Source organism: Bombina bombina, chromosome 1 (genome assembly GCF_027579735.1).
Source record: "Bombina bombina isolate aBomBom1 chromosome 1, aBomBom1.pri, whole genome shotgun sequence".
NCBI lineage: Eukaryota > Metazoa > Chordata > Amphibia > Anura > Bombinatoridae > Bombina > Bombina bombina.
The window spans coordinates 878,617,148-878,761,326 of NC_069499.1; positions in this window are offsets into that span (position 1 = coordinate 878,617,148).

The window sequence follows — 144,179 nt, forward strand, 5'->3', positions numbered from 1 at the left end:
TAACAGTTAGCTTAACTTGATTTACCCCAAAATATATATGGTACTTGATAGATTAAAAAAAATCAAACATATGTGTGCAAACATACATACAAAAATATATGTGTATAGGCCTGTGTATATGTGTATGTGTGTGTATATGTTTGTGTGTGTGTATGTCACAAGTATTTGTGTGAATATGTGTGTAAGTGTATGTGTGTGTATTTCTGTGTATGTATGGGTATGTATGTTTGTATATGTATGTGTGTATGGGTGTGTATGTATGTTGGTTTCTGTGTGTATGTGTGTGTATGTGTGCGTGTAAGTGTGTGTATGTGTTTGTGTGTATGTATGTGTGTATGTTTTTGTGTGTTTGTTTATGTGAGTGTGTGTGTGTATGTATATATGTGTGTGTGTGTTTATGTTTGTATATATGTTTGTGTGTTTTGTATGTATGTATGCGTGTGTGTTTATGTGTGTGTGTCTGTGCACGTATGTGTGTGTGTGTGTTTGTGTGTATGCTTGTGTGTGCGTGTATGTGTGTATGTGTGTAAGTGTATGTGTGTGTGCATGTATGTGTTTGTGTTTATGTATGTATGTATGTTAGTGTGTTTATGTGCGTGTATGTTTATGTGTTTGTTAAAGTGAGTGTGTATGTGTGTGTTTGTGTATATGTGTGTATATGTTTTTTGTGTGTACGTGTGTGTTTATGTATGTGTGTGTTTATGTGTGTATATATGTTTGTGTGTTTATGTGTTGTCTGTGTATGTATGTGTGTGTGTTTATGTGTGTGTGTGTCTGTGCATGTATGTGTTTGTGTGTGTGTATGCTTGTGTGTGCGTGTATGTGTGTGTTTGTGTGTATGTGTGTAAGTGTATGTACGTGTGTGTGCATGTATGTGTGATTATGTATGTATGTATGTGTGTGTTTATGTGTGTGTATGTTTATGTGTGTGTTTATGTGAGTGTGTTTGTGTATATGTGTGTATATGTTTTTTGTGTGTATGTGTGTGTTTATGTGTGTGTGTGTGTGCGCGCAAGTGTGTGTTTGTATGTTTGTGTGTGTATGTGTTTGTGTGTATGTTTGTGTATATTTGTGTGTGTTTGCGTGTGTATTGTGTTTGTGTGTGTGTATGTTTATGTGTTTTTGTGTGTATGTATGTGTGTGTTTGTGTGCGTGTATATATGTGTGTGTCTTTGTGTATGTTTGTGTGTGTTTATGTGTGTGTGCATGCTATGTATATATGAAGATTTAATAGCCACACAGTCTGTCTTTTGATCCACCTTGCTGTGTACACATACACTTTTAATTTATTGTGAATATACGAACTATAATACATACATTCCTTACAATTATGCTTATTTCCAACCTATATTTTCAGTAGGAGACTTGCTTTTGGCTTACTCTCTTCCCAGTTTAATTTAAATGTATTACCAGAAAGGTCAAAACGCTTTATCAAATATTAAATATTTGCCAGTCTTATTATCAAAGTTATAATATAAAAATACACATACTTTTATAAATCTCATGGGGTTAGGATAAAAGCAAAGTACTATAGGGAAAAATTATATATATATATATATATATATATATATATATATATATATATATTTAACTGTTTTGCAGCCAAGGCAATAAGTAGTTTAATTTTTAATAAGTTAAAGGGATTTAAAACAAAAAAAATTTCGTTCATGATTCATGGACAATTGTGATTACTTCAAATATTAATATTGTTATGTTGCTTGGAAGAGTAATATTTGTCACAAACAAAATAGGCACATTGATATGTTTAACATTTTTCAGATGCTAAACCACTTGTCTGAAAAAAGACTTGTGGTCCTCATGGACTCACACTAGTCCCAGCAATCGTCAGTGGCCTAGTTTGTAGCACTCCAAAAACTTCAATGGAATGCGTATATATGTGTGTACATGTGTATGTATGTATGTATTTGTGTACATACATACATAGACACACACATATACACATATATATATATACGCACATACAAAGAAAGACACACATATATATATATATATATATATATATATATATATATATATATATATATATATATATAATATATATATATATATTTATGCACACACACACATACTGTTAGCTGACTATCATGTTAGCTGACTATCTGTAATTGTTGATGCTGCTTGATGTGCCCCATGGATACTTTTTAAACTTGTTGTTTAATAAAGACTTTATTTTTAATGGATGACCGCTTTCTGCACCTCTTCTTTATTATTGAATATATATATATATATATATAAATATATATATACTCGTCTCTGAGTCTATTACAGTCCAACACCTTGTCAGATTTTTTGAAGAACACTTTCTTTCTTTTCATTTTTTTTTTAGGGCACTTTCAGGTTAGTATTCAAACTAAAGCCAGGACACAAGTTTTGTACCACACCCCATAGAAGTATGTTAGGCACACTCTTGATTTTTATTAGAGCACTAAAAATTTTACTTTTCACTTGTAATATTGAAGTAAAAATGGGAAGCTCTATGGATTGTGCTCTAGCGATCTATGGATTGTGCTCTAGCGCTCTATGGATTGTGCTCTAGCACTCTATGGATTGTGCTCTAGTGATCTTAGCGCACCATAGCGCAATTTTTTTTGAGATACACTTGTAATCTAGGCCTTTATATTTTGCATTCAGGTTTTAACGCTGAACGCTCTTGTGAGCTGCTTGTGCAATGCTGAATATGGAGAGCGTATTGCTCTCCACATTCAGCGAGGTCTTGCGGACCTGATCCGCACTGTTGAATCAGGTCTGCAAGACCTTTGATACATAGGCCCCATACACTGTACATTGCAATACAGTATTTAAAGAAATCACAGTTTAAAGGGATATAAAACAGTGTTCCCCTGTAAAAAATACATATTAAATAAAAGGAAACATAAAAGGAAACAAACAGCAAACAACTTACTTGATTTCTTGCAAAATGAGCACATTCTTGGTGTAGCCACTGCCTTTAGTGAGTTCAGACATTACATAACTTAAGTTCTAATGTCATGATTTTTTCTGTCAAAGTCCTATACTGAGCATTAGCAATAAACTGACTGCAGCTAGAGCAGGTGTCTCCTAAATAAACTCATTGTTTACCTTCCTGTAGAGGACACAGACTCCTTGTAGGGCTGTGACAGGAATTACTGGACCCTGCACAAATTAAGTAAAAAAATAAAATTTACTGTAAGATTTTTTAAAGTGAATGTAAAGTTGAATGAACTTTACATTGCAGCGATTTTTTTTCTAAAATACTTACCTTTTTCTTTATGAAACCCAGCAGCTCCTCTGTACTTACCTCAGCAATGACGAAACCAGCTTCCTACAATCACAATAACATTTACAGTTGACATGGGCAGATCTAGCTGTACAGAATTTTTACAAACTGACGTGTTAAAGGTTGCATCCTATGTTTAAAGTGACCAAGAAATTGTACTGCAATTGTTTTGTTTATTTGTGTCATAACTATGTGTCCACAAATTTTTCATGTACAGTATATTATAGTGTTTTTTTTATATTATTGATGTTCAGCTTTTAACCATATGAAATTAATAAAACATTGAAGATTTAAAGATTAATTTGGAAATTCATACTGAGCAAATTAATATGTTGCATAATTTTAATGTAATCTTTTGATTTGGTGGTGAGACACCAACTAGTGTGCCACCTCTTTGAAAATAAGTATGTTTAGATATATTTGTGTGTTATGCACAATCATATTTCCAGCTAAAGTGGTATGAATTGATTGTGAGAGGTGTCTGGTATAAATGGTTCTTGATTTTCTTAAGATGAGATGTTCCTTTATGCAGAAACCAAATAATAATTGGTCGTAGATAAGGAGATGAAACATTTCAGCTCCGGTTTTGGAAAAGTTTCAAAGCTGGCAAAGTTTCCAGCTTCCTTTTTAACCCCCTGTCCCCAACTGCTTTTCAATTTTTATTTTCATTTTCAATAAAAAAGCCTTTGGCAGTTCATAGTTATATCTGTCACTCGATGCTACCAGGAGGAGAAAGTGAAAGAGAGAAACAAAGAAGTGACTGATAACAGGAAAAGAAACTGACTGAAAAAGCCACAATCAAAAACATTGCTTGTTTTTAAGAACAAGGGTAAGCCCTGCTTTATGGCAGCATCTTTGAGAGCAGCAGGGAAGTGCGCAGCTCAGATTTTGTCTGGGAACGAAAAAAATAAATAATAATGTTAAAAAAAAAAAAAAAAAAAAGACAAGGAAGAATCAATAGATGATGCTGTTTGGAGAGAGAAAACGAAAGGACAGCTAACTAGAGAAGATTGTAACAGTTCTGCAAGCAGTCACAATGCTCACCTTACTACAGAGCGGCTCTGCAAATTATTAAATAATAAATCACACGCTGTATAGGCTTGGTGGACAGAAGAGTTTGACTGCAAAGCACAGAGGCGAATGAATTATTTACGTCGGAAGCAAAGATAAAACAAGACAGGAAGGAATGAGAGAAATCTTTCCATAACAGGTTCTGTGGTGCTGAAATATGTCTTTTGATTACGAGGATATATATTGAGGGGATTCGGGAAGGGTAAAGTCGCAGCAGAAGTGAGAGAAATGGAAACTGTGAGCAAGCGGCGAAAGTAACCCTTTAATAGTTAGAGGACAAAAAATATAAAGACTGCCAGTCTGTAATATTGTGCCTTCTGAATAAAGTTCCTAGACATTTGAAAAATAGGAAATGGTTTATGAAAACACCATCAGAGCATTAGGCTTGTGCTTTGCTTTAAAAATGCTCACCAAATACATTTTAGTATTTATCAAAAGATTAGAAAGAACTATAATTCACAAACTGAGAATAATGAGTGTCATGAAGACCTTTATGATTTTAGCATGTCAGGGGTTAATTTTTTCTTTCTTTGCTATTTAGAGTTTTTTTTTTTTTTTTTTAAATAGCCCAGAACTTTAAAAGTCAAACTTATGGGACCACTAATTTTTACTACCTACATCTAATTCAGCAGGATACAGGGGGGTGGGGGCAATAAAGTCTTCTCGCTTCAGTGATATTGATGAGTCAAATATGTCAACCCAAGGTGACAGGAAACAGTGTCCTAAGGAAGACACCAACCTGAGGTTTATAAGAGGTGACAGTCTAGGATATCTTAAAATATGCTTTAATCAAATTTATGGTATGTGATGACCAAATATGACACATGTAATGTTTTTTTGGTATCAAAATTATCCTTATATATCTGCCAGCTGGATAATTTGTGTTTTACATCAAACACTTGTTTTAACCCTACCTATACACCACTAGAGTCTTTTTGAAGCAGTTTGCCAAGTATTTGACTATTAATCTTTGGAGTTGTTGTAGCTGCTGGATTCGATTACAGTTGCTGACCATTGAAGATCCTCAGTCCTAAGATAGAAGGTGAGTTAGCCAGGCAACGCCTAATGATCCGGTCTGCTTGATTTGCACCAGTGTAAGTGCTTCAACGAATGTGAGTGCGAACAGTTTATTTATATACACTCTGGTATATCCTCACAGTATTAAGCTATCTGGTGCCTTCTCTAACTTCTTTTTAGGATCTGTTTCGAAGTGGATGGCCTTACACTCGAGGAGAGCTGCCTGATTGATCATACATTAGACTGCTGTGTCTGGAAATTCATAGCACATTCTATATTATATATATAGACCGTGATTCTTTATATTATTTTTCTTTTGTTCCATTCACTGTGGCAAAAGCACCCCTATTATCACTAGTTATATAGTGACACTATATAATCAAAAGATTCTAATAATCTGATCAAATCTTGTTGCATACAGGGAGTGCAGAATTATTAGGCAAGTTGTATTTTTGAGGATTAATTTTATTATTGAACAGCAACCATGTTCTCAATGAACCCAAAAAACTCATTAATATCAAAGCTGAATAGTTTTGGAAGTAGTTTTAAGTTTGTTTTTAGTTATAGCTATTTTAGGGGGATATCTGTGTGTGCAGGTGACTATTACTGTGCATAATTATTAGGCAACTTAACAAAAAACAAATATATACCCATTTCAATTATTTATTTTTACCAGTGAAACCAATATAACATCTCAACATTCACAAATATACATTTCTGACATTCAAAAACAAAACAAAAACAAATCAGTGACCAATATAGCCACCTTTCTTTGCAAGGACATTTAAAAGCCTGCCATCCATGGATTCTGTCAGTGTTTTGATCTGTTCACCATCAACATTGCGTGCAGCAGCAACCACAGCCTCCCAGACACTGTTCAGAGAGGTGTACTGTTTTCCCTCCTTGTAAATCTCACATTTGATGATGGACCACAGGTTCTCAATGGGGTTCAGATCAGGTGAACAAGGAGGCCATGTCATTAGATTTTCTTCTTTTATACCCTTTCTTGCCAGCCACGCTGTGGAGTACTTGGACGCGTGTGATGGAGCATTGTCCTGCATGAAAGTCATGTTTTTCTTGCAGGATGCAGAGTTCTTCCTGTACCACTGCTTGAAGAAGGTGTCTTCCAGAAACTGGCAGTAGGACTGGGAGTTGAGCTTGACTCCATCCTCAACCCGAAAAGGCCCCACAAGCTCATCTTTGATGATACCAGCCCAAACCAGTACTCCACCTCCACCTTGCTGGCGTCTGAGTCGGACCGGAGCTCTCTGCCCTTTACCAATCAAGCCACGGGCCCATCCATCTGGCCCATCAAGACTCACTCTCATTTCATCAGTCCATAAAACCTTAGAAAAATCAGTCTTGAGATATTTCTTGGCCCAGTCTTGACGTTTCAGCTTGTGTGTCTTGTTTAGTGGTGTTCGTCTTTCAGCTTTTCTTACCTTGGCCATGTCTCTGAGTATTGCACACCTTGTGCTTTTGGGCACTCCAGTGATGTTGCAGCTCTGAAATATGGCCAAACTGGTGGCAAGTGGCATCTTGGCAGCTGCACGCTTGACTTTTCTCAGTTCATGGGCAGTTATTTTGCGCCTTGGTTTTTCCACACGCTTCTTGCGACCCTGTTGACTATTTTGAATGAAACGCTTGATTGTTCAATGATCACGCTTCAGAAGCTTTGCAATTTTAAGAGTGCTGCATCCCTCTGCAAGATATCTCACTATTTTTTACTTTTCTGAGCCTGTCAAGTCCTTCTTTTGACCCATTTTGCCAAAGGAAAGGAAGTTGCCTAATAATTATGCACACCTGATATAGGGTGTTGATGTCATTAGACCACACCCCTTCTCATTACAGAGATACACATCACCTAATATGCTTAATTGGTAGTAGGCTTTCGAGCCTATACAGCTTGGAGTAAGACAACATGCATAAAGAGGATGATGTGGTCAAAATACTCATTTGCCTAATAATTCTGCACTCCCTGTAAAGGGCAGGCCAAAAACCACTTCTGAATGCGCGTGATCTCCGATCCCTCAGATATCACTGTCTCAAAAACCGTCATGAGTCTGTAATGTATACCCTGACATGGGCTCGGGAACACTTTGGTAAACCTTTGTCAATCAACGCCATTCGCCCCTGCATCCACAGATGTAAGTAAAGGCTTTACTATGCAAAGCAGAAACGCGCCATAGAACAAGCTACTGAGCAGTTGTTCATTCCTGGTTGTGTGTTTCTCTTTCTGTATGTATTTGTATTATGAACCTTTGGGAGGTCTCCCTAAGACATGGCCAGACGTGGATTCCTTGCCCAATGTGCTTAAAAAAATATGACTACACCTCACTGACGAGACACACAGAAGGCCGAAACAATTGTCTGGAGTTGTCATGTTCCTTGTTCAGAGGAGAATTGCCCGGAATTTTTGGGCTGGACTGACCTTACTAAGCAGGATCAGACTGATATACTTCAGGAAAGTTTTCCTCTAGGAAAAGCACGACTGGGCTAAAAGAGGCTGCTCCTAGGTGAATTCGTCATAGAACAAACTACTGAGCGGTTGTTTGTTCCTGGTAGAGCGCTTCACTTTCTGTATGCATTAGTATGTGGGAGTTAGCTGGGGCGTTCCATGGGAGTGTAGTTTAGACATTACATGTAGGCAGTATTAGGGACTTAGCAGGGTATTCCAGGGTTGTGTAGGTTAGGCATGACGTAGGTGTATGCAATCAGGGGGAGTTAACTTAGTGGTGCAGGGTAAATGTAGGTTAGCTCTGACATAGGTATAGGTGGTAGCGATACGGTGCAGAGGGAGTGTAGGTTAGGCGTGATGTAGTTATAGGTCTTCAGGGGGAGTTAGTGGGGTGTGCTAGAGGGACTAGGCTGCACTCTGATTCAGACACTTCAACACCAGATCAATATGTTCGAATCAGCAAAGTGCAAGTTGCGTGGAGGGTAGCCGCCATGTTTGCATTGTCAGCTATCAGCTGTCGAGACTACATCACATATATGCCTAGTCTGATTATCTCACCCATGTGCATTGCTATTTCTTCAACAAAGAATATCTAAAAAAATGAAGCAAATTAGATCACAGAAGTAAATAAGAATGTAGTTTAAAATTGTATTCTCTATTTGAATCATGAAAGAAACATTTTGGGATTCATGTCCCTTTAATGCATATCTGCAATTAAGCATTGCATTGCAATATAAGATTACAAGTGACAAGCAACAAATAATAATAGCGCTAAGAATAGTCTGTAATCTGATATTACAATTGAATGGTGAAAATGGTTTTCCACGGAATCTTTTGCAGCTGTCATTTTTAGTGCACACTATACTTTGAATGTATAGCGCAGAGTGCACTATTATCTCTTATATTACAAGTGGTAAGTTGCACTGAAGGGCAATACATAATAGTGCTGGAAAATGTAGTGCTTTAGGAGACCTGAAGTAAAGTGGCACCGGGGCCCAAGTGCTGGAGGGGACCCATAACAGTCTGTCTATATACAATAGTAGTGTGCAGAATGTGTACAATCCTAATATAGAGGAGCCTTTTATTAGCACAGTTTGCAGGTCTATCTATCTGTCTATCTCTTTATCTATTTATCTATCTATCCTCAAAATCCTTATACAGAGCAGCATGTATATTATTACTATTGCTTATTATTTAGGTTACCTATGGGGGGCACAAAAAACTTTGCACCAGGGCCCTCTGTTGATTAGGTCCGCTACTGTGTATAATATATTAAAATAAAGTATTTCACTTAATTTTATACATAGTAAAGGGATATGAAACCCATAATTTGCCTTTCAAGATTCAGCTATAACATGTAATTTTAAAAAACTTTCTAATTTACTTCTATTATCATTTTTTCATTATTCGTTTGATATCTTTTTTTGAATTTCAGAGATTTGCTGTCCTATTACTGGAACACTATATAGCAACAGTTTTGTAAGATAATAATTTGCAAGGGCACTAGATGGCAGCACTATTTCCTACAATGTAGAACTCAAGGCACCTACCTAGGTATCTCTTCAACAAAGAATAACATGGGAACGAAGCAAATTTGATAATAGAAGTAAATCTGAAACTCTTTAAAAATGGTGTGCTCTGTCTATATCACAAAATATTTTTTTTGGGGTTATATCCCTTTAAATGCAAAAAAAAGGTTTATTATTAAAATAAATGTTGTAAAAGTGACTTGAAGGGACACTAAACCCAAATTGTTTGTTTCATGATTCAGATAGAGCATGCAATTTTAAGCAACTTTCTAATTTACTCCTATTATCACATTTTCTTCATTCTCTTAGTATCTTTATTTGAAAAGGAAGAATGTAAGTTTAGGTGCCGGCCCATTTTTGGTGAACAACCTGGGTTGTCGTTGCTGATTGGACAGAACCAATAAAAAAGTACTGTCCATGGTTCTGAACCAAAAATTGGCTGGCTCCTTAGCTTAGATGCCTTCTTTTTCAAATAAAGATAGCAAGAGAATGAAGAAAAATTGATAATAGAAGTAAACTAGAAAGTTGCTTAAAAATGCATGCTCTATCTGAATCTTAAAAAGAAAACAATTGGGTTTACTGTCCCTTTAAAGGGATATGAAATATGATTAGATGTTGGACCAGGAAGGGATCAAAGGTACATATATTTGTGTATGTATGTATCTGAGAACATATGTGCAGGTATGTATGTTAGGGTGTTTCATTTTTCCAAAGATGTGATTTTCATATGACTTTGCTTATGCCACGAGTCTCAGTGATGTAAAAGATATATATGCCAAATTTCAAGAAGATTGGATAATATTTAGGGGTTGCACACATTGATCACGTTTATCACAAACTAGTGACATTTCTAACATTGAAGTGCTTTACACTAATGGTCTTATGTATTTCTTTCATCTTTTGCAGGTAATTGAACTGTAAAATGGAAACCAAAAGAGGAATTTGGCTGCTAGAAAAGGTGCCTAGTGGTGAGTTTTTAGGAGCTCGGCTCCCTTCAAAGGAACAAGTACTTTCCATCACAAGGAAATGAAAGAAACACTTTTGGATGCTGCTAAATCTACCAGTACTAAACTACAGGAAGTGTGGAGGAAAGCAAATATCCCTGTTAAGACGGGAGAAAATCCGTGCTGGTATACAGAAGCTGTACGAAGAATACCAAAATCTGGGTAAAGAGAAATCGAGAAACACGGATAAAGCAAATGTGAAACGGCAAATTTGGAAAGGTGATCTTGTCGAGTTATTTGACATTTCCCGGCAAAATGTGATGGACATGAATAGCGTATCACAAGAAGATAAAGAATTTCTTAGGTCACAAAGAGAAGATCGTATGAGTTTGTCAATGAGTGGAGAAGACAAGGTTTTTGCCTCGAAAATAAGAACTAAGTGTACAAAAGAAGAAAAAAAAGATTCATATAAGAATAAACATTACAACGCTATCGCTGAAATCAATAAGACAGTTATACTGGAAGACTCATCTCCATCAACACAAGCACCTAGTGACGAAGAGACTGAGTTTTCTCCTCCAGCAACGAAAAAATTACGTTCAAGTCCTAGATTGGGCACTGCATCATGCAAGGTGGATGGTAAAGGCAATATATGCACTTTAAATTGTCCTCTTCACTAAATAGTTGAATATTCCTCAACGACAATTGGAAGGAATGAAACGGGTTGCACATTTTGTCAGCCTCATATATGTTCGCTTTTGGCATGAGGCAATTGTAAGTCGATGGGCTCCAAAGAATGATTTGGATTTGGATATGAGTTGCTAAGAGACACCTATGGTATCTGTCAGAAACAAACGTAGGATTGGCTTTTTTGGACGAACATAATACTCAGGCTGTTAAGGAAAATATGACTAAAAATTTAGAAACCAAACCTGCAAAGAAAAAGGAAGTGAAACGATTAGAGGGTAAAAACATGGTTTTTGAAGGAAAAGACCTGAGCCATTTCGTTACTAATAAAACAAAGACGTTCTTTGAATTTTTTGGGATCACGACGTGACAGAATATTGCAGTGATTCTCTAAGAAGCCATGTGAACGCTCTTAAGGTTGTCAATGATACCGCAGAAAGAGGAATTGCTCTGATAAAAAAGTATAACGAATCGGTCAGGGATGAACAAAAAAACAATTCTTGTTGTGGGTAGTCGAGCATCACAGAAAAGTCGTCACCAAGCGAACAAAACAAGGGATTGCATTGTTTAAAGTTGATTAATATAACACATGTTTTGCCTATCATATTGCCTATTAATCTTAGTGTATAGTTTTAATAGTATTTTAAGTTTGTAATTTCTAGTTTTCCCAATAAAAGTAATTAACATTGAAAAATCGTATTTTTTGCCTACTTTTACAAAACAGATCAAAGTGTGCAACCTCTAAATATTATCCAATCTTCTTGAAATGTAGCATATATATCTTTTACATCACTGAAACTCGGGGCGTAAGCAAAGTCTGCAAATTTTACAGTTTATTTTTTGCCTTAGAAAATGAAACACCCAAATGTATGTGTACAGTGTTTTAAATATATATTTCAATAAAAAGTCATAGTTTAAAAGTTAAAAAAAGAACTAACCTAAGGTTTAGCACACATTCAGCTTAGCACTCAATTGATAACCTATAGAAGTCTGTTACTTTCACTTGTAATATCAGAGCAAAAACAAAAAAACGCTATTTATTTAATCTGAACTTTGCTAGCTATAATATTTTTGAACTCCACTTGTAATCCAGGCCTAAAATCTTTTCAAATCATTTAACATTGTCATTTTGTTAGCACAATTCACAAGGTTTTGAAAATCAATAGAAAACCAAGATCCAAAAGCACCAACCTTACACGTCAGATAAATTAAAAAAATAACGCCTAGATTTAGAGTTTTGTCGGTAACGACCCGCGTAGCTAACGCTGGCTTTTTTTCTCCCGCACCTTTTAAATACCGCTGGTATTTAGAGTTCACAGAATGGCTGCGTTAGGCTCCAAAAACGGAGCATACAGGCATATTTACCGCCACTGCAACTCTCAATACCAGCGGTGCTTATGGATGAGGCCAGCTTCAAAAACGTGCTTGTGCACGATTCCCCCATAGGAAACAATGGGGCAGTTTGAGCTGAAAAAAACCTAACACCTGCAAAAAAGCAGCGTTCAGCTCTTAACGCAGCCCCATTGTTTCCTATGGGAAACACTTCCTAAGTCTGCACCTAACACCCTAACATGCACCCGAGTCTAAACACCCCTAACCTTACACTTATTAACCCCTAATCTGCCGCCCCCGCTATCCCTGACCCCTGCATATTTTTTTAACCCCTAATCTGCCGCCCCGTACACCGCCGCAACCTACATTTTACCTATGTAGCCCTAATCTGCTGCCCCTAACACCGCCGACCCCTATATTATATTTATTAACCCCTAATCTGCCCCCCACAACGTCGCCACCAGCTACCAACAATAATAAACCCCTAATCTGCCGACCGGACCTCACCGCTACTCTAATAAATGTATTAACCCCTAAAGCTAAGTCTAACCCTAACACTAACACCCCCCTAAGTTAAATATAATTTAAATCTAACGAAATAAATTAACTCTTATTAAATAACTTATTCCTATTTAAAGCTAAATACTTAACTGTAAAATAAACCCTAATATAGCTACAATATAAATTATAAATATATTGTAGCTATTTTAGGATTAATATTTATTTTACAGGCAACTTTGTATTTATTTTAACCAGGTACAATAGTTATTAAATAGTTAATAACTATTTAATAGCTACCTAGTTAAAATAATTACAAAATTACCTGTTAAATAAATCCTAACCTAAGTTACAATTAAACCTAACACTACACTATCAATAAATTAATTAAATAAAATACCTGAAGATCTCCCTGCCTTGTCTTCACCACACCGGGTTCACCGATCGGTCCTGAGGAGCCTCCGAAGTCTTCATCCAAGCCCAAGCGGGGGGCTGAAGAGGTCCATGATCCGACTGAAGTCTTCATCCAAGCGGGAGCTGAAGAGGTCCATGATCCGGCTGAAGTCTTCTATCAAGCGTCATCTTCAATCTTCTTTCTTCCGGACCCATGTTCATCCCGCCGACGCGGAACATACATCTTCACCAGCGACTTCCCGACGAATGACGGTTCCTTTAAGGGACGTCATCCAATCAGCCAATCAGATTGAGCTCGCATTCTATTGGCTGATCGGAACAGCCAATAGAATGCGAGTTCAATCTGATTGGCTGATTGGATCCATCAGCCAATCAGAATTTTCCTACCTTAATTCCGATTGGCTGATAGAATCCTATCAGCCAATCGGAATTCGAGGGACACCATCTTGGATGACGTCCCTTAAAGGAACCGTCATTCGTCGGGAAGTCGTCGGTGAAGATGGATGTTCCGCGTCGGCGGGATGAACATGGATCCGGAAGAAAGAAGATTGAAGATGCCGCTTGATAGAAGACTTCAGCCGGATCATGGACCTCTTCAGATCCCGCTTGGATGAAGACTTCAGTCGGATCATGGACCTCTTCAGCCCCCCACTTGGGCTTGGATGAAGACTTCGGAGGCTCCTCAGGACCGATCGGTGAACCCGGTGTGGTGAAGACAAGGTAGAGAGATCTTCAGGGGCTTAGTGTTAGGTTTATTTAAGGGGGGTTTGGGTTAGATTAGGGGTATGTGGGTGGTGGGTTGTAATGTTGGGGGGGGTATTGTATGGGGGTTTTTTTACAGGCAAAAGAGCTGAATTCTTTGGGGCATGCCCCGCAAAAGGCCCTTTTCAGGGCTGGTAAGGTAAAAGAGCTTTTCTATTTTAATTTTAGAATAGGGTAGGGCATTTTTTTTATTTTGGGGGTCTTTGTTATTTTATTAGGGGGCTTAGAGTAGGTGTAATTAGTTTAAAATTGTTGTAATATTTTTCTAATGTTTGTAAATATTTTTTTATTTTTTGTAACTTAGTTCTTTTTTATTTTTTGTACTTTAGTTAGTTTATTTAATTGTATTTATTTGTAGGTATTGTATTTAATTAATTTATTGATAGTGTAGTGTTAGGTTTAATTGTAGATACTTGTAGGTATTTTATTTAATTAATTTATTGATAGTGTAGTGTTAGGTTTAATTGTAACTTAGGTTAGGATTTATTTTAACAGGTAATTTTGTAATTATTTTAACTAGGTAACTATTAAATAGTTATTAACTATTTAATAGCTATTGTACCTGGTTAAAATAAATACAAAGTTGCCTGTAAAATAAATATTAATCCTAAAATAGCTACAATATATATAATTATAATTTATATTGTAGCTATATTAGGGTTTATTTTACAGTTAAGTATTTAGCTTTAAATAGGAATAATTTATTTAATAAGAGTTCATTTATTTCATTAGATTTAAATTATATTTAACTTAGGGGGGTGTTAGGGTTAAGGTTAGACTTACCTTTAGGGGTTAATAAATGTATTAGAGTAGCGGTGAGGTCCGGTCCGCAGATTAGGGGTTAATACTTGAAGTTAGGTGTCGGCGATGTTAGGGTGGGCCGATTAGGGGTTAATACTATTTATTATAAGGTTATTGAGGTGGGAGTGAGGCGGATTGGGGGTTAATACATTTATTATAGTAGCGGTGAGGTCCGCTCGGCAGATTAGGGGTTAATAATTGTAGGTAGGTGGAGGCAACGTTGGGGGCGGCAGATTAGGTGTTAATAAATATAATATAGGGGTCGGCGGTGTTAGGGGCAGCAGATTAGAGGTTTATAGGGATAACGTAGGTTGCGGCAGTGTACGGAGCGGCAGATTAGGGGTTAAGAATTTTTAATAGAGTGGCGGCGATGTGGGGGGGCCTCTGTTTAGGGGTGCATAGGTAGTTTATGGGTGTTAGTGTACGTTAGAGCACAGTAGTTAAGAGCCTCATAAACCGGCGTTAGCCCAAAAAGCTCTTAACTGCTGACTTTTTTCTGCGGCTGCAGTTTTGTTATTAGATTTCTAACGCTCACTTCAGCCAAGACTCTAAATACCGGCGTTAGAAAGATCCCATTGAAAAGATAGGATACGCAAATGACGTAGGGGGATCTGCGGTACGGAAAAGTCGCGGCTGCAAAGTGAGCGTTAGACCCTTTCCTGACTGACTCTAAATACCAGCGGTAGCCCAAAACCAGCGTTAGGAGCCTCTAACGCTGGTTTTGACGGCTAACGCAGAACTCTAAATCTAGCCGTAAGTCTTTATTCCAAAAGATGGTAGTAAAAACATGCACTGTATAGCATAAACGAATCATAGCATAGGAAGTGAAGCCGTGCTCCTAGCAGACACGTTTCGTGCCCAATGCACTTGTTCACTGCATAAAGGAGTCATGGCCTCTTCAGGCTTTTATTCACCTTACTGTTAAAAGAACATACACTTTTTCCCTAAAGTTTATCCTATGCTAGCTATATATATAAATAGTAGAAGAGCACTGACATATTTGCCTACAGGTTACAAATTCATAATATACAAAATAGCCAAAATGGCATATCATTATACTCAATTTGAGTTTTTTTTTAGTTAATTACAAATAACCAAGAAAAAATGAATCCTCATATTATGTACCATAGCATTTCTAGTTTTTTTCAACAGATATGTGTATATAGCGTATCAAATTACTCCTCTGTAACTGTATATTATTCTCAGTTCCTTTCTCAATTACTCTATATATTACATTGCTCTTTATTTATTTGTAATGGATTATTTAAATATAACTTTTCATTGATATTGTTATTGTACTTTTTTTTATCAATAATTTAGATATTTAATTTCTTTTAAACATGTTAGATTATTGCATAGTGACTATTCAATGGGTGTTGGAACTATATACATATCAATCTAGCTAAGATTGAATTATTAAATAGTAGATACAAATGCTCTAATATATATATATATACATATATATATATATATATATATATATATATATATATATATATATATATGTATATATATATATATATATATATATATATGTTGTTATGAGTAAGAATTTATTTCCAAATGTATATGATCTCTTTATGTATCATAGTTGTATAAATTTGTACACAGTTTCTATTGTGAGATTAGTTTATACATATACGTCTATATCTTTTCTGAAGTTTAGACCATAGGGGATAGACATGTTCAACGTAAAAATTTAAAAGACCTTCCTTAGACTTAATTAATTCTCTGTGTTACACCCTCTTCTCCAGCAGGGGACATGATCAATCCCTTGTACGCTTAACATAGCTGAATCAGAGTTGTGATATTATCTGAAATGTTTTGCTATAGGGGTGGTCGATTCAGGATCCTCAATTGATCTTACATGTTCCAATACCCTGCCTTTTAATTGTCTTTTAGTTCTTCCTATGTATTGTTTTGAACAACCCCTACATGTTAGTAGATATATTAAATTTGTTGTTGCACAATTGATATATAAATTCATTTTGTGTGTTCCGTTTGTACTGGTAGAGTTGAAGTTAATTCCCTCTACTACATAGTCACAGGTTTTACATATGTTCCTTCTACATTTAAATAAACCCTTACGTGATTTTAACCAACTTGTACTGGTTATTCTCGGGAGATCTGAGGGAGAGACATAGTTCCCTATTGTTTTTCCTTTTCTTGAGATGAAATCACATCCTTCTTGTACTATTTTTTTCATTATTGGATCAGCATGCAAGATTGGAACACACTACCTAATTATCTTACATATATTCCCATATTGATCACTGTAGGTAGTTATAAAGCTAGGTTTTTATTTCTTATTTCTTCTAGCTGTCTTAGGTTTATATCTCAACAAATGTTCTCTTGGAATCTGATCTACTGTAGACTCTGAAAAAGCGTTTGATCGGGTGGAATGGGATCATCTTTATACAGCACTGGCGAAATTTGGAATAACGGGTCATTTCTTTGAGGTCATACAAAGATTGTATGACTCTCCCTCGGCATCCATAGTTATAAATAATGGTTTGTCTCCTTCCTTCGAGTTGGGTAGTGGAACTAGTCAGGGTTGCCCACTGTCCCCGCTCCTCTTTGACCTAACAATTGAACCGTTAGCTTGTTACATACGTCAACACTGTGCTGGCCTCCAGATTCACACACAACTCCTACACTTGTCTCTCTTTGCAGATGATTTGCTACTATATACAAGCGACCCTGCCATAAATATACCTAATGTGTTGGGAATTTTGTCAAGGTTTGGTAGATTCACAGGCTATAAAATAAATGTTGACAAATCAGAAGTAACATGGCTCCAAAACAATAAAAATAGCACACTCAGCGATACAAATTTGCATGTCACAGCTGGCTCCTTTAAATATTTAGGCATTTAGCTCCATGTCGACCCTATGCGCCTCTATAACCTCAATATCCCCAAAGTCATAGCTAGTACACAAGATCTTATTAGGGGCTGGCGGGTACTCCCTCTATCTTTACATGGTAGAATTCACCTGCTTAAAATTATCATTCTCCCGAAAATCCTATACCCCTTGCAGATGCTCCCTCTTCTGCTCCACAACAAAGACATTCAAACCATTTCTACCACATTTGCTTCATTTGTTTGGATCCAGAGGAAACATAGGATTAGTAAAGCAAAATTATCCATGTCAGTGAATGCGGGAGGCCTTAAGTTTCCTATCATTCAATGGTATAATTGGGCAACGTTGGCTAAACTGACCATGGGGTGGCTTACCAGATCTAACTATTTCAGCCCTGCTGTAGAACTTAATTGCACCTCTCAATGTGGCTTATTTGCTGCACGCTAGGTTATCGTCCCTCCCCCCCCCACATCTCTCAAAGCATACTGTTTCGTGACCCACTTAGAGTGTGGCGCAAGACATGCAGATTCTGGAAAACTGACCATGAGTTTACCAAATATTTACCCATCCAGGGGAATCCTAAATTCATCCCGGGGTACACTACACGGGCCTTCCAAATATGGGGGACCCTTGGGCTGACATCTATAGTGCAACTTCTTAACCCCACTACACTCCAAATTCTACCTTTCCAGACTTTGAGGGAGACATATAACATTCCATCCGACACTATGTTTGCTTATTTCCAATGTAGACACTATGTTAGGGCCCTCATTACCACTAAACAACTTACAAGCACTAATTCCAGTGTAGATAGGTTGTACCGCATTGCGCAACGAGGCTCACACTCCATTACCAACATATATAATGAGATAGCAGCCAATCTGGAGCAACAGCCTCTACAGACAATACACGACAAATGGCAAGGAACGAGGGAAATATCCATTACCATGCCAGACCTAATCAATAGCTTTTCTAAAGTTCACACGGCCACTCTCTCAGCGTATTCGAGAGAAGCCCACACAAAACTACTCCACCAGGCATACATTCTCCCGAAGCTTAGAGCTAAGATGATACCACAAGCAGTTGACAGTTGTACTAAGTGTTCCTTACCTTCCCCTGACATTACTCATCTCATTTGGGACTGCCCCAAACTTGTTGGACTGTGGGGTAAACTTGGCTTTTGGCTACATAGGGTCTTGGGTGAAAGAGTAGTCTTGACGCCAACTAACACTATATTCCTGCATGACTTCGAGGTCACACCGAGACACCGAAAATTTCTTTATTCTGATGTACTTCTTGCTAGGAGGCTAATTTTGCAATTCTGGGTGTCTAATAACCTCCTCCCTTTGGAAAGTTATTACACGCCATACACAACCAAGTGCTTATAGAACAATCAGATGTACAGGGAGATTTGGAGAAAAGAATTAAGGTCTTTATCCATAAGTTGGAACCCTATCTCCTATACATACCCCTACAGGTGAGAAACAGGATAATCTACCCCTTCCGTAATTCTTTGTTTATACTGGAAGAAAACCTCCATGGCAGATGGTGTTCACCCCCCCCCACCCTCCACATCTTGAGAGCTATGCCCCATCACTCTTTTATATCTGGGCCTCACCCAAATTTATCACACTTGCCTCTTCTTCCCTTGTGTGCCGGGGTGCGAGTGCACCCCCCTCTTTTATTCCCTGGAGTGGAGGGTTTAGTGAGGGGACTCCTCACTCATGTTATGTATTAAGTTGGTGTTTGTTTGATGTTTTGTATTTGTTATAATAGAAAAAGATGCCGGTCTCTGTAGCAATGTGGAACTAACTCTGCTGTTGGCAGCACTCGTCTACCTAAATGGTGCGAGAGTATGCTATTTTCTCTTTAACCTCTGTATATGTAAAGGTAACTCTCTGTACAATGTTTTCATGTTGTGGTGGAGCCAGTAAACAATATAAATAAAGTTATTAAAAAAAAAAAAATAAAAAAAAAATACACAGATTCAATTGACAGTGGAGGGCCCTCTAGTGGGCCTGTAACAAAATTAAGGGATAACTGAGTTGAAGTCTGGAGTTTGCAATGTGTGTTTTGTTACTTTGTCGCAACTGGAGGAGCGGAGAGTGTGCTTACCTTTATAAGTCCCTGTTGCAGTGGTTCCAGCATCTTTTCCTACTTCCAGACTTCGAGAGGATCGAGCTAGGAGAGCTTTGGTTCGCCCCAGGCAGTCAAGAGAGGAAAGGGGGGGGGATCCACTGGAACTCGTGAGCCTGCAAGGGAAAGCATGGAGAGCTCAGATGAGGTTGTACCACCAACTCCCCAGACCTATTCACCTATAGCTCATCTAACTAGAACTAGAGGACATGGAGGAGAGGCAGGGGTAATACTAGGCTGCAAACAGTAATGGCTGCCCCCAGTACTAGTCTGGAGGTGGTTTCTGGACCTAGCATGGGGGGCCGGGGTAACGAACCAACCGCTGTGGATACGGGTCAAACCCAAACTGTTGTACAGGTGGTGCTGCATTCTCAGACCCTAGAGGATAGATCCCCTTTAGTAGCTAATGAGCAGCCTATCTCGCCTGCCCTGGCCGCATCTAGTGTGGCACAGTTGGCGGTGCTCCCCCGCGCTACCTTGGCTGCCGTTCTGGCAATGTCCCTATCCCTAACTGCTCCTGAGGTGGGGTTTGCAGCTGGCCTGGGTGGCCTTGGGCATAGTGTCAGGCACAGGTGCTGATCAGTGAAGAGTGAGTGGCAGCACAGCGCGGGAGTCCGATGGAGGTGTAAGGTTGCAGGGCCCCTTAGGTCCTGGAAGTGGCTGGCAAAATGCTGTGAGTGTGGGGAGCACCGGAATGAGCATGATGAATGCGGCTGGGACTGTGATGGCAGGGAACCATACAATGAGCCATTATGGCAGTCCACATGGAGTTAGCACTATATCCACTAAACAGGTGGGCTTAATATCTGTGCCCATTATGTCGATAGGGAATCAGTCTGTTAGCCATTACGGCAGTGCGCAGGGAGTTAGCACTCTCTCTCCTAGTCAGGGTGGCTTAGTATCTAGGCCTAGCATTGGCTTGGGGAGTGGTGGCATAGGCAGCTTGTTGCAGGGGCCTGCTGGGGTCCCGGTGGGGGATGACCACAGTGTGCATGTGGGTAACATGGAATCAACATCAACAGCAGTGGGTAGGCACCGGCAACTGGTGAGCTTTTACTACCTATACACACACATGCTAATTTGAGCACATCATCCAGTGGGTCAGATACAGAGAGTGGAAAGGCACTGGGGTTGGTGGGGAAAGGTCAGCAGCGCATGTTTAGGATGATCAAACAGATGTTCGCAGTGCAGGAGAAAGCGAAGGCAGGGGTCTCGGTGGTCGCAGTAGAGGCAGCAGGCTAGCAGTTGGCAGCATATAGTGATGTTTGCGAACTTAAAAATTTCGGTTCGCGAACGGCGGACTCAAACTTCCAGTATTGTTTGCGAACCAGCGAACCGCGCGAACCGCCATTGACTTCAATAGGCAGGCGAACTTTAAAACCTACAAGGACTCTTTCTGGCCACAATAGTGATGGAAAAGTTGTTTCAAGGGGACTAACACCTGGACTGTGGCATGCTGGAGGGGGATCCCTGGCAAAACTCCCATAGAAAATTACATAGTTTATGCAGAGTCTGCTTTTAACCCATAAAGGGCCTAAATCACCTAACATTCCCAAATTGTTTGCAATAACGTGCTTTAAAACATCAGTTATGATGTCGTATCTATCAGGTAGTGTAAGGGTTACGGCCGCTTCACAGTGACAGAGCAAACTCCAAGTGTAACGCACTGCAATCAACCGCAAACAGTCCACTTGCACAACCACGAGATAGATAGATTTGAAAGATAGATACATAGATTACATAGCTCAATCGATGCAATATACATATGATCGATACACTGTACATAGATCAATACATGCAATATACATTTGATAGATACGAATTACATTGATCAATAGATGCAATATACATTTGATAGATACGAATGTTATCGAATCAAAGATGCAATATACATTTTATAGATATGAATGACATCAACCAAAATATGTAATATACATTTTATAGATACGAATTACATCGATCAATAGATGCAATCTACATTTGATCGATACGTTTGATAGTTCGATCGATTTGATAGATAACTAAATCGATTTGAAATATATATATAATTTCCCTGACAGAGTATAACAATAAGACATGCGGTCTGTGACCCTTGGTGTGTTAAGTAGTACTATTATTAACATTTTACTACAACCTGTTACTCCCCCTATCGGGGGAGGCCTATATGGCCTTCATTTTTGGAACCGGGAGATGGAAGAAGATGATTGTTCTGTCCTCCTACTTCAAATTTATCAAAAACACAAGTGGCTGTCTCAAAACAGTCCAGACAGAAGATAGATCGATAGATAGGATTGATAGATATACATAGATTGATAGTTAGATAGAATTGATAGAAGAGAAATAGATAGATTTGTTAGATATATAATTACCCTGATAAAGTATAATAATTAAACATGCGGTCTTGGACCCATGGTAACTAGGTTGTGTTAAGTAGTACTATTCTTTGCACTTTCAGCTCTGTAACTCCCCCTATTGGTGGAGGTCTATATGGCGGTTGTGATTACCCTGACAAAGTATAACAACAAGACACGCGGTCTGGGACCCATGGTAATTTTGTTGTGTTAAGTAAAACTTTTCTTATCACTTGAATCCCTCTGACCCCCCCCTTTTGTTGGAGCTCTATATGTCCAGCATGATTAGCCTGACAAAGTATAATAAGAAAACATCTGGTCTGGGACCCATGGTAACTAGGTTGTGTTTAAGTAGTACTAATCTTAGAACTGTAATCCCTGTTACTCCCCCTATCAAGGGAGGTCTATATGGCCTGCATGATTACCCTGACAAAGTATAACAACAAGACACACTGTGTTGGACCCATGGTAACTAGCTTGTGTTAATTAGTACTTTTCTTAGCACTTTAATCCCTTTAACCCCCCCTATCGGGGGAGGTCTATATGGCCTGCCTGATTACCCTGAAAAAATATAATAATAAGACATGCGGTCTGGGACCCATGTTAACTAGGTTGTGTTTTAAGTAGTACCATTCTTAGCACTTTAATCTCTGTAACTCCCCCTATTTGGGGAGGTCTATACGGCCTGGATAATTACCCATACAAAATATAATAATAAGACATCTGCTCTGGGTCTTGGACCCATGGTAACTATGTTGTGTTAAGTAGTAATGTCCTTAGCATTTTAGTACCTGTTATTCACCCTATCGGTGGAGGTCTATATGGCCTGCATGATTACCCTTACAAAATATAATAACAAAACATGTAGTCTGGGACCCATGGTAACTAGGTTGTGTTAAGTAGTAATTTCCTTAGCATTTTAATACCTGTTACCCTATCGGGGGAGGTCTATATGGCCTGCATGATAACCCTTACAAAATATAATAACAAAACATGCGGTCTGGGACCCATGGTAACTAGGTTGTGTTAAGTATTACTCTTCTTAGCATTTTAATACCTGTTACTCACCCTATCGTGGGAGGTCTATACGGCCTGCATGTAATGCAAATATAATAATAAAACATCTGCTCTGGGTCTGGGACCCATGGTAACTAGGTTGTGTTAAGTAGTACTGTTCTTAGCATTTTAATACCTGTTACACCCTGTCGGGGGAGGTCTATATGGCCTGCATGATTACCCTGACAAAGTATAACAACAAGACACGCGGTGTGGGACCCATGGTAACTAGCTTGTGTTAATTAGTACTGTTCTTAGCATTTTAATACCTGTTACTCACCCTATCGGGGGAGGTCTATATGGCCTGCATGATTATCCTTACAAAATATAATAACAAGACATGCGGTCTGGGACCCATGGTAACTAGGTTGTGTTAAGTAGTACTCTTCTTAGCATTTTAATACCTGTTACTCACCTTATCGGGGGAGGTCTATATGGCCTGCATGATTAACCGAACAAAATATAATAATAAGACATATGCTCTGGGACCCATGGTAACTTTGTGTTAAGTAGTACTGTTCTTAGCATTTCAATAACTGTTACTCACCCTATTGGGGGAGGTCTATATGGCCTGCATGATTACCCTTACAAAATATAATAACAAAACATATGCTCTGGGATCCATGGTAACTAGGTTGTGTTAAGTAGTACTGTTCTTAGCAGTTTAATACCTGTTACAACACCGAATGGTGGCAGGTCTATCTGGCCTTCATGATTAGCCGCACCCAAACCCAAAAAAAAGCCAAGCGGTCTTGGACTAACACCCATGGCTAACTCGGTTGTTTCAATTAGTACTATTCTTAGCACTTTCATCCCTGTTACTTCCAGGCCTCTCGGGGGTGGTCTACATGGCCATCATGATTAGCCTAACAAAATACTACAATCCAACCTTGGCTCAGTCTTCATAGGCCCTTCATTGGCTGTATTTTGGTAGTACTGTTCTTATTAGTTTAATACCTGATACAACACCGAATGGTGGCAGCTCTATATGGCCTGCATGATTAGCCGCACCCAAACCAAAAAAAAGCCAAGCGGTCTTGGATTAACACCCATGGCTAACTCGGTTGTTTCAAGTAGTACTATTCTTAGCACTTTCATCTCATCCCTGTTACTTCCAGGCCTCTCGGTGGTGGTCTACATGGCCATCATGATTATCCTAACAAAGTATAACAATAAAACCTTTGCTCTTGAAAGCCTGTTAATTGGCTTTATTTTGGTAGTAATGTTCTTATTAGTTTAATACCTGATGCAACACCGAATGTTGGCAGCTCTATATGGCCTGCATGATTAGCCGCACCCAAAGCCAAAAAAAAGCCAAGCGGTCTTGGACTAACACCCATGGCTAACTCGGTTGTTTCTAGTTGTACTATTCGTAGCACTTTCATCTCATCCCTGTTACCTCTCGGTGGTGGTCTACATGGCCATCATGATTATCCTAACAAAGTACAACAATAAAACCTTGGCTCTTGAAAGCCTGTTAATTGGCTTTATTTTGGTAGTACTGTTCTTATTAGTTTAATACCTGATACAACACCGAATGGTGGCATCTCTATATGGCCTGCATGATTAGCCGCACCCAAAGCCAAAAAAAATCCAAGCGGTCTTGGACTAACACCCATGGCTAACTCGGTTGTTTCAAGTTGTACTATTCTTTGCACTTTCATCTCATCCATGTTACTTCCAGGCCTCTCGGTGGTGGTCTACATGGCCATCATGATTAGCCAAACAAAATACTACAATCCAACCTTGGCTCAGTCTTCATAAGGCCCTTCATTGGCTGTATTTTGGTAGCACTGTTCTTATTAGTTTAATACCTGATACAACACTGAATGGTGGCAGCTCTATATGGCCTGCATGATTAGCCGCACCCAAAGCCAAAAAAAAGCCAAGCGGTCTTGAACTAACACCCATGGCTAACTCGGTTGTTTCAAGTAGTACTATTCTTAGCACTTTCATCTCATCCCTGTTACTTCCAGGCCTCTCGTGGTGGTCTACATGGCCATCATGATTAGCCTAACCAAATACTACAATTTAACCTTGGCTCAGTCTTCATAAGGCCCTTCATTGGCTGTATTTTGGTAGTACTGTTCTTATTATTTTAATACCTGATACAACACCGAATGGTGGCAGCTCTATATGGCCTGCATGATTAGCCGCACCCAAACAAAAAAAAAGCCAAGCGGTCTTGGATTAACACCCATGGCTAACTCGGTTGTTTCAGTAGTACTATTTTTAGCACTTTTATCTCATCCCTGTTACTTCCAGGACTCTTGGTGGTGGTCTACATGGCCATCATGATTAGCCTAACAAAATACTACAATCCAACCTTGGCTCAGTCTTCATAAGGCCCTTCATTGGCTGTATTTTGGTAGTACTGTTCTTATTAGTTTAATACCTGATACTACACCGAATGGTGACAGCTCTATATGGCCTGCATGATTAGCCGCACCCAAACAAAAAAAAAGCCAAGCGGTCTTGGATTAACACCCATGGCTAACTCGGTTGTTTCAAATAGTACTATTCTTAGCACTTTCATCTCATCCCTGTTACTTCCAGGACTCTCGGTGGTGGTCTACATGGCCATCATGAATAGCCTAACCAAATACTACAATTCAACTTTGGCTCAGTCTTCATAAGGCCCTTCATTGGCTGTATTTTGGTAGTACTGTTCTTATTAGTTTAATACCTGATACAACACCGAATGGTGGCAGCTCTATATGGCCTGCATGATTAGCCGCACCCAAAGCAAAAAAAAAAGCCAAGCGGTCTTGCACTAACACCCATGGCTAACTCTGTTGTTTCAAGTTGTACTATTCTTAGCACTTTCATCTCATACCTTACTTCCATGCCTCTCGGGGGTGGTCTACATGGCCATCATGATTACCCTCACCAAAATATAACAACAATACGTGTGTGCAGGGAACCATGGTAAGGTTACTTCCTTTTGCAAAATCGTGTATAACAGTTGCAGGCAGAGGTTCTGACCCTGCATTATGGCTGCACCTCTCCCTAAAAGAGGCATGCATTACAGAGTCTGGGGGCATGTATGCAAAGAGCTGGCCTGCCTAAAAGGAGCAGCAAGGCAGTACAGGTCGTTCTCCTTCAGCCGTTTTATACGCTGTCCCACGGCCACGACCCTCAACAGCCACAAAAGAATGAAACACCACATATGCCATCCATTTGAACAATAGAGTACAGGTATGGCATTGATTTTAGTTACACAGAGATATTTATTATGAACCGTGAAATTGAAAACAAAAACATGATTGGACACCCAGTACAGTACAGGTCGTTCTCCTTCGGCCTTTTTAGAAGAGGGTCCCGGACCCTCAACAAAAACAACAGCAGGAAAGATGACATATGGCATTCTTTTGAACAATAGAGTACAGGTACAGCATTGATTTTAGAAACCCAGAGATAATTTTTGGCAAATGGGAAATAGAAAAAAACATTCATTGGACACCCAGTATACTTCTTTATCCTTAGGCCTTTTTATAAGAGGGTCCCGGACCCTCAACAGAAACAACAGCATGAAAGAGGACATATGGCATCCTTTTGAACAATAGATGACAGGTAAGGCATTGATTTTAGAACCCCAGAGATAATTTTTTGCAACTGGGAAAAAAAAAACATTGATTGGACACCCAGTACACTTCTTTATCCTTTTGCCTTTTTAATTTTTTATAAGAGGGTCCAGGACCCTCAACCAAAACACCAGCAGGAAAGAGGACATATGGCATCCTTTTGAACAATTAATTACAGGTAAGGCATTGATTTTAGAATCCCTGAGATAATTTTTATGAACATGGAAATAGAAAAAAACATTGATTGGACACCCAGTACACTTCTTTATCCTTAGGCCTTTTTATAAGAGGGTCCTGGACCCTCAACAGAAACAACAGCATGAAAGAAGACATATGGCATCCTTTTGAACAATTGATTACAGGTAAGGCATTGATTTTAGAATCCCTGAGATAATTTTTATGAACATGGAAATAGAAAAAAAACATTGATTGGACACTCAGTACACTTCTTTATCCTTAGGCCTTTTTATAAGAGGGTCCCGGACCCTCAACAGAAACAACAGCATGAAAGAGGACATATGGCATCCTTTTGAACAATAGATGACAGGTAAGGCATTGATTTTAGAAACCCAGAGATAATTTGTTGCAACTGGGAAATAAAAAAAAACATTGATTGGACACCAAGTACACTTCTTTATCCTTTTGCCTTTTTAAGTTTTTATAAGAGGGTCCAGGACCCTCAACAGAAACAACAGCATGAAATAGGACATATGGCATCCTTTTGAACAATAGATTACAGGTAAGGCATTGAATTTAGAACCCCTGAGATAATTTTTATGAACATGGAATTAGAAAAAAACATTGATTGGACACCCAGTACACTTCTTTAACCTTAGGCCTTTTTATAAGAGGGTCCCGGACCCTCAACAGAAACAACAGCATGAAAGAGGACATATGGCATCCTTTTGAACAATAGATGACAGGTAAGGCATTGATTTTAGAACCCCAGAGATAATTTTTTGCAACTGGGAAAAAAAAAAAAAAACATTGATTGGACACCCAGTACACTTCTTTATCCTTTTGCCTTTTTAATTTTTTATAAGAGGGTCCAGGACCCTCAACCAAAACACCAGCAGGAAAGAGGACATATGGCATCCTTTTGAACAATTGATTACAGGTAAGGCATTGATTTTAGAATCCCTGAGATAATTTTTATGAACATGGAAATAGAAAAAAACATTGATTGGACACCCAGTACACTTCTTTATCCTTAGGCCTTTTTATAAGAGGGTCCTAGAAACAACAGCATGAAAGAAGACATATGGCAGCCTTTTGAACAATAGATGACAGGTAAGGCATTGATTTTAGAAACCCAGAGATAATTTGTTGCAACTGGGAAATAAAAAAAAAACATTGATTGGACACCCAGAACACTTCTTTATCATTTTGCCTTTTTAAGTTTTTATAAGAGGGTCCAGGACCCTCAACAGAAACAACAGCATGAAAGAGGACATATGGCATCCTTTTGAACAATAGACTACAGGTAAGGCATTGATTTTAGAATCCCTGAGATAATTTTTATGAACATGGAAGTAGAAAAAAACATTGATTGGACACCCAGTACACTTCTTTATCCTTAGGCATTTTTATAAGAGGGTCCAGGACCCTCAACAGAAACAACAGCATGAAAGAGGACATATGGCATCCTTTTGAACAATAGATGACAGGTAAGGCATTGATTTTAGAAACCCAGAGATAATTTTTTGCAACTGGGAAATAAAAAAAAACATTGATTGGACACCCAGTACACTTCTTTATCCTTTTGCCTTTTTAAGTTTTTATAAGAGGGTCCAGGACCCTCAACCAAAACACAAGCAGGAAAGAGGACATATGGCATCCTTTTGAACAATTGATTACAGGTAAGGCATTGATTTTAGAATCCCTGAGATAATTTTTATGAACATGGAAATAGAAAAAAACATTGATTAGACACCCAGTACACTTCTTTATCCTTAGGCCTTTTTATAAGAGGGTCCCGGACCCTCAACAGAAACAATAGCATGAAAGAGGACATATGGCATCCTTTTGAACAATAGATGACAGGTAAGGCATTGATTTTAGAAACCCAGAGATAATTTGTTGCAACTGGGAAATGAAAAAAAAATCGATTGGACACCCAGTACACTTCTTTATCCTTTTGCCTTTTTAAGTTTTTATAAGAGGGTCCAGGACCCTCAACAGAAACAACAGCATGAAAGAGGACATGTGGCATCCTTTTGAACAATAGATGACAGGTAAGGCATTGATTTTAGAAACCCAGAGATAATTTGTTGCAACTGGGAAATAAAAGAAAAACATTGATTGGACACCCAGTACACTTCTTTATCCTTTTGCCTTTTTAATTTTTTATAAGAGGGTCCAGGACCCTCAACCAAAACACCAGCAGGAAAGAGGACATATGGCATCCTTTTGAACAATTGATTACAGGTAAGGCATTGATTTTAGAATCCCTGAGATAATTTTTATGAACATGGAAATAGAAAAAAACATTGATTGGACACCCAGTACACTTCTTTATCCTTAGGCCTTTTTATAAGAGGGTCCCGGACCCTCAACAGAAACAACAGAATGAAAGAGGACATATGGCATCCTTTTGAACAATAGATGACAGGTATGTATTGATTTTAGAAACCCAGAGATAATTTGTTGCAACTGGGAAATAAAAAAAAACATTGATTGGACACCCAGTACACTTCTTTATCCTTTTGCCTTTTTAAGTTTTTATAAGAGGGTCCAGGACCCTCAACAGAAACAACAGCATGAAAGAGGACATATGGCATCCTTTTGAACAATAGATGACAGGTAAGGCATTGATTTTAGAAACCCAGAGATAATTTGTTGCAACTGGGAAATAAAAAAAAAACATTGATTGGACACCCAGTACACTTCTTTATCCTTTTGCCTTTTTAATTTTTTATAAGAGGGTCCAGGACCCTCAACCAAAACACCAGCAGGAAAGAGGACATATGGCATCCTTTTGAACAATTGATTACAGGTAAGGCATTGATTTTAGAATCCCTGAGATAATTTTTATGAACATGGAAATAGAAAAAAACATTGATTAGACACCCAGTACACTTCTTTATCCTTAGGCCTTTTTATAAGAGGGTCCCGGACCCTCAACAGAAACAATAGCATGAAAGAGGACATATGGCATCCTTTTGAACAATAGATGACAGGTAAGGCATTCATTTTAGAAACCCAGAGATAATTTGTTGCAACTGGGAAATGAAAAAAAAACATTGATTGGACACCCAGTACAATTCTTTATCCTTTTGCCTTTTTAAGTTTTTATAAGAGGGTCCAGGACCCTCAACAGAAACAACAGCATGAAAGAGGACATATGGCATCCTTTTGAACAATAGATGACAGGTAAGGCATTGATTTTAGAAACCCAGAGATAATTTGTTGCAACTGGGAAATAAAAAAAAAACATTGATTGGACACCCAGTACACTTCTTTATCCTTTTGCCTTTTTAATTTTTTATAAGAGGGTCCAGGACCCTCAACCAAAACACCAGCAGGAAAGAGGACATATGGCATCCTTTTGAACAATTGATTACAGGTAAGGCATTGATTTTAGAATCCCTGAGATAATTTTTATGAACATGGAAATAGAAAAAAACATTGATTGGACACCCAGTACACTTCTTTATCCTTAGGCCTTTTTATAAGAGGGTCCCGGACCCTCAACAGAAACAATAGCATGAAAGAGGACATATGGCATCCGTTTGAACAATAGATGACAGGTAAGGCATTGATTTTAGAAACCCAGAGATAATTTGTTGCAACTGGGAAATGAAAAAAAACATTGATTGGACACCCAGTACACTTCTTTATCCTTTTGCCTTTTTAAGTTTTTATAAGAGGGTCCAGGACCCTCAACAGAAACAACAGCATGAAAGAGGACATATGGCATCCTTTTGAACAATAGATGACAGGTAAGGCATTGATTTTAGAAACCCAGATATAATTTGTTGCAACTGGGAAATAAAAAAAAAACATTGATTGGACACCCAGTACACTTCTTTATCCTTTTGCCTTTTTAATTTTTTATAAGAGGGTCCAGGACCCTCAAAAAAAACCCAAGCAGGAAAGAGGACATATGGCATCCTTTTGAACAATTGATTACAGGTAAGGCATTGATTTTAGAATCCCTGAGATAATTTTTATGAACATGGAAATAGAAAAAAACATTGATTGGACACCCAGTACACTTCTTTATCCTTAGGCATTTTTATAAGAGGGTCCCGTACCCTCAACAGAAACAATAGCATGAAAGAGGACATATGGCATCCGTTTGAACAATAGATGACAGGTAAGGCATTGCTTTTAGAAACCCAGAGATAATTTGTTGCAACTGGGAAATGAAAAAAAACATTGATTGGACACCCAGTACACTTCTTTATCCTTTTGCCTTTTTAAGTTTTTATAAGAGGGTCCAGGACCCTCAACAGAATCAACAGCATGAAAGAGGACATATGGCATCCTTTTGAACAATAGATGACAGGTAAGGCATTGATTTTAGAAACCCTGAGATAATTTTTATGAACATGGAAATAGAAAAAAACATTGATTGGACACCCAGTACACTTCTTTATCCTTAGGCCTTTTTATGAGAAGGTCCCGGACCCTCAACAGAAACAACAGCATGAAAGAGGACATATGGCATCCTTTTGAACAATAGATGACAGGTAAGGCATTGATTTTAGAAACCCTGAGATAATTTTTTGCAACTGGGAAATAAAAAAAAACATTGATTGGACACCCAGTAAACTTCTTTATCCTTTTGCCTTTTTAATTTTTTATAAGAGGGTCCAGGACCCTCAACCAAAACACCAGCAGGAAAGAGGACATATGGCATCCTTTTGAACAATTGATTACAGGTAAGGCATTGATTTTAGAATCCCTGAGATAATTTTTATGAACATGGAAATAGAAAAAAACATTGATTGGACACCCAGTACACTTCTTTATCCTTAGGCCTTTTTATAAGAGGGTCCCGGACCCTCAACAGAAACAATAGCATGAAAGAGGACATATGGCATCCGTTTGAACAATAGATGACAGGTAAGGCATTGATTTTAGAAACCCAGAGATAATTTGTTGCAACTGGGAAATGAAAAAAAACATTGATTGGACACCCAGTACACTTCTTTATCCTTTTGCCTTTTTAAGTTTTTATAAGAGGGTCCAGGACCCTCAACAGAAACAACAGCATGAAAGAGGACATATGGCATCCTTTTGAACAATAGATGACAGGTAAGGCATTGATTTTAGAAACCCAGATATAATTTGTTGCAACTGGGAAATAAAAAAAAAACATTGATTGGACACCCAGTACACTTCTTTATCCTTTTGCCTTTTTAATTTTTTATAAGAGGGTCCAGGACCCTCAAAAAAAACACCAGCAGGAAAGAGGACATATGGCATCCTTTTGAACAATTGATTACAGGTAAGGCATTGATTTTAGAATCCCTGAGATAATTTTTATGAACAAGGAAATAGAAAAAAACATTGATTGGACACCCAGTACACTTCTTTATCCTTAGGCATTTTTATAAGAGGGTCCCGTACCCTCAACAGAAACAATAGCATGAAAGAGGACATATGGCATCCATTTGAACAATAGATGACAGGTAAGGCATTGATTTTAGAAACCCAGAGATAATTTGTTGCAACTGGGAAATGAAAAAAAACATTGATTGGACACCCAGTACACTTCTTTATCCTTTTGCCTTTTTAAGTTTTTATAAGAGGGTCCAGGACCCTCAACAGAATCAACAGCATGAAAGAGGACATATGGCATCCTTTTGAACAATAGATGACAGGTAAGGCATTGATTTTAGAAACCCTGAGATAATTTTTATGAACATGGAAATAGAAAAAAACATTGATTGGACACCCAGTACACTTCTTTATCCTTAGGCCTTTTTATGAGAAGGTCCCGGACCCTCAACAGAAACAACAGCATGAAAGAGGACATATGGCATCCTTTTGAACAATAGATGACAGGTAAGGCATTGATTTTAGAAACCCTGAGATAATTTTTTGCAACTGGGAAATAAAAAAAAACATTGATTGGACACCCAGTAAACTTCTTTATCCTTTTGCCTTTTTAATTTTTTATAAGAGGGTCCAGGACCCTCAACCAAAACACCAGCAGGAAAGAGGACATATGGCATCCTTTTGAACAATTGATTACAGGTAAGGCATTGATTTTAGAATCCCTGAGATAATTTTTATGAACATGGAATTAGAAAAAAACATTGATTGGACACCCAGTACACTTCTTTATCCTTAGGCCTTTTTATAAGAGGGTCCCGGACCCTCAACAGAAAAAACAGCATGAAAGAGTACATATGGCATCCTTTTGAACAATAGATGACAGGTAAGGCATTGATTTTAGAATCCCTGAGATAATTTTTATCAACATGGAAATAGAAAAAAACATTGATTGGACACCCAGTACACTTCTTTATCCTTAGGCCTTTTTATAAGAGGGTCCCGGACCCTCAACAGAAACAACAGCAGGAAAGAGGACATATGGCATCCTTTTGAACAATAGATGACAGGTAAGGCATTGATATTAGAAACCCAGAGATACATTTTTGCAACTGGGAAATAAAAAAAAACATTGATTGGACACCCAGTACACTTCTTTATCCTTTTGCCTTTTTAATTTTTTATAATAGGGTCCAGGACCCTCAACCAAAACACCAGCAGGAAAGAGGACATATGGCATCCTTTTGAACAATTGATGACAGGTAAGGCATTGATTTTAGAATCCCTGAGATAATTTTTATCAACATGGAAATAGAAAAAAACATTGATTGGACACCCAGTGCACTTCTTTATCCTTAGGCCTTTTTATAAGAGGGTCCCGGACCCTCAACAGAAACAACAGCATGAAAGAGTACATATGGCATCCTTTTGAACAATAGATGACAGGTAAGGCATTGACTTTAGAAACCCAGAAATAATTTGTTGCAACTGGAAAAAAAAAAAAACATTGATTGGACACCCAGTACACTTCTTTATCCTTTTGCCTTTTTAAGTTTTTATAAGAGGGTCCAGGACCCTCAACAGAAACAACAGCATGAAAGAGGACATATGGCATCCTTTTGAACAATAGATTACAGGTAAGGCATTGATTTTAGAATCCCTGAGATAATTTTTATGAACTTGGAAATAGAAAAAAACATTGATTGGACACCCAGTACACTTCTTTATCCTTAGGCCTTTTTATAAGAGGGTCCCGGACCCTCAACAGAACCAACAGCATGAAAGAGGACATATGGCATCCTTTTGAACAATAGATGACAGGTAAGGCATTGATTTTAGAAACCCAGAGATAATTTGTTGCAACTGGGAAATAAAAAAAAACATTGATTGGACACCCAGTACACTTCTTTATCCTTTTGCCTTTTTAAGTTTTTATAAGAGGGTCCAGGACCCTCAACAGAAACAACAGCATGAAAGAGGACATATGGCATCCTTTTGAACAATAGACTACAGGTAAGGCATTGATTTTAGAATCCCTGAGATAATTTTTATGAACATGGAAGTAGAAAAAAACATTGATTGGACACCCAGTACACTTCTTTCTCCTTAGGCCTTTTTATAAGAGGGTCCCGGACCCTCAACAGAAACAATAGCATGAAAGAGGACATATGGCATCCTTTTGAACAATAGATGACAGGTAAGGCATTTTTTTAGAAACCCTGAGATAATTTTTTGCAACTGGGAAATAAAAAAACCCATTGATTGGACACCCAGTAAACTTCTTTATCCTTTTGCCTTTTTAATTTTTTATAAGAGGGTCCAGGACCCTCAACCAAAACACCAGCAGGAAAGAGGACATATGGCATCCTTTTGAACAATAGATGACAGGTAAGGCATTGATTTTAGAAACCCTGAGATAATTTTTATGAACATGGAAATAGAAAAAAACATTGATTGGACACCCAGTACACTTCTTTATCCTTAGGCCTTTTTATGAGAAGGTCCCGGACCCTCAACAGAAACAACAGCATGAAAGAGGACATATGGCATCCTTTTGAACAATAGATGACAGGTAAGGCATTGATTTTAGAAACCCTGAGATAATTTTTTGCAACTGGGAAATAAAAAAAAACATTGATTGGACACCCAGTAAACTTCTTTATCCTTTTGCCTTTTTAATTTTTTATAAGAGGGTCCAGGACCCTCAACCAAAACACCAGCAGGAAAGAGGACATATGGCATCCTTTTGAACAATTGATTACAGGTAAGGCATTGATTTTAGAATCCCTGAGATAATTTTTATGAATATGGAAATAGAAAAAAACATTGATTGGACACCCAGTACACTTCTTTATCCTTAGGCCTTTTTATAAGAGGGTCCCGGACCCTCAACAGAAACAATAGCATGAAAGAGGACATATGGCATCCGTTTGAACAATAGATGACAGGTAAGGCATTGATTTTAGAAACCCAGAGATAATTTGTTGCAACTGGGAAATGAAAAAAAACATTGATTGGACACCCAGTACACTTCTTTATCCTTTTGCCTTTTTAAGTTTTTATAAGAGGGTCCAGGACCCTCAACAGAAACAACAGCATGAAAGAGGACATATGGCATCCTTTTGAACAATAGATGACAGGTAAGGCATTGATTTTAGAAACCCAGATATAATTTGTTGCAACTGGGAAATAAAAAAAAAAACATTGATTGGACACCCAGTACACTTCTTTATCCTTTTGCCTTTTTAATTTTTTATAAGAGGGTCCAGGACCCTCAAAAAAAACACCAGCAGGAAAGAGGACATATGGCATCCTTTTGAACAATTGATTACAGGTAAGGCATTGATTTTAGAATCCCTGAGATAATTTTTATGAACAAGGAAATAGAAAAAAACATTGATTGGACACCCAGTACACTTCTTTATCCTTAGGCATTTTTATAAGAGGGTCCCGTACCCTCAACAGAAACAATAGCATGAAAGAGGACATATGGCATCCATTTGAACAATAGATGACAGGTAAGGCATTGATTTTAGAAACCCAGAGATAATTTGTTGCAACTGGGAAATGAAAAAAAACATTGATTGGACACCCAGTACACTTCTTTATCCTTTTGCCTTTTTAAGTTTTTATAAGAGGGTCCAGGACCCTCAACAGAATCAACAGCATGAAAGAGGACATATGGCATCCTTTTGAACAATAGATGACAGGTAAGGCATTGATTTTAGAAACCCTGAGATAATTTTTATGAACATGGAAATAGAAAAAAACATTGATTGGACACCCAGTACACTTCTTTATCCTTAGGCCTTTTTATGAGAAGGTCCCGGACCCTCAACAGAAACAACAGCATGAAAGAGGACATATGGCATCCTTTTGAACAATAGATGACAGGTAAGGCATTGATTTTAGAAACCCTGAGATAATTTTTTGCAACTGGGAAATAAAAAAAAACATTGATTGGACACCCAGTAAACTTCTTTATCCTTTTGCCTTTTTAATTTTTTATAAGAGGGTCCAGGACCCTCAACCAAAACACCAGCAGGAAAGAGGACATATGGCATCCTTTTGAACAATTGATTACAGGTAAGGCATTGATTTTAGAATCCCTGAGATAATTTTTATGAACATGGAATTAGAAAAAAACATTGATTGGACACCCAGTACACTTCTTTATCCTTAGGCCTTTTTATAAGAGGGTCCCGGACCCTCAACAGAAAAAACAGCATGAAAGAGTACATATGGCATCCTTTTGAACAATAGATGACAGGTAAGGCATTGATTTTAGAATCCCTGAGATAATTTTTATCAACATGGAAATAGAAAAAAACATTGATTGGACACCCAGTACACTTCTTTATCCTTAGGCCTTTTTATAAGAGGGTCCCGGACCCTCAACAGAAACAACAGCAGGAAAGAGGACATATGGCATCCTTTTGAACAATAGATGACAGGTAAGGCATTGATATTAGAAACCCAGAGATACATTTTTGCAACTGGGAAATAAAAAAAAACATTGATTGGACACCCAGTACACTTCTTTATCCTTTTGCCTTTTTAATTTTTTATAATAGGGTCCAGGACCCTCAACCAAAACACCAGCAGGAAAGAGGACATATGGCATCCTTTTGAACAATTGATGACAGGTAAGGCATTGATTTTAGAATCCCTGAGATAATTTTTATCAACATGGAAATAGAAAAAAACATTGATTGGACACCCAGTGCACTTCTTTATCCTTAGGCCTTTTTATAAGAGGGTCCCGGACCCTCAACAGAAACAACAGCATGAAAGAGTACATATGGCATCCTTTTGAACAATAGATGACAGGTAAGGCATTGACTTTAGAAACCCAGAAATAATTTGTTGCAACTGGAAAAAAAAAAAAACATTGATTGGACACCCAGTACACTTCTTTATCCTTTTGCCTTTTTAAGTTTTTATAAGAGGGTCCAGGACCCTCAACAGAAACAACAGCATGAAAGAGGACATATGGCATCCTTTTGAACAATAGATTACAGGTAAGGCATTGATTTTAGAATCCCTGAGATAATTTTTATGAACTTGGAAATAGAAAAAAACATTGATTGGACACCCAGTACACTTCTTTATCCTTAGGCCTTTTTATAAGAGGGTCCCGGACCCTCAACAGAACCAACAGCATGAAAGAGGACATATGGCATCCTTTTGAACAATAGATGACAGGTAAGGCATTGATTTTAGAAACCCAGAGATAATTTGTTGCAACTGGGAAATAAAAAAAAACATTGATTGGACACCCAGTACACTTCTTTATCCTTTTGCCTTTTTAAGTTTTTATAAGAGGGTCCAGGACCCTCAACAGAAACAACAGCATGAAAGAGGACATATGGCATCCTTTTGAACAATAGACTACAGGTAAGGCATTGATTTTAGAATCCCTGAGATAATTTTTATGAACATGGAAGTAGAAAAAAACATTGATTGGACACCCAGTACACTTCTTTCTCCTTAGGCCTTTTTATAAGAGGGTCCCGGACCCTCAACAGAAACAATAGCATGAAAGAGGACATATGGCATCCTTTTGAACAATAGATGACAGGTAAGGCATTTTTTTAGAAACCCTGAGATAATTTTTTGCAACTGGGAAATAAAAAAACCCATTGATTGGACACCCAGTAAACTTCTTTATCCTTTTGCCTTTTTAATTTTTTATAAGAGGGTCCAGGACCCTCAACCAAAACACCAGCAGGAAAGAGGACATATGGCATCCTTTTGAACAATTGATTACAGGTAAGGCATTGATTTTAGAATCCCTGAGATAATTTTTATCAACATGGAAATAGAAAAAAACATTGATTGGACACCCAGTACACTTCTTTATCCTTAGGCCTTTTTATAAGAGGGTCCCGGACCCTCAACAGAAACAACAGCATGAAAGAGAACATATGGCATCCTTTTGAACAATAGATGACAGGTAAGGCATTGATTTTAGAATCCCTGAGATAATTTTTATGAAAATGGAAATAGAAAAAAACATTGATTGGACACCCAGTACACTTCTTTATCCTTAGGCCTTTTTATAAGAGGGTCCCGGACCCTCAACAGAAACAACAGCATGAAAGAGTACATATGGCATCCTTTTGAACAATAGATGACAGGTAAGGCATTGACTTTAGAAACCCAGAAATAATTTGTTGCAACTGGAAAAAAAAAAAAACCCATTGATTGGACACCCAGCACACTTCTTTATCCTTTTGCCTTTTTAAGTTTTTATAAGAGGGTCTAGGACCCTCAACAGAAACAACAGCATGAAAGAGGACATATGGCATCCTTTTGAACAATAGATTACAGGTAAGGCATTGATTTTAGAATCCCTGAGATAATTTTTATGAACATGGAAATAGAAAAAAACATTGATTGGACACCCAGTACACTTCTTTATCCTTAGGCCTTTTTATAAGAGGGTCCCGGACTCTCAACAGAAACAGCAGCATGAAAGAGGACATATGGCATCCTTTTGAACAATAGATGACAGGTAAGGCATTGATTTTAGAAACCCAGAGATAATTTGTTGCAACTGGGAAATAAAAAAAAAAATGATTGGACACCCAGTACACTTCTTTATCCTTTTGCCTTTTTAAGTTTTTATAAGAGGGTCCAGGACCCTCAACAGAAACAACAGCATGAAAGAGGACATATGGCATCCTTTTGAACAATAGATGACAGGTAAGGCATTGACTTTAGAAACCCAGAAATAATTTGTTGCAACTGGAAAAAAAAAAAAACCATTGATTGGACACCCAGCACACTTCTTTATCCTTTTGCCTTTTTAAGTTTTTATAAGAGGGTCTAGGACCCTCAACAGAAACAACAGCATGAAAGAGGACATATGGCATCCTTTTGAACAATAGATTACAGGTAAGGCATTGATTTTAGAATCCCTGAGATAATTTTTATGAACATGGAAATAGAAAAAAACATTGATTGGACACCCAGTACACTTCTTTATCCTTAGGCCTTTTTATAAGAGGGTCCCGGACCCTCAACAGAAACAGCAGCATGAAAGAGGACATATGGCATCCTTTTGAACAATAGATGACAGGTAAGGCATTGATTTTAGAAACCCAGAGATAATTTGTTGCAACTGGGAAATAAAAAAAAAAATTGATTGGACACCCAGTACACTTCTTTATCCTTTTGCCTTTTTAAGTTTTTATAAGAGGGTCCAGGACCCTCAACAGAAACAACAGCATGAAAGAGGACATATGGCATCCTTTTGAACAATAGACTACAGGTAAGGCATTGATTTTAGAATCCCTGAGATAATTTTTATGAACATGGAAGTAGAAAAAAACATTGATTGGACACCCAGTACACTTCTTTATCCTTAGGCCTTTTTATAAGAGGGTCCCGGACCCTCAACAGAAACAATAGCATGAAAGAGGACATATGGCATCCTTTTGAACAATAGATGACAGGTAAGGCATTGATTTTAGAAACCCAGAGATAATTTGTTGCAACTGGGAAATGAAAAAAAAACATTGATTGGACACCCAGTACACTTCTTTATCCTTTTGCCTTTTTAAGTTTTTATAAGAGGGTCCAGGACCCTCAACAGAAACAACAGCATGAAAGAGGACATATGGCATCCTTTTGAACAATAGATTACAGGTAAGGCATTGATTTTACAATCCCTGAGATAATTTTTATGAACATGGAAATAGAAAAAAACATTGATTGGACACCCAGTACACTTCTTTCTCCTTAGGCCTTTTTATAAGAAGGTCCCGGACCCTCAACAGAAACAACAACATGAAAGAAGACATATGGCATCCTTTTGAACAATAGATGACAGGTAAGGCATTTTTTTTTAGAAACCCTGAGATAATTTTTTGCAACTGGGAAATAAAAAAACCCATTGATTGGACACCCAGTAAACTTCTTTATCCTTTTGCCTTTTTAATTTTTTTATAAGAGGGTCCAGGACCCTCAACCAAAACACCAGCAGGAAAGAGGACATATGGCATCCTTTTGAACAATTGATTACAGGTAAGGCATTGATTTTAGAATCCCTGAGATAATTTTTATCAACATGGAAATAGAAAAAAACATTGATTGGACACCCAGTACACTTCTTTATCCTTAGGCCTTTTTATAAGAGGGTCCCGGACCCTCAACAGAAACAACAGCATGAAAGAGGACATATGGCATCCTTTTGAACAATAGATGACAGGTAAGGCATTGATTTTAGAATCCCTGATATAATTTTTATGAACATGGAAATAGAAAAAAACATTGATTGGACACCCAGTACACTTCTTTATCCTTAGGCCTTTTTATAAGAGGGTCCCGGACCCTCAACAGAAACAACAGCAGGAAAGAGGACATATGGCATCCTTTTGAACAATAGATGACAGGTAAGGCATTGATTTTAGAAACCCAGAGATACATTTTTGCAACTGGGAAATAAAAAAAAACATTGATTGGACACCCAGTACACTTCTTTATCCTTTTGCATTTTTAATTTTTTATAAGAGGGTCCAGGACCCTCAACCAAAACACCAGCAGGAAAGAGGACATATGGCATCCTTTCGAACAATTGATGACAGGTAAGGCATTGATTTTAGAATCCCTGAGATAATTTTTATGAACATGGAAATAGAAAAAAACATTGATTGGACACCCAGTACACTTCTTTATCCTTAGGCCTTTTTATAAGAGGGTCCCGGACCTTCAACAGAAACAACAGCATGAAAGAGTACATATGGCATCCTTTTGAACAATAGATGACAGTTAAGGCATTGACTTTAGAAACCCAGAAATAATTTGTTGCAACTGGAAAAAAAAAAAAAAACATTGATTGGACACCCAGTACACTTCTTTATCCTTTTGCCTTTTTAAGTTTTTATAAGAGGGTCCCGGACCCTCAACAGAAACAACAGCATGAAAGAGGACATATGGCATCCTTTTGAACAATAGATGACAGGTAAGGCATTGATTTTAGAAACCCAGAGATAATTTGTTGCATCTGGGAAATAAAAAAAAACATTGATTGGACACCCAGTACACTTCTTTATCCTTTTATCCAACAGCATGAAAGAGTACATATGGCATCCTTTTGAACAATAGATGACAGGTAAGGCATTGATTTTAGAAACCCAGAGATCATTTTTTGGAACTGGGAAATAAAAAAAACATTGATTGGACACCCAGTACACAACTTTATCCTTTTGCCTTTTTAATTTTTTATAAGAGGGTCCAGGACCCTCAACCAAAACATCAGCAGGAAAGAGGACATATGGCATCCTTTTGAACAATTGATTACAGGTAAGGCATGGATTTTAGAATCCCTGAGATAATTTTTATAAACATGGAAATAGAAAAAAACATTGATTGGACACCCAGTACACTTCTTTATCCTTAGGCCTTTTTATAAGAGGGTCCCGGACCCTCAACAGAAACAACAGCATGAACGAGGACATATGGCATCCTTTTGAACAATTGATTACAGGTAAGGCATTGATTTTAGAATCCCTGAGATAATTTTTATGAACATGGAAATAGAAAAAGACATTAATTGGACACCCAGTACACTTATTTATCCTTAGGCCTTTTTAATAAGAGGGTCCCGGAGCCTCAACCGAAACAACAGCATGAAAGAGGACATATGGCATCCTTTTGAATAATAGATTACAGGAAAGGCATTGATTTTAGAATCCCAGAGATCATTTATATGACCCGGGAAATAGAAAAATAACATTGATTGGACACCCAGTACACTTCTTTATCCTTAGGCCTTTTTATAAGAGGGTCCCGGAGCCTCAACAGAAAAAACATCATGAAAGAGGACATATGGCATCCTTTTGAATAATAGATTACAGGAAAGGCATAGATTTTAGAAACCCAGAGATCATTAGTTGCAACCGGGAAATAGAAAAAAATATTGATTAGACACCCAGTACACTTATTTATCCTTAGGCCTTTTTAATAAGAGGGTCCCAGAGCCTCAACCGAAACAACAGCATGAAAGAGGACATATGGCATCCTTTTGAATAATAGATTACAGGAAAGGCATTGATTTTAGAATCCCAGAGATCATTTATATGACCCGGGAAATAGAAAAAAACATTGATTGGACACCCAGTACACTTATTTATCCTTAGACCTTTTTATAAGAGGCTCCCGGAGCCTCAACAGAAAAAAACATCATGAAAGAGGACATATGGCATCCTTTTGAATAATAGATTACAGGAAAGGCATAGATTTTAGAAACCCAGAGATCATTACTTGCAACCGGGAAATAGAAAAAAACATTGATTAGACACCCAGTACACTTATTTATCCTTAGGACTTTTTATAAGAGAGTCCCGGAGCCTCAACCGAAACAACAGCATGAAAGAGGACATATGGCATCCTTGTGAATAATAGATTACAGGAAAGGCATAGATTTTAGAAACCCAGAGATCATTAGTTGCAACCGGGAAATAGAAAAAAACATTGATTAGACACCCAGTACACTTATTTATCCTTAGGACTTTTTATAAGAGAGTCCCGGAGCCTCAACCGAAACAACAGCATGAAAGAGGACATATGGCATCCTTTTGAAAATTAGATTACAGGAAAGGCATTGATTTTAGAAACCCGGAGATAATTTGTTGCAACCGGGAATTTGAATCAAACAAATGATTCGATGGACACCCAGTACACTTCTTTCTCCTTAGGCCTTTTTATAAGAGGGTCCAGGACCCTCAAACAAAACACCAGCAGGAAAGAGGACGTATGGCATCCTTTTGAACAATAGAGTACAGGTACAGCATTGATTTTACAAACCCAGAGATAATTTTGGGCAAATGTGAAATAGAAAAAAAAATTGAGTGGACACCCAGTACACCTCTTTCTCCTTAGGCCTTTTTATAAGAGGGTCCAGGACCCTCAAACAAAATACCAGCAGGAAAGAGAACATATGGCATCCTTTTGAACAATAGAGTACTGGTACGGCATTGATTTTAGAAACCCACAGATAATTGTTTGGAAAAGTGAAATTGCCCCAAAAACCATGCTTGGACTCCCACTCCAGGTCGTTCTCCTTCAGCCTTTTTATAAGAGGGTCCAGCACCCTCAACAGAAACAACTGCAGGAAACACCACCATATATGCCATCCTTTTGCACAAGCGAGTACAGGTATGGCATCCATTTTAGAAACCCGGAGATAATTGAGAGGAACCAGGAACATTTTTCTAAAAATTTGCTGGGGCAGCCATTACAGGTCGTTCTCCTTCAGCCTTTTTATACCATGGGCCACGACCCGCAACAGGCACAACAGCATGAAACACCACATATGCCACCCTTTGCACAATAGAGTACAGGTATGGCATAGATGGAACACGGAGATAATTTAGAGCAACCAAGAGACGAATAAAGATGCTTGGTCGGTCCTCCTCCTTCAAATTTGTGGCATTTTGCGTTCAATTTAATGGTCCACCAGATATGAGTGGTGTGCTAAGTTGTACTATTCGTAACAGTTTAATCACTGTTATGTGCCTTATTTTTTTTATTTGAGTTTTGTACCCACAGAGCTGCAGCAGAGGCCAGAAAAATTAGGAATGTACAAATGACTGAAAAATTTGGGTATTGTTGTAGCAACTGCTGTAGCAGCGGCCAGAAAAATTGATGTTTGTAAAACATTTATAAAGTGCCCTAAAAGCTTGTGGCTTGAACACTAGTTGTTGGCGGATAAGTCAGGCCAGCCTGTGTACCAGTTGTAACCCAAGCCAGCTCATCTCATCATCAGGCCTTTTTTATTGAAATGTATCGCCCAATGTCAGTCCCTTCGGGATCCAGCCCTCATTCATTTTTATAAAAGTGAGATAGTCAAGGCTTTTTTGACCTAGGCGACTTCTCTTCTCAGTGACAAAACCTCCTGCTGCACTAAAAGTCCTTTCGGACAGGACACTTGAAGCGGGGCAGGCCAGAAGTTCCATTGCAAATTGGGATAGCTCAGGCCACAAGTCCAGCCTGCACACCCAGTAGTCAAGGGGTCCATCGCTCCTGAGAGTGTCGAGATCCGCAGTTAAAGCTAGGTAGTCTGCTACCTGTCGGTTGAGTCTTTCTCTAAGGCTGGATCCCGAAAGGCTCTGATGGTGCATGGGAGTTAAAAAGGTACGCATGTCCTCCATCAACAAGACATCAGGAAAGCGTCCTGTCCTTGCCGCCGTGGTTGTGGGAGGAGGAGGATTAATTTCATCTCTTCCCCTGTTACATTCCCGTGGTGCTGTGACATCACCCTTATACGCTATGTAAAGCATAGTTTTTAATTTATTCTTAAAATGCTCCATCCTTTCCGACTTGCGGGAATTTGGTAACATTTCAGGCACTTTATGCTTATACCAGGGGTCGAGGAGCGTGGACACCCAATACATGTCGTTCTCCTTCAGCTTTTTTATACGAGGGTCCCTCAACAGGCATGACAGCATGAAAGAACCCATTTGAACAAGGTTGGATGCCGAGCTAATCATGTCCCGTTCCTCCTCCTCACTGATCTCACTGATGGTATCTTCTTCCCCCCAGCCACGTACAACACCACGGGTACCAGAGAGGTGACAACAACGAGCACCCTGGGATGCCTGTTGTGCTCGGTCTTCCTCCTCCTCCTCCTCAAAGCCACATTCCTCCTCTGACTCCTCTTCCTCACAATCCTCTTCCTGCGTTGCCGCAGGTCCAGCAAGCGATGCTGATTTGGCTGTTTGTGGGGGTGATGGACACCACAACTCTTCCTCTTCCTCTTCACGCTCATCTACTGCCTGATCCAGCACTCTTCGCAGGGCATGCTCCAGGAAGAAAACAAATGGTATGATGTCGCTGATGGTGCCTTTGGTGCGACTGACAAGGTTTGTCACCTCCACAAAAGGACGCCTGAGCCTACAGGCATTGCGCATGAGCGTCCAGTAATTTGGAAAAAATATCCCCAGCTCCCCAGAGGCTGGCCTAGCACCCCGGTCATACAAATACTCATTAACAGCTTTTTCTTGTTGTAGCAGGCGTTCAAACATTAGGAGTGTTGAATTCCACCGTGTCGGGCTGTCGAAAATCAAGCGCCTCACTGGCAGGTTGTTTCGACGCTGGATATGGGAAAAGTGCGCCATGGCCGTGTAGGAACGGCTGAAATGGCCACACACCTTCCTGGCCTGCTTCAGGACGTCCTGTAAGCCTGGGTACTTATGGACAAATCATTGTACAATTAGATTACACACATGTGCCATGCACGGCACATGTGTCAACTTGCCCAATTTCAATGCCGCCACCAAATTACTTCCATTGTCAGAAACAACCTTGCCAATCTCCAGGTGATGCGGAGTCAGCCACTGATCCACCTGTGCGTTCAGGGCGGTCAGGAGTGCTGGTGCGGTGTGACTCTCTGCTTTCAGGCAAGTCAACCCCACGACGGCGTGACACTGCCATACCCGGGATGTAGCATAGTACCTGGGGAGCTGGGGGGGTGCCATAGATGTGGAGCAAGACGCAGAAGTTGAAGAGGACTCAGCCGAGGAAGAGGTTATAGAAGATGATGGAGTAGGAGGAGTAGAGGAGGTAGCAGCAGGCCTACCTGCAAGTCGTGGTGGTGTCACCAACTCTTCTGCAGAGCCACGCATTCCATGCTTGTCAGAAGTCAGCAGGTTTACCCAATGCGCAGTGTAGGTGATATACCTGCCCTGACCATGCTTTGCAGACCAGCTATCCGTGGTCATATGGACCCTTGCCCCAACACTGTGTGCCAGACATGCCATAACTTCCTTTCGAACAACAGAGTACAGGTTTGGGATTGCATTTTGTGAAAAGAAATTTCTGCCAGGTACCTTCCACTGTGGTGTCCCAATAGATACAAATTTTTCAAAAGCATCAGACTCCACCAGCTTGTATAGTAAAAGCTGGCAGGCTAAGAGTTCAGACAAGCCAGCTGTCAGACGCCGGGCAAGGGGGTGACTTTGAGAAATTGGCTTCTTACGCTCAAACATGTCCTTGACAGACACCTTACTGTGGGCAGATGACCAGGAACTGCTACGTAAGAGAGACTGAGTGGAGGATGGTTGAGAGGGGGCAAGGAGGACAGCACTGGTTGACGTGGCTGAAGATGCTGGAGCAGGAGGAGGAGGGCGGCTTTCAGTTTGTGTGCTGCTTCACTCATGTGTTCTTCCCATCGGCGTTTGTGATGGGAGACCATGTGCCTTCGCAAAGCAGTTGTACCTAGGTGGGTGTTGGACTTCCCACGACTCAGTTTCTTTTGGCACAGGTTGCAAATGGCATCGCTGTTGTCAGAGCTAGACACACAAAAAAAATGCCACACTGCTGAGCTCTGCGATGACGGCATTCTGTTGGTGGCAACAGCATGCGTTGATGGGCATCGGCGTGCTGTCTGGCTGACTCCTGCTGACGATGCATGCTGTCTGACTGTGCCACTAGCTCCTTGAGACGACCTCCCCATGCTTCCAAATCGTCTCCTCCTCCTCCTCCTCTCTGTCTCCCCATCTGAACTTTCCCCCTCTTCTTCTTCTCTTCTAGCAGGCACCCACGTGTCATCCACCGACACATCATCATCAACCGCTTCACTTGTATCTGAAACATCAAGAAAGGAAGCAGCAGCGTGTACAACATCATCATCATCATCACACCGTACCTCCATGTCGGTAATGCTGCCTGACTGAGACTGTTCACTATTATCTACATCCTCTTTCAATGATGGTTGCGCATCACTCATTTCTTCCAAATGATGTGTCAATAACTCCTGTGTCAGATCAAGTGAAGCGGCTGTGGTGCTAGTGTTGGTGGTGGCGACAGGCGGGGGAGTGGCACTGGTCACTTGAGACCTGCCCAAAGCACAGCTGGACTTTGATGGTGCATCAAGGTTAGGAGGACTAGCAGCGGAAGCTGAAGAAGATTGGGTGTCCTGTGTTAGCCATTCAACTAGGTCCTCCTCAGAAGTTTTCGCGTCCCCCCTGGCACCCGGCGTCTGAACAATGTGCATATTTGTAGGGTCTAAAGGAATCACAGCACCACGACCACGGAACCTGCGGGGTGGCCTACCTCTGCCTGTCATTTTTTTTAAAATGGACACTAACAATACTATTACACCAATTATATGAGTGGTGTCACTGTGAAAGTGGGAACAGTATACGCTGTGAGACTGACAACAACAAAAAAGACAGATGTTTTAAAAATCACAAATTGTTAATTTTTTTAAATATTAGAAGTACTGTGACAACAAATATGATTGTTTCCAATAGTTGGCAAATGGGCCTGTCTGGCACACATGCTGGGAGAAAGGAAACTGCATTTCAATGGCACTAGGAGACTGAAGATTCACAGTCAAAACAGTTATGATTAACAAAAATTTCAATACTGTTAGAAGAAATATGATTGGTGGCACTAATTGACTAGTTGGGCCTGGCACACAGGCAGGCAGGAGGAAAATGCAATTCTGTTAAAAGAAATATGATTGCTGGCACTAATTGGCTAGTTGGGCCTGGCACAGTATTGTTAATTATTAACAATACTGTGACAACAAATATGATTGGTGTAAATAGTTGGCAAGTTGACCTGGCACACAGGCTGGCAGGCAGGAGGAAAGTGCAATTCAATGGCGCGAGCAAACTGAGGATTCAGAATAACAATCGAAATTTTTTTAATTATAATTATTAACAATACTGTGACAACTAATAAGATTGGTGTAACTAGTTGGCAAGTCGGCCTGGCACACAGGCTGGCAGGCAGGAGGAAAATGCAATTCAAGGACACTAGTAGAATGCAGATTGACAGTCAAAACAGTGATGATTGACAATTTTTTCAATACTGTTAAAATAAATATGATTGCTGGCACTAATTGGCCAGTTGGGCCTGGCACACAGGCTGACAGGCAGGAGGAAAGTGCAATTTAATGGCACGAGCAAACTGAGGATTCAGAACAACAATGGAAATTTTTTTAATTTTTATTATTAACAATACTGTGACAACAAATATGATTGGTGTAAATAGTTGGCAAGTCGGCCTGGCACACAGGCTGGCAGGCAGGAGGAAAATGCAATACAAGGACACTAGTAGACTGCAGATTGACAGTCAAAACAGTGATGATTGACAATTTTTGCAATACTGTTAAAAGAAATATGATTGCTGGAACTAATTGGCTAGTTGGGCCTGGCACACAGGCTGGCAGGCAGGAGGAAAGTGCAATTCAATGGCACGAGCAAACTGAGGATTCAGAACAACAATCCAAATTTTTTTAATTTTAATTAGTAACAATACTGTGACAACAAATATGATTGGTGTAAATAGTTGGCAAGTCGGCCTGGCACATAGGCTGGCAGACAGGAGGAAAATGCAATTCAAGGAAACTAGTAGACTGCAGATTGACAGTCAAAACAATGATGATTGACAATTTTTGCAATACTGTTAAAATAAATATGATTGCTGGAACTAATTGGCTAGTTGGGCCTGGCACACAGGCTGGCAGGCAGGAGGAAAGTGCAATTCAATGGCACGAGCAAACTGAGGATTCAGAACAACAATCAAAATTTTTTTAATTTTAATTAATAACAATACTGTGACAACAATTATGATTGGTGTAAATAGTTGGCAAGTCGGCCTGGCACACAGGCTGGCAGACAGGAGGAAAATGCAATTCAAGGAAACTAGTAGACTGCAGATTGACAGTCAAAACAGTGATGATTGACAATTTTTGCAAGACTGTTAAAATAAATATGATTGCTGGGAATAATTGGCTAGTTGGGCCTGGCACACAGACTGGCAGGCAGGAGGAAAGTGCAATTCAATGGCACGAGCAAACTGAGGATTCAGAACAACAATTAAAAAAATTTTAAATTTTAATTATTAAGAATACTTTGACAACAAATATGATTGGTGTAAATATTTGGCAAGTCGACCAGGCACACGGGCTGGCAGGCAGGAGGTAAGTGCAATTCAATGGCATGAGCAAACTGAGGATTCAGAAAAACAATCAAAATTTTTTTAATTTTAATTAATAACAATACTGTGACAACAAATATGATTGCTGGCACTAATTGGCTAGTTGGGCCTGGCACACAGGCTGGAAGGCAGGAGGAAAGTGCAATGCAATGGCACGAGAAAACTGAGGATTCAGAACAACAATCAAAATTGTTTTAATTTTAATTAGTAACAATACTGTGACAACAATTATGATTGGTGTAAATAGTTGGCAAGACGGCCTGGCACACAGGCTGGCAAGCAGGAGGAAAGTGCAATTCAATGGCACGAGCAAACTGAGGATTCAGAATAACAATCAACATTTTTTTTATTATAATTATTAACAATACTGTGACAACAAAAAAGATTGGTGTAACTAGTTGGCAAGTCAGCCTGGCACACAGGCTGGCAGGCAGGAGGAAAATGCAATTCGAGGACACTAGTAGACTGCAGATTGACAGTCAAAACAGTGCTGATTGACAATTTTTGCAAGACTGTTAAAATAAATATGATTGCTGGCACTAATTGGCTAGTTGGGCCTGGCACACAGGCTAGCAGGCAGAAAGAAAGTGCAATTCAATGTCACGAGCAAACTGAGGATTCAGAATAACAAGCAAAAATATTTAAATTTTAATTATTAACAATACTGTGACAACAAATATGATTGGTGTAAATAGTTGGCAAGTCGGCCTGGCACACAGGCTAGCAGGCAGAAGGAAAGTGCAATTCAATGGCACGAGCAAACTAAGGATTCAGAATAACAATCCAAAAATTTTTATTTTTAATTATTAACAATACTGTGACAACAAATAAGATTGGTGTAACTAGTTGGCAAGTCGGCCTGGAACACAGGCTGGCAGGCAGGAGAAAAATGCAATTCAAGGACACTAGTAGACTGCAGATTGACAGTCAAAACAGTGATGATTGACAATTTTTGCAAGACTGTTAAAAGAAATATGATTGCTGGCACTAATTGGCTAGTTGGGCCTGGCACACAGGCTGGCAGGCAGGAGGGAAATGCAATTCAATCGCATGAGAAAACTGAGGATTCAGAATAACCATCAAATTTTTTTTAATTTTAATTATTAACAATACTGTGACAACAAATATGATTGGTGTAACTAGTTGGCAAATCGACCTGGCACACAGGCTGGCAGGCAGGAGGAAAATGTAATTCAAGGGCACTAGGAGACTGCAGATTCACAGTCAAAACAGTGATGATTTACAATTTTTTCAAGACTGTTAAAAGAAATATGATTGCTAGCACTACTTGGCTAGTTGGGCCTGGCACACAGGCTGGAAGGCAGGAGGAAAGTGCAATGCAATGGCACGAGAAAACTGAGGATTCAGAACAACAATCAAAATTGTTTTAATTTTAATTAGTAACAATACTGTGACAACAATTATGATTGGTGTAAATAGTTGGCAAGACGGCCTGGCACACAGGCTGGCAAGCAGGAGGAAAGTGCAATTCAATGGCACGAGCAAGCTGAGGATTCAGAATAACAATCAACATTTTTTTTTATTATAATTAATAACAATACTGTGACAACAAATATGATTGCTGGCACTAATTGGCTAGTTGGGCCTGGCACACAGGCTGGAAGGCAGGAGGAAAGTGCAATGCAATGGCACGAGAAAACTGAGGATTCAGAACAACAATCAAAATTGTTTTAATTTTAATTAGTAACAATACTGTGACAACAATTATGATTGGTGTAAATAGTTGGCAAGACGGCCTGGCACACAGGCTGGCAAGCAGGAGGAAAGTGCAATTCAATGGCACGAGCAAACTGAGGATTCAGAATAACAATCAACATTTTTTTTATTATAATTATTAACAATACTGTGACAACAAAAAAGATTGGTGTAACTAGTTGGCAAGTCAGCCTGGCACACAGGCTGGCAGGCAGGAGGAAAATGCAATTCGAGGACACTAGTAGACTGCAGATTGACAGTCAAAACAGTGCTGATTGACAATTTTTGCAATACTGTTAAAAGAAATATGATTGCTGGAACTAATTGGCTAGTTGGGCCTGGCACACAGGCTGGCAGGCAGGAGGAAAGTGCAATTCAATGGCACGAGCAAACTGAGGATTCAGAATAACAAGCAAAAATATTTAAATTTTAATTATTAACAATACTGTGACAACAAATATGATTGGTGTAAATAGTTGGCAAGTCGGCCTGGCACACAGGCTAGCAGGCAGAAGGAAAGTGCAATTCAATGGCACGAGCAAACTAAGGATTCAGAATAACAATCCAAAAATTTTTATTTTTAATTATTAACAATACTGTGACAACAAATAAGATTGGTGTAACTAGTTGGCAAGTCGGCCTGGAACACAGGCTGGCAGGCAGGAGAAAAATGCAATTCAAGGACACTAGTAGACTGCAGATTGACAGTCAAAACAGTGATGATTGACAATTTTTGCAAGACTGTTAAAAGAAATATGATTGCTGGCACTAATTGGCTAGTTGGGCCTGGCACACAGGCTGGCAGGCAGGAGGGAAATGCAATTCAATCGCATGAGAAAACTGAGGATTCAGAATAACCATCAAAATTTTTTTAATTTTAATTATTAACAATACTGTGACAACAAATATGATTGGTGTAACTAGTTGGCAAATCGACCTGGCACACAGGCTGGCAGGCAGGAGGAAAATGCAATTCAAGGGCACTAGGAGACTGCAGATTCACAGTCAAAACAGTGATGATTTACAATTTTTTCAAGACTGTTAAAAGAAATATGATTGCTAGCACTACTTGGCTAGTTGGGCCTAGCACACAGGCTGCCAGGCAGGAGGAAAGTGCGATTCAATGGCACGAGAAAATTCAGAATAACAATCAAATAATTTTTTATTTTAAATAATAACAATACTGTGACAACAAATATGATTGGTGTAACTAGTTGGCAAGTCGGCCTGACACACAGGCTGGCAGGCAGGAGGGAACTGCAATTCAATGGCACTACTAGACTACAGAATCACAGTAAAAAAAGTGATGATTTACAATTTTTTCAATACTGTTTAAACAACTATAATTGGTGGCACTAATTGGCTAGTTGGGACTGGCACACAGGCTGCCAGGCAGGAGGAAACTGCAATTCAATGGCACTAGGAGACTGAAGATTTGCAGTCAAAAAAATTATGATTTAAATTTTTTTATATACTGTTAGAAGAAATATGATTGGTGGCACTAATTGGCTAGTTGGGCCTGGCACACAGCCTGGCAGGCAGGAGGAAAGTGCAATTCAATGCAACAAGCCAAATGATGAATCACAATCGAACAATGTTTAATTTTAAATATTAACAATACTGTTACAACAACTATGATTGGTGGCACTAATTGGCCTGGGCCTGGCACACAGGCAGGAGGAAACTGCTATGCAATGGCACTAGGAGACTGAATATTTGCAGTCAAAAAAATTATAATTTTAAATTTTTTATATACTGTTACAAGAATTATGATTGGTGCCACTAATTGGCTAGTTGGGCCTGGAAAACACGCTGGCAGGCAGGAGGAAAGTGCAATTCAATGGCATGAGCAAACTGATGAATCACAAGCGAACAATATGTCATTTTAGAGATTAACAATACTGTTACAACAACTAGGATTGTTGGCACTAATTGGCTAGTTTGGGCCTGGCACACAGGCAGGCAGGCAGGAGGAAACTGCAATTCAATGGCACTAGGAGACTGAATATTTGCAGTCAAAAAAATTATGATTTTAAATTTTTTATATACTGTTACAAGAATTATGATTGGTGCCACTAATTGGCTAGTTGGGCCTGGAAAACATTATGGCAGGCAGGAGGAAAGTGCAATTCAATGGCACGAGAAAACTGATGAATCACAAGCGAACAATTTGTAATTTTAAAGATTAACAATACTGTTACAACAACTAGGATTGGTGGCACTAATTGGCTAGTTTGGGTCTGGCACACAGGCTGGCAGGCAGGAGGAAACTGCAATTCAATGGCACTAGGAGACTGAATATTTGCAGTCAAAAAAATTATGATTTAAATTTTTTTATATACTGTTACAAGAATTATGATTGGTGCCAAAGATTAACAATACTGTTACAACAACTAGTATTGGTGGCACTAATTGGCTATTTGGGCCTGGCACACAGGCTGGCAGGCAGGAGGGAACAGCAATTCAATGGCACTACTAGACTGCAGATTCACAGTCAAAAAAGTGATAATTCACAATGTTTTCAATACTATTACAACAACTATGATTGGTGGCACTAATTGGCTAGTTGGGCCTGGCACACAGGCTGGCAGATATGAGTCGTGGCTGGTAGGTAGGGCAGCAATTTAACACAATATGCTGTGTAAGTGACAAAAACACAGGCCTGATAGAAAATTAAGTTAGATTACACTAGCAAAATAATTTAAAATTTAATATTTTAATATTAAAATAATGTTAAGAAGTGCAATGCACATATGAGTGGTCGCACTGGCTGGCTGCTACATAGGGCAGCAATTAACAACAGTATGCTGTGTAAGTCAGATAGACAGTTAGACACAGGCCTGATAGAAAATAAAATTAGATTACACTAGCATAATGATTTAAAGATTTTTTTGGGGAATTTAAAGAAAAAGGTTAAGCACATAGATATGAGTTGTGGCTGATAGCCTTGGAAGGGCAGCTATTAAAAACAGTAGGCTCTGTAACTCAGATACACACACGCCTGATAGAAAATACTATTAGATTACACTAGAAAAATTATTTAAATTTTTTTTGGGGGGGAAATTAAAAAAAGGTTAAACACATATGAGTCGTGGCTCATAGACTAGGGAGGGCAGCAAGTAAACACAGTAGGCTCTGTATGTCAGCAAAACACACAGGCCTGATAGAAAATGATATTAGATTACACTATCAAAAAAATTTAAACTTTTATTTTTTAAATTTAAATTAAGGTGAAAAAGATATGAGTGGTGAAGTATATTAATGCTGTGTGAGCCTGACAGACACACGCCTAATAGAAAATGTAATTAGATTACACTAGCAAAAAAATTTTTTTTTAAATTTAAAATAATGTTATAAACGGATATTAACACTGGTGGCTGGCACAGAGCAATGAACCAGAGTATATGCTGTGTGACACAGGCCTGATAGAAAATGAAAATAAATTTAAACTAATGTTGTTAGGCAGATATCAGTGGTGGCAGTAATCACAGCATATGCTGTGAGTCTTGCACACAGGCTGAAAGCCAGGCAAATGCTAATAAAAATACGAAAAAAAAAAAAAAAAAAAAACCGCTCGAATTATAGCCCTAAAAAGGGCTTTTTGGGGTGTTGTCCTTGCAGCAGAGATGAGATGAGTCCTTCTGGACTGTAGTGGACACTAAATACACTAGCCTAGCTATCTATTTCCCTATAATGTCAGCAGCACAAAAACAACACGTCCTCTCACTAAGAAAGCAAGGTCGTTATGAGTCTAAAATGGCGGCTTCCAAGGAGCTGGGAGGGTCTGTGAGGGAGTGTCTGATGTTGATTGGCTCTAATGTGTCAGAAGGCTGTGACATACAGGGTCAAAGTTTCCTCAATGATGACACATAGGGGGCAGATCGAACATCGCATGTGTTCGCACACAGCCGCGAACGCGAACATACTATGTTCGCCGTGAACTGTTCACGGGCGAACAGTTCGGGACATCACTAGCAGCATATAGCGGTGGAGTAACGTCCCTCCCTAGATCAAGGAAAGTAGCAGTAAAGGAAGATACCTATCCTTGTTTAGTGCATACCCTCTATGGACACTTGAAAACTAAAAATAACAAAAAGATTCGGGAGGGGAGGTATGTCAATATTTTTCGAATTGTCTGTTGAGGCATACAGGGACAAAGAGAGGTCCGATGATGTTACTGGACCCAAGAGGGTCAAGCTTCCTGAGACGTACGAGGAGTGGCAGAAATGCTTTAGGGTTATGGCAACCTGTTACGTCAACAAGTGTCCAGCACAGGGGCATAACCTATACAAATACGTGGACACCATTGATAGCATTCACAAGATCTTTAAGGAGGGCGCATAACGGGAGTATAGTATGGCCTTCCATATGGAAAATGGTGGGCAATCCGCTATTGCACTTCGGCCCGCAGGAACTGCGAAAACTGGGGTCAGAGCTTTCCCCCTCCCCTTCATGGAGTATGAAAGCGGGTACTTCACAGTCCGCTCTGCGCGCAAAGAAGCGGGGTAGGGAGTGCTGGAAGTATCAAGACAAGCAGTGCGAGAGGGGAGCTAATTGCTCCTTTCACCACATCTGCAGATACTGTAGCAGCCCCCACTCTGGAGTTGAATGTTCAAAGAGGAAAGAAAGTGGCTCTGAAAAAGGGGCACCTAGAGGTGTACCTGGTAACAAGGGCCCCAATGCCTCTTAAAGCGTCCCCAATGATCCCGTGGTTGGCACGCTACCCTGATAGGGAAGTGGTGGGGGTCCTGCGGGAGGGGCTAATCGAAGGGTTTAGGATTTCAGTATAACATTTAGTTCAGGGCTCCACAGTTCATCGCAACCTTAAGTCTGTGTATGAGTTTCCCCGATGTTGTACGTGATAAGATTAAAAAGAAAGTGGCATTAGGAAGGGTGGTGGGCCCATTCTGGGTGCAGCCATTCCCAGATTTGGTGATTTCCCCCCTGGGAGTGGTTCCTAAAAAAGAGGCCTGGAAATTTAGGCTTATACACCACCTTTCATATCCAAAGGGGACATCTGTCAATGATGCGATAGACCCGGCAATGAGCTCGGTATACTATCAGTCGTTTCCAATAGGCAGTGTCATTAGTAAAGTCAGCAGGAAGGGGAGCTTTGCTTGCCAATAAATATAGAATCTGCTTTCAGATTGCTCCCATTGCACCCATCTGCTGTCAAGCTTATGGGTTTGAAATTTGATAGGGGATACTATGTGGACAGGTGTCTGCCTGTGGGCTGTTCCTTATTGTGCACACTATTCGAGTGCTTTAGTTCTTTTTTGCACTGGGGGGTACAGGGGACTGCAGAGGTGGGGGCAGTCGCCCACTATTTGGACGAATTCTTACTGATAGGCAGAGCAGGCACAGTGGAGTGTGAAGGTCTAATGGGGGTCATGAGAAAGGGGATGTCGGAGTTCGGAATTCTGTTAGCGGGGATTGAAATTGACACTGTGGCGGCGGAATGCCGTCTCCCGCAGGACAAGGTGATCAAACTTCTGGCTACGGTCAGAGCAGTAGCAGGTGCTGCTAGCATTTCCCTTAAACAGTTGCAGTCCTTATTGGGCATACTAAATTTAGTAGCAGGGTAATTCCTATGGGTCACGTGTTTAACTGGAAATTTGAAGAGCAGCTGAGGGGTCAGAGGGTTGGCCCTAGCACATTCAGGGTTACTTCTGAGATGAAAGAGGACCTCTGTGTATGGGACTTATTTTTGACCCATTTTAATGGGGACTGCCTTTGGTGACAAGACCCCATCTCGAACCAGTTGCTGCACCTGTTCACGGATGTGGCGGGTAGCTTCAGGTATGGGTCATACCTGGAGGGCGAATAGAGCGCTGCTCCATGGCCGAGTCAGTGGGTGAACGATGGTCTGATGTGGAATTTGACGCTGCTGGAGCTATTTCCGATAGTGGTGGCAGATGAACTGTGGGGACAGAAGCTTTCAAACAGATCAGTGGTGTTCTGGTCAGACAACATGAGTGTGGTGTACACCATAAACAAGTTGTCTGCATCATTACCAGTGGTAGCTGGGTATCTTAGGCACCTAGTACTGTGCTGTCTGCAGCTTAATATCTGCTTCACAGCTTATGATGTCCCGGGGGTGCATAATGTTGTGGCAGACGCGCTTTCTAGATTCGAGTGGGAGGAGTTTAGGAAGATAGTGCCAAGGGTGGCTGCACAAGGTTTACCTTGCCCCTTGTTTCTCTGGCAGCTGGCAGCCTGTGGGCATCAATCATCCCTCTAGTGAAGGCGTCTTTGGCTCCCAAGACCTGGAAGGCTTATGAGTCACATTGGAAGGGTTGGGAGGCATTCTGCAATGAATAGGGTTTCATGCTGCAACGGGTCTCTCACGTACAGGTGTTAGAATGGCTGGCATGGATGAAGCAATAGGGGGTTTCTAGATTGTCAGCTCAAAGCCGGCTGTTGGCAGTGGCGTTCTTCTGCAAGACGCTGGGAATCCTGGAATTTTCGAATTCCTTTCTTGTGAGACAGGTGCTGAAAGGATGGGGCAGGTCGGAGGTTAAGAATTGCAATAAGCGGGAACCTAATACGCATCTCTGTTTGAAAGAGCTGGTTAACACGTTAGAAGGAATTTGCACTTCTAATTATGAGGTGTTATTATTCAGATCAGCCTTCTCCATTGCTTTAGCTGGGGCCCTGAAAGTAGGTGAATTGGTGGCTACCGCGATGGTAGGAGGTAAGGGAGGCATGCTGCTTAATCATGTAAGGGCCTATGGGGAAGGGACGCTGTTATTCATACTGCGTTCAAAAACGGATCAAGCGGGAAATGGGGCGTGGCTCCCGTTGGCTAGGCATGAGCTACCAGAATGCTGCCCGGTTAGTAATGCAGAGATTTATTTGAAGGTCAGGTCGGCTGGGACAAAATAATTCTTTGTGCATAAGGATTCTTCAGCGTTGTTGGTATTTCAGTTTAAGAGGGTGCTGGCTTTAGCGACTGCTGCTTGTGGGCTGGATCCTGCACGGATAGCCTCTCATTCCTTCAAGATTGGGGCAGCAACTAGCACAGTGACTCACAGGACTCAAGCTGGGGAAATCAAACGTTTGGGGTGTTGGAGATCCAGGCAGTATAAACTATACATTAGGCCTTTAAAGACAGATAGCTAAGCCCTCTCTGGGGGAGGGAGGAGTCGGCTTCGCTTGGGCTAAGTTGTGACATGTTCTTATTGTTGGTATTTTTTGTCCTGAAGTCCTGAGCTAAGTGTATCCACATGCTGTTGTTCTAGGTAAGGGCTCGTTGCCAGTACGCATTTGGATTGTGGGGCACTTGTTTGTGCACTGGGCCACAATCAGGGCTCTGCATTCCCTGGACGGGCAGAAACTGGGCTTTCTGTCATCTAAGGCTAGCGTTCATTGGCTAGGCTGCCGAGGCCTAACCTGGAATGAGTTGCCCTCCCTCCTGCAGGAAGCTTACAGGAGGTGGGGTCTTTCCGGATATCATAGTTCTGCACCTAGGGGGTAATGACATGGGATCCCTCCCTGCCTTGGACCTTATTAAACGAATGGTCTCTGATGTAAAATGGATGTGTGCATGGCTGCATGGCGTTAAGGTGTGGTGGTCCAATGTGGTCGCACAACTGCATTGGAGATACATGGTTTCACAAAGGGTGGCTTACAATGTTAGAAAAAAAGTTAACAGGGAGTTGGGAAGAGCGGTCACGGCCTTGTCGGGAATTATCATTAGGCATGACAGTATTATGGCTGACAAGAAATCGCTGTATCACCCTGATGGAGTGCATTTGGCTGACGAAGGGCTGGATATATTACTGGCTGACCTGAAGAGAGCACTGTTGGCTCAAGTTTAAAAAAAAAAAAAAAAAAAAAGATTTTATGAACAATTTGCAAAATTGTATAACAATTTTGGCTGCGTGGTTTATGGTCAGTAAGAGTGTCAGTTATTTTGGCGGCAAGAGTTAAACTCTCGGTCATAGCCCTGGAGCGAGCAGTCTGAATGATGAGTGACGGCCTGGGGAAACGGAGAGGGGTGATGCCCACTATGTGCCAACCTAGGGGTTCCCCTCCTTGATGAATTGATGGCTGAAGAGCTCTAAACTAACATCCATTCTCTCTGCTAGGGAGCGTGAGTAATCCGTGCTATGCTGCAGGAACCAGATGGGGCTTTGACCGGCTGTCTGTAGGGAATAGTTAGTTAGTGTAAGGTGCCACCAACGGTTGTAGAACTTTTACAAAGTTCAAGTTAAGAAAAGTTGCCTAAAACTATTAAATAGTTTGATAAGTTTGCGTTTTAATAAATGTGACCGTGACCGGTCTTTTCCCAATACAGTTGTTGTGTCTTATTTATTTGTAAAAGAAGTTAGTAAACAGAAGGACGTAATAGTAGGTTTATCCCTTATGACAGTGGAGGGCCCTCTAGTGGACCTGTAACAAAATTAAGGGATAACTGAGGTGAAGTCTGGAGTTTGCTATGTGTGTTTTGTTACTTTGTTGCAACTGGAGGGGCGGAGAATGTGGTTACCTTTATAGGTCCCTGTTGCAGTGGTCCCAGCCTCTTTTCCTGCTTCCAGACTTCGATAGGATTTTCCCGCCAATTGCTTCCACAATACAGTCTAGTAATCTTTATTTTTTAATAAAGTAACTGCATGAAGCAGTTATAAGGGGCTAAAGTTGGCGGTTGTGGTGTGCTTTACATTGCTTTTTCATTGCGGTCTCTGGGAACTGTGTGTTCACTGTAAATATGTATGTATATGCATATATATATATATATATATATATATATTTAGAAAAAATAATAACTCATTGTGTAGTTCATTAACAAATCTAGACAGGCCCAGAGGCTTGTTTCCCCACAGAAAACCTCTGAATTACATTGTTTCCAATGCAGCAAAGGATTCTGGGTAAGATATGCAAATTAAGTACACGACACACCTTTTTACTTCAGTTTCCTTTTCAGCAGGTTCCCTTTACGCCAAATTATCGCTGTTCACACAGCTTATAAACTTAGCTAGGGTTAGTGCAGTGATTCATAACCATCCCAGGACAGACTGTTTCGTGGTTTTTGCCACTCATCAGCTGAGGTTAGAATCACTGCTGGGTGAAGCTGATTCCAGGCAGAATACAACAACATTTTAAATTAGGGGGAGATAAAAGACGAGTTTAAAATCCTCCACTACGCACAAAATATAGCAAAAATAACTCATAGTGTAGTTCATTAACAAATCTAGACAGGCCCAGAGGCTTGTTTCCCCACAGAAAACCTCTGAATTACATTGTTTCCAATGCAGCAAAGGATTCTGGGTAAGATATGCAAATTAAGTACACAATGACACACCTTTTTATTTCAGTCTGCTTGAGTGGCAAAAACCACGAAACAGTCTGTCCTGGGATGGTTATGAATCACTGGCACTAACCCTAGCTAAGTTTATAAGCTGTGTGAACAGCGATACTTTGGCATAAAGGGAACCTGCTGAAAAGCAGACTGAAGTAAAAAGGTGTGTCATTGTGTACTTAATTTGCATATCTTACTCAGAATCCTTTGCTGTATTGGAAACAATGTAATTCAGAGGTTTTCTGTGGGGAAACAAGCCTCTGGGCCTGTCTAGATTTGTTAATGAACTACACAATGAGTTATTTTTTCTATATTTTGTGCGTAGTGGAGGATTTTAAACTCACCTTTTATCTCCCCCTAATTTAAAATGTTGTTGTATATATATTTATATATATTTGTGTTAATGTGTGTATCTACACATATTAACACATAAATATATATGTATATATTCATATACATGTATATTTACACTTTGCTGCCCATCGCTGCGCAACTTACCCCCTTCGCTGTGCTAGTTCTTATACCATGTCTCATTGGAGCCTGTGTAAACATGCTATCGTGAGCGCAATGCTTTCATTCAATGCAAATGCGGGGTCATGTTCAGTGCGCTGGTATTACTAAGTTGAGCACAAATATCGCTTTCACGGAAGCAATATTTTGTGCTCAACTTGTAATCTGGCCCATAGTGTCAAATCCATTAAAAGACTCATCAATTTACAAAAAGAATAATTTCTCAAAGTTGGGTTGAATTAAAACAGGAGCGGACGTAGGAAAGATTCTTTAACTTAATGAAGGCTGATGGAGCTTGTTCAGAGAGAACATATTTGGGAGAAATTTCTGATAAATCTCCTATAGAAGTTAGCAAATCCTATAAACCTTTGAATGGCTTTTAAATTGGTTGGTGCTGGCCACTCAAGAATAACTTTGACTTTTTTAGTATCCATTTAAATTCTTCCAAACGACAGTACAAAACCCAAAAATGTAACTGAAAAGGAACTGACATTTTCATAACTAAGCATTCAACTTGTTTTCTTTTAGATGTTGCAGGGTAGCTTTCAGATGGATAACAGGGAGTATTGGAAAAGACTAAAATGTCTAACTATATTAAAAAAAAAAGGTATTCAGAGGCTCTCGGAAAAGATAATTTAAGAAGTGTTGGAATGTTGCTGGGGCATAACAAATGCCAAAGGGTATCACCAGATATTTCAAGTGACCATAGCTTGTTTGAAATACTGTCTTCCACTCGTCTCCTTTCCTTATATGGACTAAATAATAAGCCTCATGAAGATCAATATTAGAAAAGGCCTTGGCTTCTGCTGGGGCAGTAGATGGTCTGATAATCCCCTTCTGTAAACTATTGCCTATGTATTCTTTTACGTTCTGAAGTTTAGGACCAGCTAATGGATACATTTGTCCAAAAGGAAAAGGTGCCCCAGGCTGGAGATTTATTGGGCAGTTATATGGCTGACCTTTTTTTTCTCTTTCTTGTTATATTTCATGTGTGATGTGTGATTTTTGTGTATTAATACAATAAACAATATATTCATATGAGAATTGATGGTTGTTTATCCATTTCACATTTGGAGAATACATCATTGAATTTTTGGTAGATCTTAGGCAGTTGAGGCAAATTACTGGTTTTAAAATAGAGCTGGAGTTGAAGGTACCACACAACCAGATGAACAGTGTTGAGAGAAAAAGCTGATATGACCAGTGGTTCAATAAATAACTTGGTTATGTAGTTAAAGCCATGGTAATCCCAGGATTAATGGAAAGAGAGGAGATCACATCAAACTGCACATACTGTCTCTGTATGCTTGTCTCCAAGAATTCAAGTTAGAGGAATAGTTTTAGAGAGGACTGGTCCAGACTTAATTTGACTTTGATCGACTACCTGCAAGAACAGAGAAACTTTTTTCTTCAGAGTGTGTATTTGTAAGGTACGGACTACTGAGAAGTCGATAAAGCAGCCACTGGCACCAGAGTCCATAATGGTAGATTTTTCCGATAACTTGCCTTCCCACTGTAAAGACAAATGAATAGATAAATGTTGGACAGAGGAAATTGTAGAGAGACTTGGATCTGAACAAATGTTATATAAATGCCTTCTTTCTATTTGCTGCGGGCCAGACAATTGTGTAGAAAATGACCAGACCTTCCACAGTAAGTACATAGATTCATGGATTCATTGAATGCCTTCTATTCCGGTCCCTGAATTTACCCAATCTGCATAGGTTCAGAAGAATCTGTTATCAAAGGTTTAGATTAAGCAACTGGAGAATTTTCAGGTAGCTGAAGGGACGATGATGAGAACATGTGCTCCTTTCTTCTTTCTCTTAATTTTCTATCTTGATGTATTACTTAGACATGTGCACGGCTAAAAAATTCGGTTCGTTTTCGGTTCGGATCGATTCGGACTTTTCGAATTTCGTTTCGGATCGAATCGGATTCGGCAAAATTTGAATAAATTCGTTTCGGATTTATTCGGATCCGAATAAATTCGTTTCGGATTTATTCGGATTCGGCTGAATTCGGTTCTATTCCGTTCCGAAATTCGGTATGTTTTTAGTACACTAACACCCATTTAGTACACTAAGTCACTAACACCCATAAACTACCTATGAACCACTAAACCGAGGCCCCCCCACATCGCAAACCCTATAATAACATTATTTAACCCCTAATCTGCCGATCGGATATCGCCGCAACCTACATTATAGCTATTAACCCCTAATCTGCTGTCCCTAACACCGCCGACCCCTACATTATAGTTATTAACCCCTAATCTGCCCCCCCAACGTCGCCGCAATCTAACTACAAGTATTAACCCCTAATCTGCCGACCCGATATCGCCGCCACCTACATTATAACTATTAACCCCTAATCTGCTGTCCCTAACACCGCCGAACCCTACATTATAGTTATTAACCCCTAATCTGCCTCCCCCAACGTCGCCGCAATCTAACTACAAGTATTAACCCCTAATCTGCCGACCCGATATCGCCGCCACCTACATTATAGCTATTAACCCCTAATCTGCTGTCCCTAACACTGCCGACCCCTACATTATAGTTATTAACCCCTAATCTGCCCCCCCCAACGTCGCCGCAATCTAACTACAAGTATTAACCCCTAATCTGCCGACCCGATATCGCCGCCACCTACATTATAACTATTAACCCCTAATCTGCTGTCCCTAACACCGCCGACCCCTACATTATAGTTATTAACCCCTAATCTGCCTCCCCCAACGTCGCCGCAATCTAACTACAAGTATTAACCCCTAATCTGCCGACCCGATATCGCCGCCGCCTACATTATAGCTATTAACCCCTAATCTGGTGTCCCTAACACCGCCGACCCCTACATTATAGTTATTAACCCCTAATCTGCCTCCCCCCAACGTCGCCACAATCTAACTACAAGTATTAACCCCTAATCTGCCGACCGCAAATCGCCGCCACTATAATAAATGTATTAACCCCTAAACCGCCGCACTCCCGCCTCGCAAACACTATAATACATTTTATTAACCCCTAATCTGCCCTCCCTAACATCGCCGCCACCTACCTACAATTATTAATCCCTAATCTCCCGCCCCCAACGTCGCCGCTACTATAATAAGGTTATTAACCCCTAAACCTAAGTCTAACCCTAACACTAACACCCCCTAACTTAAATATAATTTAAATAAAACGAAATAAGTTTACTATAGTTAAATAAATTAATCCTATTTAAAACTAAAGACTTACCTGTAAAATAAACCCTAATATAGCTACAATATAACTAATAGTTACATTGTAGCTATTTTAGGATTTATTTTTATTTTACAGGCAACTTTGTATTTATTTTAACTAGGTACAATAGTTATTAAATAGTTAATAACTATTTAATAACTACCTAGCTAAAATAAATACAAATTTACCTGTAAAATAAATCCTAACCTAAGTTACAATTACACCTAACACTACACTATCATTAAATTAACTAAATAAATTAATCATATTTAAAACAAAATACTTACCTGTAAAATAAACCCTAAGATAGCTGCAATATAACTAATAGTTACATTGTAGCTATTTTAGCATTTATATTTATTTTACAGGCAACTTTGTATTTATTTTAACTAGGTACAAAAGCTATTAAATAGTTATTGACTAATTAATAGCTACCTAGTTAAAATAATTACAAAATTACCTGTAAAATAAATCCTAACCTAAGTTACAATTAAACCTAACACTACACTGTCATTAAATAAATTAACTACAAGTACCTACAATTATCTACAATTAAATAAACTAAAGTACAAAAAACCCCCACTAAATTACAAAAAAAAAAAACACTAAATTACAAAAAATAAAAAAATATTACAAGAATTTTAAACTAATTACACCTAATCTAAGCCCCCTAATAAAATAACAAAGCCCCCCAAAATAAAAAAAATGCACTACCCTATACTAAATTACAAAAGTTAACAGCTCTATTACCTTACCAGCCCTGAACAGGGCCCTTTGCGGGGCATGCCCCAAAGAAAACAGCTCTTTTGCCTGTAAAAAAAAAAACACAATCCCCCCCCCACATTACAACCCACCACCCACATACCCCTACTCTAACCCAAACCCCCCTTAAATAAACCTAACACTACCCCCCTGAAGATCTCCCTACCTTGAGTTGTGTTCACCCAGCCGGGCCGAAGTCTTCATCCGATGGGGCAGAAGAGGACATCCAGACCGGCAGAAGTCTTCATCCAAGCGGGGCAAGAAGAGGTCTTCCATCCATCATACAAGTACCAAAATACAAACAAACACTAAATTACCAAAAATAATAAAATATTACAATAATTTTAAACTAATTACACCTAATCTAAGCCCCCGACTAGCTATTAATATAGCTTCAATATAACTAATAGTTACATTGTAGCTATTTTAGGATTTATATTTATTTTACAGGCAACTTTGTATTTATTTTAACTAGGTACAATAGCTATTAAATTGTTAATAACTATTTAATAACTACCTAGCTAAAATAAATACAAATTTACCTGTAAAATAAATAATAACCTAAGTTACAATTACACCTAACACTACACTATCATTAAATTAACTAAATAAATGAATCCTATATAAAACTAAAGACTTACCTGTAAAATAAACCCTAATATAGCTGCAATATAACTAATAGTTACATTGTAGCTATTTTAGCATTTATATTTATTGTACAGGCAACTTTGTATTTATTTTAACTAGGTTCAATAGCTATTAAATAGATATTGACTATTTAATAGCTACCTAGTTAAAATAATTACAAAATTACCTGTAAAATAAATCCTAACCTAAGTTACTATTAAACCTAACACTACACTATCATTAAATAAATTAACTACAAGTACCTACAATTAAATACAATTAAAAAAACTAAACTAAAGTACAAAAACCCCCCCACTAAATTACAAAAAATAAAAAAATATTACAAGAATTTTAAACTAATTACACCTAATCTAAGCCCCCTAATAAAATAACAAAGCCCCCCAAAATAAAAAAAAATGCCCTACCCTATACTAAATTACAAAAGTTAACAGCTCTATTACCTTACCAGCCCTGAACAGGGCCTTTTGCGGGGCATGCCCCAAAGAAAACAGCTCTTTTGCCTGTAAAAAAAAAACACAATACCCCCCCCACATTACAACCCACCACCCACATACCCCTACTCTAACCCAAACCCCCCTTAAATAAACCTAACACTTCCCCCCTGAAGATCTCCCTACCTTGAGTCATGTTCACCCAGCCGGGCCGAAGTCTTCATCCGATGGGGCAGAAGAGGACATCCAGACCGGCAGAAGTCTTCATCCAAGCGGGGCAAGAAGAGGTCTTCCATCCATCAGAAAAGTACAAAAAAACAAACAAACACTAAATTAGCAAGAATAATAAAATATTACAATAATTTTAAACTAATTACACCTAATCTAAGCCCCCTACTAGCTATTAATATAGCTACAATATAACTAATAGTTACATTGTAGCTATTTTAGGATTTATATTTATTTTACAGGCAACTTTGTATTTATTTTAACTAGGTACAATAGCTATTAAATAGTTAATAACTATTTAATAACTACCTAGCTAAAATAAATACAAATTTACCTGTAAAATAAACCCTAACCTAAGTTACAATTACACCTAACACTACACTGTCATTAAATTAACTAAATAAATTAATCCTATATAAAACTAAATACTTACCTGTAAAATAAACCCTAATATAGCTACAATATAACTAATAGTTACATTGTAGCTATTTTAGCATTTATATTTATTTTACAGGCAACTTTGTATTTATTTTAACTAGGTACAATAGCTATTAAATAGATATTTACTGTTTAATAGCTACCTAGTTAAAATAATTACAAAATTACCTGTAAAATAAATCCTAACCTAAGTTACTATTAAACCTAACACTACACTATCATTAAATAAATTAACTACAAGTACCTACAATTAAATACAATGAAATAAACTAAACTAAAGTACAAAAAAAACAAACACTAAATTACAAAAAATAAAAAAAAATTACAAGAATTTTAAACTAATTACACCTAATCTAAGCCCCCTAATAAAATAACAAAGCCCCCCAAAATAAAAAAATGCCCTACCCTATACTAAATTACAAAAGTAATCAGCTCTATTACCTTACCAGCCCTGAACAGGGCTTTTTGCGGGGCATGCCCCAAAGAAAACAGCTATTTTGCCTGTAAAAAAAAAACACAATACCCCCCCCACATTACAACCCACCACCCACATACCCCTACTCTAACCCAAACCCCCCTTAAATAAACCTAACACTACCCCCCTGAAGATCTCTCTACCGTGTCTTCACCCAGCGGGCCGAAGTCTTCATCCGATCGGGCAGAAGAGGACATCCAGACCGGCAGAAGTCTTCATCCAAGCGGGGCAAGAAGAGGTCTTCCATCCATCAGAAGTCTTGATCCAGGCGGCATCTTCTCTGTTTATCCATCGGGAGCGGAGCGGCAGCATCCTGAAGACATCCCACGCAGAGCATCCTCTTCTTTCTTGATCCGACGACTAGGTGACTGTACCTTTAAGTGACGTCATCCAAGATGGCGTCCCTTGAATTCCGATTGGCTGATAGGATTCTATCAGCCAATCGGAATTAAGGTAGGAAAAATCTGATTGGCTGATTCAATCAGCCAATCAGATTCAAGTTCAATCCGATTGGCTGATGGAATCAGCCAATCAGATTGACCTCGCATTCTATTGGCTGATCGGAACAGCCAATAGAATGCGAGGTCAATCTGATTGGCTGATTCCATCAGCCAAAAGGATTGAACTTGAATCTGATTGGCTGATTGAATCAGCCAATCAGATTTTTCCTACCTTAATTCCGATTGGCTGATAGAATCCTATCAGCCAATCGGAATTCAAGGGACGCCATCTTGGATGACGTCACTTAAAGGTACAGTCACCTAGTCGTCTGATCAAGAAAGAAGAGGATGCTCTGCGTGGGATGTCTTCAGGATGCTGCCGCTCCGCTCCCGATGGATGAACAGAGAAGATGCCGCCTGGATCAAGACTTCTGATGGATGGAAGACCTCTTCTTGCCCCGCTTGGATGAAGACTTCTGCCGGTCTGGATGTCCTCTTCTGCCCGATCGGATGAAGACTTCGGCCCGCTGGGTGAAGACACGGTAGAGAGATCTTCAGGGGGGTAGTGTTAGGTTTATTTAAGGGGGGTTTGGGTTAGAGTAGGGGTATGTGGGTGGTGGGTTGTAATGTGGGGGGGGTATTGTGTTTTTTTTTTACAGGCAAAAGAGCTGTTTTCTTTGGGGCATGCCCCCGCAAAAGGCCCTTTTAAGGGCTGGTAAGGTAATAGAGCTGATTACTTTTGTAATTTAGTATAGGGTAGGGCATTTTTTTATTTTGGGGGGCTTTGTTATTTTATTAGGGGGCTTAGATTAGGTGTAATTAGTTTAAAATTCTTGTATTTTTTTTTATTTTTTGTAATTTAGTGTTTGTTTTTTTGTACTTTAGTTTAGTTTATTTCATTGTATTTAATTGTAGGTACTTGTAGTTAATTTATTTAATGATAGTGTAGTGTTAGGTTTAATAGTAACTTAGGTTAGGATTTATTTTACAGGTAATTTTGTAATTATTTTAACTAGGTAGCTATTAAACAGTAAATATCTATTTAATAGCTATTGTACCTAGTTAAAATAAATACAAAGTTGCCTGTAAAATAAATATAAATGCTAAAATAGCTACAATGTAACTATTAGTTATATTGTAGCTATATTAGGGTTTATTTTACAGGTAAGTATTTAGTTTTATATAGGATTAATTTATTTAGTTAATTTAATGACAGTGTAGTGTTAGGTGTAATTGTAACTTAGGTTAGGGTTTATTTTACAGGTAAATTTGTATTTATTTTAGCTAGGTAGTTATTAAATAGTTATTAACTATTTAATAGCTATTGTACCTAGTTAAAATAAATACAAAGTTGCCTGTAAAATAAATATAAATCCTAAAATAGCTACAATGTATCTATTAGTTATATTGTAGCTATATAAATAGCTAGTAGGGGGCTTAGATTAGGTGTAATTAGTTTAAAATTATTGTAATATTTTATTATTTTTGGTAATTTAGTGTTTGTTTGTATTTTGGTACTTGTATGATGGATGGAAGACCTCTTCTTGCCCCGCTTGGATGAAGACTTCTGCCGGTCTGGATGTCCTCTTCTGCCCCATCGGATGAAGACTTCGGCCCGGCTGGGTGAACACGACTCAAGGTAGGGAGATCTTCAGGGGGGTAGTGTTAGGTTTATTTAAGGGGGGTTTGGGTTAGAGTAGGGGTATGTGGGTGGTGGGTTGTAATGTGGGGGGGGGGATTGTGTTTTTTTTTTACAGGCAAAAGAGCTGTTTTCTTTGGGGCATGCCCCGCAAAGGGCCCTGTTCAGGGCTGGTAAGGTAATAGAGCTGTTAACTTTTGTAATTTAGTATAGGGCAGGGCATTTTTTTTTATTTTGGGGGGCTTTGTTATTTTATTAGGGGGCTTAGATTAGGTGTAATTAGTTTAAAATTCTTGTAATATTTTTTTATTTTTTGTAATTTAGTGGTTTTTTATTTTTTGTAATTTAGTGGGGGGGTTTTGTACTTTAGTTTATTTAATTGTAGATAATTGTAGGTACTTGTAGTTAATTTATTTAATGATAGTGTAGTGTTAGTTTTTATTGTAACTTAGGTTAGGATTTATTTTACAGGTAATTTTGTAATTATTTTAACTAGGTAGCTATTAATTAGTCAATAACTATTTAATAGCTATTGTACCTAGTTAAAATAAATACAAAGTTGCCTGTAAAATAAATATAAATGCTAAAATAGCTACAATGTAACTATTAGTTATATTGCAGCTATATTAGGGTTTATTTTACAGGTAAGTATTTAGTTTTAAATATGAGTCATTTATTTAATTAATTAAATGATAGTGTAGTGTTAGGTGTAATTGTAACTTAGGTTAGGATTTTTTTTACAGGTACATTTGTATTTATTTTAGCTAGGTAGTTATTAAATAGTTATTAACTATTTAATAACTATTGTACCTAGTTAAAATAAATACAAAGTTGCCTGTAAAATAAAAATAAATCCTAAAATAGCTACAATGTAACTATTAGTTATATTGCAGCTATCTTAGGGTTTATTTTACAGGTAAGTCTTTAGATTTAAATAGGATTCATTTATTTAACTATAGTAAATTTATTTCGTTTTATTTAAATTATATTTAAGTTAGGGGGTGTTAGTGTTAGGGTTAGACTTAGGTTTAGGGGTTAATAACCTTATTATAGTAGCGGTGACGTTGGGGGCGGGAGATTAGGGGTTAATAATTGTAGGTAGGTGGCGGCGATGTTAGGGAGGGCAGATTAGGGGTTAATAAAATGTATTATAGTGTTTGCGAGGCGGGAGTGCGGCGGTTTAGGGGTTAATACATTTATTATAGTTGCGGCGATTTGCGGTCGGCAGATTAGGGGTTAATACTTGTAGTTAGATTGTGGCGACGTTGGGGGGGGCAGATTAGGGGTTAATAACTATAATGTAGGGGTCGGTGGTGTTAGGGACAGCAGATTAGGGGTTAATAGCTATAATGTAGGCGGCGGCGATATCGGGTCGGCAGATTAGGGGTTAATACTTGTAGTTAGATTGCGGCGACGTTGGGGGGGGCAGATTAGGGGTTAATAACTATAATGTAGGGGTCGGCGGTGTTAGGGACAGCAGATTAGGGGTTAATAGCTATAATGTAGGCGGCGGCGATATCGGGTCGGCAGATTAGGGGTTAATACTTGTAGTTAGATTGCGGCGACGTTGGGGGAGGCAGATTAGGGGTTAATAACTATAATGTAGGGGTCGGCGGTGTTAGGGACAGCAGATTAGGGGTTAATAGTTATAATGTAGGTGGCGGCGATATCGGGTCGGCAGATTAGGGGTTAATACTTGTAGTTAGATTGCGGCGACGTTGGGGGGGGCAGATTAGGGGTTAATAACTATAATGTAGGGGTCGGCGATGTTAGGGACAGCAGATTAGGGGTTAATAGTTATAATGTAGGTGGCGGCGATATTCGGTCGGCAGATTAGGGGTTAATAAAATAATGCAGGTGTCAGCGATAGAGATTAGGGGTTAATAAGTGTTAGATTAGGGGTGTTTAGAGACTCGGGGTACATGTTAGGGTGTTAGGTGCAGACTTAGTGTTTCCCCATAGGAAACAATGGGGCTGCGGTGTTAGTTTTTTTTCAGCCGAAACTCCCATTGTTTCCTATAGGGAAATGCCGAATTTTACCGAGCTAATTCGGATTTATTCGGAGATACGGCAGCTATTTCGGATTCATTCGGTAGATTCGGAAGTATTTTAATTCGGAAATCCGAATCGATCCGAATCTCCGAATTTACCGAATTTACCAAATTTCCGAATTAATCCGAAACGAACCGCACATGTCTAGTATTACTCATTAAATCATTTCTCCAAATGAGGCTGGAGGATCAAGATGGGCCAGTATATCTTTTAGAGTGTCAGATAGCCCTACTCAAAATTGATACAAAAGGGCAGGTTCATACCATAATGTGTTGGCAGCAAGAGAGCAGAAATCTGTCACTTAATCTTTAACATCTTTTATCCTTACGCAAGGATTGTAGGGCACTCTGAGCTAAGTAAGTTCTGTGTGGTTTGTCATATAGCGTATTCATAGTTGTAAGGAAATCTTCTAAGTTTTCTACTACAGGATTGGAGGTGTTTAGCTAATTGTGAAACCATGCTTGTGGCTCACCAGATAGGAGGGAAATAATAGTATGGACTTTGACAAAATTGGTAGTATAAGTCTCTGGTTTTACAGAGAAGTGGACTTTTCAAGATGTAATGAAGGCACAATATTGTCTTTAGTCTCATGAGAAACTTTAAGGAGGAGGTAAGACATGTTTTGGGCTTTCAGGGATCACAGCTATAGCTGCAGGAGCAGAAGGAGAAGCAGTAGTTCTGTCTTGCAGGCCCTCAAATTGGTGTAACAAATGGAGGGAATTGCTTAAATCTTCTTCATGTTCTGAGTGAGTGTGGCTAGTTGTTAAGACAAGGCCATACCTACAGATTACATTCCAATATCTTGGTTATTATGTAAGGATTATCTGCGAGTTGCAGATTAGGATTCCACTTGCAGATATTTAGCATTGCTTTCAGAAAAATGGGGGTCCTTGTTATAAACTGATGGGCTGAGAGATATAGTGGGCCTCTTCTGTCTACGGGAGGAGTGTTCATGTGAATGTGGCCCACTGTAAAAAGAGATTGAAGTCATTAGGAATATTATAGTGCTTGGTAATGCTGTGGTGGTCATCTACAAAGGAAATGTATAAGGCAGTTGTAAGACTTATGGGGTACAGTAAAGCTTTATATTTTAGAACTTTTTGTAGATTGTTATCTAGATTTGGAGGCTGTCTGGCACATTTTCATGATATAGATTTAAAAGGTTTAGTGGACTTGTGAATATGAGGTTTGCTCAGGTTAAAGGCCTTTGGAATTATAAGTGTCTGAATAATGGATGGGTCTGAAATGACCTGGAAGCTGTGGCAATGAAAGAAATTTCAGCTTTCAGTAAAAAATGTAATTAACGGCACATAACTCTATGGTTTTCTATGACATTCCACATTTGGTAAACTTCTTACTCACAAGTGATATTGTAATTAGCAGAGGTGTAATTAAGCATTTTAAGCATAGGTGTAATGTGTAATTTAAAAAAAAATATTTTTTTTTATTGAGGTTTTTGTACAACACATCAAGTTATGTAAATACAGAAATATAACAATATAGAAAGCTAGGTTAAATCTTACAATCTACATCTTTGAGCAAGTGACTAAGAGAGATATGGCTTAAGAAAAATATGATATCAACTAGTATAGGTGACAAAGTAATACTTCTTACTTATTCAAGAAACCTCAGCTTTCTAGAGGTAGACCAATGGTAAAATAAGCAACATTCTCATCTTAAGATAAATAGAAATAACAACCACTATATAAACTACTGGTCCACATAAAGAAAAGTATCTAGGAATGAAACCTAGTTTTCTTTGGCATATGTTCCTCATATGGTCGGAGGGCCACTCTTGGGCCTTGCTAAACTGTGAAACAGAAATAGAGGAATAAATACAAAGGTAATAGCCACTATTGGGCTTTAGTATATGTATAAATATCTAGTGGGTAGGGTCAGCTGGCAAAAGCCGCTTGGTCATGGTGTTAGGAAAAAGCTTATAACTCGGCTGTATTGTGATATGGGCTGAGTATAGTTGTTTGGAAGCAGAACCCCAATATATTCATGTAATTTGAGATATGTTATGGTAGTCGCGCTAAAGAACTATACTTGAGTGTAGTGGGCTGGAATAATGTACGTAGACTTGTATGCAAATGCTCCCTCTGCTGTGACAACTTGGATCAGAACATAATATAACTATAGGGGGTGCGTAAGCTAAGTCGGACTTCGGTATGGTTATAGATGGGACTTTCAATCCTATTTAACCCCCAAGCTGTAATAGATCCCTTACTTGAGTACTCTTTAATAGGTCTACCTCCCTCAATATTAAAGAAAAAGTGTCTCACTGTCTCGGCCGCCGACAGCGCTTACACTAGCTACTCATATCCATGAGGGGGTAAGGGGGCCCATGTGGGACTTATGCCATAAATACGCTGGGGGCTTAATGAGTATGGGTATGTGTCGAGATGAGTAAATCTATGTCCTAGTGTTGAAGAGATTATATGTGTAAGCAATAATCATATAGCAAGAGAGGAGCACGCTTATGTTAACCAATATAGAAACATCATCCCAGACCATACGCATGTAGATTCAAATTCCTAAGAGCTGTGTGTCAACTTACCTGCATTTGACGGCACCAATACGCTCTCCTAAGATCTCCTAACATCGCAGCCGCGGACCTGAATACGTTCTCCAAAATTATCAAAAAAGCTGTCAAAAAGCCGCGCACCAAGTACAGTGTGATGAGCAGCAGACTGTTGTTAACTAACAGTCATCGATTTTGCTGCTCTTCGGCTTTTTTACAGCTTTTTTGGTACCCTGTCACTAAACACCCACACTATACGATACTGTTTACCCCCTATACCGCCACTCCCGGAGCCCACCGCAACTCTAATAAATGTATTAACCCCTAAGCCACCAATCCCGGAGCCCACCGCAACTCTAATAAATGTATTAACCCCTAAACCGCTGCTCCCAGACCCCGCCGTAACTCTAATAAATGTATTAACCCCTAAACCGCCGCTCCCGGAGCCCACCGCCACCTACATTATACACATTAGCTCCTAATCTTCCTCCCCCTATACCGCCACCACCTACATAAAGTTATTAACCCCTATCCTGTCGCTCCCGAACCCTGCCACAACTAAAGTGTTTAACCCCTAAACCGCTGCACCCGGACCCCGCTGCAACTAAATAAATTGTTTAACCCCTAAACCGCTGCTCCTGGAGCCCACCGCCACCTACATTATATTTATTAACCCCTAATCTGCCCCCCACACTGCCGCCACTTACATTAAATTTATTAACCCCTAATCTGCCCCCCTACACCGCCGCCACTATATAAAATGTATTAACCCCTAAACCTAAGTCTAACACTAACCCTAACACCACCTAATTTAAATCTAATTTAAATAAATCTAAATAAAATTATTCCTATTTAAAACTAAATACTTACCTATAAAATAAACCCTAAGCTAGCTACAATATAACTAATAGTTACATTGTAGCTAGCTTAGGGTTTATTTTTATTTTACAGGCAAGTTTGTATTTATTTTAACTAGGTAGAATAGTTATTAAATAGTTATTAACTATTTAATAGCTACCTAGTTAAAATAAATACAAAGTACCTGTAAAATAAAACCTAATCTAAGTTACAATTACACCTAACACTACACTATCATTAAATTAATTACCTACATTAACTACAATTAACTATAGTTAAATAAAATTAAATAAAATTATCTAAAGTACAAAAAATACAAAACACTAAATTACAGAAAATAATAAAATAATTACAAGTTTTTTAAACTTATTACACCTACTCTAATCCCCCTAATAAAATCAAAAAGCCCCCTAAAATAATAAAAAGCCCTATCCTATACTAAATTACAAATAGCCCTTAAAAGGGCTTTTTGCGGGGCATTGCCCCAAAGTAATCAGCTCTTTTACCTAAAAAAAAGTACAATACCCCCCAACATTAAAACCCACCACCCACACACCCAACCCTACTCTAAAACCCACCCAATCCCCCCTTAATAAAACCTAACACTAAACCTCTTGAAGATCACCCTACCTTGAGACGTCTTCACCCAACCGGGCCGAAGTCCTCCACAAAGCCTGGCGAAGAGGTACTCCAGATGGGCAGAAGTCTTCATCCAAGCCAGCCAGAAGAGGTCCTCCAGACTGGCAGAAGTCTTCATCCAGACGGCATCTTCTATCTTCATTCATCCGGCGCGGAGCAGGTCCATCTTCAAGACATCCGACACGGAGCATCCTTCCTGGAACAGCCAATAGAATGTGAGCTCAATCCTATTGGCTGATTGGATTAGCCAATAGGATTGAACTTCAATCCTATTGGCTGATTGCATCAGCCAATAGGATTTTTCCTACCTTAATTCCGGTTGGGTGAAGTCGTCTCAAGGTAGGGTGATCTTCAAGGGGTTAGTGTTAGATTTTATTAAGGGGGGATTGGGTGGGTTTTAGAGTAGGGTTGGGTGTGTGGGTGGTGGGTTTTAATGTTGAGGGGGTATTGTACTTTTTGTTTCAGGTAAAAGAGCTGATTACTTTGGGGCAATGCCCCGCAAAAAGCCCTTTTAAGGGCTATTTGTAATTTAGTATAGGGTAGGGCTTTTTATTATTTTGGGGGGCTTTTTATTTTATTAGGGGGATTAGATTAGGTGTAATTAGTTTAAAAAACTTGTAATTATTTTATTATTTTCTGTAATTTAGTGTTTTTTATTTTTTGTACTTTAGATAATTTTATTTCATTTTATTTAATTTTATTTAATTGTAGTTAATTGTAGTTAATGTAGGTAATTCATTTAATGATAGTGTAGTGTTAGGTGTAATTGTAACTTAGGTTAGGTTTTATTTTACAGGTACTTTTGTATTTATTTTAACTAGGTAGCTATTAAATAACTATTTAATAACTATTCTACCTAGTTAAAATAAATACAAACTTGCCTGTAAAATAAAAATAAATCCTAAGATAGCTACAATGTAACTATAAGTTATATTGTAGCTATCTTAGGGTTTATTTTATAGGTAAGTATTTAGTTTTAAATAGGAATAATTTTATTTAGATTTATTTAAATTAGATTTAAGTTAGGTGGTATTAGGGTTAATGTAAGACTTAGGTTTAGGGGTTAATACATTTAATATAGTGGCAGCGGTGCAGGGGGGCAGATTAGGGGTTAATAAATTTAATGTAGGTGGCGGCAGTGTAGGGGGGGCAGATTAAGGATTAATAAGTATAATGTAGGTGGCAGTGGGCTCCGGGAGCGGCGGTTTAGGGGTTAAACACTTTATTTAGTTGCGGCGGGGTCCGGGAGCGGTGGTTTAGGGGTTAATAAGTAAAATGTAGGTGGCGGTGGTGTAGGGGGGCAGATTAGGGGTGTTTAGACTCGGGGTACATGTTAGGGTGTTAGGTGTAGACATTCCCATAGGAATCAATGGGATATCGGGCAGCAGCGAACATGAGCTCTCGCTGCTTTTCAACTCCCATTGATTCTTATGGTATCCACGACCTCCAGGGCGGCGGATTGAAAACCAGGTATGCTGGGCCGGAAAAGTGCCGAGCGTACCTGGTAGTTATTTGATAACTAGCAAAAGTAGTCAGATAGTGCCGAACTTGCGTTCGGAACATCTGTAGTGACGTAAGCATCGATCTGTGTTGGACTGAGTCCGGCGGATCGTATTTTACGTCACCAAATTCTACTTTTGCCGGTTTGTAGGGTTTGATAACTAAGGCGAATCAGGCTCGCCACAAATACGCTGTGGAATTCCAGCGTATTTGTGGTTGACGGCTTGATAAATAGAGGCCACAGTGAGGATCATGATTAAGTTGTGGCAACCAGCTTTTACTTGGCATCTCGTGATCCCCAGTCTCATCTCCTCCATATGCATGATAGGTGCTAACGTAAGTGGGAGATGTTTTGAGGTCTCAGCACTGCTAGTGCGGTTTGCGGTAGTTGTGTGGCAAGTTCCATCAGCGTCAGCAAGTCTTGCTTTAAATCAGCATAATGTGTCTCCATGCACTGTAAAACATTTCCTTCCCATGTATACAGATTCTCCATATTGGTGTAAGGGTAATTGAAGAATATGTGGTTATTGGCAGTTATCTTCGCAGTTCGAGGGGTCTGTCCTTGAGAGTTGTCTGTATTCTCTTCGGCCCAAATCCTAAGTAAGTTGGATATGGAGGGGTTCCGCTGTCCTGATCTTTAGATATGTGAGGCAAAACTATGTAGTCTGCGGGCGGTTCAGAAGGGGTCCGTACATAGGAGGTACTTGTGTGTGGTTGGAAGGGGGTGATGCAGTATACTCAGGCATGTGACTGAACAACTCCTTGTATACTCTCCTATGGTTTGTGAGGATGGTTTCCTTTGAGGAAAAATAGTAGCCCTGTAATGGCCACTCTATGTGCGATCAGGACAGCTTCATGAAAGAGTGCTGCATCGTAGCTCCAGATCGTCAGAATCACTTAGCTGTTCAGGCCTCAGGGTCCCAATAGTTTGTGGTTAGAGTTTTAGAGGTTATTCTTGTGGTGTTCCCACACAAGGCTAGTATTTTAAGGTTACAATCTGGAGCTATTAGAAAACGCGTCCATGTTCTCCAAAGGCTAGCTCTGCCCCCTGGTGTAATACATGTTTTAATCCGTACCATATATAGGGATCGATCACATTCTATTGGCTGAGGCATTTTCAGCTCTTTTTTGGGGGGCTGAACAGGCCACTTTTTGATTCAACAAGATCACAATAGTGCATTTTCAGCTCTTACTATGGGGCCAAAAAGTTCTCTGTGATCACAATCCATTTTTGAGAGACTTTCAACACATTTTTTTGATTTTTCAAATTCGACATCTCAAGGTACTTAATAAAGCCTCAGAAAAGCATTTTGGATATCTTTGCAACTATTTCAAGACTAATTGGAAATAGTCTATTATCTCGCACATGTTGAAAACACTCTGAAATGGCCACAGGAGATATTTTAGAGGTATATTTACATTCATGGTATCAATGCATTAAAGTTCTATTCATTACTATTATATAGCTCATATATAGTGGTCAGGGCACATATTTATAGGTTCATATACATATGTATATGTGTTGAGTTCATGATATCCTATATAGCTAATGGGATATACAGCACAAGTCACATCAGGAACCCAACATCTACAAATGGCATGGAGCTATCTCTTTCTCTTTTTTATTCTAAGAGTTCCATTTACCAATTCTTGGGGGTAGCAGGTTCATTTCTTGTGCAATGCCACCCCTGCTCTTGCGCATAAGCAGGGGCTGTCAATCATCTTGATCAGATTGAATTTGGATGATTTAACTCTTCTACTCTTGAAGTGGTGGAGAGGCAAATCTGTTACAGTTTTAAGGCTGTTCTGTTAGACATACCCTGATTTCTTTGAGCATACAAAGGGTTAGATTACAAGTTTAGTTCAACCAAATGCACAAGGTGTGTTAAGAATAGCACACAATCTGCTATTTAAAAGTGTATGGTAAAAAGTTTTATCAGAGAATCTTAACCTGGCCGACATTTTTTAGTGCACCCTATACTTTGTATGGATAGAGCAAGGTGTGCTATTAGCGCTCATATTATGAGTTAAGTGTTGGGCTTGAGAGCAACATAAAATATTACTGGAATATTTAGGGCTTTTTCAGACCTGAAGTAAAGTGTTAATGCTTGAATATATGCATAACATAAGATATGTGTAATATATCATATGTATAATATATAAAGTATTTCATTTTTTTATACATATATGTACACATACATACACATTTTTTTACACCTACAAACATACACACATACAAATATATACCTTTGAGCCCTTTTGAGTCAAATACCATGTCATATATTTTTTATATATAGTTAATTACTACTATTACTTGTCTTTTGTTATGTTATTTTAGCCCTAACTTTACTTCAGGACTTTTTTTTTGCACTGTTATGTGTTGCGCTCATTTGCAGCACATAACTCACAACTTGTAATATGAGTGATGTATAGCATGTCCACACAATCCATGGAAAGTATAGGGTGTGCTAAAGAGATGATGCTAAACATTCTCTGGTAATTCTACCACTGACTTGTAATACCAGATTGTGTGCTATTCTGAATGCGGGCCTGCAATAATAAGCTAGGACAAAGTGTTTTATCCCTCTTACTGAATATCCTATCCTTGAAATTGTACATTTGAGATATCCCTATAGTTCTGTATTTCTGTACTAAGATTCATTATACCATTGAATTAAAAGGGCATTAAACTAAACAAAAGTTATTTATTTTGCTTGCTTTCCTGTAATTTAACCCTAAAAAAAATGCTATTGATTCAAATTCCAATATAGAGGTCAGAGTGCTTTCCATGCAATGCAGAAAACAGACACCCCTCCATGATGCACTGTGATTGGTTATATGCTCATGGACTTATTAATATCTGTCCCTAATTGGCTACAGAAAAGGAAGTAAGACAAACAACATTCAAAAAGATTTTCAATGGGTGTGTCCCAAGCCTTCAAAACAAGGCATATTTCTCTAACAAGTTAACAGGTAGATTACAAGTTATGCGCGATAGAGGGTATTTAACGAACGCAACAAAAGTTGCGTTATTTCACCCTCCATAGTGCTGCCGTTACAAATTTTCAAACAGCCGGCTTGTGCGTGCGATATGGTTGCATTGAGCTCCATACCGCACAAAATACAAGTGCTATTTTGACATTCTCGTGCACGCTTTCCCAATAGACATTAATGGAGAGAGTGTGTTAGAAAAAAAACTAACACCTGCGATCGCAGAATCAAAAGCTCCGTAACCCAGCCCCATTGATATCTAAGGGGAAAAAAGTTACATTTAAACCTAATACCCTAACATAAACCCCAAGTCTAAACACCCCTAATCTGCCGTCCCCGACATCGCTGACACCTACATATTGTTATTAACCACTAATCCGCCATTCCTGACATCGCCGCCACTATGAAACTTTTTAACCCCTATTCTGCCACTCCGAGACACAGCCGCCACTATAATAAACCTATTAACCCCTAAACCACAAGCCCCCCACAATAAAATATACTAAATTAAACTATTAACCGCTAAACCGAAAGCCCCCACATTGCAATAAACTAATTTAAACTAGTAACCCCTAAACTAAAATTAAACTAACTACCAATTAAAGAAAACTAAAATACACAAGTATCTAATTACAAAAAATAAAAAATACTAAATTACAAAAAATAACAAACACTAAATTACGAAAAATAAGAAACAAAATTATCCAAAATAAAAAAGAATAACACCTAATCTAATAGCTCAATCAAAATAAAAAAAAACTAGCCTACAATAAACTACCAATAGCCCTTAAAAGGGCCTTTTGTGGGGCATTGCCCCAAAGAAATCAGCTCTTTTACCTGTAAAAAAACACAAAGACCCCCCAACAGTAAAACCCACCACCCAACCAACCCCCGAAAATAATAAACCTAACTCTAACAAAAACCTAGGCTACCCATTGCCCTGAAAAGAACATTTGTATGGGCATTGACCTTAAAAGGTCATTCAGCTCTTTTGCTTGCCCTGAAAATGGCATTCAGCTCTTTTAAGAAAAGCCCAAACCCTAAACTAAAAAAAAAAAAAACACCCAAAAAAGTTTAACAAATCCTAACACTAACCCCCGAAGATCCACTTACAGTTCCTGAAGTCTGGACATCCAGGCAGCAAGAGGTCTTCATCCAGGCGGCAAGGTCTTCATCTATCCAGACGGTGTCTTCTATCTTTATCCAGGCGGCATCCTCTATCTTCATCCCAGTGGCGTCTTCTATCTTCATCCCGGCAGCGCGGATCGGGTCCATCCTGAAAACATCCAGCATGGAGCATCCTCTTCATACGGTCGCCGCCGTATACTGAATCTTCAATGCAAGGGAGCCTTTTCTAAATGGTGTCCCTTGCATTCCTATTGGCTGATTTGATTTTGTAAATTCAAATCAGCCAATAGGATGAGAGATAGTGAAAGCCTATTAAAAACAGCCAATAGGATGAGAGCTTCTGAAATTCTATTGGCTGATTTGAACAGCCAATAGAATTTCAGTAGCTCTCATCCTATTGGCTGTTTTGCTTGCTACTATTAAACATGTAAAATAAATATTGTCTAGTAGTGGAATAATGTTGCTTTACATTAGACACTTTATATAAGTAAAATATCCTCAGTTAGCATACCAAATCATTTTCCCAATAGGTCCCTATTGGGCTTAATGTCAATCATCCTAAATAAATTAATGACTTGTACTCCACTCACAGCGATTGCCAGAAGGGCTATACTGTATCATGCCCCATACATCCAACGCTGTGTACAGTATATTAATCATATTACACGTTATTTAGCTACACTATTACAATACCAACAACAATTAGTGATTACATATACCCTGCTAAATCTTCAATAATTTGTACAAATAGTGGATGAGTGTGCAGGGGGTTAAAATCACTTATAGTACACTGTCTTCAGTTCATTCATCATTGTTTTTTTGAGAATACCTAAGCTGGATGCAACCACTACCATTGGTTTTTGAGGGGGGTGGTACTTGGATTCAGTTCTAATTGGCTATGTTGGTGAATAATAGTGTTTAAAAGGCAGCAGCCTGCTGTGCTTCGGCTTGTTCATTATTTTCAACATTGAGAAAGGCCGGGTAGCGTCCAAAATGCATTTGTTGCTACTTTTACCGTGTAGGTCACTCCTGTCACCTGAAGCCGACACTTCCAGTTATCGGACAGGAATCCAGGGGAGTGACCCCATGGTTTTTCACTGTGTGTGGGTGTATGGTTATTGGGTCAGGGCTTCTCCCTGTTTTTACTGTATTATAACGATTAAAGTTTATTTTTTACGTTGCTTATCCCAGTAGTAGGAATGAGTGCTATTGAAGCGCCTATCTTTTTCTCTCCACGTAATTCCTATTAGATTTGGTGTAATTCTTTTTTATTTTTGATAATTTCGTTATTTTTTGTAATTTAGTGTTTGTTATTTTTTGTAATTAGATACTTTGTAATTTTTATAGTATTGTTAGGATTTTTTAATGTGTATTTTAGTTTTCTTTAATTGGTAGTTAGTTTAATTTTAGTTTAAGAGTTATATTAGTTTAATTGTTAGTTTAAACTTGTTTTTTTTAATTTGACAGGTTTTAATTTAATTTAAGATAGGGACATTGTAATTTTAATATAAATTTAGGGGGCATTAGGTTTAGGGATTACTAGTTTAAATTAGTTTATTGCAATGTGGGGGCATTTGATTTAGGGGTTAATAGTTTACTTTAGTATATTTAGTTGTGGGGGGCTTGCGATTTAGGTGTTAATAGGTTTATTATAGTGGCGGAGGTGTCGGGGAGCGTCGGAATAGGGGTTAATAAATTGTATTAGTGGCGGCGATGTCAGGAGCGGCAGATTAGGGGTTAATAACTTTAAAATAGTGTTTCCGATGCGGGAGAGCCTTGGTTTAAGGGTTAATTGGTAGTTTATGGTTGTTAGTGTACTTTGTAACAGTTTAGTTATGAGTTTTATGTAACAGTTTTGTAGCATAAAACTCATAACTACTGCTTTCAGATGGCGGTACGGATCTTGTCGTTATAGGGTGTAACACAAGCTTTTTACCCTCACTGCAAAACTTGTAATGGCAGCGCTATGTAAGTCCCATGAAAAAAACGTCATTTTTACGAGTGCGGGACTGAGGTTGCGTTACAGTCTAAAAGTCTTGCGGTACAGCTATACCGACAAATCTTGTAATGGCTGTGTTGCTGTTTTAACTCTGAAATGACCATTGTTCCAGTGTTAAAAGACGAACGCGCAACTTGTAATCTACCTGTAAGAGTTTTAGATAGTTTTAATACATATATTTTGCATGCAGTGAATCCTTTCTGATCTATAAAAAAAATAACTTTAATGTCCCTTCAAGCTCAGAAGGTTAAGCTCTTAGCAAAAGGGTCGGTATTTTTTTAATCAAGTATTTAAAAAAAAAGTTGTCTCATGTCAAAACACTAACGGTTTTATGTCTCATTTAATGTATAAGAAAAGAGTGACTGGTTCTATTGATTGTCCTATCTTGTTTAAAGACCATAATTGATCTTTTGAGTACGCCTTTGATCCTTTTCCACTGAATAGCAGTTACAGTGCCCTGGAAGGGATCATTTTCCCTATGGGCTCCTTATAGAAGACAAAAGTGCTGTATCCCTTGCAGCTCAGCTTACCAGGAAACATCACCTCCTCTGTACATAAATGTTGCAATAGGAATAAAGTTTAACCTTTAGAGGTAGAGACATGTCACGTTCAAGGTGGGCTGGAGGCAGCAGCTTTAAATTTGTGAAAGAAATTTTGACTGTTAAAGGGACATGAAACCCAATTTTTCTCTTTCATGATTTAGAAAGAACATGCAATTTTAAACAACTTTCTAGTTGACTTCTATTTTCTAATTTGCTTCATTCTCTTGATATAATTTGCTGAAAAGCATATCTAGATAGGCTCAGAAGCTGATGATCGTTGTGGAATCTGTTGGCGCTTTATAAATAAAGAATAATAATAATTGATTGCTGCACATATATGCCTTGTGTGATTGGCTCACCCATGTGCACTGCTATTTCTTCAACAAAGGATATATTATAAATAGAGAAAATTATATAACAGAAGTAAATTGGAATGTTGTTTAATATAGTATTCTCTATCTCAACCATGAAAGAAAAAATGTGGGTTTAATCACCCTTTAAGGGCTTAAAGGGACACTGAACTCAATTTTTTTCTTTCGTTATTCAGATAGAGCATTTGCTGTCTCCCTGTATCATGTGACATCCATCAGCAAATCACAAATTCATATATATATATACTGTATATACACTGTGAACTATTGCACATACTCAGTATGAACTGATGTCCCCAGAAATTGTGCATATAAAAAGATATCAGTAAATTGTAAAGTACAGGTATTTTAAAATTGCATGTTCTTTTTGAATCATTAAAGATAAAAATTTGACTTAGGTATCCCTTTAAATGTTTCTTCAAAATGTTTTTTTTTTTATTTCTAATACATTACAGTTAGATAATAAGTTATGCACGCTATAGGGAATTTAACGAACACAACAAAAGTTGCGTTATTTCACCCCTATAGCGCAGCCATTACAAATTTTGAAACAGCTGGCTTGTGCGTGCGATATGGTTGCGTTAAGCTACATAACGCACAAAATACAAGCACTGTTTTGACGTACTCAAGCACGCTTTCAACAAAGACATCAATGGGGAGAAGGTGTCAGGAAAAAAACCTAACACCTGCGATCGTGGAATGAAAAGCTCCGTAACGTAGCCCCATTGATGTCTATGGGGGGGAAAAAAGATACGTTTAAACCTAACACCCTAACATAAACCTTAAGTCTAAACACCCCTAATCTGCTGCCCCCAACATCGCCGACACCTACTTAAAGATATTAACCCCTAATCTGCCGCTCCCGATATTGCCGCCACTATACTAAAGTTATTAACCCCTATTCCCCTACACCCCAACATCGCCCACACTATAATATAGATATTAACCCCTATTCCACCACTCCCCAACATCGCCGCCACTAAATAAAGTTATTAACCCCTAAACCTCTGGCCTCCCACATCATTACCACTCAATAAACCTAGTAACCCCTAAACCGCCAGCCCCCCACATTGCAACAACCTAAATTAAACTATTAACCCCTAAACCTAACCCTAACGTAACCATAAACCTAACACCCTCTAACTTTAAAGGGACAGTCTAGGCCAAAATAAACTTTCATGATTCAGATAGAGCATGTCATTTTAAACAATTTTCCAATTTACTTTTATCACCAATTTTGCTTCGTTCTCTTGGTATTCTTAGTTGAAAGCTTAACCTAGGAGGTTCATATGCTAATTTCTTAGACCTTGAAGGCCACCTCTTTTCAGAATGCATTTTAACAGTTTTTCACCACTAGAGGGTGTTAGTTCATGTATTTCATATAGATAACACTGTGCTTGTGCACGTGAAGTTATCTGGGAGAAGGCTAAACTGCAAGTCTGTCAAAAGAACTGAAATAAAGGGGCAGTTTGCAGAGGCTTAGATACAAGATAATCACAGAGGTTGAAAGTATATTATTATAACTGTGTTGGTTATGCAAACCTGGGGAATGGGTAATAAAGGGATTATCTATATTTTAAAACAATAAAAATTCTGGTGTAGACTGTCCCTTTAACATAATTATAATGAAAGTTACAATTATTAACTAAATAATACCTATTTAAAACTAAATACAAACTTACCAGTGAAATTAAACCTAAGCTAGCTACAATATAACTAATAGTTATATTGTATCTAGCTTATGTTTTATTTTTATTTCACAGGTAAGTTTGTATTTACTTTAACTAGGTAGAGTAGTTAGTAAATAGTTATTAACTAACTACCAACTGCATACTTAAAATAAATATAAACTTACCTGTGAAATAAAACCTAAGCTGCCTTACACTAAAAACTAACATTACAAAAATAAAAAAACTAACATTAAAAAAATTAAAAAAACACTAAAATTACAAAAAATAAAAAAACCTACCATTACAAAAAATAACAAACAAAATTATCCAAAACAATAAAAATTATTACTATTCTAATACCTTGTTTAAAAATAAAACCCACCCCAAAATAATAAAGCCTAATCTATAATAAACTACCAAGGGCTAGGGCATTCAGCTCTTTTTCCTGCCCTTAAAAGGGCATTCAGCTCTTTTATGAAATGCCCAACCCCTAATCTAAAAATAAAAACCCACCCCAAAATGAAATAAAAACATTACACAAAATAAAAAACAAATTATCAAAATAATACAAATTATTGCTGTTCTAATACCCATTTGAAAAAAAAAAACCAAAATAAAAAACCTAATCTAGAATAAACTACCAATAACCCTTAAAAGGGCCCTTTGTAGGGCATTGCCCTAAGTTAAACAGCTCTTTTACCTGAAAAAAAATTATAAAGACCCACCCTCCCAAACCCACAAAATAAAAAAAACTATCTAAAAAAACCTAAGTTACCCATTGCACTGAAAAGGGCATTTGTATGGGCATTGCCCTTAAAAGGACATTTAACTCTTTTGCATTGCCCGGAAAAGGGCATTTAGCTCTTTTTTACGAAAAGCCCAAACCCTAACCTAAAAAAAACCCACCCAAAAATCCTTAAAAATCCTAACACTAACCCCCGAAGAACCACTTACAGTTGCTGAAGTCCCGCTTGAAGGATCTTCATCCCGGCGGCTCCATATTCATCCAGGCGGCTCCATCTTAATCTAGGCGGCCTCTTCTATCTTCATCCCGGTGGCATCTTCTATCTTCATCCCGGAGGCGCGGAGCGGGTCCATCCTGAAGACATCCGGCACGGAGCATCCTCTTCATATGGTCGCTGCCGTATACTGAATCTTCAATGCAAGGTACGCGATTCAAAATGGCGTCCCTTGTATTTCTATTGGCTGATTTGATTTTGGAAATTCAAATCAGCCAATAGGATGAGAGCTACTGAAATCCTATTGGCTGTTCAAATCAGCCAATAGGATGAGAGCTACTAAAATTCTATTGGCTATTCATATCAGGGCAATGCAAAAGAGCTAAATGTCCTTTTAAGGGCAATGCCCATACAAATGCCCTTTTTAGGGCAATGGGTAGCTTAGGTTTTTGTTAGAGTTTTTTTATTTTGGGGGGTTGGTTGGGTTTACTGTTGGGGGAGTTCTTTGTATTTTTTTTTACAATTAAAAGAGCTGTTTAACTTAGGGCAATGCCCTACAAAAGGCCATTTTAAGGGCTATTGGTAGTTTATTGTAGGCTAGGGTTTTTTTTTTATTTGGGGGGGGTTATTTTTATAGGGCTATTAGATTAGGTGTAATTCTTTTTTATTTTTGATAATTTCATTTGTTATTTTTCATAATTTAGTGTTTGTTATTTTTTGTAATTTAGTCTTTTTATTTTTTGTAATTAGATACTTTGTAGTAGTAGTGTTAGGATTTTTTTAATGTGTAATTTAGTTTTATTTAATTTGTAGTTAGTTTAATTTTAGTTTAATAGTTGTATTAGTTTAATTGTGTGAATGTATGTGTATATTGTGTGTGTGCGTGTATTTATATATTTGTGTTTATGGGTGTCTATCTGTGTGAATATATGTGTATATTGTGTGTGTGTGCATGTGTATATATATATATATATATATATATATATATATATATATATATATATATATATATATATATATACTGTATATATACAGTATATATTTGTGTTTATGTGTGTCTGTATCTGTGTAAACGTATGTGTATATTGTGTGTGTGTGCGGGTAAATATATATTTGTGCTTATGGGTGTCTGTATCTGTGTGAATGTATATGTATATTGTGTGTGTGCGTGTATTATTATTTGTGTTTATGTAAAAGATACAAAATAAAAGTGAGGACGCTAAAAGATAGCCAAAGATACTACAAAAGGAAAAATATCACAGTAGAAGGTAATAAAATCATACAATTTATGAAAAGCACATACTGTATTGTGACTATTCAAAATCTATAAAAGTATAGCAGATCGGACGTCTCCGATATATTCTAAAGGAACAGTTTATCCTAAAAAATATTATATGGTTCCAATAAAAACAAAAAATACGTTATATGGTTCAGATGAAGGCAATTTAAGGTATATGCATATGAAGAGAGCAATATAATATGTTCGTTTGATATTCTTTGTTGAAAAGGATACCTAGGTAGTCTCAGGAGCTGATGATTGGTGGCTGCACATATATGCCTCTTCTTATTGGCTCACCCAGTGCATTCAGCTAGCTCCCTGTAGTACACTGCTACTGCTTCAACAAAGGATACCCAGAGAATATAATAAAAATAAATTGGAAAGTTGTCTAAAATTTTATTTTCTATCTGAATCATGAAAGAAAGATTTTAGATCCCTTTAAAATCTGGAGACAAAAAGTATAATAGGATTTTCTAGAAAATTAGACAGCTCCGCCTCCCAGTTAGTTACTCCTGTCTTTTGTGACACTTTTCATTTTGATCTATGATTATCATATTGACTACGTTTTTGCAATGGATGGCATATGATCCATTCAAATAACTTGTCGCCTCCATCAGCCTGGCACATTCCCCTGAGTGAGCTGGCCCTACCATCAAGAAGTACAAGGGTCCTGAGTCTTATGTTCTGCTTAGGGAACTCAACATTCCTGCATCAAAGAACTTGTCGCCTCCATTAGCCTGGCACATACCCCTGAGCGAGGTGGCCCTACCATCAAGAAGTCATTCAGGTAGTGTGCAATATCTCACCCTACAGCCCAGTGCAAAAATGAGCTAACTGCACAATACGTTGAGCAGCCCATTCCGCAGACATTGCTCTACATAGAAGCTACCTTCAAATTTACAACTCATCAAGTAAGAAGAAACATGGTGAGTAGTAACCACGTTACTGTAGTTTTACCTAGTAGTTAAATGTCACTTAAAGTGGTAGACCTGAGCCTTTGCTGTGGCAGGGAGAATGGCACATACTAACTTAAACGGACAGTAATTTATATTATTGTAATCCTTGCCCAGTGAACACACTGTAGAACAGTGTCCTCTAGAACGGTCTTTTATTACATGCAGGCAAAATTAAGTATTTTTTGCAGCATTATTTCCTCTACACGTGACATAATAATTTCCCTGGGTTTGTGGATGTGATTGGAGGCTGCATGTCTTGCACAACGAGTCATGCATTGCGTGCAAAGTGACTTAGCAGACCTTTTTTAATGTGGAACTCAAAAATATAGCTCTAAAATATAGCTGCTGATGCTAATGCCGTTTGAGGATAAATATGAAGCTGCTGCCACTCGCCGAATATATTGTCAACTATACTGGAAGTATCCTTGATTGTAGATGGTCCGTTTCTTTAATTTGTTTCCTGCTCTTCCTGTTCAGCGCGCAGCTTGTATAGCACATGCACACAGCAAGCATCATCAAGCTGTTCAAATCAGCCAATAGGATTTCAGTAGCTCTCATCCTATTGGCTGATTTGAATTTGAAGAATGAAATCAGCCAATAGGAATTCAAGAGACACCATATTTAATTGCTTACCTTAAATTCACTATTCAGTGTACAGCGGCGGTCGTACGAAGAGGATCTTCCACGCTCCTTGGTTTTGCGGTCACCGGTCTTCAGTTCTGCGGTCCTGAATGAAGAAGGAAGTGGTCCCCGCTTGGAAGAAGATGTCGGTCGCTTGGAAGAAGACTTCATTGCCTGGAACAGGACCTTGTCCGCCGGACTTAAGGAACCGTGAATACCTATTTGGGGGTTAGACTTAGGCTTTTTTTTAAAAAAAAAGTATTTTTATTTTTTTTAATTAGGATTTTAATGGGCACTTTTAAAAAAAACGGCATTCCCTTTTAAGGGCAATGCCCATACAAATGCCCCTTTTAGGGGCAATGGATAGCTTAGGTTTTTTAAGTTTTAGTTTTACTGTTAGGGGGAGCTAAGTATTTTTTAAGGTAAAGAGCTGTTTAATTTAGGGCAATGCCCTACCAAAGGCCCTTTTAAGGGCTATTGGTAGTTTAGCAATAGATTAGAGGGTGTTTTTATTTTGGGGGGCTTTTTTATTTTCATAGGGATTAGGTTTAATTTTTTAATTTTGAATAATTTGTTTATTATTTTCTGTAATGTTAGATTTTTTTATTTTTTGTAATCTTAGATTAATTTAATCTTAGTTTTTTTTTTATTTTTAAGTAATGTTAGCTTTTTATTTTAATTGTTTGTAACTTAGAATTTTTCAATTTAGATAATTGGGGTTAATTTAGGGGGGTGTTAGGTTAGGGAGTGTTAGATTAGGGGGTTTAGTAATTTAGTTATTTGCGTTGTGTTGGTTTGGTGGTTTAGGGGTTAATAGTTTTAATATGATTCTTGCGTTGGTGGGTGAATGGCGGATTAGGGGTTAATAGTTTATTAAGGTATATTGCATTGTGGGTAATGGCGGTTTAGGGGTTAATAGGTTAATTAGATGTTTTGCCATGTGGGGGTTGGCAGATTAGGGGTTAATATACTTTATTAGTTATTGCGGTTGACAGGTAGATATTGAGCATGCATTAGGTGTTAGTTATTTTCAGGAGGTAGATAGATATTGCGCATGAGTTAGGTGTTAGTTAATATTTTCAGGCAGTTACGGGAGTTACAGTGCTCACATACTCAGCGCAAGGCTTGCTGAACCGACCTATGTGTGGCGAGGTGAAAAAGGAGTAAAATATCTCCAGTTTCGGCGCTTAAGTCCTTGCGCTGAATATGTGATACTGATTTGCGACGCGGTTCTATGTTAGCTTATGGGAGTAAAAATTGCGGCCAACGGGTGAAATATATGTGCCGCATTTATATGCAGCGTTGTATATGTGATACCAAAACCGCATAAAAAACGGCATCAACGGCTTTTACGGGCGACACCACATATGTATTCTTGCCCAGCATGTCTGCTCTTTCTGTGGGGCCAGCCTATTTAGGTTTATAGTACAAGTGAAGCACTATCTTAATGTTTTCTGATAATAAGGCAAAAATACACAAACAAGGAGACAGTGCAAAGTCCAGTTCAAGGTACTTTATTTTAACAATAAAATACACTTAAAACAAAGTTGAATTTACTAAAAACAAGTTGCTGCATATGTGATAATTCCAACATGCAGTCCGGGCTCCCATTTCAAATTAAACTGCCGGCCATGAATAATGCTGATGGCCATGGTCCTCAGTCCTTACTGTTATGATATCGCAACAGAAGCAGAGGAATTCTACGCGTTTCGCCCTTTGTACACCCAAGCTTTTTCAAGAGCTGCTGATTCTGGGCTTACAAGTTTCCATTTTAAACTATATTCTCTCCTATTGGATAATTATAATGATCGTAGAATCCAATAAAGATATACTGATAGGAGTATATCCCAACAGCAATTATACGTGACCTTTACTCACTATACTATATTAAGGACATCCTAAAGAGACCAGATTGTTACAATAAAATCATATATACAATTCTAAAGTCAAAAAAATCTATAAAAAATATGTTAAAAATATATTAAAAACATTCACTGTTATTTAAATAGTAACTAAATTATACATCCTCTATTATGTATACCATTGTGTCAGATATTATTATTATTATCAGGTATTTGTAGAGCACTAACAGATTCCGCAGCGCTAATTCTCAAGGTATTAAGTGGTCATAGATTATGTTCCCTATATAAATCTTAGGGAATTCATAATAAGCTTCTCAAAAATAGTATATACAAGTCCAGGAATACACATTACAATATTAATTGACTGCGGTCAGAGAATAGCAAAAACACAATAAAACCTTAATATTAGCTTGTACATCAAGATCAATATTTAATTCCAAGGGGGTCAGACTCTTCAGTCTATAGATCCTTTTGGCATAATAATTGTAATCTATTATTACTACATGGGGGTATCCAATCTATCTATTACTTGTATATATAAGCCTCTAGGGTCACTTTCATGTACTAATTTAAAATGATTAGGTACACTATGTTTTTCAAACCCAATCTTTTTATTATGAAGGTACTCATTAAGGCCTCTATTTATCAAGCTGTCAACCCGCAAATACGCTGGAATTCCGCAGCGTATTTGTGGTGAACCTGATTCGCCGTAGTTATCAAGCCCTACAGACCGGAAAAAGTAGAATATAGTGACGTAACATACGATCCGCCGGACTCAGTCCGACACAGATCGATGGTTACGTCACTCCAGATGTTCCGAATGCAAGTTCGGCACAATCTGACTACTTTTGGTAGTTATCAAATACATACCAGGTACGCTCGCCACTATTCCGGCCCAGCGTACCTGGTTTTCAATGCCATAGGAATCAATGGGAGTCGGAAACCAGCGAAAGCTCATGTTCGCTGCTGTCCGATATCCCATTGATTTCTATGGGAATGTCTACACCTAACACCCTAACATGTAGCCCGAGTCTAAACACCCCTAATCTGCCCCCCCCTACACCGCCGCCACCTACATTATACCTATTAACCCCTAATCTGCCGCCCCCTATACCGCCGCCACCTACATAAAGTTATTAACCCCTATCCTGCTGCTCCCGGACCCCGCCGCAACTAAATAAATTGTTTAACCCCTAAACTGCCGCTCCCGGAGCCCACCGCCACCTGCATTATATTTATTAACCCCTAATCTGCCCCCCCTACACCGCTGCCACTATATTAAATTTATTAACCCCTAAGTCTAAGTCTAACTTTAACCCTAACACCCCCTAACTTAACTATAATTTTAAAAAATCTAAATAAAAATCCTATAATTAACTAAATTATTCCTATTTAAAACTAAATACTTACCTGTAAAATAAACCCTATGATAGCTACAATATAACTAATAATTACATTGTAGCTATCTTAGGATTTATTTTTATTTTACAGGCAACTTTGTATTTATTTTAACTAGGTACAATAGTTATTGAATAGTTATTAACTATTTAATAGCTACCTAGCTAAAATAAATACAAATATACCTGTAAAATAAAACCTAACCTAAGTTACAATTACACCTAACACTACACTATCATTAAATAAATTAAATAAATTAACTACAATTAACTACAATTAACTACAATTAACTACAATTAATTACAATTAAATAGCATTAACTAAAGTACAAAAAAACCACTAAATTAAAGAAGAAATAATAATAATTTTAAAGTAATTACACCTAATATAATTCCCCTAATAAAATAAAAAAGCCCCCCAAAATAATAAAAATCCCTACCCTATACTAAATTACAAATAGCCCTTAAAAGGGCTTTTTGCGTTGCATTGCCCCAAAGTAATCAGCTCTATTACCTGAAAAAAAATACAATATCCCCCCAACATTAAAACCCACCACCCACACACCCAACCCTACTCTAAAACCCACCCAATCCCCCCTTAATAAAACCTAACACTACCCCCCTGAAGATCACTATACCTTGAGACGTCTTCACCCAACCGGGCCTAAGTCCTCAACGAAGCCGGGTGAAGTCTTCATCCAACTGGGCAGAAGAGGTCCTCTAGACGGGCAGAAGTCTTCATCCAGGTGGCATCTTCTATCTTCATCCATCCAACGAGGAGCATCTCCATCTTGAAGACATCCGACGTGGAGCATCCATCCAGACCGACGACTAACAGACAAATGACTGGTCCTTTAAATGACGTCATCCAAGATGGGTTTTAATGTTGGGGGGGTATTGTATTTTTTTTTCAGGTAATAGAGCTGATTACTTTGGGGCAATGCCCCGCAAAAAGCCCTTTTAAGGGCTATTTGTAATTTAGTATAGGGTAGGAATTTTTATTATTTTTGGGGCTTTTTTATTTTATTAGGGGGATTAGATTAGGTGTAATTAGTTTAAAAATTATTTTTTTATTTTCTGTAATTTAGTGTTTGTTTTTGGTACTTTAGATAATTTTATTTTATTTTAATTAATTGTAGTTCATTTATTTAATTTATTTAATTATAGTGTAGTGTTAGGTGTAATTGTAACTTAGGTTAGGTTTTATTTTACAGGTATATTTGTATTTATTTTAGCTAGGTAGTTATTAAATAGTTAAGAACTATTTAATAACTATTGTACCTAGTTAAAATAAATACAAAGTTGCCTGTAAAATAAAAATAAACCCTAAAATAGATACAATGTAACTATTAGTTATATTGTAGCTATTTTAGGGTTTATTTTATAGGTAAGTATTTAGTTTTAAATAGGAATAATTTATTTAGATTATTTTAAATTATATTTAAATTAGTGGGTGTTAGGGTTAGGGTTAGACTTAGGTTTAGGGGTTAATAAATTTAATTTAGTGGCTGAGACGTTGGGGGCGGGAGATTAGGGGTTAATAAATTTAATGTAGGTGGCGGCCGTATAGGGGGGTCAGATTAGGGGTTAATAAATTTAATGTAGGTGGCGGCGGTGTAGGGGGGTCAGATTAGGGGTTAATAAATTTAATGTAGGTGGCGGCAGTGTAGGGGGGGTCAGATTAGGGGTTAAAAAATTTGTAATGTAGGTGGTGGCGGTGTAGGGGGGTCAGATTATGGATTAATAAATTGAATGTAGGTGGCGGCGGTGTAGGGGGGTCAGATTAGGGGTTTATAAATTTAATGTAGGTGGCGGCGGTGTAGGGGGGTCAGATTAGGGGTTAATAAATTTAATGTAGGTGGCGGCGGTGTAGGGGGGTCAGATTAGGAGTTATTAAATTTAATGTAGGTGGTGGCGGGGTCCGTGAGCAGCGATTTAGGGGTTAAACATTTTATTTAGTTGCGGCGGGGCCCGGGAGCGGCGGTTTAGGGGTTAAACACTTTATTAGAGTTGCGGTGGGCTCAGGGAGCGGCGGTTTAGGGGTTAATAACTTTATTTAGGTGCGGGAGGCTCCGGGAGCGGTGGTATAGGGGGTAAAACAGTATAGTTTAGTGTGGGTGCTTAGTGACAGGGTAGCAAGAAAGCTGCGAATAAGCCGATGAGCAGCGAGATCGATGACTGTTAGTTAACAACAGTCCACTGCTCATCGCACCGTACTTGGTGCGCGGCTTTTTGACAGCTTTCTTGATCATTTTGGTGAACGTATTGAGGTCCGCGGCAGCGATGTTAGGCGATCTTAGGCGAGCGTATTGGTGCCGTCGAATGCTTGATAAGTAGGGGCCTAAATCTCTTTCTTATCTTTCTTTTAGTTCGAAATAAATAGGATTACATTTAAATTTTAATAAGTAGACTGTTATATGTAGATTCACAATTATACCTATGTTTGATCTGGAACTGTTATGAACCTTTATAATTGGGAAATGCATCACCTTTTTTAATACAGTGACACATATTACACTTATTCTTATTACATCTATAAGTGCCCATTGGAATAGATAACCAATTATTCAGAGTATTCATATCTGGTACCAAATTATTTATAGTACTATTAGAACTGACTTCCTTTGGCCGCAACCTACTTGGCGCAAGATGATTTCTTAAACTTTTGTTTTTCTTAAAAGTAATTATCAGTTTTTCTCAAATAATATGCTAGATTACAAGTGGAGCGCTAATTTAACAATTTAACGTGCGCCCGTATACGGGCAAATGTGCCTGTATACTGGCACACGCTAAGTAACCAACCAATACGAGCAGCTGGTTAATGCTATCACTATCTTGTGGTACACTTTGCGCTCAGTGAATTAACCAGAGGTCAAAAGTTACCAAAAGTGCCTTTACATGGAGGTCAATGGTGAACTGTGTTTTCACTATAAATATATATGTATATGCTTATATACTGTACATATATTGATGTGTTAATATGTGTATATACACATATAAAAACATAAATATATAAGCATATACCTACATATTTATTTCTGCCCAATACTGTGCGATTTGCCCCCTGTGCTGCGCTAGGTGGTTTGCCGTGGCGTATTGCGCCTCACCTGTAATACCAACGCACATTTCTGTGCGCAGGTATTTACAGAGTGGAGTGCAAATATCACGCTCGCTTAAGCATTTGGCTATCCCTAGTTCCATAGTGAAAGAAAGAAGTGAGATTTGTCCAGCCAGTTAAAAGAACTGGGCCTACTAAAGATACAAGCTGGTCCAGGTTGATAGAGAAGTGTTGGAGGCATTCAATATTATATTATGCCTGAAGCTCAAAAAGCAAGAAGTAGTTTTGCCTGTAGCAGAGGCTATGCCAGTACAAGGGTAAGGGAAGAGATTGACCAAAGTAGTGAGATAGTGTTAACCAAGACATGGTTGCTATACAAGGAAAAATGGCAATACATGGTTGTGTCTGGGTTGGGAAATGTAGTTTCTGGCCTCTCAAAGTTTTTAGTTAACTAAAAGGTTTCTCAATGTAATTTTTCAGTCCACCTTTTCCAAGGTACTAAGCTGTTTCTTTATGGCTGTTAGGACACATTGACAGATGGGTAATTTACCTTAGCCACTGATGGATGGCACAGTGTGAGGAGTTTTTATGCACTGAGGGTAATGTCCCTTGTCCAGAAAGGGGAGCTTAAATTTGTGTGCTTAAAGGGACACTGAACCCATTTTTTTTTCTTTTGTGATTCAGATAGAGCGTGCAATTTTAAGAAACTTTCTAATTTACTCCTATTATCAAATTTTCTTCATTCTCTTGGTATCTTTCTTTGAAAAGCAAGAATGTAAGTTTAGATGTCTGCCCATTTTTGGCAAACAACCTGGGTTGTTCTTGCTGATTGGTGGATAAATTCACTCACCAATAAACAAGTGCTGTCCAGTGTTCTGAACGAAAAATTGCCTGGCTCCTTAGCTTAGATGCCTTTTTTCCAAATAAAGATAGCAAGAGAACAAAGAAAAATTTATAATAGGAGTAAATTAGAAAGTTGCTTAAAATTGCATGCTCTATCTGAATCATGAAAGAAATTTTTTTTGGTTCAGTGTCCCTTTAATCTTAAAAATATGACTAAATTGCCATATAACATCTTAATTTAAGTATATTCAAAGGCACTGAAAAAAATTTGAGACTTGCATATTCTGTATTCACAGACACAGTATGCACTTCAGGTCTGAAGTCTGGCATTGAAATAAGCATATTTTTAAGGAAAAAAATATGGGCCAGATTACAAGTAGCCAGCTAAATATTATTTCTTTCATGTAATTGGCAAGAGTCCATGAGCTAGTGACATATGGGATATACAATCCTACCAGGAGGGGCAAAGTTTCCCAAACCTCAAAATGCCTATAAATACACCCCTCACCACGCCCACAATTCAGTTTTACAAACTTTGCCTCCTATGGAGGTGGTGAAGTAAGTTTGTGCTAAGATTTCTACGTTGATATGCGCTTCTCAGCATTGTTGAAGCCCGATTCCTCTCAGAGTACAGCGAATGTCAGAGGGACGTGAAGGGAGTATCACTTATTTGAATACGATGATTTCCCTAACGGGGGTCTATTTCATAGGTTCTCTGTTATCGGTCGTAGAGATTCATCTCCTACCTCCCTTTTCAGATCGACGATATACTCTCAATTTACCATTACCTCTACTAATAACTGTTTTAGCACTGGTTTGGCTATCTGCTATATGTGGATGGGTGTCTTTTGGTAAGTATGTTTTTTATTACTTAAGACACCTCAGCTATGGTTTGGCACTTTATGCATTTATATAAAGTTCTAAATATATGTATTGTACTTATATTTGCCATGAGTCAGGTTCATGTATTTCCTTCAGCAGACTGTCAGTTTCATATTTGGGGAATTTAAACATTTTAAGAAATTAATTTCTTACCTGGGGTTTTAGTCTTTTTTTCAATTGACTACTTCTTGCTATTGCGGGTATTAGGCCCGCGGGTGCGTCAAATGCTAAACTTTATTGCGTCATTTTTGGCGCAAAATTTTTTTTGGCGCGAAAAAAGACATTTATGGCGCAACTTTGTCATTTCTGACGTCATACATGACGCCGAGGCCTTTCACACGGCGGCGTCATTAGTGACGCAAGTGTGTCATTTCCGGTTATTTTTTTCATTATTTCAATACCCCATTGATGTTTGCCTCTTGCTTTTTTCTCTATCAGAGGCCTATGCTTTTGCATTTTTTCCCATTCCTGAAACTGTCATATAAGGAAATAGATAATTTTGCTTTATATGTTGTTTTTTTCTCTTACATTGAGCAAGATGTCCCAATCTGATCCTGCCTCAGAAGTTTCTGCTGGAACATTGCTGCCTGACATCGGTTCTACCAAAGCTAAGTGCATTTGTTGTAAAAGTGTAGAAATTATTCCACCAAATGTCATTTGTAATAGTTGTCATGATAAACTTTTACATGTAGATAGTGTTTCCATCAGTAATAGTACATTGCCAGTTGCAGTTCCTTCAACTTCTAATGTACATGATATACCTGTAAATTTTAAAGAATTTGTTTCTGATTCTATTCTGAAGGCTTTGTCTGCATTTCCACCTTCTAATAAACGTAAAAGGTCTTTTAAAACTTCTCATTTAGCTGATGAAATTTCAAATGACCAGCAACATAATAATTTATCCTCTTCTGATGAGGATCTATCTGATTCGGAAGATCCTTCCTCAGACATTGACACTGACATCTACTTATTTATTTAAAATAGAGTATATGCGTTCTTTATTAAAAGAAGTGTTAATTACTTTGGATATTGAGGTAACCAGTCCTATTGACGTTCAGTCTAATAAACATTTAAATGCTGTTTTTAAACCTCCTGTGGTTTCCCCAGGGGTTTTTCCTATTCCTGAGGCTATTACTGATATGATTTCTAGGGAATGGAATAAGCCAGGTACTTCTTTTATTCCTTCTTCAAGGTTTAAAAAATTGTATCCTTTACCAGCAAAATCTATAGAGTTTTGGGAAAAAATCCCCAAAGTTGATGGGGCTATTTCTACTCTTGCTAAACGTACCACTATTCCTATGGAAGATAGTACTTCCTTTAAGGATCCTTTAGATAGGAAGCTTGAATCCTATCTAAGGAAGGCCTATTTATATTCAGGTCATCTTCTCAGACCTGCTATTTCTTTGGCTGATGTTGCGGCTGCCTCAACCTTTTGGTTGGAGAATTTAGCGCAACGAGAATTGGATCCTGACATATCTAGCATTACTCGCTTACTGCAACATGCTAATAATTTTATTTGTGATGCCATTTTTGATATTATCAAAATTGATGATAGATCCATGTCTTTAGCTGTATTAGCTAGAAGAGCTTTGTGGCTTAAATCTTGGAATGCTGATATGACATCTAAATCTAGATTACTATCTCTTTCTTTCCAAGGTAATAATTAATTTGGTTCTCAGTTGGATTCTATTATTTCAACTATCACTGGAGGAAAAGGAGTTTTTTTGCCTCAGGATAAAAAACCTAAGGGTAAATCTAAGGCTTCTAACCGTTTTCGTTCCTTTCGTCAGAATAAGGAACAAAAACTCAATCCTCCTCCCAAGGAATCTACTTCCAGTTGGAAGCCTTTCACAAATTGGAATAAATCCAAGCCATTTAGGAAACCAAAGTCTGCCCCTAAGTACGCATGAAGGTGCGGCCCTCATTCCAGCTCAGCTGGTAGGGGGCAGATTAAGGATTTTCAAGGATTTTTGGATAAAATCTGTCCAAAATCATTGGATTCAGAGCATTGTCTCTCAAGGGTATCGAATAGGATTCAAAGTAAGACCTCCTGTGAGAAGATTTTTTCTCTCACGCATCCCTGTAAATCCAGTAAAAGCTCAGGTTTTTCTGAAGTGTGTTTCAGACCTGGAGTCTTCAGGGGTAATCATGCCAGTTCCTTCTCAGGAACAAGGTTTGGGGTTTTATTCAAACCTATTCATTGTACCAAAGAAAGAAAATTTGTTCAGACCAGTTCTGGATCTGAAAATTTTGAATCGTTATGTAAGAGTACCAACTTTCAAGATGGTGACTATAAGGACTATTCTGCCTTTTGTTCAGCAAGGACATTATATGTCCACAATAGACTTGCAGGATGCATACCTTCATATTCCGATTCATCCAGAACACTATCAGTTTCTGAGATTCTCTTTTCTAGACAAGCATTACCAATTTGTTGCTCTTCCATTTGGCCTAGCAACAGCTCCAAGAATCTTTTCAAAGGTTCTGGGTGCCCTACTATCTGTAATCAGAGAACAGGGTATTGCAGTGTTTCCTTATTTGGACGATATCTTGGTACTAGCTCAGTCTTTACATACTGCAGAATCTCACACAAATCAACTAGTGTTGTTTCTTCGGAAACATGGTTGGAGGATCAATTTACCAAAAAGTTTCTTGATTCCTCAGGCAAGAGTTAACTTTTTAGGTTTCCAGATAGATTCAGTGTCCATGACTCTGTCTCTAACAGACAAGAGATGTTTAAAATTGGTCGCAGCATGCCGGCACCTTCAGTCTCAGTAATTCCCTTCAGTGGCTATGTGCATGGAAGTTTTAGGTCTCATGACTGCAGCATCGGACGCGATCCCCTTTGCTCGTTTTGACATGAGACCTCTACAGCTTTGCATGCTGAATCAATGGTGCAGGGATTATACAAAGATATCACAATTAATATCCTTGAATCCCAATGTACGACACTCTCTGACATGGTGGATAGATCACCATCATTTGGTTCAAGGGGCCTCTTTTGTTTGGCTAACCTGGACTGTGATCTCAACAGATGCGAGTCTTTCAGGTTGGGGAGCTGTTTGGGGATCTCTGACAGCACAAGGGGTTTGGAAATCTCAAGAGGCGAGATTACCAATAAATATTTTAGAACTCTGTGCAATTCTCAGGGCTCTTCAGTTTTGGCCTCTGCTAAAGAGAGAACCGTTCATTTGTTTTCAGACAGACAATATCACAACTGTGGCTTATGTCAATCATTAGGGTAGGACTCACAGTCCCCAAGCTATGAAAGAAGTATCTCGGATACTTGCTTGGGCTGAATCCAGCTCCTGTCTAATCTCTGAGGTGCATATCCCAGGTGTAGACAATTGGGAGGCGGATTATTTCAGCCACCAGACTTTACATCCAGGGGAGTGGTCTCTCTATCCAGATGTGTTTTCTCAGATTGTTCAGATGTGGGGTCTTCCAGAGATAGATCTCATGGCCTCTCATCTAAACAAGAAACTTCCCAGATACCTGTCCAGGTCCAGGGATGTTCAGGCGGAAGCAGTTGATGCACTGACACACTTCCTTGGTGTTATCATCCTGCTTACATCTTCCCGCCTCTAGTTCTCCTTCCAAGAGTGATCTCCAAAATCATCATGGAACAGTCTTTTGTGTTGCTGGTGGCTCCAGAATGGCCACACAGGTTTTGGTATGTGGATCTGGTGCGGATGTCCAGTTGCCCGCCTTGGCCACTTCCGTTACGGCCGGACCTACTATCTCAAGGTCCGTTTTTTCATCAGGATCTTAAATCATTAAATTTGAAGGTGTGTAAATTGAACGCTTAGTTCTGAGTCATAGAGGTTTCTCTGACTCAGTGATTGTGATTAATACTATGTTACAAGCTCATAAATCTGTCTCTAGAAAGATTTATTATAGAGTTTGGAAGACTTACATTTCATGGTGTTCTTCTCATAAATTCTCCTGGCATTCTTTTAGAATTCCTAGAATTTTACAGTTCCTTCAGGATGGTTTGAATAAGGGTTTGTCTGCATGTCCCTTGAAAGGACAAATCTCTGCTCTTTCTGTTTTATTTCACAGAAAGATTGCTATACTTCCTGATATTCACTGTTTTGTACAGGCTTTAGTTTGTATTAAGCCTGTCATTAAATCAATTTCTCCTCCTTGGAGTCTTAATTTGGTTCTGAAGGCGTTACAGGCTCCTCCATTTGAGCCTATGCATTCTTTGGACATTAAACTACTTTCTTGGAAAGTGTTGTTCCTTTTGGCTATCTCTTCTGCTAGAAGAGTTTCTGAGCTATCTGCTCTTTCTTGTGAGTCTCCTTTTCTGGATAAGGCAGTTTTGCGGGCTTCTTTTCAATTTTTACCTAAGGTTGTGAATTCTAACAACATTAGTAGAGAAATTGTTGTCCCTTCCTTATGTCCTAATCCTAAGAATTCTTTGGAGAGATCCTTACATTCTTTGGATGTGGTAAGAGCTTTGAAATATTATGTGGAAGCTACTAAAGATTTCAGGAAGACTTCCAGTCTATTTGTTTTATTTTCTGGTCCTAGGAAAGGTCAGAAGGCTTCTGCTAGTTCCTTGGCTTCTTGGTTGAAACTTTTGATTCATCAAGCTTATTTGGAGTCGGGTCAGGCCCCGCCTCAGAGAATTACAGCTCATTCTACTAAATCAGTTTCCACTTCGTGGGCTTTTAAGGATGAAGCTTCAGTTGATCAGATTTGCAATGCGGCGACTTGGTCCTCTTTGCATACATTTACTAAATTCTACCGTTTTGATGTATTTGCTTCTTCGGAAGCAGTTTTTGGTAGAAAAGTTCTTCAGGCAGCTGTTTCAGTTTTATTCTTCTGCTTTTGATTTAAGTTTTTTTCTTTCAAAGATGAAATAAACTTATTTTTGTTTTGGGTTGTGGATTAATTTTTTCAGCGGAATATGGCTGTTTTTATTTTTATTCCCTCCCTCTCTAGTGACTCTTGAGTGGAAGACTCCACACCTTGGGTATTGATATCCCATATGTCACTAGCTCATGGACTCTTGCCAATTACATGAAAGAAAACATAAATTATGTAAGAACTTACCTGATAAATTCATTTCTTTCATATTGGCAAGAGTCCATGAGGCCCACCCTCATGGTGGTTATGATTTTTTGTATAAAGCACAATTATTTCCTTTGTTGATGCTTTCTACTCCTTTCTTTATCACCCCACTGCTTGGCTATTCGTTAAACTGAATTGTGGGTGTGGTGAGGGGTGTATTTATAGGCATTTTGAGGTTTGGGAAACTTTGCCCCTCCTAGTAGGATTGTATATCCCATATGTCACTAGCTCATGGACTCTTGCCAATATGAAAGAAATGACTTTATCAGGTAAGTTCTTAGCTAAATTATGTTTTTACTTGCGCACTATCTGCGCTCAAAGTAAAAGATTATTGTGGGCGGATTAGCGTGTTTATTATAATCAGAATAGTTTTATTGCCAAGTAGTGATGTCGCGAACTGAAAATTTTCCATTTGCGAATGGCGGACTCGAACTTCCGCAGCTGTTCGCGAACGGGCGAACCGGGCGAACGGCCATTGACTTCAATAGGCAGGCAAATTTTAAAACCCACAGTGACTCTTTCTGGCCACAATAGTGATGGAAAAGTTGTTTCAAGGGGACTAACACCTGGACTGTGGCATGCCGGAGGGGGATCCATGGCAAAACTCCCACGGAAAAATACATAGTTGATGCAGAGTCTGGGTTTAATCCATAAAGGGCATAAATCACCTAACATTCCTAAATTGTTTGGAATAACGTGCTTTAAATCATCAGGTATGATGTTGTATCGATCAGGTAGTGTAAGGGTTACGCCCGCTTCACAGTGACACAGTGACACAGTCCAAAAAGATTTTTCTTTACAAAATTTACACTACTGTTACAACAGATATGAGTGGTGGCACTAGTTGGCAAGTGGGCCTGGCACACACGCTGGCAGGCAGGAAACTGCTATTAGATTACACTAGCAGACTGATGTTTCACAGTCAGAAAAGTTTTTTTTTTTAAATTTACACTACTGTTACAACAGATATGAGTGGTGGCACTAGTTGGCAAGTGGGCCTGGCACACACACTGGCAGGCAGGCAACTGCAATTAGATTACACTAGCAGACTGATGTTTCACAGTCAAAAAAGTTTTTTTTTAAAAAATTTACACTACTGTTACAACAGATATGAGTGGTGGCACTAGTTGGCAAGTGGGCCTGGCACATATGCTGGCAGGCAGGCAGGCAACTGCAATTAGATTACACTAGCAGACTGATGTTTCACAGTCAAAAAAGTTTTTTTTTTTTAAATTTACACTACTGTTACAACAGATATGAGTGGTGGCACTAGTTGGCAAGTGGGCCTGGCACACACGCTGGCAGGCAGGACACTGCAATTAGATTACACTAGCAGACTGATGTTTCACAGTGAAAAAAGTTTTTTTTAAAAAAATTTACACTACTGTTACAACAGATATGAGTGGTGGCACTAGTTGGCAAGTGGGCTTGGCACACACGCTGGCAGGCAGGACACTGCAATTAGATTACACTAGCAGACTGATGTTTCACAGTGAAAAAAGTTTTTTTTTTAAAAAATTACACTACTGTTACAACAGATATGAGTGGTGGCACTTAGCAAGTGGGCCTGGCACACACGCTGGCAGGCAGGCAACTGCAATTAGATTACACTAGCAGACTGATGTTTCACAGTCAAAAAAGTTTTTTTTTTAAAAAATGTACACTACTGTTACAACAGATATGAGTGGTGGCACTGCAGGCAGGCAACTGCAATTAGATTACACTAGCAGACTGATGATTCACAACAGATATGAGTGGTGACACTAGTTGGCAAGTGGGCCTGGCACACACGCTGGCAGGCAGGCAACTGCTATTAGATTACACTAGCAGACTGATGTTTCACAGTCAAAAAAGTTTTTTTTTTTTAAATGTACACTACTGTTACAACAGATATGAGTGGTGGCACTGCAGGCAGGCAACTGCAATTAGATTACACTAGCAGACTGATGTTTCACAGTCAAAATTACACAGGCAAAAAAAATGAAATGATGTTCTAGTCCTAAAAAGGGCTTTTTGGGGTGCTGTCCTTACAGCAGAGATCAGATGAGTCATTCAGGACTGTAGTGGACACTGAATACACTAGCCTACCTATCAATTTCCTTATAAAATCAGCAGCAGCTACACTACCCCTCCTCTCACTAAGAATGCAGGATCAGAATTAATCTAAAATGGCTGCTGTCCAGGAGCTGGGAGGGTCTGGGAGGGAGTGTCTGCTGCTGATTGGCTGAAATGTGTCTGCAGACTGTGAGATACAGGGTCAAAGTTTACTCAATGATGACGAATAGGGGGCGGATCGAACATCGCATATGTTCGCCCGCCGCAGCAAACGCGAACAAGCTATGTTCGCCGGGAACTATTCGCCGGGGAACTATGCGCGAAATCACTATTGCCAAGTGTGCATGCACACACACTGAATTTTTTATGATGAATAAACTTCAATCTTACACATACAATATCACAACAGATACATAAGTAAAAAGATACAGTGTACAATATAAAACACAATTAATAAGACATAATAGCATTTTCTGGGGGTTAGTACACTGCTGTGCAAAAAATGCAATATATACTGTATTACCATAGAGGATTGCACTAACAGTACATTCCAGGTAATCAAGAGCTGTACCATAGGATTAGTGAGAGTGTAATGGGGCACTGGCTGAGCTACAGTGTTAGAGAGAATACCTGTTTATCACTGTTATATAGTGTAAAGGACCATTAAATACAGAAGAATTGCATAATGAACAAGTGCAGAAAGAAAAGAAGTGCAAAAGACTGTACTTTGAATTTTAAAGAGCTGTAGAATTTTTTTTGTCTGACAAATTTAAAAATGTATTTAAATTTACTGGCCCCCTGTATCATGTGACAGCCATCATCCAATCACAGACTAATATACATACCTGTATACACTGATTCCACCTTTAAACCTGACTTAATATTGTCCGTATAGACTCCATGCAGTTTAATTGTATATATCCACATAAAACAAAATCACATCCAGATATAGGCCCCTACTTATCAAGCCGTCGACTTTCTTGCATTCAACGGCACCAATACGCTCCCCTAAGTTCGCCTAACATCGCTGGCGCGGACCTGAATACTTTCTCCAAAATTATCAAAAAAGCTGTCAAAAAGCCACGCACCAAGTACGGGGCGATGAGCAGCGGACTGTTGTTAACTAACAGTCATCGATCTCGCTGCTCTTCGGCTTTTTCACAGCTTTCTTGCTACCCTGTCTCTAAGCACCCACACTATACTATACTGTTTTACCCCCTAAACCGCCACCCCCTATACTGCCACCACCTACATAAACTTATTAACCCCTATCCTGCCGCTCCCAGACCCCGTCACAACTAAATACATTTTTTAACCCCTAAACCGCTGCTCCCGGAGCCCACCGCCACCTATATTATATTTATTAACCCCTAATCTTCCCCCCTCCCTACACCGCCGCCACTATAATAAACATATTAACACCTAAACCTAAGTCTAACCCTAAACCTAACACCCACTAACTTAAATATAATGTAAATAAATCTAAATAAATATTCATAGCATTAACTAAATTATTCATATTTAAAACTAAATACCTATAAAATAAACACTAAGGCCTAGATTTGGAGTTCGGCGGTAGCCGTCAAAACCAGCGTTAGAGGCTCCTAACGCTGGTTTTGGCCGCCCGCTGGTATTTGGAGTCAGTGATTAAAGGGTCTAACGCTCACTTTTCAGCCGCGACTTTTCCATACCGCAGATCCCCCTACGCCATTTGCGTATCCTATCTTTTCAATGGGATCTTTCTAACGCCGGTATTTAGAGTCGTTTCTGAAGTGAGCGTTAGAGCTCTAACGACAAAATTCCAGCCGCCGGAAAATAGCAGGAGTTAAGAGCTTTCTGGGCTAACGCCGGTTCATAAAGCTCTTAACTACTGTACCCTAAAGTACACTAACACCCATAAACTACCTATGTACCCCTAAACCGAGCTCCCCCCACATCACCGCCACTCGATTAAAATTTTTAACCCCTAATCTGCCGACCGCCACCTACGTTATACTTATGTACCCCTAATCTGCTGCCCCTAACCCCGCCGACAGACAATATCACAACTGTGGCTTATGTCAATCATTAGGGTAGGACTCACAGTCCCCAAGCTATGAAAGAAGTATCTCGGATACTTGCTTGGGCTGAATCCAGCTCCTGTCTAATCTCTGAGGTGCATATCCCAGGTGTAGACAATTGGGAGGCGGATTATTTCAGCCACCAGACTTTACATCCAGGGGAGTGGTCTCTCTATCCAGATGTGTTTTCTCAGATTGTTCAGATGTGGGGTCTTCCAGAGATAGATCTCATGGCCTCTCATCTAAACAAGAAACTTCCCAGATACCTGTCCAGGTCCAGGGATGTTCAGGCGGAAGCAGTTGATGCACTGACACACTTCCTTGGTGTTATCATCCTGCTTACATCTTCCCGCCTCTAGTTCTCCTTCCAAGAGTGATCTCCAAAATCATCATGGAACAGTCTTTTGTGTTGCTGGTGGCTCCAGAATGGCCACACAGGTTTTGGTATGTGGATCTGGTGCGGATGTCCAGTTGCCCGCCTTGGCCACTTCCGTTACGGCCGGACCTACTATCTCAAGGTCCGTTTTTTCATCAGGATCTTAAATCATTAAATTTGAAGGTGTGTAAATTGAACGCTTAGTTCTGAGTCATAGAGGTTTCTCTGACTCAGTGATTGTGATTAATACTATGTTACAAGCTCATAAATCTGTCTCTAAAAAGATTTATTATAGAGTTTGGAAGACTTACATTTCATGGTGTTCTTCTCATAAATTCTCCTGGCATTCTTTTAGAATTCCTAGAATTTTACAGTTCCTTCAGGATGGTTTGAATAAGGGTTTGTCTGCATGTCCCTTGAAAGGACAAATCTCTGCTCTTTCTGTTTTATTTCACAGAAAGATTGCTATACTTCCTGATATTCACTGTTTTGTACAGGCTTTAGTTTGTATTAAGCCTGTCATTAAATCAATTTCTCCTCCTTGGAGTCTTAATTTGGTTCTGAAGGCGTTACAGGCTCCTCCATTTGAGCCTATGCATTCTTTGGACATTAAACTACTTTCTTGGAAAGTGTTGTTCCTTTTGGCTATCTCTTCTGCTAGAAGAGTTTCTGAGCTATCTGCTCTTTCTTGTGAGTCTCCTTTTCTGGATAAGGCAGTTTTGCGGGCTTCTTTTCAATTTTTACCTAAGGTTGTGAATTCTAACAACATTAGTAGAGAAATTGTTGTCCCTTCCTTATGTCCTAATCCTAAGAATTCTTTGGAGAGATCCTTACATTCTTTGGATGTGGTAAGAGCTTTGAAATATTATGTGGAAGCTACTAAAGATTTCAGGAAGACTTCCAGTCTATTTGTTTTATTTTCTGGTCCTAGGAAAGGTCAGAAGGCTTCTGCTAGTTCCTTGGCTTCTTGGTTGAAACTTTTGATTCATCAAGCTTATTTGGAGTCGGGTCAGGCCCCGCCTCAGAGAATTACAGCTCATTCTACTAAATCAGTTTCCACTTCGTGGGCTTTTAAGAATGAAGCTTCAGTTGATCAGATTTGCAATGCGGCGACTTGGTCCTCTTTGCATACATTTACTAAATTCTACCGTTTTGATGTATTTGCTTCTTCGGAAGCAGTTTTTGGTAGAAAAGTTCTTCAGGCAGCTGTTTCAGTTTTATTCTTCTGCTTTTGATTTAAGTTTTTTTCTTTCAAATATGAAATAAACTTATTTTTGTTTTGGGTTGTGGATTAATTTTTTCAGCGGAATATGGCTGTTTTTATTTTTATTCCCTCCCTCTCTAGTGACTCTTGAGTGGAAGACTCCACACCTTGGGTATTGATATCCCATATGTCACTAGCTCATGGACTCTTGCCAATTACATGAAAGAAAACATAAATTATGTAAGAACTTACCTGATAAATTCATTTCTTTCATATTGGCAAGAGTCCATGAGGCCCACCCTCATGGTGGTTATGATTTTTTGTATAAAGCACAATTATTTCCTTTGTTGATGCTTTCTACTCCTTTCTTTATCACCCCACTGCTTGGCTATTCGTTAAACTGAATTGTGGGTGTGGTGAGGGGTGTATTTATAGGCATTTTGAGGTTTGGGAAACTTTGCCCCTCCTAGTAGGATTGTATATCCCATATGTCACTAGCTCATGGACTCTTGCCAATATGAAAGAAATGACTTTATCAGGTAAGTTCTTACATAAATTATGTTTTTACTTGTGCACTATCTGCGCTCAAAGTAAAAGATTATTGTGGGCGGATTAGCGTGTTTATTATAATCAGAATAGTTTTATTGCCAAGTAGTGATGTCGCGAACTGAAAATTTTCCATTTGCGAATGGCAGACTCGAACTTCCGCAGCTGTTCGCGAACGGGCGAACCGGGCGAACGGCCATTGACTTCAATAGGCAGGCAAATTTTAAAACCCACAGTGACTCTTTCTGGCCACAATAGTGATGGAAAAGTTGTTTCAAGGGGACTAACACCTGGACTGTGGCATGCCGGAGGGGGATCCATGGCAAAACTCCCACGGAAAAATACATAGTTGATGCAGAGTCTGGGTTTAATCCATAAAGGGCATAAATCACCTAACATTCCTAAATTGTTTGGAATAACGTGCTTTAAATCATCAGGTATGATGTTGTATCGATCAGGTAGTGTAAGGGTTACGCCCGCTTCACAGTGACACAGTGACACAGTCCAAAAAGATTTTTCTTTACAAAATTTACACTACTGTTACAACAGATATGAGTGGTGGCACTAGTTGGCAAGTGGGCCTGGCACACACGCTGGCAGGCAGGAAACTGCTATTAGATTACACTAGCAGACTGATGTTTCACAGTCAGAAAAGTTTTTTTTTTTAAATTTACACTACTGTTACAACAGATATGAGTGGTGGCACTAGTTGGCAAGTGGGCCTGGCACACACACTGGCAGGCAGGCAACTGCAATTAGATTACACTAGCAGACTGATGTTTCACAGTCAAAAAAGTTTTTTTTTAAAAAATTTACACTACTGTTACAACAGATATGAGTGGTGGCACTAGTTAGCAAGTGGGCCTGGCACACATGCTGGCAGGCAGGCAACTGCAATTAGATTACACTAGCAGACTGATGTTTCACAGTCAAAAAAGTTTTTTTTTTTAAATTTACACTACTGTTACAACAGATATGAGTGGTGGCACTAGTTGGCAAGTGGGCTTGGCACACACGCTGGCAGGCAGGACACTGCAATTAGATTACACTAGCAGACTGATGTTTCACAGTGAAAAAAGTTTTTTTAAAAAAAATTTACACTACTGTTACAACAGATATGAGTGGTGGCACTTAGCAAGTGGGCCTGGCACACACGCTGGCAGGCAGGCAACTGCAATTAGATTACACTAGCAGACTGATGTTTCACAGTCAAAAAAGTTTTTTTTTTAAAAATGTACACTACTGTTACAACAGATATGAGTGGTGGCACTGCAGGCAGGCAACTGCAATTAGATTACACTAGCAGACTGATGATTCACAACAGATATGAGTGGTGACACTAGTTGGCAAGTGGGCCTGGCACACACGCTGGCAGGCAGGCAACTGCTATTAGATTACACTAGCAGACTGATGTTTCACAGTCAAAAAAGTTTTTTTTTTTAAATGTACACTACTGTTACAACAGATATGAGTGGTGGCACTGCAGGCAGGCAACTGCAATTAGATTACACTAGCAGACTGATGTTTCACAGTCAAAATTACACAGGCAAAAAAAATGAAATGATGTTCTAGTCCTAAAAAGGGCTTTTTGGGGTGCTGTCCTTACAGCAGAGATCAGATGAGTCATTCAGGACTGTAGTGGACACTGAATACACTAGCCTACCTATCAATTTCCTTATAAAATCAGCAGCAGCTACACTACCCCTCCTCTCACTAAGAATGCAGGATCAGAATTAATCTAAAATGGCTGCTGTCCAGGAGCTGGGAGGGTCTGGGAGGGAGTGTCTGCTGCTGATTGGCTGAAATGTGTCTGCAGACTGTGAGATACAGGGTCAAAGTTTACTCAATGATGACGAATAGGGGGCGGATCGAACATCGCATATGTTCGCCCGCCGCAGCAAACGCGAACAAGCTATGTTCGCCGGGAACTATTCGCCGGGGAACTATGCGCGAAATCACTATTGCCAAGTGTGCATGCACACACACTGAATTTTTTATGATGAATAAACTTCAATCTTACACATACAATATCACAACAGATACATAAGTAAAAAGATACAGTGTACAATATAAAACACAATTAATAAGACATAATAGCATTTTCTGGGGGTTAGTACACTGCTGTGCAAAAAATGCAATATATACTGTATTACCATAGAGGATTGCACTAACAGTACATTCCAGGTAATCAAGAGCTGTACCATAGGATTAGTGAGAGTGTAATGGGGCACTGGCTGAGCTACAGTGTTAGAGAGAATACCTGTTTATCACTGTTATATAGTGTAAAGGACCATTAAATACAGAAGAATTGCATAATGAACAAGTGCAGAAAGAAAAGAAGTGCAAAAGACTGTACTTTGAATTTTAAAGAGCTGTAGAATTTTTTTTGTCTGACAAATTTAAAAATGTATTTAAATTTACTGGCCCCCTGTATCATGTGACAGCCATCATCCAATCACAGACTAATATACATACCTGTATACACTGATTCCACCTTTAAACCTGACTTAATATTGTCCGTATAGACTCCATGCAGTTTAATTGTATATATCCACATAAAACAAAATCACATCCAGATATAGGCCCCTACTTATCAAGCCGTCGACTTTCTTGCATTCAACGGCACCAATACGCTCCCCTAAGTTCGCCTAACATCGCTGGCGCGGACCTGAATACTTTCTCCAAAATTATCAAAAAAGCTGTCAAAAAGCCACGCACCAAGTACGGGGCGATGAGCAGCGGACTGTTGTTAACTAACAGTCATCGATCTCGCTGCTCTTCGGCTTTTTCACAGCTTTCTTGCTACCCTGTCTCTAAGCACCCACACTATACTATACTGTTTTACCCCCTAAACCGCCACCCCCTATACTGCCACCACCTACATAAACTTATTAACCCCTATCCTGCCGCTCCCAGACCCCGTCACAACTAAATACATTTTTTAACCCCTAAACCGCTGCTCCCGGAGCCCACCGCCACCTATATTATATTTATTAACCCCTAATCTTCCCCCCTCCCTACACCGCCGCCACTATAATAAACATATTAACACCTAAACCTAAGTCTAACCCTAAACCTAACACCCACTAACTTAAATATAATGTAAATAAATCTTAATAAATATTCATAGCATTAACTAAATTATTCATATTTAAAACTAAATACCTATAAAATAAACACTAAGGCCTAGATTTGGAGTTCGGCGGTAGCCGTCAAAACCAGCGTTAGAGGCTCCTAACGCTGGTTTTGGCCGCCCGCTGGTATTTGGAGTCAGTGATTAAAGGGTCTAACGCTCACTTTTCAGCCGCGACTTTTCCATACCGCAGATCCCCCTACGCCATTTGCGTATCCTATCTTTTCAATGGGATCTTTCTAACGCCGGTATTTAGAGTCGTTTCTGAAGTGAGCGTTAGAGCTCTAACGACAAAATTCCAGCCGCCGGAAAATAGCAGGAGTTAAGAGCTTTCTGGGCTAACGCCGGTTCATAAAGCTCTTAACTACTGTACCCTAAAGTACACTAACACCCATAAACTACCTATGTACCCCTAAATCGAGCTCCCCCCACATCACCGCCACTCGATTAAAATTTTTAACCCCTAATCTGCCGACCGCCACCTACGTTATACTTATGTACCCCTAATCTGCTGCCCCTAACCCCGCCGACCCCTGTATTACATTTATTAACCCCTAACCTGCCCCCCACAACGTCGCCGCCAGCTACTTAAAATAATTAACCCCTAATCTTCCGACCGCAAAGCGCCGCCACCTACGTTATCCCTATGTACCCCTAATCTGCTGCCCCTAACACCGCCAACCCCTATATTATATTTATTAACCCCTAATCTGCCCCCCTCAACGTCGCCGACACCTGCCTACACTTATTAACCCCTAATCTGCCGAGCGGACCTGAGCGCTACTATAATAAAGTTATTAACCCCTAACCCGCCTCACTAACCCTATCATAAATAGTATTAACCCCTAATCTGCCCTCCCTAACATCGCCGACACCTACCTTCAATTATTAACCCCTAATCTGACGACCGGAGCTCACCGCTATTCTAATAAATTGATTAACCCCTAAAGCTAAGTCTAACCCTAACACTAACACCCCCATAACTTAAATATAATTTACATCTAACGAAATTAATTAACTCTTATTAAATAAATGATTCCTATTTAAAGCTAAATACTTACCTGTAAAATAAATCCTAATATAGCTACAATATAAATTATAATTATATTATAGCTATTTTAGGATTAATATTTATTTTACAGGCAACTTGGTATTTATTTTAACTAGGTACAATAGCTATTAAATAGTTAAGAACTATTTAATAGCTACCTAGTTAAAATAATAACAAATTTACCTGTAAAATAAATCCTAACCTAAGATATAATTAAACCTAACACTACCCTATCAATAAAATAATTAAATAAACTACCTACAATTACCTACAATTAACCTAACACTACACTATCAATAAATTAATTAAACACAATTGCTAAAAAAAAATACAATTAAATAAACTAGCTAAAGTACAAAAAATAAAAAAGAACTAAGTTACAAAAAATAAAAAAATATTTACAAACATAAGAAAAATATTACAACAATTTTAAACTAATTACACCTACTCTAAGCCCCCTAATAAAATAACAAAGCCCCCCAAAATAAAAAATTCCCTACCCTATTCTAAATTAAAAAAGTTACAAGCTCTTTTACCTTACCAGCCCTGAACAGGGCCCTTTGCGGGGCATGCCCCAAGAATTTCAGCTCTTTTGCCTGTAAAAGAATAAATACAATACCCCCCCCCCCAACATTACAACCCACCACCCACATACCCCTAATCTAACCCAAACCCCCCTTAAATAAACCTAACACTAAGCCCCTGAAGATCTTCCTACCTTGTCTTCACCATACCAGGTTCACCGATCCGTCCTGGCTCCAACATCTTCATCCAACCCAAGCGGGGGTTGGCGATCCATCATCCAGTGCTGAAGAGGTCCAGAAGAGGCTCCAAAGTCTTCCTCCTATCCGGCAAGAAGAGGACATCCGGACCGGCAAACATCTTCTCCAAGCGGCATCTTCGATCTTCTTCCATCCGGTGCGGAGTGGGTCCATCTTGAAGCAGGCGACGCGGATCCATCCTCTTCTTCCGTTGTCTCCCGACGAATGATGGTTCCTTTAAGGGACGTCATCCAAGATGGCGTCCCTCGAATTCCGATTGGCTGATAGGATTCTATCAGCCAATCGGAATTAAGGTAGGAATTTTCTGATTGGCTGATGGAATCAGCCAATCAGAATCAAGTTCAATCCGATTGGCTGATCCAATCAGCCAATCAGATTGAGCTCGCATTCTATTGGCTGATCGGAACAGCCAATAGAATGCGAGCTCAATCTGATTGGCTGATTGGATCAGCCAATCGGATTGAACTTGATTCTGATTGGCTGATTCCATCAGCCAATCAGAAAATTCCTACCTTAATTCCGATTGGCTGATAGAATCCTATCAGCCAATCGGAATTTGAGGGACGCCATCTTGGATGACGTCCCTTAAAGGAACCGTCATTAGTCGGGAGACAACGGAAGAAGAGGATGGATCCGCGTCGCCTGCTTCAAGATGGACCCGCTCCGCACCGGATGGAAGAAGATCGAAGATGCCGCTTGGAGAAGATGTTTGCCGGTCCATATGTCCTCTTCTTGCCGGATAGGAGGAAGACTTTGGAGCCTCTTCTGGACCTCTTCAGCACCGGATGATGGATCGCCAACCCCCGCTTGGGTTGGATGAAGATGTTGGAGCCAGGACGGATCGGTGAACCTGGTATGGTGAAGACAAGGTAGGAAGATCTTCAGGGGCTTAGTGTTAGGTTTATTTAAGGGGGGTTTGGGTTAGATTAGGGGTATGTGGGTGGTGGGTTGTAATGTTGGGGGGGGGGGTATTGTATTTATTCTTTTACAGGCAAAAGAGCTGAAATTCTTGGGGCATGCCCCGCAAAGGGCCCTGTTCAGGGCTGGTAAGGTAAAAGAGCTTGTAACTTTTTTAATTTAGAATAGGGTAGGGAATTTTTTATTTTGGGGGGCTTTGTTATTTTATTAGGGGGCTTAGAGTAGGTGTAATTAGTTTAAAATTGTTGTAATATTTTTCTTATGTTTGTAAATATTTTTTTATTTTTTGTAACAGTTCTTTTTTATTTTTTGTACTTTAGCTAGTTTATTTAATTGTATTTATTTGTAGGAATTGTGTTTAATTAATTTATTGATAGTGTAGTGTTAGGTTAATTGTAGGTAATTGTAGGTAGTTTATTTAATTATTTTATTGATAGGGTAGTGTTAGGTTTAATTATAGCTTAGGTTAGGATTTATTTTACAGGTAAATTTGTTATTATTTTAACTAGGTAGCTATTAAATAGTTCTTAACTATTTAATAGCTATTGTACCTAGTTAAAATAATTACAAAGTTGCCTGTAAAATAAATATTAATCCTAAAATAGCTACAATGTAATTATAATTTATATTGTAGCTATATTAGGATTTATTTTACAGGTAAGTATTTAGCTTTAAATAGGAATCATTTATTTAATAAGAGTTAATTAATTTCGTTAGATGTAAATTATATTTAAGTTATGGGGGTGTTAGTGTTAGGGTTAGACTTAGCGTTAGGGGTTAATACATTTATTAGAATAGCGGTGAGCTCCGCTCGGAAGATTAGGGGTTAATAAGTGTAGGCAGGTGTCGGCGACGTTGAGGGGGGCAGATTAGGGGTTAATAAATATAATATAGGGGTCGGCGATGTTAGGGCAGCAGATTAGGGGTACATAGGGATAACGTAGGTTGCGGCGGTTTACGGAGCGGCAGATTAGGGGTTAAAAATATATGCAGGTGTCAGCGATAGCGGGGGCGGCAGATTAGGGGTTAATAAGTGTAAGGCTAGGGGTGTTTAGACTCGGGGTACATGTTAGAGTGTTAGGTGCAGACGTAGGAAGTGTTTCCCCATAGGAAACAATGGGGCTGCGTTAGGAGCTGAACGCTGCTTTTTTGCAGGTGTTAGGTTTTTTTTCAGCTCAAACAGTCCCATTGTTTCCTATGGGGGAATCGTGCACGGGCACGTTTTTGAGGCTGGCCGCGTCCGTAAGCACCGCTGGTATCGAGAGTTGCATTTGCGGTAAAAATGCTCTACGCTCCTTTTTTGGAGCCTAACGCAGCATTTGTTTGAACTCTCGATACCAGAGTTAATTTTATGGTGCGGCCAGAAAAAAGCCTGCGGAGCGTTAACAGCCCTTTTACCGCCAAACTCCAAATCTAGGCCTAAGCTAGCTACAATATAACTAATAGTTACATTGTAGCTAGCTTAGGGTTTATTTTTATTTTACAGGCAACTTTGTATTTATTTTAACTAGGTACAATAGTTATTAAATAGTTATTAACTATTTAATAACTACCTAGTTAAAATAAAGACAAATTTACCTGTAAAATAAAACCTAACCTAAGTTACAATTACACCTAACACTACACTATAATTAAATAAATTAACTAAAGTACAAAAAAAAAAACCTAAATTACAGAAAATAATAAAATAATTACAAGAATTTTAAACTAATAACACCTAATCTAATCCCCCTAATAAAATAAAAAAGCCCCCCAAAATAATAAAAATCCCTACCCTATACTAAATTACAAATAGCCCTTAAAAGGGCTTTTTGCGGGGAATTGCCCCAAAGTAATCAGCTCTTTTACCTGTAAAAAAAGATACAATACCCCCCAACATTAAAACCCACCACCCACACACCCAACCCTACTCTAAAACCCACCCAATCCCCCCTTAAAAAAACCTAACACTAACCCCCTGATGATCTCCCTACCTTGAGACGTCTTCACCCAACCGGGCCGAAGTCCTCCACGAAGCCGGGCAGAAGTGGTCCTCCAGACGGGCAGAAGTCTTCATCCAAGCCGGGAAGAAGAGGTCCTAAAGACGGGCAGAAGTCTTCATCCAGACGGCATCTTCTATCTTCATCCATCTGGATGAACTTCAATCCTATTGGCTGATTGCATCAGCCAATAGGATTTTTCCTACCTTAATTCCGATTGGCTTTTAGAATTCTATCAGCCAATCGGAATTCAAGGGAAGCCATCTTGGATGACGTCATTTAAAGGAATATTCATTCGTCGGGTAGTCATCGGCCTGGAAGGATGCTCCGCGTCGGATGTCTTGAAGATGGACCCGCTCCGCTCCGGATGGATGAAGATAGAAGATGCCGTCTGGATGAAGACTTCTGCCCGTCTGGAGGACCTCTTCTTCCCGGCTTGGATGAAGACTTCTGCCCATCTGGAGGACCACTTCTGCCCGGCTTCGTGGAGGACTTCGGCCCGGTTGGGTGAAGACATCTCAAGGTAGGGAGGATTGGGTGGGTTTTAGAGTAGGGTTGGGTGTGTGGGTTTTATTGATGAGGGGGAATTGTATCTTTTTTTACAGCTAAAAGAGCTGATTACTTTGGGGCAATGCCCCGCAAAAAGCCCTTTTAAGGGCTATTTGTAATTAGTATAGGGTAGGGATTTTTATTATTTTGGGGGGCTTTTTTATATTATTATGGGGATTAGATTAGGTGTAATTAGTTTAAAATTCTTGTAATTATTTTATTTTTTTCTGTAATTTAGTGTTTGTTTGTTTTTGTACTTTAGTTAATTTTATTTAACCCCTTGAGTGCTAATGACGGCACTGAGCCGTCACAGAGTTTCCCACTCTGGTGCTAATGTTGGTTCAGAGCCGTCACTAACACTCTCCCAACTTGAGGGAGATCTGGGGGCTCCCACCCACTCCTACCCCGGCGATCGGTGCTGCATAATGACAGGCATCGCCGGGGCTTCCCATTTTGCGTGGTGACGTCACGCGCAATAACGTGATGACGTCACCGTGCAACTTTATTTAACATTAACAATGTTAAATATAGGAGCAGGGGGCATGCTGCTTAGAAGCCTGTATCTCAGGCATCTAAGCAGCTACAGACCTCCAAGACCCACCGTTGGATAGGTAATCGCCTAAACTTTCAAACAGTGTAAGTCTTGGGGATATGAAATAAATAAAAAAAAAGTAAAAAAAAAATAGTTTTAAAAATATAAAATAAAAAACCCTTTAAAAAAACCCTTAGCACCGAGGTTTGAAAGTACTTAGCATTCAAAGGGTTAAATGTAATTAATTGTAGTTAATTTAGTTAATTTATTTAATTATAGTGTAGTGTTAGGTGTAATTGTAACTTAGGTTAGGTTTTATTTTACAGGTAAATTTGTCTTTATTTTAACTAGGTAGATATTAAATAGTTAATAACTATTAAATAACTATTGTGTCTAGTTAAAATAAATACAAAGTTGCCTTTAAAATAAAATTAAACCCTAAGTTAGATACAATGTAACTATTAGTTATATAGTAGCTAGCTTAGTGTTTATTTTATAGGTAAGTATTTAGTTTTAAATATGAATAATTTAGTTAATGCTAGGAATATTTATTTAGATTTATTTAAATTATATTTAAGTTAGTGGGTGTTAGGTTTAGGGTTAGACTTAGGTTTAGGGGTTAATATGTTTATTATAGTGGCGGCGGTGTAGGGGGGGCAGATTAGGGGTTAATAAATATAATGTAGGTGGCGGCAGGGTCCGGGAGCGGCGGTTTAGGGGTTAAACACTTTATTTAGTTGCGGCGGGGTCCGGGAGCGGCGGGATAGGGGTTAATAACTTTTATTTAGGTGGCAGTGGTGTAGGGGGGCAGATTAGGGGTTAATAAGTATAATGTAGGTGGTGTCGGTGTAGGGGGCGGCAGATTAGGGCTGTTTAGACTCAGGGTACATGTTAGGGTGTTAGGCGTAGACATTCCCATAGAAATCAATGGGATATCGGGCAGCAGCGAACATGAGCTTTCGCTGCTTTCCGACTCCCATTGATTCCTATGGCATCCGCCACCTCCAGGGCGGCGGATTGAAAACCAGGTACGCTGGGCCCGAATAGTGGCGAGCGTACCTGGTAGAAATTTGAAAACTTCCAAAAGTAGTCAGATTGTGCCAAACGTGCATTCGGAACATCTGTAGTGACGTAAGCATCGATCTGTGTCGGACTGAGTCCGGCGGATCGTATGTTACGTCACTAAATTCTACTTTTGCCGGTCTGTAGGGTTTGATAACTAAGGCGAATTAAGCTCGCCACAAATACGCAGAATTCCAGCGTATTTGCAGTTGACAGCTTAATAAATAGAGGCCATAGAGGTAATAGTGTGTGAACCACTGTAACGGCTCCTACCTGTCAGCACAGGTCACAGATTATAGATTCAAGATTTCACCTTATCAGTGTATCGACCTATACCACAAGTCCCGCCTGTCGGCAATGCTTTTACTTTTCAAGCTGATTGGGTTCAATCTTACCGGAAACCTGAGACACGCTTATCCGCCAGTTTTGACTTGTAGCTTTCTGCTCCGGTAGTCTGTGTACTTTGTGGTGTCTCCCTTAGGGCCCATGTGACTCCAATGATGTCACTTTCCTTTGGAAAAACAGTAGACCCAGAGCCGCTAGCTACTATGTTGCACACCCCATGTATGTTACAGGAACATAAAGAAGACAAACAGCCATTTGTAGTATTGCACTTCTCCCTGTTTTTGGTTTCACAACCCACAGGTTATAGGCAATAATTCTTAGTGTCCTTTATCCACAATACTGGAAATCATCAATACTGGGAATCAGATTTGTTTTTATTGTTTGTTTTTTTGTGTGTTACACAATAGTGATGTCGTGAACCTAAAAATTTGGGTTCGCGAACGGAGAACTCGAACTTCCACAAAAGTTTGCGAACCGGCAAACCGGGCGAACCGCCATAGACTTCAATAGGCAGGCGAATTTTAAAACCCACAGGGACTCTTTCTGGCCACAATAGTGATGGAAAAGTTGTTTCAAGGGCACTAACACCTGGACTGTGGCATGCCGGAGGGGGATCCATGGCAAAACTCCCATGGAAAATTACATAGTTGATGCAGAGTCTGGTTTTAATCTATAAAGGGCATAAATCACCTAACATTCCTAAATTGTTTGGAATAACGTGCTTTAAAACATCAGGTATGATGTTGTATTGATCAGGTAGTGTAAGGGTTACGTGTAAGGGTTACGCCCGCTTCACAGTGCGCAGTGTAGGTGATATACCTGCCCTGACCATGCTTTGCAGACCAGGTATCAGTGGTCAGATGGACCCTTGCCCCAACACTGTGTGCCAGACATGCCATTATAGCAGACTTATATGGCTTTGGCGTTGCTTTTTGGTAATTAGAAGGCTGCTAAATGCCACTGCGCACCACACGTGTTTTATGCCCAGCAGTGAAGGGGTTAATTAGGGAGCATGTAGGCAGCTTGTAGAGTTAATTTTAGCTTAAGTGTAGTGTAGTAGACAACCCAAAGTATTGATCTAGGCCCATTTTGGTATATTTCATGCCACCATTTCACCGCCAAATGCGATCAAATAAAAAAAATTGTTCACTTTTTCACAAACTTTAGGTTTCTCACATAAATTATTTAGAAACAACTTATGCAATTATGGCATAAATGGTTGTAAATGCTTCTCTGGGATCCCCTTTGTTCAGAAATAGCAGACTTATATGGCTTTTGCGTTGCTTTTTGGTAATTAGAAGGCTGCTAAATGCCACTGCGCACCACACGTGTTTTATGCCCAGCAGTGAAAGGGTTAATTAGGGAGCATGTAGGGAGCTTGTAGAGTTAATTTTAGCTTAAGTGTAGTGTAGTAGACAACCCAAAGTATTGATCTAGGCCCATTTTGGTATATTTCATGCCACCATTTCACCGCCAAATGCGATCAAATTTTAAAAAAACTTAAATTTTTTCGCAATTTTAGGTTTCTCACTGAAATTATTTACAAACAGCTTGTGCAATTATGGCACAAATGGTTGTAAATGCTTCTCTGGGATCCCCTTTGTTCAGAAATAGCAGACATATATGACTTTGGCGTTGCTTTCTGGTAATTAGAAGGCCGCTAAATGCTGCTGCGCATCACACGTGTATTATGGCTAGCAGTGAAGGGGTTAATTAGGTAGTTTTTTAGGGAGCTTGCAGGGTTAATTTTAGCTTTAGTGTAGAGATCAGCCTCCCACCTGAGACATCAGACCCCCTGATCCCTCCCAAACAGCTCCCTTCCCTCCCCCACCCCACAATTGTCCCCGCCATCTTAAGTACTGGCAGTCTGCCAGCACTAAAATAAAAGGTTTTTATTTTTTTTTATTTTTTTTTAGCATATTTACATATGCTGTGGTGTAGCATCCCCCCTTAGCCCCCAACCTCCCTGATCCCCCCCAAAACAGCTCTCTAACCCTCCCCATCTGCCTTATTGGTGGCCATCTTGGGTACTGGCAGCTGTCTGCTATTATTTTACAGTCAAAACAGTTTTTTTTTTTAAATGTACACTACTGTTACACCAGATATGAGTGGTGGCACTGGGCAAGTGGGCACAGTATACGCTGTGAGCCTGACACACACGCTGGCAGGCAGGCAACTGCAATTAGATTACACAGGGGAAAAAAAATGGCTGACTGATTTGCTAGCCCTAAAAAGGGCTTTTTGGGGTGCTGTCCTTACAGCAGAGATCAGATGAGTCCTTCAGGACTGTAGTGGACACTGAATACACTAGCCTAGCTATCGATTTCCCTATTAAATCTGCAGCAGCTACACTGTCCCTCCTCTCACTAAGAATGCAGCTTCCAAATGAATCTAAAATGGATGCTGTCCAGGAGGTGGGAGGGTCTGGGAGGGAGGGTCTGCTGCTGATTGGCTGTAATGTGTATTCTGACTGTGAGGTACAGGGTCAAAGTTTACTCAATGATGACGAATAGGGGGCGGATCGAACATTGCATATGTTCGCCCGCCGAGGCGAACGCGAACATGCTATGTTCGCCGGGAACTATTCGCCGGCGAACAATTCGCGACATCACTAACTATTACACAATTTAATGTTCTGGCAATTTTAAATTTTGCAATTGACTTCGGTCATCGCACAAGCACTATTGTTAATATTTAATTGAACTCTTAACCAAGGGAGACGTCCCTATATGCTGCAAAAATTGTTTTAAGATTAATTTTAACAATAAATATATTTTTAGTTTTACCTATAATAGTATTTAATTTTTATTATCCTCCAGGATTCCTTAGCTTTTTCAAGCGCTCCCTCACAACTGCTCTAAAAATTGTTCTGTATGTGAAGGAGAAACAAGCCCAGTGCAATATAGCATTGCATGACATGAGAGTTCTGCTGTTCTTTACACTTTGTGCATTCTGTTTTATATCACTTTACACTTCAGGTTAAATTGTATTACATTTAAACTTTGCACTTTCTAATTCATATGTTATTCTGTATACAGCAGTGTATTGAGGATTGTGATTTTACAATATTCTGATTATGCCTTCACAGTTTCTGATTGTAACAAATTAGGCTCATACTTTATATATTTATGTGTATCCTTTACAAATTAGATTTCACTTTGCATGTCTTTTATTTAAATTAAAACTGAAAAACTGTCAGCTTCAGTTTCCCAGAGAGCATCATTACTTCTATGGGCCAGATAATCAAACATTGTCTAGTTTGGAGAGAAATTATAATTCTGACTTCACAGGGGCAGAACTCACTGAATTTTCTAAGAAAAGGGGAGGAAACTAGAAATCCCAGAGAGATTAGAGAGGCCTTCCATAGGAAGTAATGAATCTCTCTGTTATACAATATTTCACATGGGAGAAAAAAGGTAACTGGAGAACCCCTGAGGCTGATGTAAAGGGGCCGATTTATTAAGGGCCGAATGGCCCCTGATGCCCCTGTTCAGGCTCGCCGGAAACAGCAGTTATGACCGCTGCTCCTTAACTGGTCCGCTGCCTCTGAGGCTGCGGACATCAATCCACCCGATCCTATAGGATCAGGATGATTAACTCCCCCTGCTAGCAGCCGCTGCTCCATAACTTGTCTGTCTGCTCTGAGGCTGAGGACATCAATCCACCCGATCTTATACGATCGGGCTGATTGACACCCCCTGCTAGTGGCCAATTGGCCGCAAATCTGCAGGGGGCGGCATTGCACAAGCAGTTCACAAGCAATGATAAATGCTGACAGCTTATGCTTATTTATCGATGTGTGGTGGACATGATACGCTGCATCGTATCATGTCCGCTCGCACTTTCAAAAAATCGGCCCTTATAACTTTACACTTATTTTGTCAATATTTAAACAGCTAATGAAACTTTAAAAATACATCTACATGTTATTCTCAGACTAATCTTTTCTTTGAATGCATCACTTTAGCTAGCATTTATTTGGTGTTTAATGTCTCTTTAACCTCAAAGCTTCCCCATTAACCATATCCCATTGTAGAGGCATTAAGCATCCAGTTTGGATACTTGTCCTGGGACTAGCAAGGAAGTGTGCTTCTGACACGTGCAGACACAATTGCTTTCTTGAAATGACAGGCGGATAGACTGACAGATAATATATAGATAGATAGATAGATAGATAGATAGATAGATAGATAGATAGATAGACAGATGATAGATAGATAGATAGATTGATAGATGATATATAGATAGATAGATAGATAGATAGATAGATAGATAGATAGATAGATAGATAGATAGATTGATAGATGATATATAGATAGATAGATAGATAGATAGATAGATAGATAGATAGATAGATAGATAGATAGATAGATGATAGATAGATATAGATAGATAGATAGATAGATAGATAGATAGATAGATAGATAGATAGATAGATAGATAGATAGATAGATAGATAGATAGATAGATAGATAGATAGATAGATTGATAGATGATATATAGATAGATAGATAGATAGATAGATAGATAGACTGCACCAATAGTCAGAAAGTCAGTACTAGATATGATATAAAGAAAAGAAAATCTCAACTCTCTTTCTTTTTGATATGCAATAAATTATTTTATTCAAGTGACCGATAGTGCTTTTTAACAGTGTAAATTGCTCTATACTTATTCACATTTTCTCTGTGGTCCAACCAATATTAACATTGAAAATTATAATAATATTAAAGAACTATTATGATAGAATTTACATGGGGCATGACTGGTTTTTTTTTGCTTTGATATAACAATGTTGTGATGTTACAAATTTTCCATTCAAAAAATGTATTCCCCTTAATAAAATAATAATAATGATAAGAAATAGATTTGATCAGGGACATGGCTACTAGGGTAATGCAAATTGTTTGTGTTGTTCATGGCTTTAACAACACATGGGAAGGTTGATAATCCTTAACTCCACAGCGGAAAAGTGCTAGATTCGTATCTTGCTGTAAAAGCCTTTGTAGAGTATTCATAGAAAATGTTTTATTAATTACCATATGTTTATTGATTTCTCTTTCATGTCATCCTCTTTTGTTCTTTCTTTGTAGAGGCAAAAGATCTTTCTGCATCATCATTTGCAAGTTATCTGAAATGTCAAAGGTGTTCTTTTGAAGCATGTTAGAAAAGGCAAAACCTCCAGATTCACATAGCGCAACAACGGAAAACAAGAGAGACAAGGATGGAAAGAAATACTTCCTTGTGCAATAGACTGGGGCTCACAACTACGCCCAATGGGAATGCAAATCGAACATTCTTGTAGTTGTTCTGCTTTAATTTCATAAAATGGCTTAAATAAGTTCAATGAAATAATGCTTTTTTTTTTTGGAAAGCGTAAAAGATTAATCCAATGTGCGCCATGCAGAGCTGTGAATATGGTAAAATAAATAAAAAAAATATACAAAATATAAAAAAAGTTAATTTTGTTAAAAATGTTTCTCCATAAAGCCTCTCAAAAAGTCAATGGGCTTGATTTGTTAGGCTGCAGAGTAGGGAGGGGTGAAAGTGGCGAAAGTGCAATTTGCTTGGTAGAACAAATAGTCCGGTGGAGGTGACAATTTAGGGATGTGCATTAATTTTCTGGAGAATGAAAGAAAATAATGAAAATGGCCTTTTTGTTATTTTTCTTTGCATACCGAAGACACAACCATAAGGAAACTAAAATGAAACGATAATGAAAATAATTGCGCATTATTTTCTTTGCATTTTCGTTCATCGTTTTTGTATGCTGCTTTTTATGATGCAGGCAGGCTTTAGCCAGTGAATGAAAACCAAGAAGAAGCAGTGAATAGATTGACAGGTTCTATCAGCCTGTCAGTGGAAGCTTGTGACGTTTTCTGCCCATTCAGCATTCTCAGGGGGAGGGATTAAAGTCAAAGTGGGAATTTTAAGTTACTGCCTAATGTTTTTAGCCTCAAACCAGTGTGTATCAGTGAGCTAGCAGTACATGTGTCTGCTGTGCACCCTCACTGAGAGACTTTTGTTATTTTTTTGCTAATATATAATACACTAATGCTTGTGCCACTGCCTGCTTAAAATAGAGATTATATTAGAAGAAAATAAGATATATACAGGGAGTGCAGAATTATTAGGCAAGTTGTATTTTTGAGGATTAATTTTATTATTGAACAATAACCATGTTCTCAATGAACCCAAAAAACTCATTAATATCAAAGCTGAATATTTTTGGAAGTAGTTTTTAGTTTGTTTTTAGTTTTAGCTATTTTAGGGGGATATCTGTGTGTGCAGGTGACTATTACTGTGCATAATTATTAGGCAACTTAACAAAAAACAAATATATACCCATTTCAATTATTTATTTTTACCAGTGAAACCAATATAACATCTCAACATTCACAAATATACATTTCTGACATTCAAAAACAAAACAAAAACAAATCAGTGACCAATATATCCACCTTTCTTTGCAAGGACACTCAAAAGCCTGCCATCCATGGATTCTGTCAGTGTTTTGATCTGTTCACCATCAACATTGCGTGCAGCAGCAACCACAGCCTCCCAGACACTGTTCATAGAGGTGTACTGTTTTCCCTCCTTGTAAATCTCACATTTGATGATGGACCACAGGTTCTCAATGGGGTTCAGATCAGGTGAACAAGGAGGCCATGTCATTAGATTTTCTTCTTTTATACCCTTTCTTGCCAGCCACGCTGTGGAGTACTTGGACGCGTGTGATGGAGCATTGTCCTGCATGAAAATCATGTTTTTCTTGAAGGATGCAGACTTCTTCCTGTACCACTGCTTGAAGAAGGTGTCTTCCAGAAACTGGCAGTAGGACTGGGAGTTGAGCTTGACTCCATCCTCAACCCGAAAAGGCCCCACAAGCTCATCTTTGATGATACCAGCCCAAACCAGTACTCCACCTCCACCTTGCTGGCATCTGAGTCGGACTGGAGCTCTCTGCCCTTTACCAATCCAGCCACGGGCCCATCCATCTGGCCCATCAAGACTCACTCTCATTTCATCAGTCCATAAAACCTAAGAAAAATCAGTCTTGAGATATTTCTTGGCCCAGTCTTGACGTTTCAGCTTGTGTGTCTTGTTCAGTGGTGGTCGTCTTTCAGCCTTTCTTACCTTGGCCATGTCTCTGAGTATTGCACACCTTTTGCTTTTGGGCACTCCAGTGATGTTGCAGCTCTGAAATATGGCCAAACTGGTGGCAAGTGGCATCTTGGCAGCTGCACGCTTGACTTTTCTCAGTTCATGGGCAGTTATTTTGCGCCTTGGTTTTTCCACACGCTTCTTGCGACCCTGTTGACTATTTTGAATGAAACGCTTGATTGTTCGATGATCACGCTTCAGAAGCTTTGCAATTTTAAGAGTGCTGCATCCCTCTGCAAGATATCTCACTATTTTTGACTTTTCTGAGCCTGTCAAGTCCTTCTTTTGACCCATTTTGCCAAAGGAAAGGAAGTTGCCTAATAATTATGCACACCTGATATAGGGTGTTGATGTCATTAGACCACACCCCTTCTCATTACAGAGATGCACATCACCTAATATGCTTAATTGGTAGTAGGCTTTCGAGCCTATACAGCTTGGAGTAAGACAACATGCATAAAGAGGATGATGTGGTCAAAATACTCATTTGCCTAATAATTTTGCACTCCCTGTATACTAAGCTAATTAAGTAATAATTAAAAAAAATACCTTTTTTTACTAAGTTAGTTATATTATTTTGTAATTTCTTCTTACATTGCTGCTAGACTGCTGGTGGACTGTAGTGTCTATGAAAAGGAAATATTTGTTTTCAGTACTAAGTTAATATTTAAAAAAGCAAATTTTTAAAATATTTTAATATTTAAAAAAGCAATTTTTTTTGTGTTTTTTATTAAGTTTATTACTTACTAAGGGCCAGATTGTGAGCAGAGCGTAAAATATCGCTTGCGCACGAGAGCGCACTTCAATAGGCTCCAATGTAAGTCTTATTCTCAAGCCGTCAGACACGGCTGAGAACCTAGCGCAGCGAAGGGGGTAAATTGCCCAGCAAATATTAAATGTCATTAGCACTCAACTACCTTTTTTGCAATCTGGGGGCCCCATCTGCTCCTACCCCGGCGATCGGGCCTGCATAGTGACAGGCATGGCCGGGGCTTCCTGTTACGTGCAGTGACGTCACGAGCAATGACGTGATGACGCCACAGCGCAACTTTATTTAAAATTGTCAATAAAAAGTATAGGGAGCAGGGGCATGCTGCTTAGAAACCTGTATCTCAGGGATCTAAGCAGCTACAGACCCCTAAGACCCACCATTGGAAAGGTAATCGCCTAACCTTTCAAATGGTGTAAGTTTTGGGGATCGGGGGGGGGAATAAAAAAGCAAAAAAAAATGTTTTTTGAAAATATTAAAAAAACATAATTTATGTAAGAACTTACCTGATAAATTCATTTCTTTCATATTGGCAAGAGTCCAGGAGCTAGTGACATATGGGATATACAATCCTACCAGGAGGGACAAAGTTTCCCAAACCTCAAAATGCCTATAAATACACCCCTCACCACACCCACAATTCAGTTTAACGAATAGCCAAGTAGTGGGGTGATAAGAAAGGAGTAAAAAGCATCAACAAAGGAATTTGGAATAATTGTGCTTTATACAAAAAATCATAACCACCACAAAAAGGGTGGGCCTCATGGATTCTTGCCAATATGAAAGAAATGAATTTATCAGGTAAGTTCTTACATAAATTATGTTTTCTTTCATGTAATTGGCAAGAGTCCATGAGCTAGTGACGTATGGGATAGCAATACCCAAGAAGTGGAACTCCACGCAAGAGTCACTAGAGAGGGAGGGATAAAAAATAAAAACAGCCATTTTCCGCTGAAAAAAATTAATCCACAACCCAAATCATAAGTTAAGTCTCATAATTGAAAAGAAAAAAACTTAAATTAGAAGCAGAAGAATCAAACTGAAACAGCTGCCTGAAGAACTTTTCTACCAAAAACTGCTTCCGAAGAAGCAAATACATCAAAATGATAGAATTTAGTAAATGTATGCAAAGAAGACCAAGTTGCAGCTTTGCAAATCTGATCAACTGAAGCTTCATTCTTAAAAGCCCAGGAAGTGGAAACTGATGTAGTAGAATGAGCTGTAATTCTCTGAGGCGGGCTTGACCCGACTCCAAATAAGCTTGATGAATAAAAAGCTTTAACCACGAAGCCAAGGAAACGGCAGAAACCTTCTGACCTTTCCTGGAACCAGAAAAGCTAACAAATAGACTGGAAGTCTTCCTGAAAACTATAGTAGCTTCAACATAATATTTCAGAGCTCTGACCACATCCAAAGAATGTAAAGATCTCTCCAAAGAATTTTTAGGATTAGGACACAAAGAAGGGACAACAATTTCTGTATTAATGTTGTTAGAATTCACAACCTTAGGAAAGAATTTAAATGAAGTCCGCAAAACTGCCTTATCCTGATGAAAAATCAGAAAGGGAGACTCACAAGAGAGAGCAGATAATTCAGAAACAAAGGAACAACACTTTCCAAGAAAGTAGTTTAATGTCCAAAGAATGCATAGGCTCAAATGGAAGAGCCTGTAAAGCCTTCAAAACCAAATTAAGACTCCAAGGAGGAGAAATTGATTTAATAACAGGCTTGATACAAACCAAAGCCTGTACAAAACAATGAATATCAGGAAGCTTAGCAATTTTTCTGTGAAATAAAACAGAAAGAGCCGAGATTTGTCCTTTCAAGGAACTTGCAGACAAACCTTTATCCAAACCATCCTGAAGAAACTGTAAAATTCTAGGAATTCTAAAAGAATGCCAAGAAAATTTATAAGAAGAACACCATGAAATGTAAGTCTTCCAAACTCAATAATAAATCTTTCTAGAAACAGATTTACGAGCTTGTAACATAGTATTACTCACGGAGTCAGAAAAACCTCTATGACTAAGCACTAAGCGTTCAATTTCCATACCTTCAAATTTAATGATTTGAGATCCTGATGGAAAAACAGACTTTGAGATAGAAGGTCTGGCCTTAATGGAAGTGGCCAAGGTTGGCAACTGGACATCCAGACAAGATCCGCATACCAAAACCTGTGAGGCCATGCTGGAGCCACCAGCAGCACAAACGATTGCTCCATGATGATTTTGGAGATCACTCTTGACAGAAAAACTAGAGGCGGGAAAATATAAGCAGGATGATAACACCAAGGAAGTTTCAACGCATCCACTGCTTCCGCCTGAGGATTCCTGGACCTGGACAGGTACCTGGGAAGTTTCTTGTTTAGATGAGATGCCATCAAATCTATTTCTGGAAGACCCCACATCTGAACAACTTGAGAAAACACCTCTGGGTGGAGAGACCACTCCCCTGGATGTAAAATCTGACGACTGAGGTAATCCGCTTCCCAATTGTCTATACCTGGGATATGAACCACAGGAGCTGGATTAAGCCCAAACAAGTATCCGAGATACTTCTTTCATAGCTTGAGGACTGTGAGTCCCACTCTGATGATTGACAAAAGCCACAGATGTGATATTTTCTGTCTGAAAACAAATGAACGGTTCTCTCTTCAACAGAGGCCAAAACTGAAGAGTCCTGAGAATTGCACGGAGTTCCAAAATATTTATTGGTAATCTCGCCTCTTGAGATTTCCAAACCCCTTGTGCTGTCAGAGATCCCCAAACAGCCCCCCCAACCTGAAAGACTTGCATCTGTTGTGATTACAGTCCAGGTTGGACAAACGAAAGAGACCCCTAGAAACATACGATGGTGATCTAACCACCAAGTCAGAGAGAGTCGAACATTGGGATTTAAGGATATTAATTGTGATATCCTTGTATAATCCCTGCACCATTGGTTCAACATACAAAGCTGGAAAGGTCTCATATGAAAACTAGCAATGGGGATCGCGTCCGATGCTGCAGTCATGAGACCTAAAACTTCCATGCACATAGCCACTGAAAGGAATGATTGAGACTGAAGGTTCCGGCAAGCTGAAACCAATTTTAATCGTCTCTTGTATGTTAGGGACAGAGTTATGGACACTGAATTAATCTAGAAACTTAAAAAGGTTACCCTTGTCTGAGGAATCAAAAAACGTTTTGGTAAATTGATCCTCCAACCATGTCTTTGAAGAAACAACACTAGTTGATTTGTGTGAGATTCTGCAGAACGTAAAGACTGAGCAAGTACCAAGATATCGTCCGAATAAGGAAACACTGCAATACCCCGCTCTCTGATTACAGAGAGTAGGGCACCGAGAACTTTTGAAAAGATTCTTGGAGATGTCGCTAGACCAAAAGGAAGATAAACAAATTGGTAATGCTTGTCTAGAAAAGAGAATCTCAGGAACTGATAGTGATCTGGATGAATTGGAATATGAAGATATGCATCCTGTAAGTCTATTGTGGACATAAAATGCCCTTGCTGAACAAAAAGGCAGAATAGTCCTTATAGTCACCATTTTGAAAGTTGGTACCCTTACATATCGATTCAAAATTTTTAGATGCAAAACTGGTCTGAATGAATTTTCTTTCTTTGGGACAATGAATAGATTTGAAAAAATAACCAGACCACGTTCCTGAAACGGAACTGGCATTATTACCCCTGATAACTCCAGGTCTGAAACATACTTCAGGAAAGTCTGAGCCTTTACTGGGTTTGCTGGAATGCGTGAGAGAAAAAATCGTCTCACAGGCGGTCTTACTCTGAATCCTATTCTGTACCCCTGGGAGACAATACTCTGAATCCATTGATTTTGGACCGAATTGATCCAAACATCTTTGAAAAATCTTAATCTGCCCCCCCACCAGCTGAGCTGGAATGAAGGTCGCACCTTCATGCGGACTTGGGGGCTGACTTTGATCTCTTAAATGGCTTGGACTTATTCCAATTTGAGGAAGGCTTCCAATTGGAAACAGATTCCTTGGGGGAAGGATTAGATTTCTGTTCCTTATTTTGTCGAAAGGAATGAAAACGGTTAGTAGCTTTAGATTTACCCTTAGGTCTTTTATCCTGAGGCAAAAAAACTCCCTTCCCCCAGTGACAGTTGAAATTATTGAATCCAACTGAAAACCAAATAACTTATTACCTTGGAAAGAAAGAGATAGCAATCTGGACTTAGAAGTCATGTCAGCAGGGCCGGCGTTTTGTATTAGGCATTATAGGCTGCCGCCTTAGGTCGTACCAGCAGGGAGGCGCTGAGAGCAGTGCTGAATTGCCGGCTGCTGCCCAATGATAAAAAAAAAAAAAAAGTATTTTTTTTTTAAAATTTGATCTCTGTGTGCCGAATCCCCCCCCCCGCTGCATTATAGCCCTATGTGATGATGACTGTGATTGACTGTTGTCTGTTGACAACATAGACATTGATCACAACATCATCACACACACCACGACGGACGGTCAGAGGAGCTCAGTGGAGGACTGGTGGTGATGACGAAGGAGGCGGAGGCGGAGCTCACGTGCCTTGCGCAGCACACAGCCTACCAGTGAGTGGCTGACTCTAGTCTGACTGACTGCCTACCTGATAACATCACATCACTCACTCTGAGTGAGAGGGAACATCTCCATGTGACACAGGCAGCCAGCCACCATCTCTGAGCCACGTGAGGAGGTCGAGGTGTGAGAGCCCGCTCGCAGAGTCGCAGATCATCAGATGACCAGACTGTGACTGAAGTCGAGAGTGAGGAGGACTCGTCTCGAGAGAGAGCTGAGCAGCCAGGTTACGGTAGGAAAAAAAATCATGGATGGGTGGCACTGGCAGTGATGGGGGACGACGACCGTGGGGCCCTAATAACCCTGCCTACTATCTTTGCAATGTGCACAGCACAGATAGTGTGGAGTGAGCCACTCACTGTCTGTTTTAGCGGGAAAATCTGATTCGGAATGTAAGGTGCTGCTGCGTGACACAGTCTTTTAGAGTTTTGTCTCTAAGCTTGACCACCCCAGATCGGGTCTGGTACGGAAGATAGGACATGCATACATACTGAAGAGGTAGGAGGGGGGGAGGTAACGGTTATAAGAAACTCAAGCAGTAGCCGAGCAGCCCAGGCTGGGTGGTCTTTCTGTGCAGCTGTATCTCTGTAATGCTGCCTATTACTATGTCATGCATGCTCAGTGGAGGCTCAACAATATGGGCAGGAGGAGTTCTGTCCCACAAAAAAAAATTGCCCAGAAACTCAGCTAAAAATCTTTTTTATTGGGACCCTTTTTTATATAAAAGACTTTAGGGGTTCAGTGTGTGATGGCGCAAGCCAGCAAAGCAGACAGGCTTTCTAGACAGTGAAGTACAGGAGAGGTATGAGGTACCTACTAGCGTGAATGGAAGAGGTCTGACCAGGGCAGATTGTATAAGTGCCCGCTAATATTAATTTTTCAGTAGGAAAATGGTGAGCAGAGCAGCATATGTATGACATAGCACTGCAGCTGTTCTAAAATGTTTTCAGACAGGCACCTTATCATAGTCACCCCAACTAAATCAGAAATGCTTCTGATTAGAATTTGGATAACACTTGTGCAAACTTGCCTAGATGGAAAACCTGTGCAGAAAACCCTGTGTTTCATTCATTGTAAGGGAGCAAAATCAGTGTAAGCATTTTTTTTTTTTATGACCTCAAAGTATTGCAGCAAGTCTGGTTGTGGTATTGGCCATGACTGCTGCTTCTTTACTGCCTTATCTTTTAGTTATGCCTTTACTGTCCCCACCACTTTTCCTGCTTATTGTGCTGTCAATCAACACTCCACGGAGGGGAAAAAGAAACAAAAAAATTAGCAGTTTATTGTTATTTAACCCTTGCTTTCCATATAAAGTTGCCATTAATTCAGAGTACTAATAAAGCCTTTATTTGGAAATCTGATACATACAGGTACAATGAGGGTCTTTCCATTTTTTAAATAAAGGATATGTTTGCATTATGCAGTCACTGACTACATTTTATAGATTGCATGGAGAAAGTAACTTGTGTTTAGTGCAGTGTAAGGAATTCTCCCTCAGTTTATTTCAAAAAAATTTAAAACACTATACTTTGAAAGTTACAGCCCCGTGTATAGCTTCCAGTGTCACAGACTTATTAGGAGATGGCTATTATCCACCCTTATGGAACTGGACTTCTTAAAAGTACATTAAACAGCAAAGAGGGACATGCATTTTATTTGCTAGGCCCCTTTTGCTAAAAAAATAACTTGAATAAGAAACCAACTTCCTTATTGTAAAACATTCAGTAATTCTTTAAAACACCACTGAAAGTTAGTGTACTACATATGGACAAATCACCTGCGCATGCGTGTGTGACCATGTCTGTGTGTGAGCATGTATTGTTGTGTGCATGAGTATGTCTGTGTGATAGTAAGAATCTGAGTGTGTCTCTTTTTGTGACTGCGTGTGGTAATGTGTGTTCATGTACCTATGTGTGTGTTCGTGTGTGCGCATGTACAATAGTATGTGTGTTTATTTTTTGTGTAGTCCATATAATAGATATGGGGTGGGATATCAAATTCAGAGTTAAGTCCATTAGGAGTCTAGGGGCCCCACTAACTCAAAATGTCCCCCACCACCACTGGTCATGCTATACAGCTGTGTAAGGTGTGTAGTGGCATTTTGTGCAGTTGTGTAACTCACTTTGCTAGCAGTGCCAAATTGTACAGCTATGTAAAAATGTATGTAATTATGTGACCCCATATAGGCATACATTCGGCCCCCTGAATAAATAACTCAATACACAAAGAGGTGGGTGTAAAGGCCACAGCCCGCATTTATTAAATTATTTAATAAATATAACTCTATAAATTAACAAATTCCAATAACCTTAACCGTATTAACTTGAGAACCATAAGGTGCTTGTCCACAGGGATGAACCTTCCCCCGGCTTACCACCAGGAACATCCCCCCCAAAACTCTCCCGCCACTTAGGGAGGTCCCCACTTTCTTAACTTACAGCATATAAAACAAGTACCCCCGCCACAGCTGCGACATAATCCTAACATTAAGGGAGGGAGGGAGGGAACTTCACCTTGTGTTTGCAGAGGCAAAAGAGGATGAATAACTTCCGGCACCCAGCTAAATACCTGACACCCCAAGGCTCCACCCATCTCCCCTGGACTGCTCCATTAGCCTCAAATGGGGTCACATTCCCCTGCGTCCATGCTCTCCTCCAGGGAACATTGACCCCATATAGGCATACATTCCGCTCCCTGAATATATAACTCAATACACAAAGAGGTGGGTGTAAAGGCCGCAGCCCGCATTTATTAAATTATTCAATAAATATAACTCTATAAATTAACAAATTCCAATAACATTAACCGTATTCACTTGAGAACCATAAGGTGCTTGTCCACAGGGATGAACCTTCCCCCGGCTTACCACCAGAAACATCCCCCCCAAAACTCTCCCGCCACTTAGGGAGGTCCCCACTTTCTTAACTTACAGCATATAAAACAAGCACCCCTGCCACAGCTTGTCAATGACGAGCAGACCCCACCCGAGATTAAGGCCTTTAACACCCCCTCCTTAATGTTAAAGTTAAAGAGATGAAGACTCGTTCAAATGCACTCCGTCCTTTAGGAAAAAAACACCTACCCGTCTCACCCTCAAACTCCACCAAACCCCCCCAACCTTGTCACAAAACTGGTAATTGACTGATTGATCTTTTTTCTAGAGGCCTCCAGCTTCTTAAAATCCCAAGCAGCTCTCCATACGGACCGTGGTTCAATGTCGGACCACACTAACACCAGATTCAGAAACAATTCCCTCAGTCTGCGCAAATCTTTCTTGATCCTATCCAACAACTCTTTCTGTGACTGAAAACCCAGGTCATTCCCACCCGCATGTATAACTATAATAGCTGGAGGCGGAAACAATCTAGCATAATCTATTACCTTCCTCAGCAGTTGATCCCACCTCAATCCTCTAACCCCAAACCACCTCAGCAACACTGTCTCCTTGTCCAATCTCAACTGCGTGCCTTGCTCCATCACTGCCGCTGCCTTACGAGCCCAATAAATGTAGGAATGGCCTACAATCCAACAATGAACTGGACCTGTCAAAACAAATAAACAGACTAAACTCTGAGTTCTAGACTCTAAGGTCTGGCCTCACATACAATTTGAAGCATCCAGACTTCCAACCCCCAATCTTTCTGATCACACTCTCCCCCAAACCCAAACTGGCGGCTTCTGTGGCAGCCTCTATTCTAAAGGAATGCGTGCCAAACTCTTGTGCAGCATAACCTAAACCAGTCAATACTTTTCTGAATACCGCTAAAAATTGAAATCGGGATAAACATGACCCATCCCTGTGCACAAATTGCGGCTTAAAGCCAACCGGCCTAATTCCTAAAAAAGCCTCCAAGTTAGCCACCGGGAAGTATCGCCCTGTTGTTTCTTTAACCCTTTCTTTGATGGAAACATCCTTGACCTGCAGATCCCCCACATCTCTTCTATTCGCTCCCACCAATTCTGATACCCGAAAGGCTCTGAAAAAGGCCAACACAAAGGCGGCCCGAAACAGCAATACCTCAAACTCTGAATTGCACACCTTCTCCAAAAACCCTACAACCTGCATCAATGTGTCAAACACCACTGGCCGCCTCATATCCTTACACCTTTTGCCTTTAGTCACTCCCCTCAAAGCTAACCGAATTACAAACAGTTTTGTTAGATCCTCCCATCCCAACAACTTGAATAAGAACCCCAATGCCGCCATATTCCTTCTAACCCCTGATCTTGACAACCCTTTCGTTCCCCATTCTCCAATCCACACCAACAATCCCCGAATCCACCCCTCTCTTGAATTTTCAAACCCGTGCACCCTCAAAACTTCAAGCCACTGCCCCCAAGTCCTAACATAAGCCCAACAAACAGATGAAGAGATAGTACTACTAATAATAAAATAATTAAACAATACTAAGTGCTAGCTACCTGGTAAATAGAATTATACACTAGATATATAAAAGAGAGATAGAATTGCACCGCAATAAGATGCGGTTCAAAGACCAGGATATAAAGCAGAGCACTTTATAATAATAAATTGAATTAAATACTCAAATAAGTCAAAAAATTGTGCAATTTATTAAATTTCGAAATAATCAAACAATGCATGGTAAATCGCTTAAGTAAGTTTCAATTTAAAGAAATACAGCAGCAAAAACCACGTACCAACACCCCCACATATACACACAAAGGACAAACAGACAATTCACATGGGCCCCACTTGACACACTGAACTAAACCTAAGCCGGCAAATAAAAGTCCATAGTAAAAAGTTATTGTTCCATGGAAATGAAGAATAGGCATAACATGACAGTAAACCAATACGATGAATAAATGACTGATGTTGATGACAGAAAATGATCAATATAAACTGTTCATGATTATAGATGATGAATAACAGGATGAATAGGATGAGTGAAATGATAAATGATGAATGATAATGATGACCATATATCCAATGACTTAGGTGAAATTGCAGGTGTAGGGTACAAGAACAAAACAGCAGCAAAGTGTATTATAGCAAATAGGTGGGGAAGTGTGGCGGACGTGCAACAAAAAGTTCAAGTGAGTTCCTGTTAGGGGCGAGTATATGGCAACAAAGTGAGGCACGTAACAGGCACAGCACAATACTTCAAGCCCCTATGCTGATCACTCATGCGATCCTCCAAATTATACTCACGACCGCTTCACACAAAACCGACCACCAACCGGCAGAGACCACAAGTCACTCGTACTGGAGATAGCTGTTTTGCTGACCCAGCCGCGTCAGTAAACAGGTGTAGCTCCTCATTCCCCACAGCCTTCTCTTGCACCAAAGTTCTTCCATTAAATTCCTCCAGGAACAACAACCACACCTTAAGGTCCTCCCTCAAGTCTGCACCCAACCGAATCCAATGCCTCGGATCCTTCACCCCACATGAAGCAAGCGACAGCCTCCTGCAAAAAACCCTTCCCACCGGGATGATCCTACAGGAAAAGTTGAGTTTGCCTACCAAGGATTGCAACTCACAATGGTCCCCTTCAGGTCTACCAACTTGTCCTCTGGCAACCGGCATTCCATCCCAATAGAATCAATTTCAATCCCCAAGAAACTTAAAACCGTAACTGGACCCTCAGTCTTTTCTTTCGCCACCGGAATCCCGAAATCCTCCGCCACCTCAAAGAATTGCTCCATAAACTGAACACAATCCAAGTTGTCCGCCTTACCGACAAATAAAAAATCGTCCAGATAATGGACCATAGTCTTCAACCCAGAAGCCTGCTTCACCACCCACTCCACAAAAGTGCTGAACTTCTCAAAGTAAGCACACGATATGGAGCAACCCATCGGCATGCAAAGGTCCACATAATAGGATCCTCGGAAAAAACAACCAAGTAAATGATGGCACACCGGATGAACCGGTAACAGCCGGAAAGCAGCCTCCACATCCACTTTCCCCATCAACGCCCCCACTCCCGCGTCTTTCACCAACCTCACAGCCCTGTCAAAAGAGGCATACCTCACCGCCGTCATTTCCGGGTCACTGCCATCATTAACCGATGTCCCCTTCGGGTAGGAAAGATGGTGAATCATTCAAAATTGCTCAACCGTTTTCTTGGGCACAACCCCCAATGGGGATACTCTCAAATTCAAAATTGGGGGGCCCTCAAACGGGCCAGCCATCCTCCCCAAAGCCACCTCCTTATCCAATTTCCCTTGCACCACCTCCGGGAATTCCCTGGCCAATTTCAAGTTACCTTCAATCTCACCCTCCCCCTTCTACGAATGGGATCCAAAAACCTGAACTAAACCCCATGAGCAGCATCTCAGCGTCACCCGCCTTCTTGCTACCCTCACCGGAGTCCTGGCCCTTAGGAGTAACCTCCCCTGCTTTTCCACTTCCTCCACCCTTCTTGAAACATCTGGCCAACGGGTGGGCCCCTTCACAGCCTGAACAGGCATGCTTATACTTGCAGCTACTCCCAAATTTGCACAGACCATCATTGTATTGGAAACAGAGTCCTTTTTTACTGGCAAACGCCGAACCCCCAACCGTGCTTCCGCTGGCCACTCCTCCTCCCGCAGCTCCACTGGAGCCTTGAAAGGACCCCCTCAATAGAGTCATTAACTCCAACCAAATGCCCATATCCCTATCATCCCACCTCATTTCCTGCCTCACCGCCAGACGCTGACGAAACTGTTCATCATAACACCACCACGCCAATCCCCCATATGTCCGATAAGCACCCGCAATCTCATCGTAATAGCAAAATAAAGCTGAGCATTGCTCAGGGAACTTTTCCCCTATCACCGCGGACCAATTAGTGAGTGTTTTCGGTAGCTTGCGGTACCTCTTCTTCCTCTCATCCTCTTCCTTCTTCTCTTTGTCCTTCGCATCCTCCTTAATCTCCATGACCTGATCCAAAGGCAGTAGAGAAAATATTTCCAAGAATTCTCTTTTCCATATTTTCTCTTTCACCTCCTGCGCCAGATGTATACCAAGCGGCCCAATCGAACACAAGCATGGCCTCCTCATTGCGCTCTCAGGAACCTTCAACACCTCTCCCAAAGCACTCCCACTGCTCTGCCCCGCCGCAGCCACCCCTTGCACCTGGCCACCTGCTCCTGCCACCGTGTTCACTCCCGTCCCGGCAACACCGGCTCCTGCCCCACTCCAAGCCATTGCCACATTCCCTTGTTGCCCACCTGACTGCTTTTCAAATTGCGCCAGCAAATCCCTTAAACCCTTCAACAAATCACCCTGCACCACACCTACGCCATGCTCACCGCCATCCACACTCACAGACTTGGAAGCACCCTCACCTGTGGTCCTGGGCGCCGTAACTGCTCCCGTCCTCTTAGCCATTGCCACCTCCTTGGTACCCGTTTGCTCCCCGGTTTCACGATCCCTAGTCCTGTGTTCTCTCCTCCTTGGAGACGGCGACCTGGATCTCCTCCTTCTTCCACTACGGCCAGATTCCCTGTCCAACCTCCCCCATGTAGGGGAACGCCTGTCCAATCTGTACCTCAACCTTTCCCTAGGCGAGCGGGACTTGTCTCTCCGCCTGTCTGCTCCCGATCTCCGTGGGCTGTGGCACACCAGGGAGTCCCTTCCCTGAGGCCGTGTCTGTGGAGAACAGACAGTAAAAACCCTATCCTGCCTACCCCCACCCCCTCTCCTGACACTCCCTTCCCTACGCTCCCCCCTCACACTACCTGTCTCCCTCACATCCTGCCCACTATGCTCTGTAGACAAAACCCTAATTAACTGTTCTAGCGTAGCCAGGTTCCCTACCTGCCGTTGGCTCACTGGTCCCGCAGATGTCCCCTCCCCGGGGTCCTCCATGTCCAAATCACTGTACAAATAGTCCAGGCACAGCTCATCCCCATCCAGTTACTGCTGCTCGAGTACTGCAGAAGCCTCTGCCTCACCGCCCACCTGCTCTTCCGAATTCTCCCTTATACCTGAAGGAGATAATAGTGACAAATTAAACACTCCCCCCCCACCTCCTCAATCTGCTGTCTAACTCCTTCCCCCTGTGTTGGAATCCCTGCCCCCACCTTTTTTCCCCTCCCTTTTCCCCTCTTGGGAACATCTGGTCCTGAACTGACAACACTAGAATCTGCCCTGACACCAAAAACAGCCCTCCCCCTCCCCTTCACTACCGGCCTTTGCCTGTCCCTACCCCCTTGTGCTACACCTCTCACATCCCCTCTATCTACACCTATCACTGTACCTCCTGTACCTCCATGTTTCCCCACCTGCTTCGCAGTTTTATTCCCTTTCCTTACTTGGGGTTTATTCCCACTTGCTTTCCCTTTCATCCCCTTTCTTCCCTCCTGAGATACAGCCTTTGCCCCCTTTGCTGTCTCCATCATCTCCCGCCCGCTCCCGACAGCCAGGGAAGATCCCTCCCCCACCGTGGCCCTCTCCACACAAGATGTCTGCCCCTGTTCCCGCCTTCCACTCAGCATGACCCGATCAAGGCCCAGCCCTCCTCCACTGGCCGTCTTACCTTTTGCCGCACCGCTCCCGTCCTGTGAGACTCCTCTGCTGTTGACCTCCGCCTCCTGGGACACCATCCGACTCCGCCCCTCTGATCCTCGCCTGCGGCTCACTACCTGCGCGCTCTCGGCCTCCACCTCAAGTGCCGCCCTCCGCTCCCGCTCCTCACCATCACCAACCCGAACCAACGAACGGCCTCTGGACACGCCACCAGACGGATGGGGCCCAACGCCATCGCCACTCCTCCTGCCCCCGCTGACAACAGGCGATAAGCGGCCTGACGTTACAGCTCCCGCCTACCTCAGCCGCCTCCGCAGGTCTCGACAATTTGGCAGTAGCCAGGTAATCCCTGAGCCATGCCGTGCCCTTTGATTCTGCTAACCTCTGGAACTCCTGCATCAAGTTATCCATCCTCTCAGGCCACTGCAGACGCAAGCTCCTAAACCCAAATTTCACCTTGCGTTTGCAGAGGCAAAAGAGGATGAATAACTTCCAGCACCCAGCTAAATACCTGACACCCCAAGGCTCCACCCATCTCCCCCGGACTGCTCCATTAGCCTCAAATGGGGTCACATTCCCCTGCGTCCATGCTCTCCTCCAGGGAGCATTTCCTATTTGTGCAACTGTTACTTGTAAACTGTGAAATGTTTTCTACCTTGTTGTAGAAATGTGCTATGTATAGACCCCATGTTGTTCTGTTGTTCATCATAGTGTGTCAATCTGTCAAGTCATGTGGTGCTGTGTAGTGTTGTGCTGACTGTCTATACATATTGCACTCCACTTCCTAGATAAATCATACTATATAGGTGTATTACGCGTGACATGATGTGCAGTTGTGTGGCTCCGTGAGATGCTGTCTAGCAATAACATGTTGTATAATTAGCTTTTCTAAAACCTTTTTTTTTTTTGGGGGGGGGGGGCAAAATGTATCTTCACCTGTGTAACCAAAAATCCTAGCACCAGCCCTGCATGTCAGCGTTCCAAGATTTAGGCCACAAAGCTCTTCTAGCTAAAATAGCTAAAGACATAGATTTAACATCAATTTTGATGATATCAAAAATAGCATCACAGATAAAATGATTAGCATGTTGGAGTAAGCGAACAATGCTAGACAAATCAGAATCCAATTCTTGTTGTGCTAAATGTTCCAACCAAAAAGTTGATGCAGCTGCAACATCAGCCAAAGAAATTGATAAGATTCAAGTTTTCTATCTAAAGGATCTTTTAAAGAAGTACTATCTTCCATAGGAATAGTAGTACGTTTAGTGAGAGTAGAGATAGCCCCATCAACTTTAGGGATCTTTTCCCAAAACTATAAAGAAACTGCTGGCAAAGGGTACAATTTTTTAAACCTTGAAGAAGGAATAAAAGAAGTACCAGGCCTATTCCATTCCTTAGAAATCATATCAGAAATAGCATCAGGAACTGGAAAAATCTCTGGAATAACCACAGGAGGTTTATAAACAGAATTTAAACGTCTACTAGTTTTAATATCAAGAGGACTAGTTTCCTCCATATCCAATGTAATCAACTCTTCTTTTAACAAAGAACAAATATACTCAATTTTAAACAAATAAGAAGATTTGTCAGTGTCAATATCTGAGGCAGGATCTTCTGAACCAGATAGATCCTCATCAGAGAAGGATAATTCAGTATGTTGTCGGTCATTTGAAATTTCATCAACTTTATGAGAAGTTTTAAAAGACCTTTTATGTTTATTAGAAGGCAGAATAGCAGATAAAGCCTTCTGTATAGAATCAGAAATAAATTCTTTTAAATTTACAGGTATATCTTGTGCATTAGATGTTGAGGGAACAGCAACAGGTAATGAACTACTACTGATGGATACATTGGAGCCTATTTATTAAAGGTCTTGCGGACAGTGCGGATCAGGTCCACAAGACCTCGCTGAATGCGGAGCGCAAAACGCTTTCCGCATTTAACATTGCACCAGCAGCTCACAAGAGCAGCTGGTGCAACGCCGCCCCCTGCTGACTCGAGGCCAATCGGCCGCCAGCAGGGAGGTGTCAATAAACCCGATCGTACTCGATCAGGTTGATTTCCGGTGATTCCTGTCCGCCTCATCAGAGCAGGCGGACAGGGTTATGGAGCAGCGGTCTTTAGACCGCTGCTTCATAACTGGTGTTTCTGGCAAGTCTGAAGACTCGCCAGAAACACGGGCCCACAAGCTCCGTTCAGAGCTTGATAAATGGGCCCCATTTTCTGCATGTAAAAGTTTATCATGACAGCTATTACAAACCACAACTGGAGATATAGGGCTCTATGTAACAAGCTCCATAAGGAGCTTGATGGCCCCTGTTTCTGGCGAGTCTCCAGACTCGCCAGAAACAGCAGTTATGAAGCAGCAGTCACAAAGACTGCTGCTCCATAACCTGTCCGCCTGCTCTGAGCAGGCGGACAGACATCGCCGGAAATCAACCCGATTGAGTACGATCGGGTTGATTGACACCCCCCTGCTGGCGGCCAGTTGGCCGCGAGTCTGCAGGGGGTGGTGTTGCACCAGCAGCTCTTGTGAGCTGCTGGTACAATGCTGAATATGGCGAGCGTATTGCTCGCCGTATTCAGCGAGGTCTGGCGGACCTGATCCGCAGTGTCGGATCAGGTCCGCCAGACCATCATAAGTAGAGGCCATAACCTCCACAAGTTTACAACAAATGCACTTAGCTTTGGTAGAACCGTTATCCGGCAGCAGAGTTCCAACAGTGACTTCTGAGACAAGATCAGATTGAGACATCTTGCAAAATGTATGAAAAAAAACAACATATAAAGCAAAATGATCAATTTCCTTATATGGCAGTTTCAGGAATGGGAAAAAAAATGCAAACAGCATAGCCCTCTGACATAGAGAAAAGGCAAGAGACATATAGGAAAGGGGTCTTAAATAATGAAAATATTTGGCGCCAAGTATGACACACGGCGCAAACAGAAAAATATTTTTTGGCGCCAAAAACGTCCAGAAATGACACACTCGCATCACAGAAGACGCAACCTTGTGAAGGACTCGGCGTCAACTAAGACACCGGAATGACGAAATTGCATCAACTAACGTAACTTCGCGCCAAAAAAATCTCACGCCAAGAATGACGCAATAAACGTTAGCATTTTGCGCCCTTGCGAGCCTAATTCTGCCTGCAAATTTAAAAGATAGTCAATTTGGAAAAGACTACACCCCAGGTAAGAAATACATTTTTCCTAAAAAAATGTTTCCCAGATATGAAACTGACAGTCTGCAAAAGGAAATATACTGAAAACCTGAATCATGGCAAATATAAGTACAATACATATATTTAGAACTTTATAAAAAAGTGCCAAACCATAGCTGAGAGTGTCTTAAGTAATGAAAACATACTTACCAAAGACACCCATCCACATATAGCAGATAGCCAAACCAGTACTGAAACGGTTATCAGTAGAGGTAATGGAATATGAGAGTATATCGTCGATCTGAAAAGGGAGGTAGGAGATGAATCTCTATGACCGATAACAGAGAACCTAAGAAATAGATCTCCCGTGAGGAAAACCAATGCATTCAATAGGTTATACTCCCTTCACATCCCTCTGACATTCACGGAAATCTGAGAGGAATCGGGCTTCAAAATGCTGAGAAGCGCATATCAACGTAGAAATCTTAGCACAAACTTACTTCACCACCTCCATAGGAGGCACAGTTTGTAAAAACTGAATTGTTGGTGTGGTGAGGGGTGTATTTTTAGGCATTTTGAGGTTTGGGAAACTTTGCCCCTCCTGGTAGGATTGTATATCCCATACGTCACTAGCTCATGGACTCTTGCCAATTACATGAAAGAAACAGAAAAATATTCAGCTTAGCACTCAAAGGGTTGGGATACTGAACCCAAATTTTTTTCTTTCGTGATTCAGATAGAGCATGCAATTTTAAGCAACTTTCTAATTTACTCCTATTATCAATTTTTCTTCGCACTCTTGCTATCTTTATTTGAAAAAGAAGGCATCTAAGCCAGACAATATTTGGTTCAGGACTCTGAACAGCACTTGTTTATTGGTGGGTGAATTTATCCACCAATCAGCAAGAACAACCCAGGTTGTTCACCAAAAATGGGCCGGCATCTAAACTTAGATTCTTGCTTTTCAAATAAAGATACCAAGAGAATGAATAAAATTTGATAATAGGAGTAAATTAGAAAGTTTCTTAAAATTGCATGCTCTATCTGAATCACGAAAGAAAAAAAATTGGGTTCATTGTCCCTTTAACCCCTTAAGGACCAAGGACGTACGCCACACGTCCTCAAAAAAAATACAGTTAATGACCGAGGACGTGTGGCGTACGTCCTT